This window comes from Rhododendron vialii, chromosome 9a, assembly GCF_030253575.1.
Source record: "Rhododendron vialii isolate Sample 1 chromosome 9a, ASM3025357v1".
NCBI lineage: Eukaryota > Viridiplantae > Streptophyta > Magnoliopsida > Ericales > Ericaceae > Rhododendron > Rhododendron vialii.
In genome coordinates this window covers 17,267,120-17,411,298 of record NC_080565.1, presented here as the reverse complement: position 1 = coordinate 17,411,298, position 144,179 = coordinate 17,267,120, and the positions used below count along the sequence as shown (strand labels likewise).

The window sequence follows — 144,179 nt, the reverse complement described above, 5'->3', positions numbered from 1 at the left end:
TAATGCAAAAGTACATGAGTATATATATATGGGTGTGTGAGAGCCACACAATCATTTTCCTCACCCTCTCTTCTCACACACGACAGATCTCTCTCTCTCTCTCTCTCCGTCCGACGCACCCTCTCCCTCTCTCTCTCTCTTGGGTCTTGCATCCATAGCTCAAACCCATGGAAACCCAACCTCTCTATGCCGTGTTCTAACTTCCCCGACGTGTGAGTTGCGTTGATTAAGCTTGGAAGGGGTGTATCTCGGTGGATTTCGAATTTGAAGCCCTAGAGTTCGATTGAGCTTGAGCTTGTGCTTTCGATCTTTGAGGTAGGGAAATCTAACTACTTTTATGTGTTTTTGAGTTAGTGTGATGTGTGGATATTGTGATTGATTTTACTTTTGTTGATTGTTTGGGATTTGGCCTTGAAAATCCCTTATTTTCGTCACTTTTCTGCTCCTGGCCGGACTGGTTCAAGTTTTTTTTGCAGATCTTGCAGAAATTCCCTAGGACTCTACAAAGCTCCATTTTGGTTGATTCTTGCGCCAAAAGTTCCGTGTTTGAGTCTACTATCTAGGAAAAATATGAACAGAAATTCATACTCATAAATTATACCCAGAAACGTCCATTCTCCAATCTGTATTCCAGATCTGGATGTGTTGTTTTTGTTCCCTGACAGCAGTTCGTATTTTGGGCATAACTCTTTCATGCGACGTCGGTTAGATTCGATTCAAATTGCGTTGGACAGCTGATTCGATCCTCTACAACTTTGTTTGAATACTTGCTTTCGGATTCTGAGGTTTGGTGGACCAAAATGGGCTTGCAATCAGAGTTGAGAAACTCGAAACACTTGGTTTTTGTACAATCTGTTAAATTAATAGCGTTAGCGGACTTGTATTGGTTATTATGTGAAATAGTTTATAAATGATGAGTGGTTAATAGTGATAATTACGAATGAGATGGGTGCCGACTTGGGATAGTTAGTCCTTCAGGTTTCATTTATTGAATTTTTGTTACATGTTTGGTACTTGTTGGTATAAGCCGATGGTGTGAGGTCTATAGGCCTGAACATGAGATTGCGTAAGATGAAGTGGGAATAGTGCGAGGTCCCAAATGCTCAGTAGGGGATAGTGCGAGGTCCCGAATGCTCAGATTAAAATCGTATGGCAAGGATACGGAAATGAGATGTATGATACATTTAAAATGCCTGATGTAGTGGTACTTCGATAGAAATAGAAATAGACGAGTAGCGATTCCACGTGTTGGGTTGTTTCGTTAAGTTCGTAAAGTCATAGGTAAAAGATGGAACGTGGGTAGAAATGGTATTGATTGGGCATTAAACTCCTTATTCGGTTTAAACTTTCTTGTTGGCGACTCAGTGAATTGTGTCCTCATTCATTCATTACACTTTACTCAATTCATATAAACGTAGCGCCGATTTCTCTACTGGGCTAGTGTAGCTCAACCTATCATCATTTTCAGGTACACCTCAAGGGCATTGATTTTGGAGTGCATGAAGTGCATCTTTTACATCGTATCTTTTGAAAGCCGACAATCAGGAGTTGTTCTAGCATCTTTGTATACTCCCTTTTGAAAGATGCAATTGTAACTTCATTTGAACGCTTTTGACTTTGGGAATCATGTAATCGCTAAACTTATCCTCTTTTGACTAATTCTGGAAATTGGGCCAAGGTGTCAATATTGTAACTCTATTCAAACTTGATTTTATTCTCTCGCATGAATTATGAAAAATATTTTGGGGTATTATGATGTATTATAACGTTGGACTTTTGTTGGAAATGCTATTATTATTATGTTGAAAATCCAGGGCGTGACAGTTGAGGATGAAGCCCCATTAACGATTATTATTTATATATTTATGAGATTTGATTTTACCCAAATATGCGGTTTCAATTATGATTAAATTGTTCTTACTCCAAATCAATTGTTAGGGATAAAATTTTGAATATGAGTTCAACCATGTTTTTCTCATGATTTGGAATTGTCTTTATCATTGAACGCTGATTTTTCATCATTAACTATAAAACTGGATATTTATTGTGATTTGTTAAAAGCGGATACAATTAATGATTTGGTTTTATACTTGCGAGCGGAGAGGAACAAACATTAAACTTTTTGATGAACTTTCACGATGATATTTTCCGTGGTAACAGAATTAGCTTTCAGATTATCATGAAGGAATTTTGGGTAAAGTCAATGATCATGAATATCTAATGATACTAGTTAATGTGTGTGGATTCCGAAACCTTAGTATTTTCTCCTTTGGTTAAAAAGAAGCTTTAATTTTCTTGTCTTTGATAGTTTAGTCTATTATTTTTACTGTTCACTTTTAGTTAAAAAAATCAATCACAACTTTTTGTCAACTAGGTTAGGGTTTAATCACTTTAAAATTATTTAGTTTTCCTATAAAAAATCACAAGTTCCTGTGGGTTCGACCTCGCTCTTGCATTACTATACTTCGGTACGATTCGTGCGCTTGCGAGTACATTAAAATTTCACATCACATACCGTACCAAACCACACCACACCAAAACGGTACAAATACTGAACGACTACATCCATACGGTACCATACGACATCAAAATGATACAATACCGTACGAGTATACCGTACCAAATTACACAAAAATGGTACAATACCGTACAAGTACATCCATACGGTACCATACCACACCAAAACGGTACAATACCGTACGAGTACGACCACACAGAACCATACCACATTAAAATGGTACAAAACCGTACGAGAACGTTCATATGGTACCAAATCACACTAAAACGGTACAATACCGTACGAGTAAATCCATACAGTGCCAAACCACACCAAAACGGTATAATACCGTACGAGAACCTCCATACCGTACCAAATGACACAAAAGTGGTAAAATACCGTACGAGTACATCCATACGGTACCATACCATAGCAAAATGGTACAAAACCGTACGAGTACATCCATACGATACCAAACCACACCAAAACGATACATTACTGCACGAGTACAAGCATACGGTACAAAACCACACCAAAATGGTACAATACCTTACGAGAACCTCCATACCGTATCAAATCACACAAAAATGGTACAATACCGTACGAGTACATCTATACGGTACCATACCACACCAAAACGGTACAATACCATAAAAGTACATGCAAACGGTACAAAACCACCCCAAAACGCTACAGTACCGTACGAGAACCTCCATACCGTACCAAATCACTAAAAAATGGTACAATACCGTACGAGTACATCCATACGGAACCATACTACACCAAAACGATACAATATCGTACGAGTACGTCTATACGGTACCAAACCACACCAAAAGGGTACAATACCGTACGACTACATCCATACGGTACGAAACCACTCCAAAATGGTACAATACCGTACGACTACAACCATGCGGTATATTACGACACCAAAACGGTACAATTCCATACCAGTACATCCATACGATACCATACCACACCAAAACGGTATAATACTGTACGAGTACATCCATTCGTTTCAATAGAACTGCAAAACTGTACAATACCAAACGAGTACATCCATACGGTACCAAACAACACAAAAACGGTACATTACCGTACGAGTACGACCATACATAACCATACCGCATTAAAATGATACAATACCGTAAGAGAACGTTCATAGGGTACCAAATCACACCAGAACGGTACAAGACCGTACGAGTACATCCATACGGTACCAAACCACACAAAAACGGTACAATACCGTACAAGTACATCCATACGGTACCATACCACACCGAAATGGCATAATACAGTACGAGTACACCGTACCAAATTACACAAAAATGGTACAATACCACACGAGTACATCCATACGGTACCATACCACACCGAAACGATACATTACCGTACGAGTACATCCATACCATACCAAACCACACCAAAATGGTACAATACCTTACGAGAACCTCCATACCATATCAAATCACACAAAAATGGTACAATACCGTACGAGTACATCCATACGGTACCAAATCACACCAAAACAGTACAATACCGTACAAGAACCTCCATACCATACAAAATGACACAAAAGTGGTACAATACCGTAGGAGTACATCCATACGGTACCATACCATACCAAAACGGTACAATACCGTACGAGTACATCCATACGGTACCAAACCACACCGAAACGATACATTACCGTATGAGTACATCCATACCGTACCAAACCACACCAAAATGGTACAATACCTTACGAGAACCTCCATACCATACCAAATCACACAAAAATGGTACAATACCGTACGAGTACATCTATACAGTACCATACCACACCAAAATGGTACAATATCGTAAAAGTACATACAAACGGTACAATACCACCCCAAAATGCTACAGTACCGTATGAGAACCTCCATACCGTACCAAATAACTAAAAAATGGTACAATACCATACGAGTACATCCAGACGGTACCATACTACACCAAAACGGTACAATACCATACGAGTACGTCCATACGGTACCAAACCACACCAAAACGGTACAATACCGTACGACAACATCCATACGGTACGAAACCACTCCAAAATGGTACAATACCGTACGACTACAACCATGCGGTATCTTACGACCCCAAAATAGTACAATTCCGTACGAGTACATCCATGCGGTACCATACCACACTAAAACGGTACAATAGCATACGAGTATACCATACCAAATCACACTAAAATGGAACAATACTGTACGAGAACATCTATACGATACCATACCACACCAAAATGGTATAATACTGTACGAGTATATCCATTCGTTTCCATAGAACAGCAAAACTATACAATACCAAATGAGTACATCCATACGGTACCAAACCACACAAAAACGGTACAATACCGTACGAGTACGACCATACATAACCATACCGCATTAAAATGGTATAATACCATCAGAGAACGTTCATATGGTACCAAATCACACCAAAACGGTACAATACCGTACGACTACATCCATACGGTACCAAACCACACCAAAATGGTATAATACCATACGAGTACAACCATGCAGTTTCTTACGACACCAAAACGGTAAGATACATTACGTGTACATCCATCCGCTACCAAACCAGAGTGAAACGGTACAATAGCGTACGAGTATACCGTACCAAATCACATAAAAACAATACAATACCGTACGAGTATATCCATTCGGTTCCATACAACACCAAAATGGTACAATACAATACGAGTACATCCATACGGTACAAAACCACACCAAAACGGAACAATACGGTACGACTTCATCCATACGGTACAAAACCACACCAAAACGGTACAATACCGTACGAGTACATCGACGCGGTATCTTACGACACCAAAATGGTACAATACCGTACGAATACATCCATACGGAATCATACCACACAAAAATGGTACAATACCGTACGAGTACGACCATACAGAACCATACCAAATTAAAATGGTACAATACCGTACGAGAACGTACATACGGTACCAAATCACAACAAAACGGTACAATACCATACTAGTATATCCATACGGTGCCAAACCACACCAAAATCGCACAAATACCGTACTAGAACCTCCATACCGTACCAACCGACACAAAAGTGGTACAATACCGTACGAGTACATCCATACGGTACCATACCACACCAAAACGGTACAACACCGTACGAGAACTTTCATACCATACTAAACGACACAAAAATGGTACAATATCGTGCGAATACATCCATACGGTACCAAACCCCAAAAAAATGGTACAATACCGTACGAGTACAGCCATACGGAACCAAACCACACAAAAACGGTACAATACCATACGAGTACATCCAAACGGTACCAAACCACACCAAAATAGTACATTACCGTACGACTACATCCACACGGTATCAAACCCAACCAAAACGATACAGTATCGTACGAGAACCTCCATACCGTACCATATCACTTAAAAATGGTACAATACCGTAGGAGTACATCCATACGGTACCATATCACACTAAAACGGTACAATACCGTACGAGTACATCCATTCGGTTCCATACAACATCCATACGGTACCAAAGCACACAAAAATGGTACAATACCGTACAACTACATCCATACGGTACGAAACCATACCAAAATGGTATAATACCGTTCGAGTACATCCATGCGGTATCTTATGACACAAAAAAGGTACTATACCATACGAGTACATCCATACCACCCCAAAATGGTACAATACCGTACGAGTACATCCATATGGTACCAAACTACACAAAATGGTAAAATACTGTACGAGAACCTCCATACGGTACAAAACCACACCAAAATGGCACAATAACATCAGAGCACATCCATACGGTACCAAACCATAAAAAAATGGTACAATACCGTATGACTACATCCATACGGTACCAAACCAAACCAAAATGGTACAATACCGTACGAGTACATCCATGCGGTATCTTACGACACAAACCCGGTACAATACTGTACGAGTATGACCATACGGAACCATACCATACCAAAACGTTACAATACCGTACGAGTACAACCATACGGAACCGTACCACACTAAAATGGTACAATATCGTACGAGAACGTTCATACGGTACCAAATCGCACCAAAACGGTACAATATAGTACAAGTACATCCATACGGTGTCAAACCACACCAAAACGGTATAATACCGTACGAGTACATCCATACCGTACCAAACCACACCAAAACGGTACAGTACTGAACGACTAAATCCATACGGTACCATACCACACCAAAACAATACAATACTGTACGAGTATACCGTACCAAATCACACAAAAATGGTTCAATACCGTACGAGTACATCCATACGGTACCATACCACACCAAAACGGTATAATACAGTACGAGTATACCCTACCAAATTACACAAAAATGGTATGATACCGTACGAGTACATCCATACGGTACCATACCACACCAAAACGGTACAATACCGAACGAGTATACCGTACCAAATCACACAAAAATGATACAATACCGTACGAGTACATCCATAAGGTACAAAACCACACCAAAATGGTACAATACCGTACGAGTACGACAATACAAAACCATACCACATTAAAATGGTAGAATATCGTACGAGAACGTTCATACGGTACCAAATCACACTAAAACGGTACAATACCGTACGAGTACATCCATACGGTGCCAAACCACACCAAAATCGTACGAGATCCTCCATACCATACCAAATGACACAAAAGTGGTACAATACCGTACGAGTACATCCATACGGTACCATACCACACCAAAATGGTACAATACCGTACGAGTACATCCATACGGTACCAAACCACACCAAAACGATATATTACCGTACGAGTATAACCATACGGTACCAAACCACACAAAAATGGTACAATACCTTACGAGAACCTCCATACCGTACCAAATCACACAAAAACGATACAATACCGTAAGAGTGCATCAATACGGTACCATATCACACCAAAATGGTACAATACCGTAAAAGTACATCCAAACGGTACCAAACCGCCCCAAAACGGTACAGTACCGTACGAGAACCTCCATACCGTACCAAATCACTAAAAAATGGTACAATACCGTACGAGTACATCCATATGGTACCATACTACACCAAAACGATACAATACCGTACCAGTACGTCCATACGGTACCAAACCACACAAAAATGGTACAATACCGTACGACTATATCCATACGGTACGAAAGCATGCCAAAATGGTACAATACCGTACGACTACATGCATGCGGTGTCTTACGACACCAAAACGGTACAATTCCGTATGAGTACATCCATACGGTACCATAGCACACTAAAACGGTACAATAGCATACGAGTATATCATACCAAATCACACAAAAATGGTACAATACCGTACGAGTACATCCATATGATACCATACCATACCAAAACGGTATAATACCGTACGAGTACATCCATTCGGTTCCATACAACACCAAAATGCTACAATACCGTTCGAGTACGTCCATACGGTACCAAACCACACAGAAACGGTACAATACCATACGACTACATCCATACGGTATCAAACCACACCAAAACGGTATAATACCATATGAGTACATCCATGCGGTATCTTACGACACCAAAACGGTACAATACCGTATGAGTACATCCATATGGTACCATACCACACTAAAACGGTACAATAGCGTACGAGTATACCGTACCAAATCACAGAAAAATGATACAATACCGTACGAGTACATCCATTTAGTTCCATACAACACCAAAATGGTACAATACAGTACGAGTACATCCATACGGTATAAAACCGCACCAAAATGGTACAATACGGTACGACTACATCCGTACGGTACCAAACCACACCAAAACAGTACAATACCGTACGAGTACATCCAGGCGGTATCTTACGACACCAAAATGGTACAATACCGTATGAGTACATTCATACGGAATCATACCACACAAAAATGGTACAATACCGTACAAGAACGACCATACAGAACCATACCAAATTAAAACGGTACAATACCGTACGAATACATCCATACGGTACCAAACCACACCAAAACAGTGTTTGCCATAGGTTTCCCAACTCGTATAGGAAACCTAGGATATCAAGGATTCTCGTTTCCCTTATCAATTTATTAGAAAAGAGTCCTTTTAGGATTCTTTTTCATTACTGGCCGAACATCCTATTCTCATTGGGTATATTTCCCAGATCCCATATTCTCGGGATCTTATTCCCTTACGGGACATGACTATTCTGGAACCTTCCAAAGTATTCCCTCTGCTCCTACTCTTGATTGGAGCTCTTTCTTTGTTCGGCCATCTCAAGGCCGAACAGACGGCTTGGACCAGTCACTTGACATGTAACTGGTCCTTTATCAATTATTTGGACTAACGACCTCACATGCCTTTTGTCTTTATTAGCCGATCAGACTGCATGGATCAATGACTTCCCATATCATTGGTCCATATCGCCGTTCACCATACTGCCCGGCGATAAGTCCTATCATACTTACCACGTGCTCCCAAATATCACGTGTTTGGCAACTAAAAGTATCTGTTCGGGAATACCTCCCTACACACGCGCGCGCACAAACATGGAAGCTAGTAGCAGCAATAGCACCACCACCGGCGACAGGGGCGAGTTTAGAGCAGAAGAGGCCGTTGGCGGCAACGCCGAAGCGCTTCAAGCCCTTAGGGAACTCATCACCTTCCCTCTCCTCTACTCCCGTCAATCCCGAAAGCTCAGCCTAAGAGTACATCTCTCTCTCTCTCTCTTCGAGATTATCAATTGATGATAGTATAACTTCTAAATTGACGTACTTTCTTCAGTGGCCTCGAGGTTTGCTGCTCTACGGCCCCCTGGCACCGGATAGGTACCATCTTTGTATTCAATTTTTATCTCTATCTCGTGCTAACTGGTGAAAATATCAGCTTAATGATTGGTTTAGAATCTCTCTGTTGTCGATTTTTAAAAAAAAATTCTTTTTTTTTTTTTGGGGCCTCCCCTGTTCTTTTGAATTGTCTCAGACGAGCTTGGTTCGAGCGGTGGTTCGCGAATGCGGTGCACATTTAATTGTTATAAGGCACTGGATTCTTCGTGTTTGCACATTTTGTTTCCTTTGACTTTCACACAACAATAACTCAGAGATGCTCTGGTAATTATAGAATGGTTTGTTCAGTTGCTATTGCTTCATTCCTTTCACATTGTTCGACATCTTGCGTGATTGTAGGGGGATGAAAACAATTGATGCTTCTGATCACCTTGGATTGCAACGGCTTATTCGTGCCCTTTCACCGGAACCCTAATTTGTTGTTCGTGCCTTAATCTGCAAAACCGACAAGGGGTGAGTGCACCTTTGCCTCTCGTGGCAAAGGCCCTCCGATGCCAAAGTTAGTCTCTCATACTAGCAGTCAAAACCCTAATTATCAGTAGGAAAGTAATAAGAATGCAATGTATTGCGTACCTTTTTCCTTTAGGTTTACCTCATATTTATAGATTTTCGTATGCTTGTTTGCCCAAGCATTCCTGTTGCCCTAAGATTCCCAACTCGTATAGGAAACTCAGGATATCAAGGATTCTCTTTTCCTTTATCAGTTTATTAGAAAAGAGTCCTTTTAGGATTCTTTTCCATTACTGGCCGAACATCCCATTCTCATTGGGTATCTTTACCAGATCCTATATTCTTGGGATCTTGTTCCTTTATGGGACATGACTATTCTGGGATCTTCCAGAGTATTCCCTCTGCTCCTATTCTTGTTTGGAGCTCTTTCTTTGTTTGGCCATCTCATGGCCGAACAGACGGCTTGGACCAGTCACTTCACATGTAACTGGTCCTTTTATTTGTACCAACGACCTCACATGCCTTTTGTCTCGATTAGCCGAACAGACTGCATGGATCAATGACTTCCCATATCATTGGTCCATATCGCCATTCACCGTACTGTTCGGCGATAAGTCCTATCTTATTTACCACGTGCTTCCAAATATCACGTGTTCGGCAACTAAAAGTATCTGTTCGGGAATACCTCCCTACAGTGACCATGAAGGTTTGGTCATCTGATGGTGTTGTGTATCAAATCTTCCATAGCCTTAGATCATTTTGAATATGGACATTAAGTTTATGTTTGACAGAACGACGTAATGTAATAATTATACCCAAATATAGTAGAAACTAGGAGACAAACAACCGAAAAGGCCGTGCCAAAAAGTCACAAAAAAGCTAGGCCAGGCAGAGCATTCCTTCAAAATAGGAGAATGGGAAAGTATAAAAATATAGTCCAAAGTTTATAAAAATTCACTAAAGATAACCAAAAAGACACTAAAAGACTTTCTTTTTGATTCCCTTCGTCGAGCCGAATGATGTGACATAAAATTATACCCAAATTTAGTACAACTAAAGAGAACACAACAAAAAAGACCATGCCAAAAAGTCACAAAAAAGTTCTTAAAGTGAGCCCTAATTAAGTAATTATACTGGACTACTGGTGAGCGGATTAGAAAAAGGTATTGTATTCCATGTTTTGTGGATTGGTTATGTAAGGAAGGTCGGATCGAATGGTCGGGGCCGTCTGGACGCTCAGTCGTTGTACGCTTCCTGGGAACAAGTTTGTCCAATCGTTCATATTCCTTTCTATTTGGGGCGGCGCTAACCGATTTCCTGGGAAAGCGCTCTTGGCGGTGATGGTGGTAGCTGTCCTGAGCGGAAGGCTCGAGGCGCTCGGTGATCGGGCTCCTGCTATGTGCGCCGCCGGGGTGCTTGACGATGGAGCTTCTGGCTCCGGGACCCTTTAGGCACTCGCGGTATCCCCTGGTCTGGATCTCCATAAGGCCGTCATCTCCCCTGGCTGCCCTTGTGAGGCTAGGGGTAGATTCCCGGCCTGTCCTGCCCACTTGGACCGAGTGAGTGGAGGAGGCAGAGACGCTCCCAGCACCGAGCCTCTCGAAGGTCGATGGTCTCCTTCGAAGTTGCACGGGGGAGCCGGAACGGTCCCTGTGCGACATGTCTTTTGGGGCTCGAGCGTCCGCCGCTCTTGGTGACTCGAAACGATCCTTGACTGAGGGGCGGGGTCTATGCTCTAGCAGGTGACCGACTTCGTGACTGTGAGGGGGGGGGGGGGGGGGGGGGGGTGGCACGGTCTTTCCTTCCGCCGCGACTCCCAGAGGAATGAGACGGGGAGATTTGGAGGAAGTGTTTGATCTCTGCCAACTCATCTCGGACGTGTCTGTCGCGCTCCATCACCGTCGTGAGATCGTCGATTTTTCGCTCAAGATGGCGGATGTAGGAGTGGAGCTCGGAAGATGGGCCTGCGTCTGGAACTGACGCTCCGGCGCCAATTCCGACGGATACATGGGTCTTTCCTAGGGCGGCCGGAAGCCAGGCTATGATCCATGAGGGAACCAAGCCCGTGGGCGGTGCCACCGTGATGCGCGTCGTCGACCTCAACCATGTTTGATTCAGGAACGCTGAATGGAGCAGAAAAAGGGGAAGAGGTGAAAGGTGAAAGGGTGGCTAGGTCCCCAGCAGAGTCGCCAATTGTGGGGGTTCGATTTGGAGGGACCTTGACCTGAGTAAAGATTCCTCTCCCGTTGCTCTGCTCCCCTTCCTCCGGACCTGCAACAAGTCACTAGGGCTGGAATAGCCCAGTGACCCTCCGATGATCAAGTTAGATCTCAAGGAAGGATATAGATCTAGGGTTAGGGAAAGATAGCATACCTCCCAGAGATGAGTATCCCTTGGTATTTATAGACCTAAGTTTACTTGGCCTCCAGGCTAGCGCGTGGAGGTCACGCTCAGGTAACCGCCTCGGGTGACATCATAGATGACGCACGGATAAGGCAGTTACGAAGCACATGGCCAGGTCTGATTCTCATGATTCCATCTGCCCTGTGATCTCTATGAACCCTCCTTAGCGTAGCTTTTCTAGGGATGCTAAGGGAGCACCGAAGCGAGAGCATACCGCGTCATCATCAACCGAGCCTCAAACCGAACCTTATGACAAGACTTCTAGCCGCCACTGTCTGACGACCGCGCCTCCAAGGGGGGCATTGGTTCAGAACACATGGCCCGGTTACCGTCTCGGTAACCGAGGCCTCTACGACATGATATGCTGGCCATTTTTGGTTGAACAAAATCAAAGACATCCTGTGAGAAGGATCTCATTTCCTGTAACATTTATTCAAGATTCTATCTTATGGTATTTTAATGTAATTCAAGTTCCTGGAATTTATATTTTAGAAACCTTCATGTAATCTATTATTCATACTTTTGCTTACATTGGCAATGGAATACAAAAGGAATAATGGAGGTAAAATTGTACGTGTTGCATGCTTGGAGGGAAGCATTAGAGTCAAAAGGGTTTTCGGATAAGTAGGAGTAAAACTGAGTATATGGTGTGCAAGTTTAATGGTAGCAGTAATGCGCATGAATAAAGAATGATGATCCAAGACCAGGAGATATCAAAGAGTGATCATTTTAGGTATTTAGGCTCAATTGTTAGTAGAGATGGAGAGATTGCTGATGATGTGACCCATAGGATCCAAATGGGGTGACTCAAGTGGAGAAGCGCTACTGGTGTACTATGTGACAAGAGGTACCCGCAAAATTGAAGGGAAAATTCTATGGAACTGCCATAAGACCAGCGATGCTTCATGGGGCAGAATGTTGGCCTATTAAGAAACAACATGTGAGCAAGATGAGTGTAGCGGAAATGAGAATGTTGAGGTGGATGTGTGGTAAGATTAGACGAGACAAGATTAGAAATGAAACAGTTCGTGAGATGGTAGGTGTAGCACCTATAGAGAAGAAATTGAGGGAAAATAGGCTAAAGTGGTTTGGGCATATCTACCGTAGACCAAAAGATGCAGTAGTTAAGAGAGCGGATAGGATAGCTCTCGGTAACAATGTTACAGAGAGGGGTAGACCTAAATTGACATTAGATGCTGTAGTGTGCAAAGATATGAGTATAATGGGTTTGTGTGAACATGTAGCCTTTGACAGAGCTCAATGGAGGAAACAGATTTTGTAACGCCCCGAATTTTGGGTACGTTAAAAAGACAATTTCATTAAAAACCTCAAAATAGAGTCACAATTTATTGATAACCTCAAAATAGAGTCTGGCTCTTCTTACAACAAATACTCTCACAAGAGTTCAATATTTACACAAATGAAGGGGGTTCTAAGGTTCCTAACTACAGCTCCTCCTTCTTCTCCATCCTAGCCAGCCCCTCAGCTCCAAAAGTCTCAACGGTGATCTGCTTACCCTGATCATCTACGAAATCTGACACATTATACCGGCGTCGCCACCCATATAATATGTCAGGGTCACCAAAAAGGCAACACCGTGAGCTACAAAGCTCAGCAGAGTAATCCCATACCCGTTAACCCATACTTATAAACAAAGGAATAACACATCGATTTCCACATGATACATATATACGCAGTTAACAATGACACATCCACATTCGTTAATCAACTATCGTTGGTGTCCAAGAGTTTCGTGTTTCTCCTACGCGACTCATCGTAGACCGTGTCAACATTTTCATTTACAAAACAATCTTTCAAAAACCATTTGTTTAACACACACAATTTACAAAATCATTTGCATTGGCTCCGTACCGCGGATAACCAAGCTACACACCCAACCTTGTTTCCGCCGTTCCGAACTCCCGAGTATCCTCACAATGGTTCCGCCGTCCCGGGTTCCCATTGGCACACAAAAATATTTGCATTGGCTCCGTAACGAGGATAACCAAGCTACACACCCAACCTCGATTCCGCCGTTATGGACTCCCGAGTATCCTCACAATGGTTCCGCCGTCCCGGGTTCCCATTGGCACACAAAAAAAATATTTGCATTGGCTCCGTAACGCGGATAACCAAGCTACACACCCAACCTCGGTTCCGCCGTTCCGGACTCCCGAGTATCCTCACAATGGTTCCGCCGTCCCGGGTTCCCATTGGCACACAAAAATATTTGCATTGGCTCCGTAACGCGGATAACCAAGCTACACACCCAACCTCGGTTCCGCCGTTCCGGACTCCCGAGTATCCTCACAATGGTTCCGCCGTCCCGGGTTCCCATTGGCACACAAAAATATTTGCATTGGCTCCGTACCGCGGATAACCAAGCTACACACCCAACCTCGGTTCCGCCGTTCCGGACTCCCGAGTATCCTCACAATGGTTCTGCCGTCCCGGGTTCCCATTGGCACACAAAAAAAAATATTTGCATTGGCTCCGTACCGCGGATAACCAAGCTATACCTCACCATGGTTCCGCCGCTCCAGGTTCCCATGGGAACGCACACATTTCAAAACCCTCGGTTCCGCCGCTCCGGGTTCCCGAGTATCCGCAATGATTCCGCCGCTCCGGGTTCTCATTGGGTTTTTCAACACACACCACACAATGGGCTACCACGTCCGGCCACATTGCGGTTTTCGAAAATTCAAAACCTTTTCAAAACACGTCTTTTACACACGTACACACACAACTCACATAATGCCACTAGAAATCGGTCATTATGTTGTTTCAAAATATTTCCTTCCTCGAAAAACATTTCCTTTCATTACTCACACCCTAGGTGTCATATTTCTACTTTCTCGATTCTCGTGTCTCGTTACATGCAAAGACAACGCGGTAGGACAACAATAAGCAAGAATCATCTTAACAAGATCATCCAATTCTATATTACTCATCACGCTCAATTACCACTTATAGCATAACGCCACATGTACGGACGCCTTTGGAGTGTATCACTTATGCTTTATTCAAAGCACAACGCCACATGTACGGACGTCTTTGGAGTGAAATCACTTATGCTTTATCACATACCACAAGTAATACAAGCAACTCATATACGCATACTCATAACTATCTTAAAGATCAAAATGTGAATACTTCTAATCAAACGATAAGTACGTAAGTAAAGATAACCTACTTTATAATTGAGTAAGTAAATAGGAAGTAAGTAAGGATTTCCTTACAGTTCTTCTAGGCGGTAGTCGGCTACGGAAGGTTAGTCGGCTACAGAAAGTACGTCGGTGGTCGGGCGGAGTAACTTCCTACGGTGGTCTCCGGTAGCTTCGAAAGAGAAAGGTTTCTCTCGAAACTTCTACTTGACTATTACTACTACTACTTTATATATCGAAGGGTGGTCGAGTGGCGGTTTAGTGGCGGCTTAGGTTGAGTTTCTTGAAGAACTCAAGAACAACTCAAGAACAAGAAGAACAAAAGCAAGAACAAAGAAAGAACACTAATTTTCTAGAGAGAGAAGTTGCTAGGTGAAGGTGTGAGTTGAATGAGAAGCATGGGGTGCTATTTATAGCCAAAACTTTGGCTCCCTCTCCCTCTCTAATGGCCGGCCCTCTCTCTCTCTAAATCTCCCATGGATTTGCTCCATAACTCAATCTTTCACTTGTCAAACTTTGATTGAAAGCTTGATGGGCTAGGGTATTAGGCTTGCATGGCTAGGATTTGTACCAAGGATGGGATTAAGGAAGATTTGTTTGGAAAGGAGGAGACAAGGGTACAAGATTTTGTGCTAAACAAATATAGAAGTACAATGGAAGTTAATGGAGGGCTAGTTTCTTAGCTAGGAAGGAAGATTCACCAAGGATTTGAAAAGATGAGAAAGATCAAGGAAAGATCAAGCATGGTACAACCAACCTTCCTCTCTCCTTCCTCCTCTCTCTCTCTCTCTCTCTCTCTCTCTCTCTCTCTCTCTCGGCATTCTCTCTCTCCCTCTCTCTCTCTCTCTCCCTAGTACACACACACACATACACACATATATATATAAATGAAAGAAGGAAATAGAAAGGTACAAAGTACAAGATTTACAAAATCAAGTAAGAATCTTAATTAAACACATGTTTCCAATAAATAAATAAACTAGTGTACTTTGTAATCTAGGTAGATCACACCTCCCATAAAACAAATCCAATTGGGTACAAAACCCCAATTCAAAATAATAAAAAGATACTTAGGAGAATATTTAGGCTTTAAAGGCTACATAAAATATGGGTACTTCATCACATGGGGTTTTAAGAAAAAAGACTAATTTAATAAACCCATGTACTTGGTGAAAGAATAACTCTGTTACCCAATGGATAATAAATACCCGAACGGTTATCGTCCAATGGATAATAAGGTACGAGTACTTTAAATCATAATTTAAGTCTTTTAAAAGACTACATGTCCTTTTTGAAATTTACCCATGTGTTTATATATATGTACTTAGCCAAATATAATAAAGGAAAAGCTTTTGTCCAATGGGTAAAGATTACCCTAACAATCATTGTCCAATGGACAATAGTTACTAGGGTACTTTTTATAGTAAAATATTCAAAAAGTACTTTTAAAGTAATTATAAAAGTCTACTTCCAAAATATTATAGTACTTTGTTCAAATCTTTCAAAAATCCTTTTAATATAAAGAATTGGGTTTCTATTATCCAATGGATAATAGTTTCCCTAAAATTTATTAACCAAAGGATAAAGAATAAAACTAAAACAATAAAACAAAATTACCCTTGTGGTTATTATCCAATGGATAATGGAGGGGTGGGAGAATCCCCAATAAACAAAGAATAAATGTACTTTGCACATGTTTATAAACCCATTAAAATATTATATCCTTGTACTTATCAAAATATTTTAAAGGAAAGCCTATTGTCCAATGGATAAAAATTACCCTAACCATTATGGACCAATGGGTAAAGGCAAAAGGTTCAAAAGTTTCAAAAGGTCCAAAAGGTTCATCTAGTAACTAGGTGAGTTGGTTGCTTGGTTCCTCCAAGTAGTCGATTGGAAACTAACTAAATTGGTCACGTAAGTTTTTCTAGTCGAGAGTTTAACCAATGACCAAAAAATCTAACTACGACGGAAATTAATAAGCAATCATATAGTCACACAAGAGAAAAAATAAGTAATTCAAATAAAATTCAAATATTTAACGAAATTTTTATAGACCAAAATTCAGGGTCGTTACAGATTTATGTAGCCAACCTCAAATGATTGGGACGTAAGACTCGGTTTGGTTTGGTTTGAGAGAAAAAAAGAAGAGAATAGGACCAAACGGAGCATATTAAGGAATAGTAAAGCTTAATCTTTATTTTTCTCACATTTTCCTTCTTCATTGCTAGTGTTTTTCTTTTCCTTTTTCTCACTTTCTTTTATCTTTTCATTATTCTCTTTTAAGTTATGGTCACTGCACATTTTTTGGTCCATATTTTCTTGCATAAGGCCCACTGTCTAGCTCAGGGCGTAGCCCAATTTTCTCAAAAATTATTCAATGCCCTGCACCGAAATGGGTGTCCCAATCTCATCATTCACCACATATTTGTGAGACATTACAGAATATGTGGAACCCACAAAATGAATAGATTTTGGTCACTTGGCCTATTTTGGCCAAATAATCCAAATGATTTTTTTTTGTTTTTATTTAAAAAATATCGCATTTATTAGTTTTGCATCGATTTTTTTTAGATTATTGTTTCGTTATGACGAGGAATCTAAAAAGTAATATTTTCGTCTTTATTAAGCAAAATTAGATTTTGATGTTAATATTTTATTTTTTAGATTCCTCTCTCTATAACGAAGCAATTAATCTATGAAAAATTAATGCAAAACTAAAAAATGTAATTTTTTTAAATAAAAATAAAAAAAATTTATTTGAATTATTCGGCCAAAATATGCCGGCACTAGGGTTAATTACTCCCAATTTTCTCACACACACACACACAACAGCTGTAAGTCTCTCCCCTCTCTCTCTCTCTCTCCATATGTTTCAAAATCACACACATTCATACACGCGCGCGCACAAACATGGAAGCTAGTAGCAGCAACAGCACCACCACCGGCGACAGCGGCGAGTTTAGAGCAGAAGAGGCCGTTGGCGGCAACGCCGAAGCGCTTCAAGCCCTTAGGGAACTCATCACCTTCCCTCTCCTCTACTCCCGTTAGTCCCGAAAGCTCGGCCTAAGAGTACATCTCTCTCTCTCTCTCTCTCTCTCTCTCTCTCTCTCTTCGAGATTATCAATTGATGATAGTATAACTTCTAAATTGACGTACTTTCTTCAGTGGCCTCGAGGTTTGCTGCTCTACGGCCCCCCTGGCACCGGAAAGGTACCATCTTTGTATTCAATTTTTATCTCTATCTCGTGCTAACTGGTGAAAATATCAGCTTAATGATTGGTTTAGAATCTCTCTGTTGTCCATTTTTTAAAATTTTGTCTTTTTTTTTTTTGGGGCCTCCCCTGTTCTTTTGAATTGTCTCAGACGAGCTTGGTTCGAGCGGTGGTTCGCGAATGCGGTGCACATTTAATTGTTATAAGGTACTGGATTCTTCATGTTTGCACATTTTGTTTCCTTTGACTTTCACACAACAATAACTCAGAGATGCTCTGGTAATTATAGAATGGTTTGTGCAGTTGCTATTGCTTCATTCCTTTCACATTGTTCGACATCTTGGGTGACCATGAAGGTTTGGTCATCTGATGGTGTTGTGTATCAAATCTTCCATAGCCTTAGATCATTCTGAATATGGACATTAAGTTTATGTTTGACAGAACGACGTAATGTAATAATTATACCCAAATATAGTAGAAACTAGGAGACAAACAACCGAAAAGGCCGTGCCAAAAAGTCACAAAAAAGCTAGGCCAGGTAGAGCATTCCTTCAAAATAGGAGAATGGGAAAGTATAAAAATATAGTCCAACGTTTATAAAAATTCACTAAAGATAACCAAAAAGACACTAAAAGACTTTCTTTCTGATTCCCTTCGTCGAGCCGAATGATGTGACATAAAATTATACCTAAATTTAGTGTAGGGGGATGAAAACAATTGATGCTTCGGATCACCTTGGATTGCAACGGCTTATTCGTGCCTTTTCACCGGAACCCTAATTCGTCGTCGGAACCCTAATCTGCAAAATAGACAGGGGGTGAGTGCACCTTTGCCTCTCGTGGCAAAGGCCCTCCGATGGCAAAGTTAGTTTCACGTACTAGAGAAACCCTAATTATCAGTAGGAAATATAAAATAATGCAATGTATTGCGTACCTTTTGCCTTTAGGTTTACCTCATATTTATAGATTTGCATATGCTTGCTGCCCAAGCATATCCCTGTTGCCCTAGGATTCCCATCTCGTATAGGAAACCCAGGATATCAAGGATTCTCGTTCCCTTATCAGTTCATTACCTTAGTCTTTTTAGGACTATTTTCCATAACTGGCCGAACATCCCATTCTCGTTGGGTATCTTTTCCAGATCCTAAATTCTCGGGATCTCATTCCTTTACTGAATACCACTGTTTCCGGAACCTTCTAAAGTGTTCCTGCCGCCTCACGAATTAGGGCAACCTTTTTCCCTGTTCAGCTATCTTCTTGCCGAACAGTAGACATGGACCAATGACCTTACATGCATCTGGTCCTCATCGTTAGTATTTTAGACAAAACGACCTCATATGTCTTTTGTCTTTATCAGCCGAACAGACTGCATAGATCAATGACTTCCCATATAATTGGTCCATATCGCCATTCACCACACTGCCCGGCGATAACTCCTGCCATACTTACCACGTGCTCCCAAATATCACGTGTTCGGCAAATAATTGTACCTGTTCGGGAATACCTTCCTACAATTGCTCCCCAGCTTTACCTATTTTCCACTTTTCGGGGGTAATGGGTGAAGCTTTTAGAGACAAACGTTTAGACATGAATTTCCTCTAATACCGAGCAGTCATAGTATTTAATACTTATTGATGCTCTTTGGCGCCTTTGTCATTATACCATCTCGAGGTAGTGACTCCACGTGGCATGTTTCGTACGCAATTCATTAATTTCAAACTGATGTTTTTATCAAACGTCGTCAGAACGGCACCTGCTTTCCATTACTTTAACTTGTAACGGCGTGAGACGAGACGTTTCGTCTCCGTCTCATTCATTTGAATCCCAAAGAGGGATTTTCTTTGGAATTTTTTATCCAAACCACTGTGTCCCGTCTTTATCTTCCTCAAAAGTCAGGCGAGAAAAAACTCCCTTTCTTCCGCCATAGCCGCCGCCTGCAACTTGCTCATGTCACAGGGACCTTTTAATTGAACTCGTAAGATCTCTATTTCTTCTGTTTAGGTTTCCCATTAAGATTTCTCTCCTATTCCATTTGTTTCCATCTGAGATCTTATTTCTCAGATTTTGGACCACTTCTAGGGTTTCGATTCGTACCCATTTCCAATTTTCGTTTTCTTTGAGTATATTCATGGCGAATGCACATGATCCCAAGCCTAGCAAATTTAGGAAACTCTGTGACACCCCTGCTGCCTTGGCAGCATTTAGAGCAAAATATAACATTCCTGAAAATGTAGGACTCGAACTTGCTCCATTAGGAGCAGATAGAGATGCTGGCTCTTGGGACAGGATGTGTATCCTAATTGTAGCTATCGTTGAGGGCGGAATCCGTTTCCCCCTACATCCATTACTCCGCCAGATTCTGAACTGGTATCGTCTTACTCCCATGCAAGTTTCAACCAATGTTTTCAGGCTGATAATGGGGATTATAGCCCTAAATGGGATTCTAGGGACCCAATTAGGAATCTGGGATATTCAATGGTGGTATAGTATAGTACTAAACCCCGAGTACAATACTTACTACTTTAAGGTTAGGAGGGCAGACAAACGTCTCGTACTTATTCTGCCAGATTCTGCTCGTGACCACGAAATCGACTTCCTCTATGTAACTGGAGCATTCGAGCCTATAGGGGAAGATGGCCAAGTGTTGGGGCTCCATTGCCCCCACATATGGGGCTATCCACGTATGCTCTTGCTTTTAACTTTTGCAATTCTTCGTTTATTGCTTTCTCGTAGCTTTTCTATATGTCTAATTTTGGTTTTTCAACTTCGATCTTGTAGCTGAAAACGCTAACAGGCATCCTAGACGAGTACCGTGCTACGTCCGAACAGAGGACATCAACAAGATCTTAAAGTACGCGGGCGAGCCTGGTACCCGAACAGCAGGTCGGGGCCGGAACGCTGATGTGCTTTTAAGATACGACCCCTCTTACAGAGGTGTTATAGACAGAAGACTTGCCCATCCCAGCACCAGTGCTGCCTCCACATCAACTGCTCCCCAGCCACGTAATTCAAGACTGCAAGCTGGTGTTACCGTTGCTGGTCAACCTGGTGAAATTCCCATTTCAGAAGGCGTGCCGCTTCCCCGTTTGAGACTTAGAAGATCTACGCGTGGACTAGTTTCTGAACAACAGCCCGAACAGCTGGTTTCAAATCGTGATACCAGCCAATCATCCTCTTCTGGTTATTCTCCATCTCCTCGAGATCCAGGTACTATGACCCGTCAACCCCTTAATCTCAGCACCCTTCTCACTGTCTCCACTAGGGGACGTGGTGCTGCCTGTAGGGCGGCCTCAATTGCCCCGCCCCCCCCCCCCCCCCCCCCCACGATCTCGTCGCACTAGGGGGGGATCAACCCGATCATCTTCTTCTCCTCGGGAACACGATAGTTCCCTTGAGGCTATCGATGCTCATCGGGACAAACATCCCAGGAGTGAAGAAGTTGGAGATGCTTCTGCCCAAGCTGCAGCCTCACTTCAACAACCCCTTTCTTCGAGCACTCAAGCGCTTCCTCAAAACTGGCCCCCCTACTCATTAGGGGTGATCGGCCTATCCACATTGGAGACAGCACCAGCTCTTCAGAAATAGCACTTGCACTCGCCCAAGGTCTGCTTCTTCCTGTTGATATGCAGAAAGAAAACGAAGCCGCACCTGACCGGCTTGTCTCCACTGGTCTCGTTAGTGGGATGAAGGTATAGTGTTCTCGTCACTTGTAGGCATACTTCATGTTCCTTTTGTTTTCTCACAGTATCACCTTGTTGATTTCCTTGCAGTTTATTCAAAAGATGATTACATTGGGCCAGAAGTTCCAAGATGCTGATACTGAACGGATCACACTTTTAAACAACAACACCAGGTTGCTCCGCACCATAACCAGACTAGAGAGGGAGAGAGACAAAGCCAAGGCCGACTTTCAAGAGGCAAAAGACAAACTTGGGACAGCCGAAGATAACCTCCACCAGGTTTTGGTAGAAATTGAGAAAACAAAAACAACTGCTCACGAGGAAGGCTATCAAAAAGGTTTTGATGCTGCAACTGCCAGCTACGTGGAACAAATGCCGGCTATACAAGATCAGATCTGGGCTTCCAGCTGGGAGGCTTGTCTGACAAAGGTTGGCGTTGCTGAAGACTCAATCCTGTGGGTGGAAAATGACCTGCGAGCAAACAAGCTTCAATCACTGTAGATGATTTGGAGGAAGACGTTGATCAACAAATCGAAAACTTTGCTGAGGTAGATGAGGAGACCCCTGCCGACAACCGTGGTACTATTGTTGATGATTCACTTGTTCAAGATATGACTAATGAACCTATTAACCTGGAGGAGAATCCAGTTGGAGATGGTGCTGGACCGAGACTAGTGCTGATGTTCCACATGAAACTCCTCCAGAGGTCCAGAATGTGGACTGATTGGTAAGTGGTTTGTCATGAACTGTTTTAATGTTTTGAAAACGTTTTGGTTGGTCCTGCGTGACCGTAAGTTGTTTGGCCCTGCGTGGCACCAGTATTATAAAAACTTTTGATGATACAGGTATTCGGCCCCTTGTGGCATAACTTTATAATTTGCTCGGCTACTCTTGTCTTTGCATCTGTTCGGATGCAAATAGTTTAATCTTTAAGTATTTCGTACTTTGATCCTATCCTTTTGTTTGCTTGTGTATAAGTTTGTTCAGTATTGTAACAAATCCTGTGAACATACTTTCTTGTACTCTTTCATGTACTTAGAAACAAACTCTCTAAGTTTAAGTTTCACGTACTTATGAATTCCTAAGTTTCTCGTACTACTAAAAACATACAAGTGTATTCATACTTGTTTAACTTTTAAGTTTCACGTACTTAAAAAAGACATACAAGTGTTTTCATACTTGTTAAAACATACAAGTGTTTCATACTTGTATTCTTAAAACATACAAGTGTTTTCATACTTGTTAAGTTTCACGTACTTTTTTTTTTAAAAATACATACAAGTGTATTCATACTTGTTAAGTTTTACGTACTTAAAAAAGACATACAAGTGTATTCATACTTGTTAAGTTTCACGTACTTAAAAAATACATACAAGTGTATTCATACTTGTTAAGTTTCACGTACTTAAAAAAGACATACAAGTGTATTCATACTTGTTAAGTTTCACGTACTTTAAAAAATACATACAAGTGTATTCATACTTGTTAAGTTTCACGTACTTAAAAAAGACATACAAGTATAAGTGCTTGTTCCCTGCTCCCCAATACGAATGAGGGAAACCAAGCCCGTAGTTCGTATTTTTAAAATATTAAGAACGCAATATTCATACTGCAAAAAAGTGATTTTATTCATAATCTGTGAAACTCAAGAGGGCGTTATTCGTACCCCTTGCAACTAAAACAATGAAACTAGAACAAGGGAATTATATTTGTAATTCCCACACAATCACGTAGTGCAATCTAAAACAGAACTCAATGCTTTTAAACAAAGAATTTTCGTAGATTATGGATATTCCAAGGCCTCGGAATTGGATTACCATCCAGATCTGCCAATCTATAGGCCCCTATTCCTACAATCTCGGTTACTCGATACGGGCCTTCCCAGTTGGCCCCCAGCTTGCCTTCGTTGGCCACCTTGGTGTTGCCGAGCACCTTCCGAAGTACGAGGTCCCCAACACCAAACTCTCGAGGGTGAACGTGTTTGTTATAGCTTTTCATCAGCTGTTCCTGGTAAGAAGCCAGATGCACCAGGGCCTTTTCCCTTCTTTCTTCGGCGAGATCAAGCTCAATCTCGAGGGCTCTGTCATTGCGCCCACTTTCAACCAAAACGGTCCTGTTGGTCGGCAGACCTACTTCCAGAGGTATGACAGCCTCTGTTCCATATGCCAATGAATAGGGGGTCTCTCCCGTAGACCTCCTAGGCGTTGTTCGGTGAGCCCACAAAACTAACGGTAACTCGTCAGGCCACTTCCCTTTGGCTTTGTCCAGCCTTTTGTTGATCCCATCAAGGATAGTTTTGTTAGACGCCTCAGCCTGCCCTTTACTCTGAGGGTAGGCTGGGGTGGAATAATAATTTCGTATTCCATACTGGACACAAAAATCCTTGAATTTCTTCTGAAATTGGGATCCATTATCTGTAATCAATGAGTAAGGGACCCCAAAGCGAGTGATGATGCTCTTCCACACGAACCTTTCTATCATGGGTTCAGTGATTTTGGCCAATGGTTCTGCCTCAATCCACTTAGTAAAATAATCAGTTGCCACTAGCAGGAATTTTTGATTCCCAGTTGCTTTATGTAGTGGACCCACGATGTCCATCCCCTATTGAGCAAACGGCCAGGGACTTGTCAAAGGCACCAGATCCTCGGCGGGTGTTCGAATCATTGGTGTGAATTTTTGACACTTCTCACAAATCTTCACATACACCTTTGCATCTTCCTGCATGTGTGGCCACCAATAGCCTTGGGTAATTGCTCGGTGGGCAATGGAACTGCCTCCAGCATGGTTCCCACATGTTCCCTCGTGGATTTCATGAAGAAACTTTTGCCCCATCTCAGGATGTACGCATAGCAAATATGGGCCTGTAAAGGATTTTCTGTATAACTTACCCTCTGGGGACAGCTAAAACCTAGCAGATTTGATCCTTATCTTATGAGCCTCCTTTTTGTCAGAAGGGAGTATCTCATCTCGTAAGAACTCCACGATTCGATCCATCCAACTTGGTCCTTGGTTCACGTCCAAGACCAAGTCTACACTCCTCCCAATGCTCGGCTCACCCAGATATTCTACGGCCACTTTCCTTTTGAACTCAGTTGGTACAGCTGCAGCCAACCATGCTAACGAATCTGCGTGGGCATTCTGTCCTGAACTTATCTGTTCAATGTATATCCTTTCGAAGGTATCAAGCAGATCTTTGGCTGCCTGAACGTAGGCTACCATCTTTTCACTACGGGTTTCATATTCTCCGGACAGTTGATTGACCACAAGCTGTGAATCACAATACACCCTAACCTGTTCTGCTTTCAGGATTTTTGCACTCCTTAATCCAGCCAAGAGTGCCTCATACTCAGCCACATTATTTGATGCACTAAAATCGAGCCGAACAGATAGTTCTATCAGTACTCCTTCAGAAGGAAAAAGGACAACCCCAATTCCTGAACCAGTATTACATGCTGATCCATCAACGAATAGCTTCCATTCCATAGGATCCTGTTCGGCTGAGGGTTGATTCTTGATGGGTGATGTCTTAGTTGCCTGTTCCTTTCTCGTAGGAGGTAAAGGAGCCACCGTAGGAGAAAACTCTGCCACAAAATCTGCCAATACTTGGCCTTTGATTGCCGTACGTGGCTGATAATCGAGATCGTACTGGCTTAACTCAACGGACCATGTCGAGATCCTTCCCGAGAAGTCTGCTTTTCATAGCAGTGATTTTAATGGAAACTCAGTATAAACCACAACCTTGTGGCTTTGGAAGTAGTGTGGCAATTTCCTTGTGGCTGTCCTAAGTGCCAGGACAAGTTTTTCTAAAGGCAGATATCTCGTCTCTGCATCTAGCAATGTCTTGCTAACATAATAAATAGGGATTTGTTCGATTCCCAAATCCCTCAATAGGACTGCACTTACTGCATGCTCAGAAACGGCTAAATACAGAATTAAAGACTCACCTGGCAGTGGAGTTGACAAAAGTGGGGGCTCGGCCAGATAATTCTTCAGATCCTGGAAGGCCTGCTCGCACTCTGCTCCCCATTCGAATCCCTCCCTCTTTTTCAATAATTGAAAAAAGGGTCTGCACTTGTCACTTGACCTGCTGATGAATCTATTAAGTGCTGCAGCCATGCCAGTCAACCTTTGGACTTCCTTAGTGGTTTTGGGACTCTGAAGTCTTTGTAGGGCAGCAATTTGATCGGGGTTAGCCTCAATCCCTCTCATGGTTACCAAATGGCCCAGGAACTTTCCTGAACCAACTTCAAACGCACATTTTGAGGCGTTGAGTTTCAGTTTGTACTCCCTCAAGATTTCGAAAGCTTCTTTTAAATTAGCTATATGCCCCCGTTTATTTTGGCTTTTCACCACCATATCATCTATGTAAACTTCCATAGTCTTTCCAATGAGCTTCTTGAACATGATGGTTGCAAGTCTTTGGTATGTTGCCCCAGCATTCTTTAGCCCAAACGGCATAACACTATAGCAGTACAACCCTCGTGGTGTGATAAACGAAGTCTTCTCTTGATCAGGTCCAAACATAGCAATTTGATGATATCCTCGATATGCATCGAGAAAACTCATTCGCTCATAACCAGCAGTTGCATCAACCAACTGGTCAATCCTTGGAAGAGGAAAACTATCTTTAGGACACGCTTTGTTTAGGTCTGTGAAGTCTACGCAGACACGCCACTTTCCATTCTTTTTCTTCACCACAACGGTGTTGGATAACCACTCTGGGTAGTAGACTTCACGTATTGCTTTAGCCTCTAGTAAACGATCAACCTCTTCAATTACTGCATCCACATGCTGCACGCCTGCCCTCTGTTTTTTCTGAATGATCGGCTTATGCTGAGGATCAACGTTTAAATGGTGACAGATCACACCTGCATCCACTCCGGGCATTTCCTCTGGTACCCATACAAATACATATTCCTTCAGAAATCTTATTGATTCAGTCTTTTCCTCCGCTGGTAATGATTCCCCGATTAAGAAATATCTTTCAGGATCAGTCTCGTTGACCTGAATTTTCTCCAAGCCTTCAACCACCTTTTCAGCCGGACTTCTTCCAACATCGTCGATAGTTGGTTGATCTGGTACTTCTAATGTATGAACGTGGTGGACCTTTGGGGCTCTTTTAATGATGGAAATCAAACATTGTTGTACCACTTTCTGATTGCCTCTAATTGCTTCAACCCCATTCGATCCTGGGAATTTCACCATCTGGTTGTAAGTCAAGGAGATAGCTCTCATTTTGTGCAGCCATGTCCTCCTTATAATCGCGTTATAGGAGGAAGAAACGTCAACAACTAAGAAATCTGTCCTCAACACTACTGACCCAGCCCGAACAGGTAGTGTTACCTTTCCAAGAGGCCAGACTGCTCCTGCACTAAACCCGATCAGAGGTGTTGTAGATTGCTCTAAGTCTGTTTGGGCCAGTCCCAACTTCTTGAATGCATAGTAGTACATCACCTCTGTACAACTTCCTGAGTCCACTAGAATCCTCTCAATGTCATATTCCCCAACTCGCAGGGTTATGACCAAAGCATCGTTGTGGGGTATTAGGACCTCTCCTAGGTCATCATCAGTGAATGCTATGCTCTCATTGCACACATCATTCTCTCGCCCTCTCTTGTTTCCCAGTCGCATTACGTGCTGATCGTGCTTGACTTGCCTTTGTAATAGCCTAACCTCATTTCTCGTATAAGGTGTGGCCAACTCATGTATCATATGGATTACTCCTTTAGGGTTTTGATCGTAACCCAGTTCCATAGCTTTCCCTTTCTCCTTTGGATCCTCCTGGATAAATTCCTTGAGATAGCCTCGAGAGACCAGATCATCAAGGTGTCTCTTGTATATCTCACAATCCTCAGTCATATGGCCCCAATCTTTATGGTAACTGCAGTGCTGATTCGTAGCACGTTTTGCTTCCTTGTCTCCGCCTAGACTCGGGGGCCATTTAAAATATGGCTGATTCTTTATTCGATAAAGAATCCTATAAATTGGTTCCTTCCAAACCGTAGTGATAGAAAAGAAAGATTTGGGGTCAGGAGCTTGCTTATCCTTGTACGGCTCTTTCTTAGCCTGCCCATACTCCCTTCTCTCTCTATAAGTCTTGGGCTCTGGCTTATCCACCTTTTTGACAGGTGCCTTTGGCTGCTCGTCAACAATCCTGCCATCCTCACGGAGTATGTCATCCTCCATTCTGGCGTGTTGTTCTATCCGTTCCATCAATTTAGCCAATTTGGCTACCGGATGTTTATTTAATGAGCGACGCAGCTCTCCCCGAATAGGCAATCCAGTCTTGAAGGTGGCAATTGCATACTCCTCACTGCAGCTTTCAATCTCATTGAAAGTCTCCTAGTACTTCTTTGCATAATCCCTGATCTGTTCGTTTTCCTCCTGTTTCATGGTGGAAAGACTTTCAAAAGTTTTTGGGGCTTTTCTGCTTGTCAAGAACTGAGCAGTGAATTCCTCAGCCAACTGCCTCCATCCTCGTATGGATCGTGGGGCTAGTTTATGGAACCAGGCTAAAGCCACCTTGCCAAGACTAGAGGGGAACATCTTGCATAAGATGGCATCATCCCCCTCATACATAAACATAGCCTGTTGATAATGCTGTATGTGCGCCACGGGATCCATATTTGTTTCGTAAAGTACGAACGTACCGTGCTTCACTCTGCTCGGCAACCTAGCCTCTTGAAGCCTCCTTGTAAAGGGGGAGGCTGCAATATTACTTAGGGCCTTTCGTGCTGCTTCTCGTGCAGTTACTGTCCCATCCTCGAGCTCCTTTGATTTGTGAGCTGTAACCTTGATCCAATCGGCATCAGGTCTCTCGTACCTATCTCGATGATGTTTCCTTGTTTCCTCGTTTCCTCCTCTTCTGGGGTGGAACTTCGGTCTCTGCTCCTCATTTTTCTTGAAGAAGCCCTTCTCTCCGGTGTTCGGCTTTTACTTCTGCTTCTCCTTTTTCGTGGAGAAGCTTCGTAACTCCTTTTGTTAGGACTCCTGCTCGTTCTCCTTCGTGAATGAGTCTGCTTATGGACTACCAGAGTCCGTCCGTCCTTCTGGGAATTCCTACGAGAAAGTCCAGAATCTTCTGGGTGCTCTCGTACCCGCTGCAATTCCTGTATCTCGTACTCTCATTTTTTAATCAAACGAGCGTACTCCTCGATTTCCCTTCTCTTTTTATCGAGGACATCGTTATCATTGTATATACTTCTTGAATGGGTGACTGACTCTTCTCTTCGATGAGACTTACTCCTTCTCGTGGAGCCAGTAGCAGTTTTGTCTCCTTTTTCTTTGGAGTTATCTCTGTCATGTCTACCAGTGGGCTTTCTCGGAGCGCCTGGTGGGGATTTATCTCTTCCCCCACCCAACTGGTCCTTTGGACTAAACGGAGTAACTGGATCTTCTTCCATCGTGATTACTTTTCAGAAAAGTTTGTTCGTTTCCCACAGACGGCGCCAATTGTAGGGGGATGAAAACAATTGATGCTTCGGATCACCTTGGATTGCAACGGCTTATTCGTGCCTTTTCACCGGAACCCTAATTCATCGTTGGAACCCTAATCTGCAAAATAGACAGGGGGTGAGTGCACCTTTGCCTCTCATGGCAAAGGCCCTCCGATGGCAAAGTTAGTATCACATACCAGAGAAACCCTAATTATCAGTAGGAAATATCGAATAATGTAATGTATTGCGTACCTTTTGCCTTTAGGTTTACCTCATATTTATAGATTTGCGTATGCTTGCTGCCCAAGCATCCCTGTTGCCCTAGGATTCCCATCTCGTATAGGAAACCCAGGATATCAAGGATTCTCGTTCCCTTATCAGTTCATTACCTTAGTCTTTTTAGGACTCTTTTCCATAACTGGCCGAACATCCCATTCTCGTTGGGTATCTTTTCCAGATCCTAAATACTCGGGATCTCATTCCTTTACTGAATACCACTGTTTTCGAAACCTTCTAAAGCATTCCTGCCACCTCACGAATTAGGGCAACCTTTTTCCCGGTTCGGCTATCTTCTTGCCGAACAGTAGACATGGACCAATGACCTTACATGCATCTGGTCCTCATCGTTAGTATTTTAGACAAAACGACCTCATATGTCTTTTGTCTTTATCAGCTGAACAGACTGCATAGATCAATGACTTCCCATATAATTGGTCCATATCGCCGTTCACCACACTGCCCGGCGATAACTCTTGCCATACTTACCACGTGCTCCCAAATATCACGTGTTCGGTAAATAATTGTATCTGTTCGGGAATACCTCCCTACATTTAGTACAACTTAAAAGAACACAACAAAAAAGACCATGCCAAAAAGTCACAAAAAAGTTCTTAAAGTGAGCCCTAATTAAGTAATTATACTGGACTACTGGTGAGCGGATTAGACAAAGGTACTGTATTCCATGTTTTGTGGATTGGTTATGTAAGGAAGGTCGGATCGAATGGTCGGGGCCGTCTGGACGCTCAGTCGCTGTATGCTTCCTGGGAACAAGTTTGTCCAATCGTTCATATTCCTTTCTATTTGGGGCAGCGCTAACCGATTTCCTGGGAAAGCGCTCTTGGCGGTGATGGCAGTAGCTGTCCCGAGCGGAAGGCTCAAGGCGCTCGGTGATCGGGCTCCTGCTGTGTGCGCCACCGGGGTGCGTGACGATGGGGCTTCTGGCTCCGGGACCCTTCAGGCGCTCGCGGTATCCCCTAGTCTGGATCTCCACAAGGCCATCATCTCCCCTGGCTGCCCTTGTGAGGCTAGGGGTAGATTCCCGGCCTGTCCTGCCCACTTGGACCGAGTGAGTGAAGGAGGCAGAGACGCTCCCAACACCGAGCCTCTTGAAGGCCGTTGGTCTCCTTCGAAGTTGCACGGGGGAGCGGGAACGGTCCCTGTGCGACGTGTCTTTTGGGGCTCAAGCATCCGCCGCTCTTGGTGACTCGAGATGATCCTTGACTGAGGGGCGGGGTCTATGCTCTAGCAGGTGACCGACTTCGTGACTGCAAGGGGGGGTGTGATGGTCTTTCCTTCCGCCGCGACTCCCAGAGGAATGAGACGGGGAGATTTGGAGGAGGTGTTTGATCTCCGCCAACTCATCACGGACGTGTCTGTCGCGCTCCATCACCATCGTGAGATCTCTGATTTTCCGCTCAAGATGGCGGATGTAGGATGGAGCTCGGAAGATGAGCCTGCGTCTGGAACTGACGCTCCGGCGGCAATTTCGATGGATACATGGGTTTTTCCTAGGGCGGCCGCTCCGCCGGTAGCCAGGCTTTGATCCACGAGGTAACCGAGCCCATGGGTGGTGCCACCGTGATGCACGTCGTCGATCTCAACCTTGTTTGATTCAGGAACGCTGAATGGAGTAGAAAAAAGGGAAGAGGTGAAAGATGAAAGGGTGGCTAGGTCCCCAGCAGAGTCGCCAATTGTGGAGGTTCGATTTGGAGGGACCTTGACCTGAGTAAAGATTCGTCTCCCGTTGCTCTGCTCCCCTTCCTCCGGACCTGCAATAAGTCACTAGGGCTGGAATAGCCCAGTGACCCTCCGATGATCAAGTTAGATCTCAGGGAAGGATATAGATCTAGGGTTAGGAAAAGATAGCGTACCTTCCAGATATGAGTATCCCTTGGTATTTATAGACCTAAGTTTACTTGGCCTCTAAGCTAGCGCGTGGAGGTCACGCTCAGGTAACCGCCTCGGGTGACATCATAGATGACGCACCGGATAAGGCGGTTACGAAGCACATGGCCAGGTCTGATTCTCATGATTACGTCTGCCCTGTGATCTCTATGGACCCTCCTTAGCGTAGCTTTTCCAGGGATGCTAAGGGAGCACCGAAACGAGAGCATACCGCGTCATCATCAACCGAGCCTCAAACCGAACCTTATGACAAGACTTCTAGCCGCCACTGTCTGACGCCGCGCCTCCAAGGGGGGCATTGGTTCAGAACACATGGCCCGGTTACCGTCTCGGTAACTGAGGCCTCTACAACATGATATGCTGGCCATTTTTGGTTGAACAAATTCAAAGACATCCTGTTAGAAGGATCTCATTTCCCGTAACATTTATTCAAGATTCTATCTTATGGTATTTTGATGTAATTCAAGTTCCTGGAATTTATATTTTAGAAACCTTCATGTAATCTATTATTCATACTTTTGCTTACATTAATTGGCAATGGAATACAAAAGGAATAATGGAGGTAAAATTGTACGTGTTGCATGCTTGGAGGGAAGCATTAGAGTCAAAAGGGTTTTCGGATAAGTAGGAGTAAAATTGAGTATATGGCGTGCAAGTTTAATGGTACCAGTAATGCGCAAGAAGAAAGAATGATGATCCAAGACCAGGAGATATCAAAGAGTGATCATTTTAGGTATTTAGGCTCAATTGTTAGTAGAGATGGAAAGATTGATGATGATGTGACCCAGAGGATCCAAGTGGGGTGACTCAAGTGGAGAAGCGCTACTAGTGTACTATGTGACAAGAAGGTACCCGCAAAATTAAAGGGAAAATTCTATGGAACTGCCATAAGACCAGCGATGCTTCATGGGGCAGAATGTTGGCCTATTAAGAAACAACATGTGAGCAAGATGAGTGTAGTGGAAATGAGAATGTTGAGGTGGATGTGTGGTAAGATTAGACGAGACAAGATTAGAAATGAAACAGTTCGTGAGATGGTAGGTGTAGCACCTATAGAGAAGAAATTGAGGGAAAATAGGCTAAAGTGGTTTGGGCATATCTACCGTAGACCAAAAGATGCAGTAGTTAAGAGAGCAGATAGGATAGCTCTCGGCAGCAATGTAACAGAGAGGGGTAGACCTAAATTGACATTGGATGCTGTAGTGTGCAAAGATATGAGTATAATGGGTTTGTGTGAACATGTAGTCCTTGACAGAGCTTAATGGAGGAAACAGATTTATGTAGCCAACCTCAAATGATTGGGACGTAAGACTCGATTTGGTTTGGTTTGAGAGAAAAAAAGAAGAGAATAGGACCAAACGGAGCATATTAAGGAATAGTAAAGCTTAATCTTTATTTTTCTCACATTTTCCTTCTTCATTGCTAGTGTTTTTCTTTTCCTTTTTCTCACTTTCTTTTATCTTTTCATTATTCTCTTTTAACTTATGGTCACTGCACATTTTTTGGTCCATATTTTGTTGTATAAGGCCCACTGTCTAGCTCAGGGCGTAGCCCAATTTTCCCAAAAATTATTCAATGCCCTGCACCGTAATGGGTGTCCCAATCTCATCATTCACCACATATTTGTGAGATTCTCATTACAGAATATGTGGAACCCACAAAATGAATAGATTTTGGTCACTTGGTGTATTTTGGCCAAATAATCCAAATGATTTTTTTTTGTTTTTATTTAAAAAATATCGCATTTTTTAGTTTTGCATTGATTTTTTTTTAGGTTATTGTTTCGTTATGACAGGAGGAATCTAAAAAGTAATATTTTCGTCTTTATTAAGCAAAATTAGATTTTGATGTTAATATTTTATTTTTTAGATTCCTCTCTCTATAACGAAGCAATTAATCTATGAAAAATTAATGCAAAACTAACAAATGTAATTTTTTTAAATAAAAAAAATTATTTGAATTATTTGGCCAAAATATGCCAGCACTAGGGTTAATTACTCCCAATTTTCTCACACATTTACTCACAATTTTCTCACACACACACACACATACACGACAGCTGTAAAGTCTCTCCCCCCTCTCTCTCTCTCACACATATTCATACACGCGCGCACATAAACATGGAAGCTAGTAGCAGCAACAGCACCACCACCGGCGACAGCGGCGAGTTTAGAGCAGAAGAGGCCATTGGCGGCAACGCCGAAGCGCTTCAAGCCCTTAGGGAACTCATCACCTTCCCTTCCCTCTCCTCTACTCCCGTCAGTCCCGAAAGCTCGGCCAAAGAGTACATCTCTCTCTCTCTCTCTCTTCGAGATTATCAATTGAGGATAGTATAACTTCTAAATTGACGTACTTTCTTCAGTGGCCTTGAGGTTTGCTGCTCTACGGCCCCCCTGGCACCGGAAAGGTACCATCTTTGTATTCAATTTTTATCTCTATCTCGTGCTAACTGGTGAAAATATCAGCTTAATGATTGGTTTAGAATCTCTCTGTTGTCGATTTTTGAAAATTTTGTCTTTTTTTTTTTTGGGGCCTCCCTTGTTCTTTTGAATTGTCTCAGACAAGCTTGGTTCGAGCGGTGGTTCGCGAATGCGGTGCACATTTAATTGTTATAAGGTACTGGATTCTTCGTGTTTGCACATTTTGTTTCCTTTGACTTTCACACAACAATAACTCAGAGATGCTCTGGTAATTATAGAATGGTTTGTGCAGTTGCTATTGCTTCATTCCTTTCACATTGTTCGACATCTTGGGCGACCATGAAGGTTTGGTCATCTGATGGTGTTGTGTATCAAATCTTCCATTGCCTTAGATCATTCTGAATATGGACATTAAGTTTATGTTTGACAGAACGACGTAATGTAATAATTATACCCAAATATAGTGGAAACTAGGAGACAAACAACCGAAAAGGCCGTGCCAAAAAGTCACAAAAAAGCTAGGCCAGGCAGAGCATTCCTTCAAAATAGGAGAATGGGAAAGTACAAAAATATAGACCAAAGTTTATAAAAATTCACTAAAGATAACCAAAAACACACTAAAAGACTTTCTTTCTGATTCCCTTCGTCGAGCCGAATGATGTGACATAAAATTATACCCAAATTTAGTACAACTTAAGAGAACACAACAAAAAAGACCATGCCAAAAAGTCACAAAAAAGTTCTTAAAGTGAGCCCTAATTATGTAATTATACTGGACTACTGGTGAGCAGATTAGACAAAGGTATTGTATTCCATGTTTTGTGGATTGGTTATGTAAGGAAGGTTGGATCGAACGGTCGGGGCCGTCTGGACGCTCAGTCGCTGTACACTTCCTGGGAACAAGTTTGTCCAATCGTTCATATTCCTTTCTATTTGGGGCAGCGCTAACCGATTTCCTGGGAAAGCGCTCTTGGCGGTGATGGCGGTAGTTGTCCCGAGCGGAAGGCTCGAGGCGCTCGGTGATCGAGCTCCTGCTGTGTGCGCCACCGGGGTGCGTGACGATGGGGCTTCTGGCTCCGGGACCCTTCAGGTGCTCGCGATATCCCCTGGTGTGGATCTTCACAAGGCCGTCATCTCCCCTTGCTGCCCTTGTGAGGCTAGGGGTAGATTCCCGGCCTGTCCTGCCCATTTGGACCGGGTGAGTGGAGGAGGCAGAGACGCTCCCAGCACCGAGCCTCTCGAAGGCCGATGGTCTCCTTCGAAGTTGCACGGGGGAGCGGGAACGGTCCCTGTGCGACGTGTCTTTTGGGGCTCGAGCGTCCGCCGCTCTTGGTGACTCGAGACGATCCTTGACTAAGGGGCGGGGTCTATGCTCTAGCAGGTGACTAACTTTGTGACTGCGAGGGGGGGTGTGACGGTCTTTCCTTCTGCCGCGACTCCCAAAGGAATGAGACGAGGAGATTTGGAGGAGGTGTTTGATCTCCGCCAACTCATCTCGGACGTGTCTGTCGCGCTCCTTCACCGTCGTGAGATCGTCGATTTTTCGCTCAAGATGGCGGATGTAGGAGTGGAGCTCGGAAGATGGGCCTGCGTCCGTAACTGACACTCCGGCGCCAATTCCGACGGATACATGGGTCTTTCCTAGGGCGGCCTCTCCGCCGGAAGCCAGGCTGTGATCCACGAGGGAACCGAGCCCATGGGCAGTGCCATCGTGATGCGCGTCGTCGATCTCAACCATGTTGATTCAGGAACGCTGAATGGAGCAGAAAAAAGAGAAGAGGTGAAAGCTGAAAGGGTGGCTAGGTCCCCAGCAGAGTCGCCAATTGTGGGGTTTCGATTTGGAGGGACCTTGACCTCAGTAAAGATTCCTCTCCCGTTGCTCTGCTCCCCTTCCTCCGGACCTGCAACAAGTCACTAGGGCTGGAATAGCCCAGTGACCCTCCGATGATCAAGTTAGATCTCAGGGAAGGATATAGATCTAGGGTTAGGGAAAGATAGCGTACCTCCCAGAGATGAGTATCCCTTGGTATTTATAGACCTAAGTTTACTTGGCCTCCAGGCTCGCGCGTGGAGGTCACGCTCAGGTAACCGCCTTGGGTAACATCATAGATGACGCACCGGATAAGGCGGTTACGAAGCACATGGCCTGGTCTGATTCTCATGATTACTTCTGCCCTGTGATCTCTATGGACCCTCCTTAGCGTAGCTTTTCTAGGGATGCTAAGGGAGCACCGAAGCGAGAGCATACCGCGTCATCATCAACCGAGCCTCAAACCGAACCTTATGACAAGACTTCTAGCCGCCACTGTCTGACGACCGCGCCTCCAAGGGGGGCATTGGTTCGGAACACATGGCCCGGTTACCGTCTCGGTAACCGAGGCCTCTAAAAAATGATATGCTGGCCATTTTTGGTTGAACAAAATCAAAGACATCCTGTGAGAAGGATCTCATTTCCCGTAACATTTATTCAAGATTCTATCTTATGATATTTTAATGTAATTCAAGTTCTTGGAATTTATATTTTAGAAACCTTCATGTACTTTATTATTCATACTTTTGCTTACATTGGCAATGGAATACAAAAGGAATAATGGAGGTAAAATTGTACGTGTTGCATTCTTGGAGGGAAGCATTAGAGTCAAAAGGATTTTCAGATAAGTAGGAGTAAAACTGAGTATATGGTGTGCAAGTTTAATGGTACCAGTAATGCGCATGAAGAAAGAATGATGATACAAGACCAGGAGATATTAAAGAGTTATCATTTTAGGTATTTAGGCTCAATTGTTAGTAGAGATGGAGAGATTGCTGATGATGTGACCCATAGGATCCAAGTGGGGTGACTCAAGTGGAGAAGCGCTACTGGTGTACTATGTGACAAGAAGGTACCCGCAAAATTGAAGGGAAAATTCTATGGAACTGCCATAAGACCAGCGATGCTTCATGGGGCAGAATGTTGGCCTATTAAGAAACAACATGTGAGCAAGATGAGTGTAGCGGAAATGAAAATGTTGAGGTGGATGTGTGGTAAGATTAGACGAGACAAGATTAGAAATGAAACAGTTTGTGAGATGGTAGGTGTAGCACCTATAGAGAAGAAATTGAGGGAAAATAGGCTAAAGTGGTTTGGGCATATCTCCCGTAGACCAAAAGATGCAGTAGTTAAGAGAGCGGATAGGATAGCTCTCGGTAGCAATGTTACAGAGAGGGGTAGACCTAAATTGACATTAGATGCTGTAGTGTGCAAAGATATGAGTATAATGGGTTTGTGTGAACATGTAGTCCTTGACAGAGCTCAATGGAGGAAACAGATTTATGTAGCCAACCTCAAATGATTGGGACGTAAGACTCGATTTGGTTTGGTTTGAGAGAAAAAAAGAAGAGAATAGGACCAAACGGAGCATATTAAGGAATAGTAAAGCTTAATCTTTATTTTTCTCACATTTTCCTTCTTCATTGCTAGTGTTTTTCTTTTCCTTTTTCTCACTTTCTTTTATCTTTTCATTATTCTCTTTTAACTTATGGTCACTGCACATTTTTTGGTTCATATTTTGTTGTATAAGGCCCACTGTCTAGCTCAGGGCGTAGCCCAATTTTCCCAAAAATTATTCAATGCCCTGCACCGTAATGGGTGTCCCAATCTCATCATTCACCACATATTTGTGAGATTCTCATTACAGAATATGTGGAACCCACAAAATGAATAGATTTTGGTCACTTGGTGTATTTTGGCCAAATAATCCAAATGATTTTTTTTTGTTTTTATTTAAAAAATATCGCATTTATTAGTTTTGCATTGATTTTTTTTTAGGTTATTGTTTCGTTATGACAGGAGGAATCTAAAAAGTAATATTTTCGTCTTTATTAAGCAAAATTAGATTTTGATGTTAATATTTTATTTTTTAGATTCCTCTCTCTATAACGAAGCAATTAATCTATGAAAAATTAATGCAAAACTAACAAATGTAATTTTTTTACATAAAAATAAAAAAAAATTATTTGAATTATTTGGCCAAAATATGCCGGCACTAGGGTTAATTACTCCTAATTTTCTCACACATTTACTCCCAATTTTCTCACACACACACACGGCAGCTGTAAATTCTCTCCCCTCTCTGTCTGTCTCTCTCTCTCCGTATGTTTCAAAATCACACACATTCATACAGACGTGCACACAAACATGGAAGCTAGTAGCAGCAACAGCACCACCACCGGCGACAGCGGCGAGTTTAAAGCAGAAGAGGCCGTTGGAGGCAACGCCGAAGCGCTTCAAGCCCTTAGGGAACTCATCACCTTCCCGCTCCTCTACTTCCTTCAGTCTCGAAAGCTCGGCCTAAGAGTATATCTCTCTCTCTCTCTCTTCGAGATTATCAATTGATGATAGTATAACTTCTAAATTGATGTACTTTCTTCAGTGGCCTCGAGGTTTGCTGCTCTACGGCCCCCCTGGCACGGGAAAGGTACCATCTTTGTATTCAATTTTTATGTCTATCTCGTGCTAACTGGTGAAAATATCAGCTTAATGATTGGTTTCGAATCTCTCTGTTGTCGATTTTTGAAAATTTTGTCTTTTTTTGTTTTTTTTGGGGCCTCCCCTGTTCTTTTGAATTGTCTCAGACGAGCTTGGTTCGAGCGGTGGTTCGCAAATGCGGTGCACATTTAATTGTTATAAGGTACTGGATTCTTCGTGTTTGCACATTTTGTTTCCTTTGACTTTCACACAACAATAACTCAGAGATGCTCTGGTAATTAAAGAATGGTTTGTGCAGTTGCTATTGCTTCATTCCTTTCACATTGTTCGACATCTTGGGTGACCATGAAGGTTTGGTCATCTGATGGTATTGTGTATCAAATCTTCCATAGCCTTAGATCATTCTGAATATGGACATTAAGTTTATGTTTGACAGAACGACGTAATGTAACAATTATACCCAAATATAGTAGAAACTAGGAGACAAACAACCGAAAAGGCCTTGCCAAAAAGTCACAAAAAAGCTAGGCCAGGCAGAGCATTCCTTCAAAATAGGAGAATGGGAAAGTATAAAAATATAGTCCAAAGTTTATAAAAATTCACTAAAGATAACCAAAAAGACACTAAAAGACTTTCTTTCTGATTCCCTTCGTCGAGCCGAATGATGTGACATAAAAGTATACCCAAATTTAGTACAACTTAAGAGAACACAACAAAAAAGACCATGCCAAAAAATCACAAAAAAGTGCTTAAAGTGAGCCCTAATTAAGTAATTATACTGGACTACTGGTGAGCAGATTAGACAAAGGTACTGTATTCCATGTTTTGTGGATTGGTTATGTAAGGATATGTAGGAGGATACGTGAGTAATCACATGGGATTATATTGAGCTGGTTACCCAAGGTTAGTGTATTCCATGTTTTGCGGGATTGGTTATGTAAGGATATGTAATCTCTCCTCTGTTTGTTGTATGTTTTAATGACGAGAATGCAGTCTCTTTGGATTTGTTTCCAATCCGATTTCTACTCCGGAAATGAAACATAACCTACATGAAATGGTGTCTGATGGGAAGTAAGTATTGAGTATTTGTCAAAATGGTCACTGTACGGCAATTACTACAGTTACCATTCTTGCCTTTTCAACAATGACATCATTCAGATTGGCCCTTGAGGCCTTGAAATGCTAGAAAATAAAATGGAGCTCTAAATTCCATTTGGAATGTCTGCTCTCCGATAAGTTATTTTGTGAGGTGTGGTAATTTGTGTTATTATGGTTTGTGGCGTGTATCTTGCAGTCCCCATGCTGTTCATAGGGCACATGCTGGAGAAAGTGAGAGAATTTTGCGAAACGCTTTTGCTGAAGCATCATCTCATGCAAAGTTGGGCAAGCCATCGGTTATCTTCATTGATGAAATTGATGCACTTTGTCCTCGCCGTGATTCTAGGCATGTGATAACTGACTGAGCTTGAGCCAACTATGAATTATCTTTTCGATTGATATACATTCTATAGGTTGTACTTGCTAATGATGATGAGTTTGGTAACAAAGTACTTTCTCTTGATTAACTGACCATTTCTTTGTTCTCTAGCTATCTTGGCGAAACTACTGAGAAAAGTGAGAAAAAAACAATATTCAGAGTAGAGAATCATGCCATCATCTATATGCACCTGCTTACACAATTCATTTACTCTTGAAATGCAGAAGAGAGCAAGATATTCGTGTAGCATCTCAGCTTTTTATGCTGATGGACTCCAACAAGCCATCAGCAAAATCTAAGCTGCAAGTGGTTGTGGTGGCATCAACAAACAGGTTAATGCTGTACTTATTTGTGCTGAAGGCCCACGTTGTTGCTGGATAGTTGTAATTTGTTGCTGGATAGTTGTAATTTGTTGCTGGATAGTTGCATTTGGCCATTCTTTCATTTTATTTAGAAACCTCAAAGAGTGTACGAATGTTTCTTTGAAGTACTGTGGTAAAGGGTTTCATTGTAGTCTTGCAATTTAAATTGGTAAAGGTTGGCCCAGGATTCAATTTTGTTAGCCAATAACGGATACTTTGTAAATTGTTTTGTATCATGGGAAACATCTTCATTCTATGTTACTTGACTAGACTTTTTCATCAAAATTATCAGATGATTTTATTCATCAATCAATGCATCAATTTTTTAGAACTTCCTTTGGTATTTATATCTATGTTCTCGATCGTATTCGTTGAACGAAAATTTTTTTTTTGATAAGTGCACAATCTTTTATTAAGCTCTAACCAAGAACAAAGAACTAGGGATAGGCTTCCTGACAAGACACAAATTACAGTAGCTACTACAAAGTAGGAAACAAGAACAACAATCCTACCCTATCTATACAGATTGTAGAATCCTATCTGATTGCCCTCGCATCTCACAAATGTATTTGTTTTGAGTGGAGTTTTTCATCTTCCTTCTTGAACTAAGGAAATCCCAGATGCCATTTATAATCCTTTCAGCTACCTGAGCCAATGTTTTCAAATCGGGATACGTATCGTGTATCGTTTTTTCACTGGTATAGTTTGTATTGAGATACGTAGCGTGTATCTTGAGATACGTTTACTAGAAGAGTAGGAGTTTCTATTGTGTAGTTGGACAATATTTTAGGAAGAGTGAGAATACTAAAGACAAGAGTGGGGAAGAAAAGTATTTGAATTGCACTTGAACTCAAACTTTTTTTTGGCTTGGTACAAATGGTTAGAACCCATGCCTATTTGTACTATTTCATGGAAGACTCTAGTACAAAGATATTTTCATACAAGATAAACTTTGAGGTAATTCTAGAATTACACATGAGACTAATTCTCACAAAAAAACTCTAGATATTTCACAAGGATATTCTAGAGCTTCTGAGCCAGATATTTTAGAGTTTCTAAAGATTAGATATTTATATCTTTTTCGATAATATCTATCATATTTGGGTTTTGTCAATTGTAACTTTGTCAAAATACTAAATTTAGTTTATGTTTCAACAACGTTAATCATAATTAAAATATAATTAACTAGTAGATACACCTAATAACACCAACAAACTATGCTTACATTTAAAAAAAAAAATTTAAGATGCAAAATTTCAAGTCTCTCAACTGGGACCTATTACATTAAGGCTTTATGTTCCCTTTGTTATTAGGAAAAGAAAAGTAAGACAAAATACAATCGAAGTATGGTTCTTTCTTTTACAAGACCTACATTGAGGTTGAATTTCTATCAACGGGTTTGAAAGATGTCATAATTAGATTAAACGGGTTAGATTAATGCATTTGGGGTTCCGCTTCTTGAAATCAGGGCTGACTTTTTTCGAATAAGTAATCATAGGATACGTATAGAATTAGGATACGCGTATAAATCGTAGGATATGCGGTCGTATCGTAGGATTTTTATACAAAAAGATACATGATGGGATACGTATCGTGTATCGTAGGTTTTTAACAACTATGACCTGAGCATGTCCCTTAGTCACAGCACGAAAGATACGAGAATTTCTCTCCTGCCATAACCCATAAACTGTTGTAGCCAGAGTACATTTCGAACTTATGAAGTTGAGATCTCCCCCAGATACAGAAGTTCGTAACCAATCAAGAACATCTTCTAGTTGGTTAGGCATGGTCAAGACTCTGTTCTTAGCCATCAATTGCTGCCAAACTGCTACAGAATACGAGCATGCAAAGAATAGATGTTGGTGAGATTCCTCTTCATTCTGACAAAAACAACATACCACATCCACTGCCATACACCCCAGCTTTTCAACATGTCTTTAGTATTGAGTCTACGAAGCACAGTCAGCTAGAGAATAAAAGACCAACAAGGAACAATATGACAGCCCCACACAATCTTATGCCAGGGTTGGACTGGAAAATTCTCCCTTATAGCTTCCCATGCAGATTTAGTGTTGAAAACACCACTAGAGTGAGGCAACCAGAGAACAAAATCCTCTCTATCAGGATGAGGGATGAGATTCTGAGGAGTTTGAGTGATAATAGTTTGGATAAGGGGGTTCCATACCCATTGTCGATTATGGAAGCCACCTTAGCTCTAAGAGATCTGCCCACATTGTTCACCACCCTATCACCAAGTCTAGCATACAAGGGACCAATTGGGTGCCAATTATCCCACCACAAAAAGGTTTGCACACCATTACCAATTTGATATCTAATAAGAGGTTGGCCTAATTGTCTGAGACCAAGTAGTTTCCGTTGAACGATTTTGGTTAAATGCGCAAGCTGATGGACTCGTGGTTAAATGTTAGAATTGTCTGTACGATGTCCTACAATGCCATAAATTTGAGTCTCCAGGGGTGGATTTCTTCCCCAAAAAATTAGTCAGTGCGATAATACTGAATAGCTTGATATATATTGTTGGGTCGTTTCCTAACAGCTTAAGCTTTTGCGACAATTGATAACTTAACATGGTATCAGAACTCCTCCAGTTGCGAGAGGTCTTGAGTTTAACTCTCTCTGGTAGCATTTGTTCCCCATTTGCATCATGCTTCTCTCCTTTGCATTCTTTCGCGTTATGTATGTATGTTTGCATCTCCATGTGCAAGATGGGGTTGCACATGAGGAAGGGTGTTGAATATATATGTTGTTGTGTCCATTTCCTAACGTCTTAAGCTTTTGGGACAATTGGTAACTTAACAAATACCATTTTGTTTTTTGTCTCCCAATTTAATCTCTCTCTGATTACAAGTTCTTCCCGCAGTCTTTACCCTTTGTCTTTTTACCCTGCCCCTGAGGTTGTAGCTAATTGTGATAAAGAGAGAAAAAAAAACCCTTTTCATAGTTCTTTGGATGTATCTGGTACATAGTTGTACTGAAGCTCAGCCAATGCATCGGTAGAGGGCTTAAAAGGAATGGCATTGCAAAGTAAAAACCAGTTTTTCTCTTGCTTATTGCTGCGTTGGTGAAGCATCTAAAATCACTTGAAGAATGTTTAATCTGGATAAAATTCCCACACTTAGTTGCATACTACCATGTTTGTTTGAATTTCCAAGCCAATTTGGAGAGAGACCATAGCTAACTCATTTACTGGTGTCATTGTAGGTATTATTGCTTATGCATCGTTCATTAGATACTTAATTTTATTTATTTGGATTTCAGTTTCACATATACCATAAAGTTTATTATTGGTATCTGGTTTTCATGTACAAAGAGTGGATTCAATTGACCCTGCTCTCAGAAGGTCAGGGCGTTTTGATGCCGAAATAGAAGTTACTACACCTAATGAAGAAGAACGCTTTCAGATACTTAAGGTGAGATTTTAACATTTTCGGAGTTTGTTTGTGGAAAGGATTTTGTGTTGCCCACCAGCCGCATGGCCAATGGTTGCTCATCTGGAAAACTCAACTGTTACACAACCTAATGCTAAATAAGGTTCTTATGGAATTGAAGGTGATAGTTTGTTCCCATCTAATGCATTTTGCAGCTTTATACAAAGAAGATTCCTTTGGATACCAGTGTTGATTTGCGAGCCATTGCTGCCTCTTGCAATGGCTACGTTGGGGCTGATTTGGAAGCTTTGTGTCGTGAGGCTGCCATGCGTGCAGTGCAAAAATCTTCAGAAACAAATGAGGAAGCTGGTATGCCTAGCTTAAGAATGGAGGACTGGAAGCATGCAAGATCTGTTGTGGGCCCGAGCATAACGAGGGGTGTCACTGTGGAAATTCCCAAGGTTTCTTGGGAGGATATTGGAGGACTGAAAGATTTAAAGGTACGTGACCGTCAAATGTGTGGGATGCCTTGGCTTTTTTTTACCCTCCACTACAAGAAAAAAGGGCATACCCGGCACTTAGTTGCCGGCATTTGTGAAAAACCCCGGTAAATATCCAAAAGTTACTGTAGCGGAGCAGGACAAAATTACACTATCCCCTCTTTTATCCAAAGCCCTCGTCTGCGACAAAAAGAACCCATCGCAGCCCCCCACAAACCCTCCATCAGAAAAACTCTCTCGCCACAATCCCCCCACAATCCAACGCGACCCTCCTTTCCTCCCCCCTCCCTCTCTCTCTCTTCCCCACCGACATGATCTGAGCCCCCCCTCCGCCATCATTCTGAGCGCCCCGTGGCCCTTCTCCCTTGCATCGTTCCTGCTCCAGTCGTCCGCCGTTCGTCGCCGTTTTCCTCTTCGACCGTTTCGATCTGGTTTTCCTCCGTCGATCAGAGCCCCCATCACCGTTGGTCTGCCGTCACCATTACTCTCAGCGTCGATCTTCACCTACATCCGTTGCCGTTGGCGCCTCAGATCTGGTTTCCTGAGCAGTCGGTCAGAGTACCAGTGGATCTCCCGTGATCTGGGTTTAGGTTTTTTCTCTCCCTGGCGTTGTTGTTTTCGGTTGTGTGGTCCGTCTTCTTTTGCTTGCATATGCTTTTATAATTTGATCTTAGTTTTTGGATTTCCAGTAAATCCGCATAGCTCTTACGCATGATTTCTTTTATGTATTGCCGGAATTCTTAGCGTGTTCTTATTTTGGGTTGCGGCGGGCCCTAATCTGTTAGGGTTAAGGTCATTTAGGGCTGCGATGGGTTGTTTTCAGTTTGTGTTGGTGGCGGTAAGTGTTGGGCTTTGGTTATGTGTCGTTGGCTGACCGATCCGTGTTGGCCACCATTAATATGGGTACGATCCATTCGGCGGTCTAGTCCTGGTTTACAGTATTTTGGTTATTGTATGCACACACAGTTACACTTTCACACATACCCACTGGTCTTTGGAGGTTTGATCGGTATCAGCAGGATCCGAACAACGGCTATCTACACCAGTGTTCCCTTTTTTGGGTAGTGTTAGTCTATTTTAGTGTTTACTGATCGGCCAAGTGTACTTTTGTTTTTACTTTTTGGTCTCTTGAATGTGATTAGGGGTTGGACAAGTTGGGGATGGTGGTTAGGGATTAGAAAGATTTAGGGATTTTTTGTTATATTGTGATTAAATTTGGGGCTTTTGTAGACATTGATTAACAGTTTTACACTCAACATCGGAGCTCTTCAATAAGGCCACTAGATTTTCTGTTTGCTTCCTGTTCTTACTCGGTTTTGTTTCCACAAGGTTTTCCCCCCCTCCTTTATGTGTATTCTCAGATTAACTGATGTGTGAATTAAAAGAATATTGTCAATTTCTGAAAAAACAAAAGCAAAAAAGTATTGTCGTTTTCACTCGAGTTCTTAATCTTAGGCCCAATGTCCTTTTATTACTCTTTGGAATATGTTAGGAATATAGATCTTCTTATGTGATACATGCGAATCTTTAGGGAAGTTTATTAGTACTCAGTAATGGGGGATTGTCTCTGTTGTTGTGAATGCCAAGGAATTGGTCGTATGTTTTTCTATCTTTTCATACGTATCTTAATTATCGGAAAAAAAGTTTTCTATATGTATCCTTGGGGCAATAGTTTGTAGCCTTGCTGCTCTCGTTCTGCCTTTGACGATGGAAAGGATTTTGAAGAAACCTTCTATCATAAAGCATTGCAGCCTTAATTAAGTACATGTATTGTGTTTCTCCCTTTTTCGGTGGTGATCATTCCATGTTCTTCACTTGACCTAGGATTATAGGAAGCTACAAATGTTTGGTTTCTATGCAAAGTCTTAATTATTGACCTGTTGACCATATTGATTCGGTGCTCCTGCTCTTTTATTGTAGCAGTATAGTAATTATATCTTTTCAGAAATGGTAATTTGAACTCGACGGTGTCTCTTTGTGAATGTGATGACAACAGGACTACCTGCTAACTGCTTTTGACAATTTTAGGGCAAATGTGGTTGTGGATGGGAGCACGATTAACTTAGGGCTGTGGGATACTGCAGGTAAGCTTGTTGTATGTATCATTTAAGGTTCCCCCTATTGCATAATTTGGTCAAATTTGATGGTGGATCTATAGCATTTCGATGTTTGAAATTGAAATAGATGAAAGATTTATGCGAAAGGAGGCAGCCATGCCTCAAGCATCACATTGAAGTCGAGGACACGAAATAGATGTGTGCCGAAACTCTTTCAAGCAATAGGTAAATTGGGCTCTTTTTCAAGTTCCTTTTTTGGCTCTTTTGTGGGTGAACTGAGAAATCTATTTACTCACAGGTTGCACATTAACTACCCTATCCGCATACAGCCCTCAAGGTTGAATCCACGTCACTATTTATGCATATATACACATTGCAGGTAATTGGAAGATTATAAATTGAAATGTCTGTTTCTCTCATTCTCTTCCTATGAGATTTTTTGTTTGTAATAGAACCTGATTTTGGCTTTTAGATCTACATAAGAACCTTGCCAAGCATTCTTTGCTAATAGGAAGAGCAAGTTAGTTTATTTCGTTTGTCATTCGAAATAAATGATTGCAGTAGCTAGTGATATTGTTCTATTTGCATGGTCATAAAAGGTTGATATGTTTTGGTTACTATCTATTTCAGGTTTGGTTGGCATGTTACTTGTACGTGTTGCTGAAGCTTTCTTCTTGACAGGTAAAGGTCTTTTTTTCCCGTCTGGTGTGTCTTTTGTGTAAGGCCTTTGCCATGATCTTCTCTCTATGATCCTGCTGCTGTTGTGCTACCTTTCCTCTGCTCCTCCTGGAAGTGGAATATCTCTTTTGCTCAATTATTGAAGTTGGTTCTCCTATTCCTTTGGAAAGCTTAACTTTAGGAGATGCTTTTGTTGTACTTATCCAATATTATGCCTTGGATTGCTGTCCTTGATACTGTTGCTGATTTCATCTTGTTTGATGATATATTTGGTTGGATCTATTGCTGCTCTGTCTTCTTGTTGCTGCTTAATGCTGAATATGTAAGGATCTGTGGCTACTCTATCTTTGTTGCTGCAATGTGGCTGCACTATCTTTGTTGATGAAAATGATTCTGATTTCCTTGTTAGCTGCTATAGTGCTTAGCTCTTGCAAGCTTCTAGTGCTGCTTCATGATATTTTCAACTGGATGTTATGTGTTACAGACTTATAGCTGCTCCTTGATGTTCGCGCTTGGAATGTTTTGCTGTTGGGAAGCTGCTTAGGTTTCATCCGTTGCCATCTCTGGAGTGCTAATAATGTGGTTTTTGCTACTGACTGATATCTTGGCCTTTGACCCCTTGTATCTTTTTGCTTCCAGCACTTCATGTCTTTACCATGTTGCCTTTATTTGGCTTGGATTTTATCTTGGATGTACCATTTGTCGAGTTTTAATAAATTTTGTGGATTTGTATGTGTGTATTTGTTATTTATTACTTATGTGTTTGTTACGTTGAACGTGAGCAGATGTTAATGAATTATGAACAAGTGAAAATAATAGTAAATGGGTAAAATGGCATAAGTAATTTTTTTTTTTAATAAAAAAAGGGTCTATTCCTGAAACGCGGGGATACCAGTATTTAGAAAGAAAAAAAAAAAAGACTATTCCCGGCGTTTCGTAAACGCCAGGAATTCCTTCACCGGCGGCGATATTGATTCTTACCGGAAAACTTTTTCTGGGGTTTCATAAACGCTGGGAATTCCTTCACAGGCAGTGATATTGATTCTCACCGGAAAACTTTTTCCGGGGTTTAATAAACGCTGGAAAAAACGCGGGGATTATTCCCGGCGTTTATAAAACGCCAGGAAGTATTCCCGACCCGGGCAGGTGCGGCGTTCACGAAGAACGCCGGGAAGACTTTTACCGGCGTTTTTTTCACTTTTTTCGGCGTTTAAAAAACGCCGGGAAAGCCGTGATTTCTTGTAGTGCTCTTAGCCTTATTTCTGTTTTTAGTGAACTTATCTTCGCTTCAAGTCAACATATTATGGTTATCGACTCGTTTGGACAAGAGAAACTGAGAGAGTCAACACTTATGGTCCAAATCTGAAAATAAGCCAGTCCAAATTGCCTTATTTTTGTCTTTAGTGAACCCTTGTCCATTTGGTTTATATTTTGTTTTGAGACGAAATAGAGAAGTAAGAACTTTTTACCTTAAGTTAATAAAAAGATTTGAAAAAACCCAAAGTACGACAGAAAAAAGAAGCTGTAAATTATGAGATGCCAATCAACAAATAATGAATTATGTATTTGATGTGAAACTCTAACTGACCTCTAACGACGTCTCCATATGTGGAACAGAAAAAGCTACAGCAAGTTGTTGAGTGGCCTTTAAAACATTCTGCTGCGTTTTCAAGGCTGGGAGTATCACCTGTCCGTGGGATCCTTCTTCATGGACCTCCAGGCTGCTCAAAAACTACCCTTGCCAAAGCTGCAGCTCATGCTGCACAAGCTTCTTTTTTTTCCTTGAGGTTTGATCCTCTTTTATTCTCTTCAGCTTGATAAATGGATTTGGGATGGTTCAAATGATGAACTGGCAAATACTACATTGTGATAGCTTAACCTTTTCATTTTTGGGTGGGGGTGGGGATGGTCAGGAGAAGGTCAATGTCAACTTGAGGGTAGGCATACAGTTGATATGGCTGGCAATAGAGTGAGATTAGTTGGCAGTAGCTTTTTTGGGTATGAATGTGTTGCCTCTCTTTGTTGTCCAAGTTTGCTTCATAATTGGATATTAGCTTTGATTTTAGAAGTTCATTGTTTGTCAACACCTTCCATGTCTTCGAGACATTACCTTTTCCTCTCCCGAGCTTTAGATTTTGGAAACATTACATTCCATTGAGAAATTGTGTTGTCATCCTCTACTGTTCCCGGCCCCTCTTATCACCCCTCTAAATGCTTTGTTTGTTGGTACATAAGCAGCAGGATAATCGTAAATATCCATCCATGTGAATTTGGAATACGACCTGCTATAGCTAGGGGTTTTTTTTTTTTTAAATTTCTGATCAGTATTTTTTATAGTTGGATGTCATGAAAATTCATGAATGATGAATCAGTGGTGCAGAATTATACTCAATGTATGTTGGAGAGGGTGAAGCTTTGTTGCGGAATACGTTTCGGAGAGCTCGCCTTGCAGCACCAAGCATAATATTCTTTGATGAGGCAGATGTTGTTACTGCCAAAAGGTTAGCGTTCTGTCTTCATTTGGTTGGGCACTTTTTATTGTCAATTAAAACTGAACATGACTTGTCTTTACACAAGGATAACCTTCCTTCTTTTACTTCAAGTTTTAGGTTCATGTAAGTGTCAATTTTGGTATGTGCAAATAAATGGAGGTTTTATGATGTCATCACGTGCAGTGATAGTTCAATGTTTGCGTGCATGTGCGACCTAATAAGTACTCTTGCTTCACAAGTCTTTCCTCCTTTTACTTCGCTTTGTGAAAAAATGACAAACAGCATGGTATGTTAAAATCTGCTGGTAGGCAAATTCATTTATGCTATTGTTGACGCTTGTCTAGTTGTCTTCCTCTACTTGTTTGAATGGGGGGTTTTTTTTTTATTTTTATTTTTGATAAACAATGGGGGGTTTATTTCATATTGGTTTTATTGTTTCCTTTTGTCACTCTCTTTCCTTTGGCAGAGGAGGGAAATCAAGCAGTAACATCGCAGTGGGAGAGAGGCTTCTATCTACTCTACTAACTGAAATGGATGGTTTAGAACAGGCAAAAGTAAGCATTGAACTTCGTAAATGAATTTGATCCCAATTGATTTCAAACCATCACCTTTTGGAAATTACAGGTGAGAATTAAGTCAATTAACAAACTAAACTTAATTTTTGCTGATTTCTTCCGTAGGGAATTTTTGTTTTAGCAGCCACAAATCGCCCTCATGCTATTGATGCCGCACTTATGAGACCTGGACGCTTTGATCTTGTAAGAATTTTTTCTCAGAACTCGTCCCTGGTTTCTTTTCCTTTTAGGATGTGTTTGGTTCGATGGAATGGAATTGACGACGGAATTGAAGTTGGAATGGAATTGGAGGAAATGAGATTGGAGTATATTTCCATTCCCAAGTTTGGTTGTACTTAGGAATAGCCATTCTTATCCGTAATGGAATGACATGGCAATAGTAGTTTTTGGTGTGGCAATAGCAATTTTTGGAGTGGCAAAAGTAATTTTTAGTGTGGCAATAGTAATTTTTGGTGTAGCTATAGTAATTTTTGGAGTGGCAATAATGAATCTTAGAGTGGCACTAATAATTTAGGTGTGGCAAAGAAATGGAATGATCATTCCTTAGTTTTTTGAGTGGAATGATCATTCCTTAGTTTTTTGAGTGGAATGACAATTCTTTTACTGAGGTGAATAGTGATTTCATTTGGAATGATCATTCCATCATTAATGGTGAACCAAACATGAGAATAAGAATTTCATGGAATAACCATTCCATTCCAACGTTGATTCCTTAATTATATAAGATCCTGTTAATTCCCGAAGAAAGAAAATGAATCGGCTGCAATTTTCATGCAACCTTCTCTACCACTTGCCTTTCCAAAATTGGTTACCCAAGGTGAATCTTGACATGCCCAAGTAACAATTTTTATTTTTATTTTGACTAATATTGTGGCGACTTAAAGCAATAGTTTCCCTCTAACTATGTCGGTATTTGTAGGATTCTTGGATATGACTGTGGTTTGTTCAAGGTTTTCCTTTTCTAGTGTCTTTTTTTATTGACTAATATTGTGGTGACTTCAAGCAATCATTTCCCTCCAACTAGGTTGGTATTTGTAGAATTCTTGGATATCATTGTGATTTGTTCAAGGTTTTCCTTTTCTAGCGTCTTGCCTTTTTTCTTTTTTGATTGGCGTCGTTTTTTTTGAAAGCCAACAACTTTCATTTTCTGTCCTCTCTTTTTTTCTTGCTTATTTTTGCGTCCTAGTGAGCAAAGCAGAGCAATATTTTGATTAGTGTTGCTAATTTCTCTCCAATGAAATTTTAGGTTCTTTATGTGCCGCCACCTGATTTAGACGCTCGATATGAGATACTTAATGTACATACTCGTGAAATGAAAGTGGACAATGATGTTGATCTCAAACAAATAGCAGAGGATACTGAGCTTTTCACAGGGGCGGAGCTTGAGGGATTATGCAGGGAAGCTGGAATCGTGGCTCTGAGAGAGGACATATCTGCCACTGTAGTCTGTAATCGTCACTTCCAGACTGTGAGGAAGTCATTGAAGCCATCTCTAACTATAGAAGAAGTCAATGTGTATTCTTCGTTCATGAAGAACCCTTCTCTAATTTCCTCCGGCTCATTCAGATCCAGTGGTAAAGACAGCAGTGAACACAGTAAGAGTTTGGTGGTTCCCGTTTCGATGAGCTTATTAAGCTTTCTTTTACTTGCTGGTGCAAAGTACTTTTTCATGCACATTAGTCGTTTGCAAGATGAACTAGCCACAACGTGAAGAATTTACCAATGCTGCCCTCCATGACTGGTGAGCCTCTCTCTCTCTCTCTTCCCACCCCCCCCCCCCCCGCCCTTATCTTTTTATTTTTGGCTAAATCTCTCTCACCATCATCTTGTCACAATTGTTTGCCTGATCAGAAAATATGATGTGTTGCATAAAGCACAACTACCATAACTCTATGTAGAAGTTCCACTATTTTGAGCTTTTGTTCTCTGAGAGTTTTACACCAAGAAGAGCTATTCTCTGGGGAAATTTAGTCTAATTGGTATTCTTTTCATGCTTGATTTTTCTGTTTTCGAGAACAAAAATGATGAGAAGTTCGAAAATGCCCATGGATTTCATATAGTCTTCAATAGCCTGAAAACCAGTTTTCGTTAATCTGGAAATGCGCAAGTGTTCCCTTAGGAGCAGAGCATTTTCAGAAAACTTTCCAGAAACACTGTTTGTTAAACAAGTTTTCCATATCAGTTTTCTGCTCGACATAACCGATAACCGAAACTGTCTTACAATGGCATAGAGAACTACTAAGTTGGTAGTTTCTGAATTATCGAAAGGGAAGCTCCTGGATTTGGATCACTCTTGATGGACCACTCTTTGTATTGAATTTGCAGGGTTGAATCTAATCCCACCCACACCATAAACAGATGTCCTAGCCGATCCATTTCAAATCCTGTTCCCCTTTGGCGCTTTCCATCATTCAACCAAAAGGTTCCTGTTGAAAATCCTCTTAGATCTCCTGGAACTCCTAGTTGCTGCACTGTGAAAGAACCTCTGACGTAGATCCTTGTTTTTTGATATTTATTTGTTTAGCCTAGATCTTCTCTCATTTTTTGAATATATTCCAATGGAAAGTTTCTGGGAAGCAGAAGCTGTTTACCTTGCCTTGTTAAAGTCCAAGATTTTGCTTGATTGTGTAATACTGCATCACAAATCAGGATTCTTTCATTGTGATGGTTCCCGGTGTCCCTCATGTGAGTCAAAAAGGAATCCATGACCATCCCATCTGTTGGGAAACCGAATCCCCAAGACCCAGTAATGACGCGTACAGATTAGACAACAAAAATTGTAAAACCCTATAAAGCGGAATTAGGGTTCTACCTCAACTCCCTGCGACACGAACGCTGGTTGAACTTGTTATAGCACGTCTTGCTATAAACCACGAATACTGCTCGACCGTACCTTACGATCTTCTATCGTATTCCTTGCACGTCTAGAACACGAACCAAGTGTGGACTCTTTCGTGATCTGTTTGCTCTCTCTAAGCCTGCCTCTATTTACTGAATAATAGAAAAACATCCATCATGACCTAAAGAGCATAACGTTTATATATAGGGCTGCGATAGGGACCTAAGGAGTAATAAGTCTGGGCTCCCAGTGTAAATAAGAAAACTTAATCCCACCAGGATTCTATTTCTTATTTCACTAATTATAATTCACCCCACTACAGAATTATAATTGCACTCCCGTCCTTATCTCAATTATATTACGAGCTCCATGATATTAAATACTCATTAATCTCCCCACGTTAAGATTACAGATACCCGTTAATTAAAATAAATTACTAACAATCTCCCACTTAATCAACATCTTAACTTGAGACTATCCGCTTAACTTATTCGATATGTCGGATACAAATATCCACCTGCAGGGTTTGACATAATCGAAACTTATAAGCTTACTCAAGGGGTATCATCAATCCCTATCGGGACGTGGATTCCATTAATAATTAATAGTTGTCATATACATAATGTTGCTACCCAATTCACCGAGACTATTGACCGTACAAAGATCTCACTCTTTAATGAATCAAAGTCAACAACATTAAATATATACTTCTAATAATTATCTTTGAATTAAGAGCATAAGTATTCATAATAACCATGAGATTCCAATTGTCTTATAAAGTTAGTATAAAGACAATTACCTCAATACGGTCCCGTTCAATACACACAAAATATACTAGCACAATGAGTTGGAATTAACACCATTCCCTGTAGTCAAGAAAAACCTACTAAAATATTGTGCTACAGTCCTACCGATGGTGTGTCAAATTCCATCTAAGACTGTGAACCATAACTTATATTCCACAAGAACCGATGATCCAATCTTCTGTGTGTAAGCCGTACTCTACACACTGGATTATCTACTACGTAGAATAAAAGACACACATGCACAACATACAAAATTATCATGCAAATATTGCCCATAAAAGATTCTCATCAAAAATGGATAAAACTGATTAATAATTAAATATTAATCCATCATATAAAAACATAACTTTTACATAATCTCCTAACAAACTCCCACTAAGACTCAAAACCATACTGTCATGCATCTCACTCCCATTCCTTCTACGTGACTATCAAAAGTCTTGGCTGGTAAGCTCTTCGTAAAAGGATCTGCCAGGTTATTCGCTGATGCAATCTTGGTCACAGCAACATCACCTCTCTGTACGATCTCTCGAATCAGATGATACTTACGCTCAATGTGTTTGCCCTTCTTGTGAGTCCTTGGCTCCTTCGAATTAGCAACTGCACCGCTATTGTCACAATAGAGTGTAATGGCTGATTGCACTGAAGGGACCACTTCCAGATCCAACAAAAAGTTTCTAAGCCAAACAGCCTCCTTGGCTGCTTCAGAAGCTGCCACATACTCTGCCTCCATGGTAGAATCAGCAATGCAAGATTGTTTGATACTCCTCCAACTTATAGCTCCACCTCCCAAGGTAAACACATATCCTGAGGTAGACTTTCTGGAATCCCTATCTGACATGAAGTCTGAGTCTGTGTACCCATGAGGTACCAGACTATCTGACTGGAACACCAACATATGATCTCTAGTTCTTTTCAGATACTTGAGTATATGTTTCATTGCAGTCCAATGTTCTTGCCTTGGATTAGACTGAAATCTGCTAACCATGCCAACGGCAAAGCAAATATCAGGTCTAGTACACAACATAGCATACATAAGGCTTCCTACTGCCGAGGCATAAGGCACTGCCTTCATTTTCTCCATCTCTTCAAGTGTTTTAGGACACTGATCCTTGGATAGATTGATTCCATGTCTAAAAGGGAGGAACCCTTTCTTGGAATCTTGCATGCTAAAACGGGCTAGAATGACATCGATATAAGTAGCTTGTGATAAGCCCAACATCCTACTCTTGCGATCTTGTATAAGCTTAATCCCTAGGATGTGACCAGCTTCTCCCAAGTCCTTCATTTCGAATTGGCCGGATAACCACACTTTCACTGAAAATAACACTCCCACATCGTTTCCGATGAGCAGGATATCATCGACATATAGTACTAAAAACACTACAACTTTTCCGTTGCACTTCTTGTACACACATGACTCATCCGGACATTGATCAAAACCAAAAGACTTGATTGCTTGATCAAAACGAATGTTCCAAGATCTAGATGCCTGCTTAAGCCCATAAATAGACTTCTTAAGCTTGCACAACATGTGCTTCTGACCTTTTGCTATGAATCCATCTGGTTGCACCATATAGATACACTCATCCAGATTTCCATTAAGGAACGCGGTTTTTACATCCATTTGCCAAATCTCGTAATCGAGATGAGCCGCAATGGATAAGAGAATCCGAATGGACTTAAGCATGGCTACTGGCGAAAAAGTTTCCTCATAATCGATCCCTTCTTTCTGAGTATACCCTTTCGCAACAAGCCTAGCTTTGAAGGTATGCACCTTCCCGTCCGCCCCTCTTTTCTTCTTATAGATCCACTTGCACCCAATGGGTTTAATCCCTTCAGGTGGTTCTACAAGATCCCAGACCCGATTAGAGTACATAGACTCCATCTCTGATTTCATAGCCTTTTGCCAAAGTTCCACATCTTTATCTTGAAGTGCCTCATTGTAGTTACAGGGTTCAGCATGTTGATCATCAGGGATCATTTCAAAAAACTCTCCCAACAACGTATACCGACTGGGTGGAACAGTAACCCTCCCACTACGACGAGGTACCAATGTGTCAATAGGTGCCTCTACAAATATCTCTTGTGGCATTTCCTCCTGCACTATTGGTGGTAAAGAAGTTTGTGCCAGTCTCTCTCCTCTCAATTCTTCTAGAACAATTTTACTTCTGGGTTTGTGGTCTATCACATAGTCCTCTTCTAAGAACCGGGCATTAGTGCTAACAATGACCTTCTTATCCGCAGGACTATAAAACAGTCCACCTCTCGTTCCTCTAGGGTACCCCACAAACAAGCAAACTTCTGTTCTCGATTCCAACTTATCTGCGTTCCCATTCAGCACATGTGCTGGACTACCCCAAACCCGAACATGCTGGAGACTAGGTTTGCGCCCAATCCATAGTTCTGTGGGTGTAGATGGTACTGACTTAGATGGTACCAAGTTAAGAATATACGCTGCTGTTTCTAGTGCATGTCCCCAAAACGAAATTCGTAAATCTGAATAACTCATCATTGATCTTACCATATCCATAAGAGTCCTATTCCTTCTCTCTGCTACACCATTTTGTTGTGGCATACCTGGAGCTGACAATTGGGATGTAATCCCTTCAGCTGACAAGTAGTCCCTAAACTCTCCCAAGAGGTATTCACTACCACGATCAGATCGTAGTGTCTTGAGACATTTTCCCAAACGCTTTTCCGTTTCCGCCCTATACTCCCTGAATTTCTCAAAGCATTCGGACTTACGGTGCATCAAATAAATGTATCCATACCTTGAGTAATCGTCAATAAAAGTGACAAAGTACTCAAAACCACCTCTAGCTTGGATATTCATAGGCCCACACAAATCAGAGTGAACCAATTCTAACGGCTCTTTGGCTCTATATCCTTTTGCTGAAAAAGGCCTTTTGGTCATCTTACCTTCCAAACATGATTCACAGACTGGAAGTTCCTTAACTTCTAATGAACCTAAAGGTCCATCTCTAACCAGTCTAGAAATCCTATTCAGATTAATATGACCAAGACGTAAGTGCTAAAGATACGTTTGGTTCAATTTCGAAGGCTCTTTTCTCTTGCATGGTAAATTATTAGTGTTATTCAATTCATGCAGTTGCACTGTAGGAAATATAGGATTTATAATGTAGAGATCATCCACCAATGAACCAGAACAGATAAAACGTTTATTTAACTTAATAACCACAGAGTCACTAAAATAAACCAAATATCCATCCTTTATTAACTTAGAAACTGAAACCAAGTTTCTTCTAATAGTAGGAACATAAAGACAATCTCTCAAAATTAAACTCCTATTACTACTAAAATTTAAAAAAATATTTCCTACTGCAACTGCTGCCACTCTCGTAGCATTTCCCATATGTACATAAATCTCCCCATCACTGAGTCTTCTGGTTTCCTGGAACCCCTGCAATGAATTGCAAACATGATTAGTGGCTCCCGTATCTACACACCAGGTACTGGTAGATAACACAGTTAAACATGATTCAACAACTAGTGAAAAAGATTTACCTTGTTTGTTCACTTTATTGAGAAAAAACCGGACATTCCTTCTTTCAGTGTCCTTTCTGCTTGCAGTGAAAATACTTGCCCGTAGGCTTTTTCACTCCACCTTGAGGCGCATGAACTGCCTCCACAACCTTTTTCTGAGACTTATTCTGCTTCTTCTTGCCTTTCGGCTTAGAAGTAGAAGCCTTCTCAGCCACTAGCACTGATGGTGGTTTCTTCGCAACCAAAAGACCCTCAGCTGCTTGGAGTTCCTTAAGAAGTTCCGCCAAAGATAAATGCATTTTGTTCATAGAATAAGTCAGGCGAAACTGCTTAAAACTCTCAGACTGCAGTGAGTTGAGAACGAAATCGATCTGGGTTTCCCCATCAATTTCAGCTCCAAGGATCTCTAGTTCATTAAGAAGAGCTATCATCTTTAGAACATGATCCCTAACCGGGGTCCCTTCAACATGGGTGATGCTCACCAATTCTTTCATAGCAACTAGCCTTGCTGCCTGATTCTGATCCCCAAACATTTCTTTGAGGTTCAGCATCATATCAGAAGCAGTTTCCATAGCTTGATGCTGATGTTGCAATATATTCGACATAGAAGCCAAAATATAACACCGCGCCATCTCATCAGCCTTAACCCAATCTTTATAAGGCTTTGCTTCCTGTTCTGTGGCATTTTCTTCAGGTATAGGAGGGCACGCCGTAGTAAGCACATATTTGTGGCCCTCAGCAGTTAACACAATATTCAAGTTTCTTTTCCAGTCAACATAGTTTGGTCCAGTAAGTTTATTTTCTTTGAGAATAATGGCAAGTGGATTGAAAGAGCCCATTTTTGAATCTGAGAATCAAATAACATAACAATCAATTATAAAGGGCAATAAAAATTTTGAATTTCATTTTAATATTGGTTCCCTCTACCACATGTTAAAAGAAAAACATTGGCAACCCTACACACCGTGAAGAGCATGCCTCGATGGGAAGTCTCTACTCTTTATCATTCGTGTAGATAGGCACAATCTTTTAATTTTACTATCTAGACACTATACCGTGCCAAGCAAAATTAAATAGCCAATATAACTTCGGTCCTATAAATAATAATAGTGACTCAGATGGTGAGGATATTATTATTTACAGCTAAGTGTATACCATTACCTAGCCCCATGACCCATTGTTCCGTTATGAATTACCTCAGATGGTGTCGTAATTCACACAACAATCATCATAGACCTATCCTTTAAGGAAGTCTGTACCGATGATGGCATAATTAATTTTGCCCGATGGGGGTGAAGGTTCTAAAACCATCACACAAAATTAATTACATCATCTACATACTAGTAATGGAGACCGTGGGATTTATAAAAATAAACTCCCTCTCCCACTTAGTTATTTAAAAAAAAATTTGTGAGGGTTATCAAAAATTTTAATTTTGCAAAAAAACGTGATCTAGGTCAAAAGCCATATATTATCATGTTGTCCCAATATGGTAAACTATCACATATGCAAACAATCATAGAAACATGCATAAACATGATTTAGGAAACATAATAAAATATGCATCCCAACTATTATGGTCAAAGATGCAATCCTTGAGCAACAAGGAATCCTTCCAAACTTGAAATCCTTAAGCAATAAGAAGTCCTTCCAAACTTGAAATCCTTCGGCTATACTTGTGTAGAAGACTTAGATAGTTTGAATCAATCAAGAAAACCAAAATCCAACCGTGCTTAGGCAAAAAATTTCGGATTTAACATATTCCCGCGTAAACTGCACAGCCTTCAGTATTTTGGCCATATCTTCTTCATCTGACCTCCAATTGAAGTGATTCAAATTGGGTTGGATTCGAAATTCAATTATCTACAACTTTCGTGAAGAACAGATTTTCTGATTCCAATGTTTACTGGGTCGAAATAGCCCTGCAATCAGACCCTACGAATTTGGAAAAAAACTGTTGCGAGCCAAATAACTTGAATCTTTTGTATCTACTATCTTTGATCTCCGAATAACCGTCGAATGCTATTAGAATTGAAGAAACATACAAATATCGATCTTATGCCTCAATTGGAGTTCACATGCTACGTTAATTATTACAACCACGAAAAATAATCGTGGTACCCAATAAATAACAATAACCACGAAAAAATTATCGTGGGATCCAATCACATAAAACCAATAAAAATCATGTGACCATAATAGCTGGGTAAGAACGCTGCAAAACAAGGGTTAGCACAGTTCTACGTTCTACCCTCTATAACCTACGGACAACATGGCCTGTTTAATCCATACGCGTGATTACAGCCTGCTCTGATACCACTGTTGGGAAACCGAATCCCCAAGACCCAGTAATGACGCGTACAGATTAGACAACAAAAATTGTAAAACCCTATAAAGCGGAATTAGGGTTCTACCTCAACTCCCTGCGACACGAACGCTGGTTGAACTTGTTATAGCACGTCTTGCTATAAACCACGGATACTGCTCGACCGTACCTTACGATCTTCTATCGTATTCCCTGCACGTCTAGAACACGAACCAAATGTGGACTCTTTCGTGATCTGTTTGCTCTCTCTAAGCTTGCTTCTATTTACTGAATAATAGAAAAACATCCATCATGACCTAAAGAGCATAACGTGTATATATAGGGCTACGATAGGGACCTAAGGAGTAATAAGTCTGGGCTCCCAGTGTAAATAAGAAAACTTAATCCCACCAGGATTCTATTTCTTATTTCACTAATTATAATTCACCCCACTACAGAATTATAATTGCACTCCTGTCCTTATCTCAATTATATTACGAGCTCCATGATATTAAATACTCATTAATCTCCCCACGTTAAGATTACAGATATCCGTTGATTAAAATAAATTACTAACACCATCAACAACCCGAGTCATTCATGTTGTAGTTCTCCATGTGTCAGTGCAAAAAAATCAAGGTTATCAGAAATTGATGTATGGTTTTACATTTTATGGCTTTTTGTTTTTCCTCAATGTCGTGTAATAATCGTCACGGGTTAAACAATCGAATTAGATCCTTACGCCTATGGGGAGTGCTGGAAAAATATGCATCCGGCCCTCGATCTAGCGCTACTGGTTCAACAACTACTTTTGCCCGAGGGATCTAGAGCTACTGGTTGAAAATAATAGGGAATCGTTATACTGCTTACATTCTTATTCTCAAATGAAGATTTGCTTCATAGTCAAAAAAAAATGAAGATTTGCTTAATTTAACCATAAGTTGTGGGGAAGGAAAAATTCTACAGCTCCAATTACTATTGAGTTTGGTTTTGGGCAAAGACTTGAGGCTGTCCAAGCAATTGGAACCTGACTTTCTATTACTTGACTTGCTATATAGGAAATAAAACTTGAATTACTACTAATACAATTAAACTTTAGTTACTAATATCAACAATTTGAAAAGGATAAGATTTTCCATTGCCAAATACATGACTTCCATTGAGTTTTACTACCAGATTCAATTTCCATTCCCAAATAAAATTTTCCTATTCAGCTTAATTTCTCACATTTTTATTTTTATTTTTATTTTTCTAGTATACAACTTATTTTTTCTGGCAAACCATTTTATTTAATAGATTCTTAGTTTTTTTTTTATTCTTCTAAGTTCTAACTGAGATAGGAAATTTTACTTAGATTGAACGTTTTTTACGGTAACGAGGAAATAATTGTTGTGCCCAAAATATGTTACTCATCATACAAGGAAATGATTTAAAACTAGCATCTTGCCCATTTGATATACAAGGACAGACAAAATATCAATGTGCATTAGTGGGTCGGCTAGTATGGCTCTTGAATTTATTTTCTTTTCTCTCTAAAAAGTTAGAAAAATTCCGAAACTATGAAAAAAAACAAAGAAAAAAGATTGTCGGTTTCAGGCAAAATAAATGAGTATATTTTTGTTTTGTTGTTGATTGAACTTAGCTGTCTTTTCAAACAAGGGTAGAATAATGAATAAATTTTTAAAAAAAATTTAGAAAATTCCCCACTTGATGTAAAATTCCCTAAATTAAAAAGTGATTTTGTGCGCAAGTATTTAGGTTTTTTTGGTCTCTTTTTTCTCTTCCAATTTTTATGCAGTTTTCACTGGCCCAAAAGCGGCGCCACCCAGTTCGAGCAGGTGCCCCGTTCCCTAATCCCTAGCCAAACGAGCCACCCGTTTCCTTTTAACCACCGCCGCAGACGGCGGTGCCCGGTTTGAAAGCTCTGGTCTTTCGACAGCAAGACTACTCTCTCTCTCTCTCTCTCAAAATAGCGACCACCATACCAGTAAAACGGAGCGCAGTCTTTCTTTGTACTTTTGAGACTAGCGTTTCGCCTCGACCAGTGAGGTCCAAGTGGGTCTCCAATCAGAACCACCAAATTTCATCGGCTTGCGATCGAAGGCAAGTTCCGTTGCTTGCTTTTTTACCGGGGGCGTAATCGGTAGAAAGCTTATGCACGCAGAAGAGTCTTATAGCCCCACAACAAAGGGGAATATCGGTTTTAGTAGTTCCTTTAAGACCATATATAATAATACTCACACAGCGACAATCTCCCTTTACGCTCGTAAGATGCCATCAATGGACCCTGCCGGAAGCGAAGGTTCCAATGGCGGCCCCAAAGCCGACTTCTTCGCCAGGTCTCATACACTTTCCATCCATATCTGATTTTTGTCATTCTATTTGTGCGTGTGTATGCATTATAGTACTATTACTAATACGTATTTTAATACACTCACAGGAAGCAAAGGATTGCGCAGCAGAGAAAATCCCTCCCTATTGCTTCAGGTACTTCTTTTTCCTAATGTTTTGATTTGATGCTGGTGAAAACTTGTATTGGTTACTGCTCTAGTTATCGTCGTCTTTCCAATTCCACTGTTCCTTTCAATTGTTATTCTAGTTTGTTTTTATATATATTTTTCATGTGATTAAATACAACATATCAACCCCTTTTGTGCTCAATTTTTTGTTTAGATCATCTACAGCCCTTTACTCCAAATTTCACTTAGAATAGAAGCTTTATTTGATATGAAGCACTAGGCAAGCCAGATTCAGGCATAAAGCTTGGGTAAAAGCTTCAAATCTGGTGGAGCAGTAAATTTGAAAGCCACAAAGTAGTCTTGGAAATTTTGATTAAGTGTCTCATGATGTGGGTAACAAAAATGGAAGAGTTAAACTGATTTCTATATGAGCTTGAGTAATCATAGAGAAGGATTTGGGAGGTTTTACGAGAATTAAAAAATGGTTAAAGATTTTTTTTTGGTCAAATGGAAAATAATTCAAGATTTGAGTAAGGGCTACAAATGCTAATCGTTCTGAATTCGAAGTTACATATCCAGTTTTGAAAAAAGTTAGTCTGAGGTGTTTCCCTGTGGTTGAGGCATTTTTTCGGGGGAATTAGAGGAGATTCAGGCCGTGGTTTTTAATCTTTTAACGATTAATTTCCAAAATCTGCTTACAGATGTTTTATTTTCGCAAAAAGCTAAGGCTTGGAAAAAGTTTCGAGGGCATCTCTATTGACCTGCTGTGGACAGATAGTCGTTCCCTCCTATTGGATCTTTGTGGTGTTTTTGTCATTGCATAGTTTTCCCCTGGCAAAAACTAGGCTGTCCAATTTGTTAACATAGTGGTGTATTTTTTGTTTCTAGTCGAGACATTGGAGGGATGTCATTGCACCTGTCTCTAATATGCAACTGCCTTAATAATACTAGGAAGCATGAGTATTGAAGTGTCATTTTATATAGGTAATATAATAATTGACAAAAGGTTGGTTCCTGTGATGCCATATCATCTCCCAGCACTCCTTGGAACTGATAATAATCTTTAGCTTTCCTTGTTTCACTCAGATTGAGTACAACCTCTTTACTTAATGGAGGAACATATAAATGAAATTTGGGTACCATCAAATATGTAATCACATGATATGCTGGCCATTTTTGGTTGAACAAAATCAAAGACATCCTGTGAGAAGGATCTCATTTCCCGTAACATTTATTCAAGATTCTATCTTATGGTATTTTAATGTAATAATTCAAGTTCCTGGAATTTTTATTTTAGAAACCTTCATGTAATCTATTATTCATACTTTTGCTTACATTGGCAATGGAATACAAAAGGAATAATGGAGGTAAAATTGTACGTGTTGCATGCTTGTAAATTTGTCCTCTTTCTTATGGTTTCTAATCTTGATGATTTCCTAGTTGAAAAATGACTCATGGATGAGGTCAGGAGTCACGACATTCTTATAATTGTTGGTGAAACTGGAAGTGGAAAAACAACACGTAAGTTCTTGTTTTTTGGCCCTATGAATGTGTGGTTATTAGTTTTTATTTCCTTTCTATTTGGGCTATTTGGTCTTATGGGCTCTGAGGGTTTGAAGAAAGTTTCCAGTGGAGTATATGTATGGTGTTTCATATTGTTATGCATCATATATGTTCTTTGGTACTTGGTAGATTGAAATATGTTTTTTTTTTTTTTTTTTTTTGCGTATTCCTGTCCTAAATTATTGCATATTTCTTCAAATGCCCCAACAATGCACTGTGAATGTGTGATTAAGTTGTATGCAATAGTTAGTGGGTGTCTTCATGTGATAGTTTGTTTTTTAGTGGTAACTGGTAAATGAGCATTAATAAAAAGAGAAAACAGTTCAAGCGTTATTCAGAGTAAGACAAGGAAAAAGACTAGCTCATTAATAGACCTCTCAGTGTAGACTGTAGAAGTGCATTTCACTTGAGAAAGTGAAGACAGCTGAGGAATGGCTCCTTCGAGATACTGTTAGCCTTTTGTTTTGAAGAAAGAATCGCGTTGATCCTAACTTGACTGCCTAGCGATCTAATTCAATTCATAGACATGTATACTCGGTAACATGTTCATAATTCAGCTCTGGTTTATGTCTCGTTTTTTACGTCAAGTGGGACTTATATTTCCCCTTTGCCTTGATTTAGTTTCTATGCAATGACCTTCAACTCCTCCAAATGGTAAATTTGCTCACTAAAATAAAATTGGGTGATGAAAGGATCTATCCAAAACTACCATGAAGCTCTTCTCTATTCTAGATTCCCCCCATACGCTGGGCAAAAGGGAAAAAATGTTAACTTTACTCACCTTGTATTTTGCCTCTGCACACCTTATCTTCATCTAATCTTCTTCTTTTATATGTTGGCTATTACTTTGGGTAGAGTTGCCACAATATCTATTTAATGCGGGATTCTGCCGTGATGGGAAAATCATCGGGATCACTCAACCTAGACGTGTTGCCGCTGTTAGTGTTGCAAAACGGGTAGCTGAGGAATGTGGTGTTGAAATGGGCCAAAGAGTTGGGTATTCCATTAGATTTGATGACATGACTTCCAGTTCCACACGGATCAAATACATGACAGATGGGTTGTCATTGAGGTAAAAATCCACGACTTCATCGCATTAGTTTGTTTTAGTTCAATGGTTGCATGTTTTGGAAAAGTGTTTCATACTTTTTTTTGGCTTCTTGATTTGTCACTTCACTTTGGAGGTGCTTTTAAATGGCAGCAAAAGTATGTGCCTACATTGTCCAAGCTGGTACGATTATGTTGGAGATTATGGGTCCAATGTGAGTGCATAACTAAAGGGCTTCAAGCTCAAATAAGTCACTTTCGGTGAAATGGATTTCACCACTAAGGAGAGCAAGTTTAAGAATGTAAGAGGAACAGGGGATTTTAGTACAATTAGAGCAATGGTGGTGTGTGATGTGACAACATAGCCCCCGTGGTGTGTTTAGTGTTAGACTTGTCCCACATCGCTCATCTAAGCCACCTAAGCTTGGTTAATAAAATCTAGAGGCTACTCCACCTATTGCCAATTGGTTTTAGGTTGGAACCTTCCAAGAAATCTAACATGGTATCAGAGCTAGGTCTTGGGTGGCCTCACCTCTCGTGGGAAAGTCTCTGTCATCTTTGTCGCCCGAGTCAGTCAGTCAGCTCCTGGTCTGTCACCTCCACGTGCATCTGGGCTGCACGCGAGGGGGAGTGTTAGACTTGTCCCACATCGCTCATCTAAGCCATCTAAGCTTGGTTAATAAAATCTAGAGGCTACTCCACCTATTGCCAATTGGTTTTAGGTTGGAACCCTCCAAGAAATCTAACATTTAGTCCCACGACGCAGTTTGCATAGGGATCTTCATGTCTTCCAATTATGGTGTCGGAGTTTCCGATTTTGTTTTAAAGCAGTCGTGAACTGATTATAGGGTTGCTTACTAACTGGAGCTTTTCATGATATCATTTTGGTAAAAACTAATGTAAGGTTCACTATGCTTGCAGGGAAGCATTATTGGACAAATATCTATCTAAGTACTCTGTTATTATTGTTGATGAGGCTCATGAGAGAACTGTTGACACTGATGTCTTGCTGGGCATACTGAAAAGTGTACAGAAAGCTAGGTCGGGACCCATCAATCAACTCCCTAATATCGATCACACAAAGGCAAACAATGGAGTGGTGATAGACGAAGAAAATGATTCTCAACGTGCTCGTAGTCTCAATCGATGCCGAGGCCTAAAGCTCAGTCCCTTGAAGTTAATCATCATGTCTGCCAGTCTGGATGCACGTGGTTTTTCTGAGTACTTTGGTGGTGCAAGAGCTGTTCATGTTCAAGGGCGACAGTTTCCTGTTGATATATTCTACACTAAAGCTCCTGAGATAGATTACCTTGATGCCACTTTAATAACTATATTTCAGGTTGTTCATTGAGCCTCTCTAGTAACCCAGTATTATATTTCATTTTGGGTGAATTGTAAATTTATTGAAAAAAATAGTCTTAAAAAAGCCAATGCAAGCATACCTTCTGTAAACAATGTCTCCACTAAGAAGCTGAGGCCTTTTGAGAATATAAATAATAAAGTTGCTCATCTCTCTAACATCTTAAGCTTTTAAATGAGTTGGTGGTTAACAATCTAACATGGTATCAGAGCTTGGTTTTCGGAGTCTTTTGGACAAGACTCTATGTCATTGATGGTTGGTTCCCCTTGTTGTCGTATGTGTTGAATTGTTTGTTTACCTCACCACGTGCGAGTGAGGGGTTGCACGTACGGTAGAGCGTTAGAGCTTGTCCCACATTGGTTAAATATAACCTTCAAACCTAGCATATGAGCTTGGGCGGCTTCTCCACTCATTACCAATTGGTTTTAGGTTGCAACCCTTCAAGAAATCTAATATGGTATCAGAGCAGGCAATTAATCATGTGTTCGAACCTTACCGCCTACCTGATGATTAAAATTTACTCGTGTTTAGCCCGCTTATGGGGGGAGAGCTTGGCTACACGCGAGGGGGCGTGTTGAGAATTTAAATAATAAAGTTGCTTATCTCTCTAATAGCTTAAGTTTATAGATGAGTTGGTGGTTAACAATCTAATAAGGCCAAATCTTATGCGGGATTTGGAAGAGGCTACAAATCATGTTGTTTAGGGGAGTTTGTTTTACAGAAGAAAATCAGAAACTCCTAATACAAATATCAAACAGATCTTGTCTAGGACAGTGGAATATGGTATATAGCTATCTTGATCTTGCTTGAGTCCTACCTTGAGCTGAATACACTACAGAGGTTTGGTTCCTTCTTCTTTGTTGTCTGTGTGGTGGTTTCTTTAAAGGCTCTTTTGGATATTTTGTTCCTGCCATTCCTTTTTATTTTCATCATCCCCTTTCTTTTGACATGGGAGGACTCAATTTTCCAGTTATTCTTCAAGTATGTCTCAAGGGCCTTCTTTTTATTTTTTTGATAAGTAATTTATTAACAAAAAGGCATTAAGGGAATGCCGCCCATATACAAGAGAGGCCAAATACAAGGGCCTTCTGAAAACTATATATATCTTGGTCTTGACTTAAATCAAGTTGGCTGTGCAATTGTTTTGTTACTAGACATTGTTTATCATCATTAAATTCAATGTTATAACTTTATTTGCTCAATTTTCATATTGGTAGATACATTTGGAAGAGGGTGCTGGTGATGTACTTGTGTTCCTTACTGGCCAAGAGGAGATTGAATCGGTCGAGAGGCTTGTCCTAGAAAAACTTCAACAGTTACCTGAAGAAAAACGGAAGTTAAAAGTTTTGCCTATATACTCATCTCTTCCATCTGAAAAGCAGATGCAGGTCTTCATGCCAGCTCCAATTGGATTTCGCAAGGTAGATTTTTCATTCATGTTTGAGTTCTTTTCAGTCGTGTATGATCTGGATGCTTTTGGTTATGTATGTTTTCGGACAAGTATTATTGACATTAATATTTGGTTCCTTTTACACTGTGATTTTGGATAAAAAAAAAACTAGTAATGACTATTTTTTATGGCTGTCCTGATTGACTATGTTTTTGGGACATGAATATTTGTTCCCAGGAGTGTCCTCTCTTGGTTGAAGCAGATTATTTAAGAATGACTTTACTTAGGCTGCAGAGGTCCACACTTTCATAAGAAATGCTGCACAATGTCGTCCAAATTGACATATTGTTATGTGCCATATGATTTGAAATTTTGTAAAGCATGCCTATTATTCTTGTCTGAAGCTATATATACGAACATGGTTGATGAAAAAAGAATGAGATATAAAACATTATTCCTAACTGAAGCACGTGAATATCAACAGCGGCAATACCCTTAATTAGCTGATGCACGTCAAGTAAACTGACAAGAGTTATACTGGACTATGACTTTGGTGAGTGGTACAATCTACTTACCTCACACCTGTGGTTAGCTTGTATGCTATTTGAAGCTTAATAAAGAGTTAAAAAGGTACAGGCAAGTGCATCAGAAACATGGTTTCTGTTGAATTCTGTGGAAGTTTCACAGGTGTATCTACTGGATAGATCACTGACTGTTGTTATATGATGTCCCTGGAGATGCTGTCATGTACTTCACGGTTCATTTAATCCTCTAAGATGTCGATTCATGTGTATGATTGATGTTTCTGTTGAGATATATTGCTGCAGTCCTGTTAAATGTGATGCAGTAGATATAGAGTATTTGTGTCGTTCTGGCATCATCTAGTGGTAGAAAAGTCTTGAGTCTATAAAAATAGGTGTGTGAGTCCTTCATGTGGTAGTTTTTGATGAATTAATATATTGATTCTAGAGCTAGAGCTCTTTATTCCGTAGTATTGGGATTATCTCTCTCTTATTGATTCTTACAATTGAATTGGTTTGCATCATTATGTTCCGCTGTTTAGTATTGGACCGCTTTTGCTTTTCGATTTTCATAGTTCTTTTGGCAGTAATTTTGAAGAGGCTACACATTCCCTTCTGTTATTCACTTAAAGGTGCTGAGTGCACTTGCATTTTGGTCCATCATTTTATTGTGCTTATGCACTGTTCTAACAATATTAATATCCTCATATTTTCTGTTTAGGTAATACTAGCAACCAATATTGCTGAGACATCTGTAACTATACCTGGAATTAAGTATGTGATCGATCCTGGATTGGTGAAAGCACGCACCTACTCTGCTCGTACAGGAATGGAATCGTTGGTTGTTGTTCCAACTTCAAAAGCACAGGCTCTTCAAAGGAGGTAGGGAGCACAGCACGCTGGGTTCTATATGCATGGCTAAATCCACCAGTTTTTGTTCTTATTTCATTTCTTAGTGTTAGTGATTTTGTTATTCCTCCCCTGTTTTTTCTTACTTGCTTTTTTTTTTATAGACCAACGGCAAATGGGTTTTTCACTTCTGCCTGCAATGTTTTATCACAGTGGACGTGCAGGCCATGAAGGACCTGGCAAGTGCTTCCGCCTCTATCCGGAGAGGGAATTCGAGAAACTCAGTGATTCCACAGTTCCAGAGATCAAGCGTTGCAACCTCTCAAAAGTCGTTTTGCAACTTAAGGCTCTTGGTGTTGATATTATTGGCTTCGACTTCATGGAAAAACCGTTAAGGTAGACAAAATAAGATAATGTGTTTGTTTATCACTTTGCTCAGCGTTGCAGGTTTGGCCATTGGTTCATGTACTTTAATGACTCCTGATTGTGTTTACTTTGCTGAGCCCAATTTAATTTTTAGGGGTCCTCATCATATTTGCTTATTCACTCTATATCTTTGTATCCTTGATTGTCCGCCTCTCTTTTTTTTCCAAGAAAGTAATGACAAATACGATTTAGAACCCTCTATTCTTTACTGTAGGAAGCTCTTCTGGGGTTATTAGTATGGGGTTTTGCTGCCTAAAAATTAGTGCAGGAAATTAGCTTTTAAGGTTGAGCACGTGTGTCTCTGAGAGAGAGAGAGAGAGAGAGAGAGAGAGAGAGAGAGAGAGAGAGAGAGAGAGAGAGATCTTCATACTATCATTCTAGGGGCCCACCTGTACTTGGTACGACCACATCCCTGAAGTGTCAATCCCGATTTGGAGCAAGGGTCTCCTCCCCCCAATATTCTATCAGTGTATGAAGGCACGTCCAGTTTAGTATGGCGTGTAAAGGCGGCGGCAAACTTCTTATAGTATTGAGAGAGAGAGAGAGAGAGAGAGAGAGAGAGAGAGAGAGAGAGAGAGAGAGAGAGAGAGAGAGAGAGAGAGAGAGAGAGAGAGAGAGAGCTGAATTTTGCATCCGTCCGTGCCAAAAGAAAAGGAGAGAAAAATCACTTTGGCATTAGCCTGAGAGTTACACGTCACACAATCTTCAATACTCGAAAAACTGCTCTGCGCTATGTACCAGAAAACTATTGGCATTTAACATTTACTGAATTTTATAAGCTATTCTTGCTGAATTTGATTATTGTATACCTTGGAGAAATTTATCACCATTAATTTTATCTTTGAGCAGGGAAGCTGTTATCAAATCATTGGAGTTTCTGGCCTTGCTAGGTGCTCTAACAGAAGAATCCAGATTGTCAAAACCAGTTGGACATCAAATGGCCCGGCTGCCGTTAGATCCAACTCATGCCAAGGCACTGATCTTGGCTAGTCAGTTTAATTGCTTGGAAGAAATGTTAATAACTGTCGCAATGCTCTCAGTGGAATCTATTTTCTATGTGCCTCGTGAGAAGCTAGAGGAGGTAGCAGTTGATAATTTGTTTCAAATGCATGTCACTTGTGTTCTTGCAGCTGTTAGGTTTTACATAAAGAGTGTGTGTGTGTGAGAGAGAGAGAAATGTTAATAACTGTCACAATGCTCTCAGTGGAATCTATTTTCTATGTGCCTCGTGAGAAGCTAGAGGAGGTAGCAGTTGATAATTTGTTTCAAATGCATGTCACTTGTGTTCTTGCAGCTGTTAGGTTTTACATAAAGTAAGTGTGTGTGTGTGTGTGTGTGTGTGAGCTTAATTTGGAAATCAAGCCTTTCCAAACTGGTTTTCCCCCTTTTGGCCAGGCTCGGACTGCAGCAAAGTGCTTCTCAAGTCTGGAGGGAGACCATCTGACATTGATTAATGTATACCGTGCTTCTGATGAGTTATTTGAGAAGAGCAAGATAGGAAACAACAGAGAAAAAGCTGAAAAAAACATGAGAAAATGGTGCAAAGAAAATTTCATCAATAGCCGCTCCGTAAGGCAAGCTCGAGACATTCACAGGCAAGCTACATCCTCTTTTTTGGGTTTCAAGCCAAAATATGACTGGTTTCCTGTTTGTTTCAATTTTAAAGTTATTAATTTGACTTTTGATTTTTTGGGGATGCACTCGCCCATCGTCTAAACGTTTTCACCTAGAGAGTATCTCCAATGCAGATGCGGATGGGTCAATTCTTTATCTTTTGTTGCTTCAATGTACTTGCGAAATGAGTTGCCAGCTTTTGGCAATGCTATACTTTGTGCCGTTTATGACATATAAAATGTGGCATGCCAACTTTCCTCTCTTTCTCACGTAATGGGGCTCACATGCTGTTTGAATTGGGGATTTCTTGAAGAAACTAAATGAATTGCATTTCTAGCCATGGAGTAAGGTTGCTAAAATTTGGCAATTTAAGTTCTGTAGCTGTAGCATTCCAAAATTTAGTTTGACATGTTATTTTAGGCGTTTTGCATTGGAGATGCTCGTATTTAATCCATGAGAGACTTTCTGATATATGATAGTCTCTCAGATGTGCATTCCTAGTTTTAATCCCTTGTGCTTTGTTTCAGGCAAATTCGGGAAAATGTTGAACAGATGGGTCTGCATGTTGCTTCTTGTGGAGACGATATGCTTCAATTTCGTCGTTGCCTTGCTGCTGCATTTTTCCTCAATGCAGCTTTGAAGCAGCCTGATGGTACATACAGGTACCTAGTGCAATACTTTTCTCATAGCAGGTGCTTCTGGGTTACTGCTAGAACTACTTTCGAAAGGATAGCGTATATTCTTTCCTGTTATTTCCAAATGCTGATTCCCTTGCCCACCTTTACTAGCAAACCTTGAGGTTGTTTTGGAGATGAAATCCAAGGTGGTTTAGGATTCTATATTTGGGATTTAATCAGATGCTAAATTTTTTTGGGAGAGATTTGGCAAATAGATTCTGCATCACATTAGCGTATGGGAGTATCATCTGAGAAATAGATTTTTGATGTGGATTTCTGCAAAGTTCGCTTCCTGGTTTGTGTGGAACTGTGAGAAAACAGAAATTATTTGGTGGTGGGTGGAGGTGGCGGTAATTTCATTAAAAGTTTTCCGAAGTGCGTAAAGGAATCGGAGAAGGGGAATGATTTTTGTTCTCCACATTTTTTGTAAATGCACTCAAAAGTTGTCTTTTAGTGCTTCAATTACCCACAATAAAATAGCTAAAAGACAAAATTATGAGTGCACTTATAAAAAAGTAGAGTGCAAAAATCATTTAACATCGGAGAATCACTTTTGGTTTTGGATAATCCCTTCAAAAAATCTATGCCAAACATCTCAAAATGTATGTGGGAGAATCAATTATTCTCCCAAAAATAATGTCCTCAATTTTATATTTGTATCTTGCTTTTGCTATTTATTTGGAAATGGTCTTCCTCTCCCCTTTGTAAGACATCTCACATTTCACTTTAAATGGCAGGGTTTTTTCAAGTGGTCAGTCGGTGCAGATCCACCCTTCTTCTGTGTTATTCAGGACAAAACCAGACTGCTTAATTTTTGATGAACTAGTACGTACAAATCATAATTACATTCGAAATGTGTCTAGAGTTGACTACTTGTGGTTACCTGAGCTGGCTCCTCAATACTACACATTGAAGGAGTAGAAAGTCATGGCATCAATATTGAAGGTGAGAATGACTTGTTTTTGTCGTTCTGTATTTTCGAGGTTGCAATTTCGTGTCTTCTTTGCTACGATGACGCCATTCACGTTGTCTCAAGTTACCTGCATAAGTAATTGCAGGCATGGGGTAGCATGGACTATTTTGGCTCTCTGAGCATAAAGATACAGACTTTGATGGATAGTCCCTAATCGTTTTATTCAGGTTTCACTGATTGTGTGAGGCGACTTGGTGTGGTTCTGTTTTCAGAATCAAACAGAACCAGTCTTTGGCACAATTATTCAGAAAACTTGTTTGGTTTGATGGGGTTTAAAACTCTTAACAAGAACAGTTTTGGAAAAGAACCGACTTTTACGAAAACACGAAAAAGATGTTTTCTAATTCTCAAAAACCAACTTCGCGCTAAAATAAGTACACTATAGATGAGTGTTTGTTTGTAAATTTTTCTTGTCTCGTCTCCTTCAAACCTTTATATCTTCAGGTTTGATGTAGATATTGATTGCTTTGTTGGAGGGGACTTGTTCAACTGCATCTGATTCTTGGAAAGGGGTCTAAAAGGTTGATAAGCCTGCCAAGTATTTGCAGGTGCATGTTTGTTTTGTGGCAAGGAGTTTCCAGGAAAGGTGATCTGTTCTCAAGCCAACATTCTTAGCCCCATTTATTGAAAGGCTCTATTTCAATCTGAAAACAAAGCTGGAGTGAGGTTATGGCAGCCATTTTTCGGCGTTGGCTGTGTCTCTTCAACGGTATTTTCGTGTACAAATATATGCACTGTAATGCACTTTCGATTTGATAATGTAGTCTAGTTAGGTATGGTCAATTGTGCTTGCGGGGGTGCGGTTCTTTGAGTTCTTTAGTTGCTTCACAGTCTTGCTTTTGGCAAGCTCTTTAGTCTTTCACAATGTTAAGGGAAGTGGAGAGGATGAAGGGGAGGGAAAGGCTGGGGCCTGTTTGGTTACATTGCTTAAAGGTACTCCCTCCGTCCCTTTATTATAGTCCAGTATTTCATTTTGGGCTGTCCCTTAATAAGTGTCCATTTGGTAAAGTTAGTGAGTAAAAATTGGTACATTGTTTATTTTGTCCCTAAAAGTAGATTCCATTTTGAAAAGTTAGTGAGTAAAAAGTGTAATGATGATGGGTAAGTAGGAAAAGTGGAGGAAAAAGTTGATGTGAAAGGTATAATGATGATGTTTTTTTAATAAGTTGGAGTTAAGAAGTAGGACATTTAAAAAGGGACGGATGGAGTAATTTGTTTGTTGTTTATCCATACGAAATTGGAGTAACAAATAAGCGATGTTAACTTAAGGGGATTTCCGTATTTCTCGTATTTGGATTCTTTTGGGCTGTATTTACCTTTTTGACCATTGATTTGTGTAATGAAAGAAGAATGGTAAGTGGTAATATTGGATTTATGCTTTAACCATACAGGTATAGGCAAGATACTTTTGGGGTTTGTTTCCTCTTAAGGTATTAGGTTCAAAACCTTTCATGCGATATACATTCAGGACTCCCGCTAGCGAACGGGTGGAATTGCTCGATTGGTTGTAAGATTTGTCAAGGTGCGTATAAACTGGTCCGAACACCGGAGTTATAAAATTTAATAGCAGTCGCTCAGAATGCAAGCAACACGTGGAACGTGAATTCATTTCCGTCCGACATGCTCGACCGAGTCACCGACTACAGCATGGAAGATTCTATTTCCATGCCCCGTTTGCTGTCTCCAGTGATTCCTCATCATTTGCCTCTCTTTTTTGGAAGTCGAGTGAAATTGACTCGAATGGAAAAATGTGAACAATTCTTTTCCATCTAATAATGCCCAACTTTCCACTCTCCACATTGGAGGAATCTCTGTTAAAATCTCCACACCCCCTCCCATGTTCTCTCTCCACCCCTCCCCATGTTATCCCTCTCCCTCAATTTAAATAAATACAAAAGCACAATGTTAAGAATTTAGAATTGGAGGTTTGTGGAGGCTCATTACCTTTTATGTAGTATTGATAGATAGATAAATTGAAGTGTCCCCCCTCCCACCCCTGCAAAAAAAAAAAAAGAAGATAAATTGAACAAAGAGTTAAATATATGAAGAATTTAATTAAATCTGATTCACGTAAATGAAAAATTTACACAACAAATGCTGGGATTTTTGTCTCACGTTTTCAATTTTTATGGTAGTCTTCTGTCCTCCCAATGTCAATTTCGGAATTAAGTTACCGAAGTATTTTAATTGGTAGAAGGACGTTTTCATAAAATCTATGGGACGGCAAATGACATTTTGAAAATATTACTGGAGTACATAAAATGAAAGAGTTATAGTTGAGATAATATGTTATGAGGACAATATGATCGCGATTTTATTTTAAAATTCTTTTAGTCTTTTTTAGGTCCTTCAGATAGTGATGTATGAGTCGAAATATACTGAATATTGGATTCGGTAAGATCTAAAAATGAACCAATAAACCTCCTTCATTTATTTTATTTCACCCTATGGTGACAAACGAATTGAAAAAGATTGAATACATGATTCGGGTAAGATCTAAAAATGAATCAGTAAACTTTATTTATTTATTTCACCCTTCTAATAATTATTCAAATAAATCTGAGACTTTGTTTGGTTTACATTTTAAAAAGTAATTTTTGAGAGTTTGAGTGATAATGAGTGAAGAGAGATAGAGAGAAAAATTTATTGAAAACTGTGCCGAGAGTTAAAAGTAACTCTCAAAATGTTAAACCAAACGAAGTGATAAAGATTCTTCTTCTTCCTTTCTCCCACTCTCTCACAATGCAATTGCATCCACAAAATAATGTAAAGTAGTACTCCCTCCGTCCCTTATTTATAGTCCGGTATTCCATTTTAGGCTGTCCCTTAATAAGTGTCCATTTTGTAAAGTTAGTGGGTAAAAATTGGTGAATTATCTATTTTGTCCCTAAAAGTAGATTCCATTTTAAAAAATAAGTGAGTAAAAGTGTAATGATGATGGGTAAATAGGAAAAGTGGAGGAAAAAGTTGATGTGAAAGGTATAATGATGATGTCTTTTTAATAAGTTGGAATTACGAAGCAGGACACTTAAAAAGGGACGGAGGGAGTAACATCAATTCTCCCTCACTTTAGGGGAAAAGAAAAGAAAAACCCATAAATTCTACCCCTGTAAAATACTCCACCACTACTAGGTACGTACCTGGAAATTGTAAAGTTGACGTGCCAATAGCGCATTTGTTCATAGTTGGAGTACCATCAATCATCAGCTTTCACATCCTCACTCACTCACTCACTCTCTCTCTCTCTCTCTCTCTCTCTTGTTCACCAGATCCCGATCCAGAAGAAGCTAAGGTAACGAAACCCTAGACCTAGATCTCTTATTACATGCTCGATTTATGGAATGTGTGATTGCTCGCCTCTCACATTTGGGATTTCATTTTCATGCTAAGTAGTTTATTTCTCTCTAAACTAATCTCTGGTGCTACCGATGATTTTCGATGCCAATGCATTTCCCGTTTTCTTAAATTCTTGTGGCTTTTTATTGCTTAATCTGTGAAAAAAACCCAACAAATTTTGTGAATGTATATACTTGTCTCCAACCCTTTGATCGTTTTCTCACTTAAACTCAAAATTCAAGTGAAAGCACTTTCATATTCTCAACTCCACCCCTCGAATCGAACTTATATCAGAGTTTTGGTTGAGTTTTTACTCGAGTCGAGGGAGACTCAGGTCCGTACTCATATTTTAGAAGGCTATTTTTGCCTCTCAATTTTACAACTGTGCCATTAATGAAGCTTTTACTCAAATTTATGGTTAGATTCGAGTTTTGAGCAAAAGTATAGGTGAAGGCTGGAGATGCTCGTACTTGTGCATCTACATGTTGTAGAGATCGATGTTGAAATTCAACTTTTTTCTTGGAAGTGTTTTCCCTTAGCATCGTTTTTGTTCTCTAGGGGAAGGGATGGGTTCAATTGGGTATATCTTTAGATTGTAGATTATGTTTCTTTTGTAGGAGACTTGTTTTGATGTCCTCTATATCATCTACGGGTGCTTGAGAAATGTATCAGATCGATTCTTTTTAGGGAGTAGATATGATTGCAACTTAAAAAATGTAAGGCGAAGGGATGTTTTGTGAAAGGATACAACAAGGACCTATTAATGAAATACAGGATCAACGAGCATTTTACCAAATTTGATTGTATTCAATGGAGGGAGAAACGTTGTACATAGTTGGTTCATTGAAAGAAGGAAAAGCTATCAACCTATATTAGCAGCTCACATTTTCATGGTAGAGATTCAAGGCTAGAGAAATTGGACATTTTGAGCTTTGTTCGGGCTTGGTGAGGCTTGAACTCGACAGTTATGGTGGAGCTTATCTAACACAGTTTTCATGTCTTAGAATCAAAAGTGAGATGCGGAAATGTTGTGCCTTATGTTGAGTATTTCCTTTCTTTTTAGTAGCTTTTTTCCGGAGTCGATTATGGCAGTTGAATCAATTAAAGGAGCTTTGTAAGGTTTGGGAATCAAGCTTCCTATACGGCTGGACAGGCTAGGTTGACATAAGTTTTCTCTCAAACAGGAAATAGAGTTCTTAATGTGCCAGTGTGATGGTGTTTCACGTGCCACTATCCCATGGATTGCAATCCACAATCTCTGCTATTGCACACACTGGTATGGTTTGTATATGCAGTCCGGCAGTTTATATCCCAACTTCCTTTAGGTTTACTTGGACTGGTCTGTCAACTGGTGACCTTAGTACTGTTAGCACTGCTTTCAACTAGGGTTTGCTGGCACTACCTACGAGAAGCCATAGAGGCTGGATTTTTTGTCATGCAACGAATTTGTCTGAGCCAAAGACCAAGCTGTCGTCTATCTCGCCTTTGTGTGAGGCCAGCAAATATACATGCCATGGTAAGGTTGTCAAAACGCCAAGACATGATGAACTGTTGTCAATAAGCAAGAATGCTAATGTTCTGTTTTTGCAAAATGAGTTCATTGAAGTGAATCCTAACCTAGTTCTCGTGATCATGCTTGTCTGTTGTTCCTGATTCTAGTTTCTAGCTTCTCAATTGACTTCTTTCAACGTTTATTTCCCTACTTGTACTCCTTCCTTCGTTGATTCTGTGTACTATACATTACGTTTGTGTAACCTACTTTATACTGTGAGCAGGGTAAAGTTTCTGTATTTGGCACATGAATCAGTGCGTCATGAAGAACTGCAGCTATGTTCTTGGTCCGAAATGGAAGCACTTTTTCGTGTCATAGCACTTGCTTATAAATTCATCTACACAGTCGTCTTTCCAACGGAAGTGGCAAGCCATGTGCGACGAGTTTAGCCAATTCCCGACCCTCATAACTTACTTGAGGGAAACATGGTTTAAGGCCGTACAAAGAGCGGTTTGTTTCAGCATGGACAGATACATGTATGTATCTTGGAAGCAATTAAAGTCAAAGTTATAATCACTTTATAACTTTACTATTTCAATTTTGTGTATTTCACTACTACACTAAGGAATACTTTTTGATACTTTCCTATTTAAACACAGTGCATTATTCTATTATAGGGCACAGTCTGCACATGCGAGGCTAAAGCTATATTTGGGGGATACTATGTCATCGCGACAAACATCTTTTGATAAAATAGAAAATATGTTAATTGAAAAATCAGTTCGGGGAAATTAAGAACGATGGAGAAATTAAGAAGTCATTCGAGAAATCTATGAACATTCCACGCCACAAACAATTACGTGACGACATTTTTGATCAAGTATGGTGTCGTAGTTCATTAGAGGCAATGAAGTTCATATATGTTCAGCTAGAAAGCGCTTTAGAAGTATCCCCCACATAGCCGGCTATTGCAACTGTACGATCAAAATCACACGCGGATTGTCATGCATACACGATCTTGCATATTATCGTTCCATTTCCACTCCAGTTCCGCTATGGAGTATCCACGCTGATTAGATTAGGTTATCTATGCACGCAAACGAGTTTAATGACAAGGGAACACGACCAGATAGGACATCTCAGGTTGTTGAGATATTAGATGAAATGGATCCGTGTATGCGAGAGCATATCATAGGCAAGTTTATCAATATGACAGATCCATCTCATAGCACAGTTCGACCTCCATCGTACAACACAGAACATAGAGGTCGACCTGTAGGTAGAGATGAGCAAAGTACACGTCGCATACCTTCTTTTTCAGAAACATCCACTTCAGGATCAAGGACTGCAACATCGCAAGTGAGAGGGAGAGGGAGACGTGGGAGGGGGTCGGGGGTTCGCAACACTCAACCAACCCATTCTCAATCTTTAGTTCCACCCATCCCTGATCGCTACATTCAGCGATTACCTCAGGCTTATCAGCGTTATATTTCCCACACTGTTGACGTCAAAGGTGACGGTCATTGTGGATTCAGGGCGATAACTGCACAAATTGGGTATAGTGAAAATGATTGGAATCGAGTACGAGAGGAGCTTATTGAATAGATTTGACAAAATTATGCTCTATACAGTGTGATTTATCCAGCACATGATTGGGCAAACCATCTACTACACTACTAGATTGCTTTGAGCCTAGGGCACCAATGGCACATTGGATGGAGTCGATGACTTTGGGAGTTGTCATCGCAACAGGGTACAATCTTGTACTGCATACATTTGAGGTGAATGCTATCAGTTATTTTACTCACTTGCCATTGAGGTCCCCTCAAGTTCCAATTGAAGACCACCGGGAAATTGCTATTGCCCGTTTTGACTATCACTTCGTGCAAGTTTTCTTAGAACCTCATTACCCTGTTCCCCCTTTCCCTACATGGTGGTGGGAGCATGTATCGAACGAAGCTACAGGATGGGCTGCTAGTTATGGAACACGTATGCAATTGTGGTACGAAGTAATGGGTACAAGCGCGCTAGAAGCAGAATTTGGAGGAAATATTAATTAGAATTTATGTTTTTATGTATTTTCATGTATTGACAATATGTACTCAATTTTATTTAAATTTATTATTTTTAATTAGAAGTTATTTTTATTATTCATTATTAAGACAAATTGATTAACTAATTAAAATAATATAAATTTCTTAAATATAAATTCAATTTTAATTGAAAATATAATTTGAGTTAACCAAATTAAAATTAAAGAGTGGTGCTTAAATAAATAAAGAGTTGCCCAATTTTAAATTTAAACTCAAATTTGAGTAGAAACTCCTCGAATCACAAACATCTCACCACTTTATTAAATTTGAGTAAAAATATGAGTAAAAGACGCTTTCATGCTTCTGTACTAGCACCGGCACGCGTATTATGTTACCCTAAAAATCACGTGTAATTTATTCCCAGTTTGGTTTCCATTTGCTATTAGTTGTACAGACAGTGGGCCTGTTTGGATACCCCATTTTCAGCTTTTCCATTTCTACTACTTTTGGGTTTTGGGTGTTTGGCAACCCAAAGCCAAACCTCATTCTGAGAAAATGACTTCTCAAATTTTGAGAAAAGAAGCAAAAACCAAGAATTAGCTCCAGAGCCCCTTTTCCCATTTTGCCTTTTACTATTTTCCATTGAATTACCAAAATACCCATTTCATTTAACACTATTTTTACATTTGTTAACACAATATAATAAGGTCAAGGGCAACTTGGTAAAAAATCAATCCATAATTCATTTTCATCATTCATCTACCAAACACTTCTATTGTTCCAAAATACATTTTGCACATATTTCCCAAACACTCCTTCATACTCCAAAACACATTATGACCATAATCCAAAAAGTCAAAAAGCCAAAAAGCTAAAAATGAAAAGCCAAAAAGTAGGCTCCCAAACACCCCCAGTATGTGCTTCAGAATTCGGACACAAACATGTTTGAAAGTGTTCGATGCATGTGAACCAACCGCGAGTCAAGTAACTATTCTTAAATCGGGACAGTTCCAGGAACACCTAAAAAAACACCCTAAATCTCAATCTCATAGTTCCCAATCAAATTTTTATTATCTGAACCGTTAAATGTGTGCAGAATGTGATTTTTTAAGGGTGCCCGTGAGAAATTAGCAAAAAATATGACCGGAAAGTGCTTGTTTTGAGAAGTTTTTAATTGAATTGTTCATCAAATATGAGCTAAAAATTGCTCAGATCAAAGCCCTTTCCGATCATTTTTTTTTCCTGAGTTCTCGCTGGTACCCTTAAAATCACGTTCTGATCACATTGAGCGGCTCGGATCATCAAAATCTGATTGGAATTATGAGATGTTTTTTTTAAATGTTTTTATAGGTGTCCCCGGCATAAACTTTAATTTTGAATAATTTGTAAAAATAGATAATCATTAGTTTTAAAATAGCATGTTTGGTTAATATGCAGTAGGAAATTGATTTTGACAGTCCAGTTATATCCACTAGCAATCCACTTTATGTCTTGGTCATGTGAAATTGCAAAACAAAAAGTAAAATGCCACTAGCTAAAACTTGAGTACCAAAATCACATCCCTAGCATCCCAAATTCAAATTAACTATAACCTGCAGCGTTCAAATAACGTATACTTCTCCAATCATATTCTTGGGACAGAAATCTAGTTTATCAAATAATTGGCAAATAAATGGACGGAGTTAACTCTTTAGTTTCCTAGGAGTACGTCCAATCATGCTTTTGTTTTTCAAGGCACAAACATTCCAATATGCTAGAGTGGCAACTGTTTCAATAGAAATTATTCAACAGCGGCAGCAGCAGCAAAAAGCCTTAAAGAGCTGAGCAAAATCACACTTTTACAGTAGTGATAATCAACCAAAAATGTGATTATGTATTCACTTTCTAATGTTACAATCATCTGCTCAAAACTGAAAACAACTGATGGGGCAATGGCCAAAAAAGCCACAAGCAGGAAGAAAGAATTCCCATTCAATCAGAGTTTTAAATACAACAGAAAAAACTGAAAATAGTACAAAAAGCAGGCTTAATTATTCCTACTTCCATTGCTCAAACACCACATCAACTAATTTTAGCTTAAATAGAACCAACCTAAAACGAAGTTCATAAAATCCTTCCACACAAAGGATCATTTCAGTTGTCACACTTTATTCACGAAAACATGACACCAATCTTCTTTGCAAAATCATCGCCGTCATCGTCATCAAAATACTCTTCTTCACCTTCTGCATTCTCAGCTTCATCTAGGGTATAGTCTTCTCCATCAATCTGTTCGTAATCAGATTCCCCGTCTCTCTGATCAAAGGCTTCAGGCTCGTGATCTTCCGCTGGATCTTCAACAATCATCCCTTCTTCCGTTTCAAGCTCACTCACATTAGCAGACTTGGCTTCTTCTCTATTGATAGCTAAGCTTCTTTCTTCTTCTTCCTTGTGGTTATTGTCTTCTTTATTTTGAGAAATCAAACTGTTTCCAGGAACCATTGTTTCCGCTACTTTTTTCTTCTTCAAAATCTCACTCAAAGGCTTTGGTCCTTCAAATAAGACATCGCTTTCAGATTGTTGCTGGATCTCTAAAGTTGGGTATTTCCGCTTCCCAAGAGCAAGTGAAAGTCGATCATTATTATTCATATGCTGATCCTTGTTTTCAGCAATCTTTCCACCCTTTTTCAGCTCTGCAAGACTTTTAGGACCAGCAAAATTGGCATTATTGTCATTTACTGCCTCTCTCATTCGTGGACCCCTAGAACTTCTTCCCTCATTGCTGATTTCCTCTTGCACCCTTCCTTTTATTCTGTCTCGAAGCCTCCCATGATGGATAGAAGAAACCAGCGGCTCCCGGTTCCTTCCCCTATCCATTTCCCTTTCTGGGCGCAAATCACTTCCATTGACTGGAGAAGACGATCTCCCCGGAAGTTTTATTCTTCCGCGAAGCCGGTTACTAACAACAGAGCTCTCTTTGGGGGTAATTAAACGGTGTGCGTCCCTTCGAGATGAGCCCCGGTGATTCCGATCCTCCGAATGGTTGTCGCGAGCGTAATCATGACTAATGACCGATCTCAAACCATTAGCCCTCCTCTGCTTTGACAAATGATGCCTCAAATCTGCGATCCTATCGGGACTATCACCCTTAGGGTACCGGCTCCTTTCCACAAGCGCAGAACCTACCCCAACCATCCTCTCAGGCGAAGCCCTGCGCTTCTCCCTACCATACTGGCCTTGCATCTGCTCGTAAGAATCATACCGCCGCAGATCACGATACGCATCTCGGTCGACATCTACCGTCGCATCATAATCCGCAGAACGGTCAATGTCGTAATCATGACTCCCTGATCTTCCATAATGGTGATCCTCGTTGTGATAGTAATCGGATTCTCCAAGCTCGTCATCTACAAGAACATCAAAACCAGGGGAGGGCTCCCTTGAGAATTCACCGGCTTCCCTACCATTGAGGACATCGTGATCATCTGATACTAGCACTTGTTGCACATGGTGGGACCTACTCATAGAATCTCCATTGGTATCAGGAGGATTAATATCTGTCGGTCTGTTGTACCTAGGAGGCCCTTCATTAACAACAGGTGATGGTGCTGAATATCTGTTAAAAGTAACCCCGTTTTTTATTGGAGCTGCTTCTTCAACCTTGGCCTGCAGGTTGCCCTGTGAAATTAAATCTGCAGACTTGGGTACATTGGCTTGTGGAAACTTCGGCTCCTGACTACACTTTTCAAGGCTACCGAAAGGCTTCTTAAGAGACGGTGGCTCTGCAGTATTGGTAATTGCAGGCCTCGGTGGGACCAACTTCTTGTAGATTATGGTGCTTGCCGGTGCATGAAAGAAGGGACATCTGTCGCCTTTTAAGCAAAAACCCTGCTGAAAGAAAATGCAGGGGACACCTTGCTTTCCTGCATTATAAGGAGCACTAGTAACAGGTAGAGGTATGGTCAGTGTTGAAGGCTGAGAAGATCCCACAGGAGTTGATACTTGGGTGCCTAATAATCCATCAAGAGGCTGCAAAGGGGGAAAAAAAATTTACTGTGGTTATCATTAATTCTACCAATATCTAACAAAGGAGACACAAAGTATATTATAGAGAAGAGGGAGGACTTACAGGATGTCGGAAAGCACATTTTGGATTCAAGCAACTACCATTCAACCAGTACCAGCAATCCCTGGGGTTAAGCCGAGCATTGTCACTATGCCGATACTCGCACTCAGCTCCCTGTTCAAATGGAACCCAAGTGCTTATTAGATTCAATACAAACACTAACTAAGCGTATCACTAATTAAATATGTTTATTGCAGCACTGAATCACTACATCAACCCAATTCAACATCATTAACTTGGTTGATAAAAGAGAGAATAATGCGATGCTAGAAAATGACTAAATATGCCCAGTAAGATGATAGGACGGCCTAAAAAACTAAGCATTTAAGACTAACGCATCGGTGCAGATATTCATTTCACAAAACCGCCCAACCGCAGAAAGAAACATATGTATTTCAAGTGTCGGTAGATTTAATCAACATATTACCCCTGAGATCTCATGGCTGACCAAACAAGTATAGTATTAAATGCTTGGAACAGAAAATACTAACTAAAGCTAAACAGAATGTCTCAAAGAACAGCGACAATAGTCTCAACAAACAACATGACAAGTCTAAAAGAATAACGACAAAAGCAAACATAATAGCAAAAATAGCAAGCAGACACCAATAGGTATATGAAATACAATCAGCACAATAGAAAGATGGCCAAAAGAACATATATACAGAAAATGACTAGACACGCCCTGTAAGAAGAAGATAGGAAGGCGAGAGTCTAACAAAATAAGCGTTCAAGAATAACACATTGCTGCAAAATTTCGCTTTACAAAACCCGCAGAGAGAAACTCAAGTATTTCATGTGCCAGTAGATTTCATGAACTTGCAACCTGAGATCTGATAGCTGACCAAAAGACTACAGTATTAAATGCTTGGAACAGAAAGTCTCAAAGAATAACAACAGTCTCAATAAATAATAACAAAACTCCCGAAGAATAACGACAAAAGCAAACATAATAGCAAAAAAATCAAGCAGACACGAGTGTATGAAATACAATCATCATATCATCAAATATCAATAAACATGGCCAAAAAACACAAAACAAAACATGATTGAGCTAACTACTTTTGGATAACTCCCTTAACATGCTTAAAGAATTTTCTTATATGAAAGACACTTATGTATGAAGTTTCTTCCATTGCAAGTGTCTCATGAACATCAGCCTGTCCACAAAAAGCAAACCAGAAACAAAAAATTCTCCTGTCTCAACTCAAAGCGAAACACTCTTTATTCTTCCTCATTCTACTACCTTCCTCCCTATATCAGTATTTAGGACTAGACATGCACGTTTACTATACTTGGAATTTATCAACTCATAAATCTTCTAACTGTCCCTCTCTTATCTAACAATTCCATCCTAATTATTAAGCCAAAGAATTTCCCCTTACAACTGTATTTGCAAGAAAACACAAGACCATTTCACTCAACACTACAGACGTACTGCTTAAACAACAAGAACAACAACAAACTTGTGCAACAAAGAACGAATCAAAAATAATTCCTTCACTGGACTGCCCTAGAGAATGCTCTGTTTTATTTCTGACACGATCCAATACTTAACCCAACCCAATTACAAGTACTAATCAAGACCCAGATCCCAAAATAACCCCTTTAATGCAAGAAGCACACATAGATCCGCAGACAAAATCCAAAAACCCTAGTACCCAATTACAACAACAAAGGACTTCACATGGGGAAAAACAACAGCTACCCACTTGAAATCCGTCCATACGGAGAAAGACAGAGATAAAGATTCAAACTTTGCAGGTTAACCAACCCAATTAGCAATATTAATTCAAGACCCAGATCCAGAATTAACCACTTTAATCTAAAAAGAACACCAAAAGATACCGCAGGCAAAATCCACATAAACCCTAGTATACAATTACCACCCAAAAAAGGAGAAGAAGACGACTTCATGCACCACCACATCCATCAATCAACATACACATGGGAAAAAGCTATCCCAATCAAATCCGTAAATTCAAAGAGCGAGATAAGAGGTAAAGATTCGAACTTTTTTGCAGGTCAAAGGGGAGGCGAGGAAGTAAACGCAGTCGGTGTTCCTCTTCAAGGCTTCTTCTTCGGCAGATGTTTTCGCCGTCGCCGTAGTAACCGTCAGAGCTTGAGGGTTCGGTTGTTGTTGTTGTTGTGTGGCTCCAACCATGGCGATTATTTTCACAGCTAACCCTAATTACAAGATCGATCGAAGAAGAGATCGATTATTAGGGTTTTGAGAGAAGGGGGGGGGGGGGGGGGGGGGGGGGGGGGGGCGGGCTGTTAATGCATCGTGGATAAGTCGTCCTTGAGCTGGCCGCACATAACAATAGGAGGAGGAACCGATCCAATCTGAGGAACCGGGGGGGGGGGGGGGGGGGGGGCGCGCGCGAGAAAGGGGAGAGGCTTTTTAGAGAGAGAGCGAAAGGGAGAGAAGGGCTTCTAAAATAGGAAGTGGTGGAAGGTACATCCGTTTGTATCTTACCTGTGAGTTTGGAATTGGGAGTTTGGGTTGGGTTAAGGAGCGTTGGGCGGCTTATTGTCGGCCTACTAGGTTTACAGTTTTTGTTGTCTGTTCCATTGGACTTGGACTTGTCCAATTTATTTATAAGCGTGTCTCAGATTTATATTTCAAAACATAGGGGTTAGTGTTGGTTCTCCTTAGCTTTTCGTGTTTTTTTTTTATAAGCGTGGCTCAAATTTATGTTTCAAAACATAGGGTTAGTGTTGATTCTCTTTAGCTTTTCGTGTTTTTTTTTTTTTTAAGCGTGGCTCAAATTTATGTTTCAAAACATTGGGGTTAGTGTTGGTTCTCCTTAGCTTTTCGTGTTGGTTTTTTTTTTTTTTTTATCTTTATTCAAATGTTGTTCGTGTTTATTAGTTTTGTGTCAAAATTTTGTAGTTCATTGATTTGTTTTGTAGGAAAAGTTAAAAAAAGAAGAAGTATGTCTTTACTCTCTCTATCTTTCTTGTAGAAATTGGGCTTTTCATGGATATTTTTCAAAAATACTCGTATAAAAGTAAACATTTTACTTTTTAATTTCCCTCGTCGAGATGAATCAATAATTCACAAAAATTTGCCATTAAACCAACAAACGTAAAACAAAATTCCGAAAAGCTAAGAGGAACAGGGTGACTTGGTCCCAGATCAACTTCTCATAGCTCTTTATTAGGGTTAAACATATTCCTAACTCCACTCCACCACACTTGATGGGATTCGGTCTCAACATAGGTGCAGTGGAGAATGTGGAGTCTGCTACAGATGTTGTATGACGGGACAATACTCTCTTACGAAGGGAAAATACTCTCTGATAGAGGTGATGGAGTACCATATTTGCACTTTCATTTTGTTTACCAAAATAAAAAAAGAGAATTGACCTTCGTAGTCCACATTTTTAAAATGCACTTCAAGACTTGTCTTTTAGTGGTTCATATTACAAAGTATACAATTTTTAAAGCACATTTTATGAAAAAAATTAGAGAGTAGCTATAAAAAAAAAATGGAGTACAAAAATCATTTTCCTAAGTATAATCATGAAAAACTTACTAAAATTGTGTTGGGATAGATTTTGAGTCCTATCAAGTTATATGTAGTCAACTAAATCTATTTTTGACGATTCAGTAGAGAATAGTTTTATTCCTTTGTAATAGTCTGTTTTTATAGAAAACGATATGTAATGCTCCTAATTTTGGGAATGTTAAATAGACAATTTTATTGAAAACTAAATAGAGTCTGACTTGATATTACAACATAACTTGTACAAAAGTACTTTTATTCAAACATGGAAGGGAAACTAGGGTTCCTATTTACTGTTCCTCCTGTTCCTCCATTCTAGCCAGCTCCTCGGCTCCAAAAGCTTCCAAGGTGTAGAGTTCACCCTGTTCATCTACAAATTCTGACACATTATTCCAACGTCGCCCCTAGTATAATATTCAGGGTCACCAAAAGTAACACCGTGAGTTACAGGAGCTCAATAGAATAATCAATACCCACTAACCCTTTAACTTACACACATTAGATCATAATATTAACGATTTCCACATAATACACGTATATCTAACAAAAACAGTTAACAAAGACACATCCATATTCACTATTCAACTATCGTTGATGTCCATGATTTCTGAGTTTCTCCTATGCGTCATTTCGTAGACCGTGTCACTAGTTTCACCTTTCATTTACCAAATCAACATTTTCAAAATCGTTTTTAACACGCCCAACCTCGATTCCGCCGTTTCGGCCTCCTGAGTATCCTCGCAATGGTTCCGCCGCACCGGGTTCCCATTGGCACACAAAATTTGCATTGGCTCCTCTCCGCGGATAACCAAGCTACACACCCAACCTCGGTTCCGCCGTTTCGGTCTCCCGAGTATTCTCACAATGGTTCTGCCGCATCGGGCTCCCATTGACACACACACACACACCATACACATAATGGGCTACCATGTCCGGCCACATTGCGGTTTCCAAAACCTTTCTCTTTTTCAAATCACTTCTTTCCATTAACCACACCCTATGTGTCATGTTTATACTTTCTCAATTTTCATGTCTCGTTTTCATGCAACGACTCCGCGGTAGGACTTTTCACATACGTAGTCATAATCATTCATTGTAATCTTGAAACTAAACTAGCAAGATCATCCAACTCTATATTACTAATCATGCTCAAATCACCACTTAAAGCATAACGCCACATGTTCGGACGCCTTTGTAGTGAAAATCACTTATGCTTTTATCACAAAACAAGAAATACAAATGATTCATGTATACATGCTCATAACCATCCTAAAGATCAAAATACGAATACTTCTAATCAAGCGTTAAATTCTTATCTTTCAAAAACCGTTCTTTCTTCCTTTGTGGGAAGTTCAAAACAACATAAGTTTATTAGATTAAAAGTCAATTATTCCAACATGCTCATGCTTCTATTAGCAAAAATAAGTTTGTTAACTATCATGCATTCCAAACATTATAAGTAATAAATAACTTTATATACTTAGAGACAGGGGATAAGAAGATTCTACCGTTCTTCTTTGGCGATAGGGCGGCTACGGAAAGTGAGTTGGTTATCGGACGGAGTAACTTCCTACGGTATACTTCCGGTAGTTTCGAAAGAGAAAGGTTTCTCTCGAAACTAGATCTTGACTAAGCTACTAAGCTTTTTGGATCGAAAGGGTGGTCGAGTGGTGGTTTAGTAGCGGCCTAGGATGAGTTTCTTGAAGAACTTAGGAAGAACTCAAGAACAAGAAGACCAAAGTAAGAACACAAGAATTCGAGAGAGAGAAGTTGAAAGGTTGGAAGGTGTGAGTTAAATGGTAGGAGGGAGGGTGCTATTTATAGCAAAAATCTTGGCATTCATTGGCAAGACTAACTTCTATTATCCAAGGAATAAAATTTTCCCTAGCAATTATTGTCCAATGGGTAAAGGGGCAATTATGATAGGTATGGCCTTGTATTGTCCTAGGATGGTTTGCTTGCAAGGAAGATCAAAATCATGGGCTAGGTTTATGATTAAAGTAGCCTAAAAGATGGTTGTAAAGTGATGCTAGGCTTGAGTGTGAGGATGGTTAAAGTAGGTAACTTGTTAGGGTGTACAAAACACATGCACACACTCCACCCTCTCCCTCACTCTCTTGGCCTCCCTCTCATCTCTCTTCTCGGCTCTCTCTCTCTCTCTCTCTCTCTCTCTCTCTCTCTCTCTAGTACAATGTGTGTGTGTGTGTATATATATATAGCTATACATCTAGAGAAAATCTAGTAAAGTAAGCCTTGGAGGGTAACTATTAGGTTCAAGGCTATTAGTCTTAGGTTGGCATGCATGGCAAGGCTAAGTTTGCTTCTTTTGGAAGCAAAATGATGGCTTCCTATGGTCCATGATTTGTCTTGTCAAATCTATATACACATTGGCAAGTCTAGTTTTTATTATCCAAGGGATAAAAATTTCCTTAATAATTATTATCCAATGGGTAAAAGAATAATGATGAGAAGTAAGGTCTTGATGTGACTAAACATGTAAGTATATGTTGTATGGCCCGTGATCCTTGGTTCAAGTTCCTCCTCCGCTGGGTTACTGATTTCCTGACCTTCTCGCTCTAATCCTGCACAGTGAACGCACGACTAAGACCTGACCGGGGGTTGCCCAACAAGGCCCTCCAACGAGAGGATGAGAATGTGCAGAGAGCAAAGAAGAAGATTAGGGTTTCAATATTTTCTGGCGTGTACCTCCCTAGACTGTGATCCTTCAGTAATTTATAGTCTCCTTAGCTTGCTCTCCAAGTACAGGCACGTGCCCTGCACAAGCTAGGTGACATCATTATGATGTCATAGAATAGATCTGGTAACCGTTTTGGCGTGAGCTGGCACCTCCCATGTGCGCTCATCATTATCTTTTGGTGTAACTGTTTTAGTCACGTGAGAAAGCACGCGACTCAGCGGGTGGCCGAGCCCCGCACCTGGCCGAGCCCAGTGGGCGACTCAAGCGAGGAACCCTCTGCTAGAGCCGTCTTCCCGAAGGTGGCTGAGCCTAAATGACACATTTCTGGCGCTAGGCACAAAGTAAGCTGAAATGGATGAATAACAGGCTCCGATTCAAACTCGAGCCCTACATCAGGTACGGCCACGATGACCAGGCATGAGCGATTACGTTTGGCCCACTACAATAGCCCCTCAATCTCTGCCATCGCTGAGTGCCCGGTAGGGATTGACGTTGAGCTTCGGCCGAGCACTTTTGAATGTCGAACGTGAATTACAGTTGCGGGGTAGAATTTTAGCCGAGCTTCAATCATCCTTTCAGCAACCGTCACAGATAAGCACAAATGGAGGGGTGCCAGGTGTCCTTCTATGGTTGGGTTCGGCTGATAAGAAGACGGTTTGCATGCGTGAAGTTCTGCAAGGTCGTTTTATGTTTTGCCACGTGTCGAACATCGATTGGCCATTGGTTCGGCAGTTCAGTGTAGGGCGGGAAATTCAAAACCCTAACCCACCCCTATATATAGGACGGTGGGAGGAGAGAGAAACATTACAAGCATTTTCTCTCTCTTCAAACCTCCATTGTAGAGCTTCTCTCTCTTCTTTCTTGGTGCAGATTCCATCCAAACCCATCTTTTATAGCAAATCCTGCTTTGAGATCACCAGGTATGCTTTGTTTCTTGTTTCTTCTTATATTTATGAAGTTTTCAAGCCTTTCGGTATTGCTTTTTTGGGATTTTTGGGAACTTTTTGTTCTGTGTGAACAATATGGAGGCTGAGATGAATGAACTATTCATCTTCTCCTTCAATCTGTTCTTTCGAGCCCCAGTTTTGATGCCGATGGGCTTGGCCAATGCTGGTGTTGGCCGAGCCCCATGACTCAAGTCTCTCACGTTTCCCGAGCATGAGTCTTTATAAGGTGAACTCAGGGTGGGCCAGTAGGGTTGCCGAGCGTAGCAAGATCCTTGTCCGTTTTCGACGATAAGGTTTCTCATTACTTTCTTTTGTTGATAGGTCTAGCTCACCCGGTCATTGTCATTTCTTCTGACTCTGAAAGCTCAGGGGATGACTCTGGAGATTTAGTTATCCGAGAGTACTTAGAGAAGCACAGGAGCCGACGTCAGACTTCCTCAATTGCTTCAAAGATGTCAGGCTCCAGTGATTCTGACGCCGAACGTGATCATGAGTACAACAGCAGGTTCAACACCGAGCCTGAAATATCCTTTACCCCTTCTACTCACTCCGATGTCGAACCCGAGTTGGGGCCTGAAGCCGAATCTAGGTTTCGTTCGCAGGCCGAAGCCACTACTTCTTCTCAGTCCAGGCTTAGTGAAACCCCATCCGAGAATAAGGAGGTTGCCGACCTTTACGAGAGGGGCCAGGTTTGTCCTCACGCCCACTATTTTAGTGGGAATCCCAGTGAGTATGAGAATTTTTGCCGAGAGTACAACATCCTTGATGATGTTGTTATTAGTCAGGTGGCCAGCAACTGTATAAGAGATAGGAGAGAACACCGTTCCGAGCATATAACGGTTCCTTTAATGGCCATCTGTGAGGCTAGGCTCCGGTTCCCTCTTCACCCATTTTTAAGGGAGTTGCTTGCTCTGTTTGACCTGGTACCTCATTACTTTGCCATTAACAGTTGTAGGATAGTAATGGCCATGATCAAGTTGAAGGAACTCCATAACCTTAACTTCACGGTCGTTGACCTTTTTCATACGTACGTAATGTCCAGGAATGGCAAGACCGAGCGTAGGTACCTATTGACATGTAGTAATAAGGAGCCGTTGATAGAGGGGTTGCCTGATACTGATAAATGGGCCAACTTTTACGTCGAACTAAGTGGTAATTACAAGTTCGGCGATCAGACAATGAGGTTACACCATGTGCCGAAGATAAAAGATTTTCAAGGTTGTCTGTCTTCCTGTACTCCGCCGAGCCTGACTTTTACTTTGTATTTTTGAGTTTCCAATGTTGATTGGTTGATACTTCTTGCTGATCATCGTGCAATAACTAAGAGAGAGCAATCGCTGGCTGTTGAGCAAAACGTTGAAATTTTGAAGGCCCAAATCTGTCGTGACGTGCCGACTCTGTTGGGCCACATTCCTTCGTACAAAGAGAAGTTTAAGAGGAGGGAGAAGGAAAGTGTGCCGAGCACAAAAGTCGAAGGCAGCAAAAAGGTTGCTGAGCAACTTGGTAGGGAAAAGCAAGCAACCGAAGCCAAGCAATAAGGAGAAGGAGCCGAGGGTGAAATTCCCCACATTCAGGAAGCCTGCCGAATTTTGGTTCCAGGAGAGCCAGTAATCCGAGTCTCCAGGTATAAATATCGCTCTTCAGACTCTTGTTCCCGAATTTATCGGAGAGATGGGAAGGAGAAATGTGGTTCGCGTGAACATCATGGAGAGTGCTATTGTTCGACAGAAAGAAACTGACGTGCCCGAGCCTGTTGAAAAGAGGCAAAAAATCACTTTTTTCCCAACTAAGCCACAGACTCCTCTTCCGAGCGAGAAGGACAGGACCGAGTCATCAGCTGCTGCGGGCGGATCAAAGGAGGTCTAGAGGTCAACGGGCTCGACCGGCCCGATTGTTGTTCAGTAGTTTGCTCCATCTTATGCCCTGGGCAGGATTGTCACTGTGGAGGACTCTGTCAAGATGGAGCCGGGGCTGGCTGTTGCAATGCTCCAAGGTCTGGCTCTGCCGCGTGACATGCAAAAGGTTCCGGAGGATCTTCAGTCGAGCCTGGCGCATGCGAGTGCTTACCTCGTTCAGGTGCGTCCGAGCTTGGGTCTTCTTGATTTTCTTTTTTGTGCTTGTCTCCGAGTGCGTCTTTGTTTGTCAGCTTTTTTATGCTTATCTTGTTTTGTTTTACAGGCTGGGCAGGCTTTGCTCCGGGCTTCGAACAAGGCCGAGCTCGTTACTGCCAAGCGGTCTCGTTACCGTGACGATCTTAAGACCGAGCGTGAAAAGGTGAAGTCACTGAAGACCAGCCTCAAGGCGGCGAAGGCTTGGGTGGCCGACTTGGAGAAAGAGAGAGATGTGGCCAAGGAAAAAATAAAGAAGACCGAGCGTGACCTTGGGAAAGTTTTGAAAAGGGAGAAGAGACAGATGAAGGAAGTTGATGAAAAGGCTTATCAGGCTAGTTTTGACCGAGCCGAGGCCAAGTATATTAGAGATGCTCGAAAGATGGTAAACGAGGAGGTGGAGAAGAGGGTGCCCGTGGCTTATAGGAAAGGTTACAAGGATGGTGTGGCTGATGCCACCAGCACTCTTCAGTTGGAGCTTGACTCGAATTTGTACAAGTCGATTCCAGCACCTGTTGTTCCCGAGCTTGTCCTCCTGTACACTGAAGAAGAGTGTGCGCCGCTTCCTCCCGAGGATTTCCTCGAGAGTGATGACGATGTTGAGGATGTCTCTGGGGATGATGCCGAGGGTGGAGATGAGGCTGCTGGGCAGGAGACTGGTGAGGTCGGGACTGAGAAAGTGGCCGAGGGTGTTGAGAAGGTGGCTAAGGGAGCTGATCACGAGCTGATGAATGTTGATAATGTCGAGGTTGGAGCTGATGTCGCTGCTGAGGATGCTGTTTGAGTTTGAGCAAAAGATTATACCAAGTTTCTTAATTTTTTGTTTGAACATCTACTTTTGTTGGACTGGACAGATTCGAGCCTGGATTTTGCTGTTCCAGATGTAGTAGTTTGTAAGGGGGTTGGCACCGAACGATATATTACGCCATGCCTACCAGCTAGGAATATTTGCAATGTTTGCGTTTTTGAATGATTGTCTTATCTTTCTGATTTGCAATGTTTGCTTACTTTGCTGAATTTTGATTGGTTATTCCCATGCCTTGGAAAATTTTAATAATCTTGCTTGTTTGGATGGTAGTTGTTTGTAGCCCCCACTTTGGTTTGGGTTCCGCTGAGTAGGTGGACATGGACCAAAGTAGAAATTGCTTAAATGTTGTTGGACGGTTGTTGAGCCTTGACCAAAGTAGAGTGGTCATATAGAGTTTATAGTTTGCCGAGGTTGGCGTTATCCTAGGCCATTGTGGTAGTTTAATGGATAATGCCTAGGTTAGCAACCAAGAGTTTGTTTGGTGCCCCTAAATGTGGTTTGGGCTCGGCCAAGGTGCCAGCCTCTAGCCATCTTCTCAAGGGCTTGAGATGTTGAATGTTTTATGGGTGGTTTGCTCACTAAAGCGTGAGTGTAACCGGGTGTTGGCCGACATTACTGTCTTGCCAAGTCGAACCGAAGCCTAAATTCTAGCCGCAATGTGTGCCTTAGGCTCGGTGGACCATATGTCCGATATGATTTTTGCTTCTTTGGGCAGCGATGGTGGCCGAAGCAGGGGGGTAAAAAGCCATTTATGGGTGTGACCGAAGTCAACGTTTGTGGTTGGCATATATGCCGAGAGTGAATTGTTTTCTTAATAAACATAATTTTGAATCGATCTAAGAAGTGCAGAAGGCATCAATTGCCGAACAAGATCCTTCATAGTATTGATAAAACTTTGGAGTACAAGAATGAAATTGAAAACTAAGGGCCAAAGCCATTCTAAAAATGGAGTACAGGTTAAGTACAAATTGGCTAAAGATGGTTTGTGGCCGAGCACAGAAATAATTGGAGAAGAGGGATCACATGTATGCCTTCTTCAAATTTTGTGCATTCCACGGGTTTGTAAGGATTTTTCCATTCATGTCCTATAGGACGTAAGCACTTTCACCAGCAATTTTGACAACACAAAACTTGTTGGCTTGCACAACTTTTTGCCAAACCAAGTCGTCTGGCTTGAAGGTCTTGGTTCGCAAACTTCGGTTGTAGCCTTTTGCCACTTGTTGTTGGTATTCAGCGAGCTTTAATCGGGCATCATCACGCTTTTCTTTTGCCAAAATTAACTCCTGTTCCACGGCTTCATCGTAGGTCTTTGGGTCAAAATTCTTTGTTCTTAAAGTGGGGAACCTGGACTCTAGTGGGATTATGGCCTCCATGCTGAATGCCAGGGAAAAGGGTGTTTGGCCTATTGAGCTCTTTGGTGTAGAATAGTTAGCCCATAGAACGCGGAGTAATTCTTCTGCCCATTTCCCTCTTTTAGAGTTTAGCCGACGGTTGATCCCTGCGCAAACTATTTTGTTCGTAGCCTCGGTTTGGCCGTTCCCTTGAGGGTAAGCTGGAGTTGAGTTGAAGAAGCGTATCCCGAATTTGGCGCAGAGGCTGGTTAGGTCCTTGCTGACGAATTGGCTTCCATTGTCTGAGACGATGGCGTAAGGGATGACGAATCTAGTGACAATTTTCTCCAGACGAATCTTCTTACATCGGCTTCGGTGGTTGTTGCAAGAGGTTCAGCCTCTACCCATTTTGAGAAGTAGTCCGTTGCCGTGATCAGAAACTTGAAGCCTTCAGGGGTTGTTGGCAGCTTTCCCACAATATCGAGCCCCCATTGTGCAACGGGCCAGGGACTTGTAATGGGGGAAAGATTTTGGGCTGGTTGCTTTGGGATAGGGGAAAAAAGTTGGCTCGGTCGGCACTTGCGGACGACTTCTTCGCAGTCTTTCTTCATGTTCTTCCAAAAATAACCTTGGCTTATTGCGCATTGGCAGAGCGAACGACCACTAGAGTGACAGCCACAACTACCTGAGTGAAGCTCGGTGAGAATCGTGGGAACTTGGGTTGGATGGACGATGAGGAGATAAGGGCCCGAGATAGTTTTCCTGTAGAGTTTGCCACTTTCAGATAGCCAGTAGTAAGCGGCCTTGTTCCTGATGCAATAAGCTTCCTTTTTGTCTGTTGGAAGCGTATCATGTTTAAGGAATGCCACGATCTCGTCCATCCAGCTTGGATCGAGTTCAACGTTGAGTACATCTAGAGTGGTGTCAAAGCTTGGGTGGTCGATGCTGCCAAAGTTGATAGTCCTGAATTCAGAGGCTTTGGAGGCTGAGGCTGAGGCAAGGCTAGCGAGTGCGTCTGCATGAGCGTTGTGTTCGTGGTTGATCTATTCAATTTTGAAATTCTGGAAGCACGGGATGAGCTCGGTTGCCATTGCTTGGTATTTCGACATTCGCGGGTCCCGAGCCTCGTAGTCCCCAAGTACTTGGTTAACTATGAGTTGGGAGTCACAATAAACAACAAGATCGGAGACTTTCATCGCAACTGCGGAGCATAAGCCAGCAAGGAGGGCTTTGTATTCAGCTTCATTATTGGTGGCGGGGAAGTCGATGCTTAGAGAACTTTCATGAAGTGTGCCACAAGAGGAAACTAAGACAACCCCTGCCCTGGCTCCGTTGCTGTGGGAAGCCCCGTCGACATGTAGTTGCTAGATGTTGCCTTGAAAGAGTTGCCAAGGCATTAGTGCTTTTGTTGATTCTGTGATAGGTTGAGGAGTGGGAATGTTGAGAATATCAGTATCTTTCAGTGTTAATTCTGTGATGAAGTCGGCAAGAATTGGACCCTTGATCGCCGTCCGTGGCTCAAAACGGATGTCAAAGTTTGCTAATTTGACTGCCCATTTGGAGACCCTGGTGGATAGATCAGCTTTTCGAAAAAGGCTTTTTAAAGGGTGCTCTGTTAAAACGGTGATGGTGTGGGATTGGAAGTAAGGTAAGAGTTTCCTGGCTGTCGAGATGAAAGCGAGTGCCAATTTCTCAAGTGGTAGATAGCGTGTTTGCGCTGGGAGGAGTGTTTTGCTTGTGAAGTAAATGGGCATGTCGTCTGTGTCGACTTGTCGCACTAGTGCTGAACTGATTGCATGGGCAGAGACTGCAAGAGACAGATACAAGGTCTCAAACTCCTTTGGTTTTACCAGTAGTGGGGCTGAGCTTAAGTATTCTTTAAGTTCGGCCAGGGCGGAGTCACAATCCGGGGTCAACTCAAAACTGCGTCGACTCTTACCCTTCAAGGCATGGAAGAATGCGTGGCACTTGTTTGATGATTTGCTGATGAATTGGTTTAGAGCTGCTGCCATTCCAGTGAGCCTTTGTACTTCCTTGTTCGTTCTCGGTAGGCGCAAGTCTTTTACGGCTTTGATCTGGTTGAGGTCGGCCTCAATACCACGTCGTGTGACCAAGTGTTCAAGGAATTTCCCTGCGCTCACACTGAATGCACACTTTTCAGGGTTTAGGCGGAGCTTGTGTAGTTTAAGGATTTCAAAGACTTCTGCCAAATCTTGGAGGTGGTTGGATTCCTTCTGGCTCTTGACAATGAGGTCGTCGATGTAAGCTTCAACGGTGTGGCCAATTTGTGCCTGCAACATCTTGAATATGGCTCGGTTGAATGTGGCACCCGAGTTCTTGAAGCCAAAGGACATGACTCAGTAGTAAAAGATGCCATATGGTGTAATAAAAGTAGTTTTTTCCATGTTGTCCCGGTCCATGGCTATTTGGTGGTAGCCACGGTAGGCGTCTAGGAAGCTTAATCGAGCGTGGCCTGCCGTTGCGTCCACAAGTTGATCAATCTTGGGGAGTGGGAACCAATCCTATGGAAAAGCATCATTGAGATTGGTATAATCAACGCAAACTAGCCAATTGCCGTTTTTCTTCTTTACGACCACTATGTTGGACAGCCTTGTTGGGTATTGTACTTCTTGGATGGCGTTGGCTTCCAGCAAACGTTTGATTTCTATGACGACAGCGTCGGCGTGTTCAGCTACAAAATGCCACTACTTCTGGACGACAGGCTTGGTGTCTTTCTTGATGTTGAGAGAGTGACTGATAAAATTGGGGTCGACCCCCGGCATCTCGTTGGGGGTCCAAGCAAAAACTTCTATATTTTGCTTGAGGTATTGGAACATTTCTTTGCGTTCGGCGTCACTGATGGAAGAGCTGAATAAGAAGAAACGGGAGCCATCCTCGTTGATGGGCATTTGTATGAGGTCCTCTTGTGCTTTGTCCTCAGCATTTTCGCCGATGTTGTCAATAATTGCCATGTCGGGGACCTCAACCCATTGAACTTGCTTGGCTTTGGTAGAATTGTGGACAGCTGAAACGTAACACTTTTTAGAGGCGACTTGATTGCTGCGTAGATCTTCTTGCCTTCCATTTGTGCTAATGAATCGGACGACCTGATGGTAAACGGAAGCAATGGCCTGCATGCCGTGGAGCCAGGTTCGGCCGAGAATTGCATTGTATGGGCTCGGCACATTGACGACAATGAATTCAATACTCAATGTTTTTTAGCCAACCACGACTGGTAGGAAGATTCGTTCGAGTGGCCAAGCAGGTGCTCCGTTGAATCCGATGAGAGGTACTTCGACGGGTTGCAACGCCGATTTTGGTAGATCAAGTTTTTTGAACAAGTCATAGTACATGACCTCTGCCGAGCTTCCCTGATCGATGAGGACGCGCTTGACATCGTGGACTCCAATTTGGATAGTTACAACGACAGCGTCAGAATGTGGGGTTTGCACATGCTCGAGGTCGCGCTCGGTGAAAGCTATTGTGCACTTAGGCAATTCTTCTTGACGTGGACGTTTGGATCTAGATCCTACAGCGAGTACCTACTTGGAAGTGGATGCACGATCAAGATCGGCACGAAGGCTTGTTTTAGATTCCTTTTGTCATTGGGCCATGGATAACGTGTATAGTTGGTCGCGGCTCGTTTGGGTTGGGATTTTCGGCAGAATAATAGGTGGGTGTTTTGGTTCGATCAATGCACTGGTCAAGGTGGCCTTGGGCCGTCAAACGCTCTAACAGTGCCTTGTACGAGGCGCATGCCGTTGTATAGTGACCGAGCTCGTTATGATACGAGCATTTCTTCCTGGGGTTCTGATCTTTTTGGCCAGTGTCAGTGCCAAGATTCCTTGTTGGCCACTTGAACCATGGTTGACTCATTATCTCCTTTAGGAAAGACCAGATAGGCTCTTTGAAGTATGTGGTCTCAGCTACGTAGTCGTGAACCTTTGGTGGTCATTTCTTTCCTTTCTTGATGTTGTTGACGTGTTTCTTTTGCTGGGACTGATGGGTTATAATTGGCGCTGGCAACTAAGACGTGGCTGTTGGTAGTGGGGTAGTTGGTTTTGGTATTCCCTGTGTCGCTCGGTCCATGTATAATTCTTCAAGAGCGCAGAATCGTTCTACGATGCGCATCAATTTGCCCATGCCATGAGATGGGCGGATAGCAAGTTCGTCCAGGATCTTGCTTCCAGTTTCCAAGCCATTTTTAAAAGTTCATGCAGCCCAGTACTCGTCGATTCTAGGGATTTCGTTGAACAATTGCCAGTATCGTTCGGCATACTCCCTGAGTGTTTCAAATGGGAGCTTCCTCATCTGGGATAGTAACTCGGGCTCCTTGGCGGTCCTGTTGCTTGTGATGAAGTGAGTGTTGAAAGCACGTTCAAGGTCGGCCAGGTTCTGTATGGATCTAGCGGGCAGTTTGTTGAACCACTGAAGTCTAAGGGAGCCGAGGCTGGACGGGAATGCTATGCATTTGATCTCGTCTTTTGTGGTGCATAGTTCAATTGTTTGAAGGAAATGAATAAGGTGGGTGTAGGCCTTGCAAGTGGTTGGATCGAACTTCGTGAACTTCGACAAGTGGAAGTTGGATTCGGCGGTTGTGTTGATTATGTGGGATGTGAAAGGTGATACTCCGAGATCCTTTAGCTGTCGTTCAAAGCCTGGGTGCGACGGTTTGCTGAGCCCCTCTGACCGAGAACGTTTTGAGTCCCTTTCTTTGGACTCCTTTTCTGAGGGTTTCTCCCCATCTCATTGTCGAAGTTTGTTTCTTAAATCCGTAATTGTTCGATGGGGACCTTCGAGGGACTTCTCGTTCACGATGATTTTTGGGGTCATCGTTCGGCCCTTCAATGCATATGCCTTTCCCATTTCTTCGAGATCGATTTTCATTTTCCAGGTTTTCAGGTGGGATTTCCCCGAGACGTTCGGAGACATGGCGCCTGGTCTCCACAAAATTTCAGCTACGGTGGGAAACCGTTGTGCGAGAAAACTCCGCGCGACTAGTCGAGTATGTGCTTATGAATGACTCGGTATCTCTTGTGTTGGTTCGATCATGATGGCTCTTTGAGCGATGTGTTCCAGATATTGTAGGCCATTTGTAAAGGATTATATCCCTTGCATCGCCCATGTCTGGAGTGAAACCAAGGCAATCTTTGAAGGAGCCATGATGGCCTGTTTCGTGAGGATGCTCTAGTGGTGGTAGTGGGGGTGGTGGAGGTGGTGTTTGTCTTCATCGCCTGCTGCCTCCTACAGATCTGGATGTGGCAGGAGCGGTGTCTTGCTGCATTTGTTGTTTCATTTGGGCCACTTTCGCCCTCAGACCTGCCAGTTCGTTGTCTCTTTCATCGTCGCAACGTTGTAGCAAGCGGATGTAGGCCGTCGTTACGTCGTCTGCCGCTGGGGAGAGTCCGGAGCTAGGGGAGAGAGATGGACATGTGCCTCTTTGAGAACAGTGGAAGAATCGTGTTTCCACTGGCGTCTTTTGCCCCTGAGATGGTGATGTCAGTCAGATCTTTGCCCATGGTGGATGGGATTGTGGTTGTTGTTGGGAGGAGAGGGATGGATTGAAGGAGATTGGAGTCGTTTGAATCAGAAGTTTAATTCACATCGGGTTCACCAATTGTGTGGCCCGTGATCCTTGGTTCAAGTTCCTCCTCCTCTGCGTTGCTGATTTCCTGACCTTCTCGCTCTAATCCTGCGTAGTGAACGCACGACTAAGACCTAACCAGGGGTTGCCCGGCAAGGCTCTCTGGCGAGAGGATGAGAATGCGCAGGGAGTAAAGAAAAAGATTAGGGTTTCAATATTTTGTGGCATGTACCTCCCTAGACTGTGATCCTTCAGTCATTTATAGTCTCCTTAGCTTGCTCTCCAAGTACGGGCACGTGCCTGCACAAGCTAGGGGACATCCTTAGCTTGCTCTCCAAGTACGGGCACGGGCCTGCACGAGCTAGGTGACATCATTGTGACGTTATAGAATAGATCTGGTACAATAGCCCCTCAATCTCTACCATCGCCGAGTGCGCTTTAGGGATTGACGTTGAGCTTCAGCCGCGCCCTTTTGAATGCCGAACGTGAATTACAGTTGTGGGGTAGAATTTTGGCCGAGCTTCAATCATCCTTTCAGCAACCGTCATAGATAAGCTCGAATGGAGGGGCGCCAGGTGTCCCTCTATGGTTGGGTACGGCTGATGAGAAGACGGTTGGCATGCGTGAAGTTCTGCAAGGTCGTCCTATGTTTTGCCACGTGTCGAGCATCGATTGGCCATTGGTTCGGCGGTTCAGTGCAGGGCGGGAAATTCGAAACCCTAACCCAATCCTATATATAGGACGGTGGGAGGAGAGAAAAATGTTACAAGCATTTTCTCTTTCCTCAAGCCTCCATTGCAGAGCTTCTCTCTCTTCTTTCTTGGTGCAGATTCCATCCAAACCCATCTTTTACAGCAAATCCTGCTTTGAGATCACCAGGTACACTTTGTTTCTTGTTTCTTCTTATATTTCTGAAGCTTTCAAGCTTTTCGGTATTGCTTTTCTGGGATTTTTGGGAACTTTTTGTTCTGTGTGAACAGTATGAAGGCTGAGATGAACAAACTGTTCATCTTCTCCTTCACTCTATTCTTCCGAGTCGTAGTTTTGACGCTGGTGGGCTTGGCCGACGCTGGTGTTGGCCGAGCCCCATGACTCGAGTCTCTCATGTCTCCCGAGCTTGAGTCTTTATTGGGTGAACTCAAGGTGGGCCAGTAGGGTTGCCGAGCATAGCGAGATCCTCGTCCATTCCCGACGATAAGGTTTCTCATTACTTTCTTTTGTTGATAGGTCTGGCTCACCCGGTCATTGTCATTTCTTCCGACTCTGAAAGCTCAGGGGACGACTCTGGAGATTTAGTTATCCAAGAGTACCTGGAGAAGCACAGGAGCCGACGTCAGACTTCCTCAATTGCTTCGAATATGTCAGGCTCTAGTGATTCTAACGCTGAACGTGATCATGAGTACGACGGCAGGTTCAATACCGAGCCTGAAATATCCTTCACCCCTTCTACTCACTCCGATGCCGAACCGGAGCTATGGCCTGAAGTCGAATCCAGGTTTCGTTCGCAGGCCGAAGCCATTACTTCTTCTCGGTCTAGGCCTAGTGAAACCCCATCAGAGAACAAGGAGGTTGCCAACCTTTACAAGAGAGGCCAGGTTTGTCCACATGCCCATTATTTTAGTGGGAATCCCAGTGAGTATGAGAATTTTTGCCGAGAGTACAACATCCTTGATGATGTTGTTATTAGTCAGGTGGCCAGCAACCATATAAGAGATAGGAGAGAACACCGTCCTGAGCATATAATGGTTCCTCTATTGGCCATCTGTGAGGCTGGGCTCTGGTTCCCTCTTCTCCCATTTTTAAGGGAGTTGCTTGCTCGGTTTGACCTAGTACCTCATTACTTTGCCATTAACAGTTATAGGATAGTAATGGCCATGATCAAGTTGAAGGAACTCCATAACCTTGACTTCACGGTCACCGACCTTTTTCATACGTACATAATGTCTAGGCACAACAAGACCGACCGTAGGTACCTATCGATGCGTAGTAATAAGGAGCCGTTGATAGATGGGTTGCCTGATATTGATAAATGGGCCAACTTTTACGTCGAAGTGAGTGGTAATTACGAGTTCGGCTATCAGACAATGCGGTTACACCATGTGCGGAAGATAAAAAGATTTTCGAGGTTGTCTATCTTCCTATACTCCGTCGAGCCTGACTTCTACTCTGTATTTTTGAGTCTCCAATGTTGATTGGTTGATACTTCTTGTAGATCATCGTGCAATAACTAAGAGAGAGCAATCGCTGGCCGTTCAGCAGAATGTTGAAATTCTGAAGGCCCAAATCTGTCGTGACGCGCCGACTCTGTTGGGCTACAGTCCTTCCTACAAAGGGAAGTTGAAAAGGAGGGAGAAGGAAAGTGTGCCGAGCGCGAAAGTCGGAGGAAGCAAAAAGGTTGCTGAGCAACTGGTAGGGAAAAGCAACCAACCGAAGCCGAGCAATAAGGAGAAGGAGCCGGAGGGTGAAATTCTCCACATTCAGGAAGCCTGCTGAATTTTGGTTCCAGGAGAGCCAGCAATCCGAGTCTCCAGGTGTAAATATCCCTCTTCAGACTCTTATTCCCGAATTTACCTGAGAGATGGGAATGAGAAATGTGGTTCGTGTGAACATCAGGGACGGTGCTGCCGTTCGGCAAAAAGAGACTGACGTGCCAGAGCCTGTTGAAAAGAGGCAAAAAATCACTCATGATTTTTCCCAACCAAGCCGCAGACTCCTATTCTGAGCGAGAAGGATAGGACTGAGTCATCAGGTGCTGCGGGCGGATCGAAGGAGGTCCATAGGTCAACGGGCTCGGCCGGCCCAGTCGCTGTTCAGGAGTTTGCTCCATCTTATGCCCTAACCGAAGGCTGGATTGTCACTGTGGAGGACTCTGTCAAGATGGAGCCGGGGCTGGCTGTTGCAATGTTCCAAGGTCTGGCTCTGCCGCGTGACATGCAGAAGGTTCCGGAGGATCTTAAGTCTAGCCTTGTGCATGCGAGTGCTTACCTCGTTCCGGTGCGTCCGAGCTTGGGTCTTCTTGATTTTCTTTTTTGTGCTCATCTCCGAGTCCATCTTTGTTTGTCAGCTTTTTTATGCTTATCTTGTTATGTTTTGCAGGCTGGGCAGGTATTGCTTCGGGCTTCGAACAAGGCCGAGCTCGTTACTACCGAGTGGTCTCGTTACCGTAATGATCTTAAGAACGAGCATGAAAAGGTGAAGTCATTGAAGACCAGTCTGAAGGCGACGAAGGCTTGGGTGGCCGACTTGGAGAAGGAGAGAGATGTGGCCGAGGAGAAAATGAAGAAGATCGAGCGTGAGCTTGGGAAAGTTCTGAAAAGGGAGAAGAGAAAGATGAAGGAAGTTGATGAAAAGGCTTATCAGGCTGGTTTTGACCGAGCTGGGGCCGAGTATATTAGAGGTGCTCGAAAGATGGTAAACGAGGAGGTGGAGAAGAGGGTGCCCGTGGCTTATAGGAAAGGTTACAATGATGGTGTGGCTGCTGCCGCCAGCGCTCTTCAGCTGGAGCCTGACTCGAATTTGTACAAGTCGATTCCAGCACCTGTTGTTTTCGAGCTTGTGCTCCTGTACACTGAAGAAGACTGTGCGCCGGTTCCTCCCGAGGAATTCCTTGAGAGTGATGACGATGTTGAAGACGTCTCTGGGGATGATGCCGAGGGTGGAGATGGGGCTGCTGGGCAGGAGACTGGTGAGGTCGGGAATGAGAAAGTAGCCGACGGTGCTGAGAAGGTGGCTGAGGGGGCTGATCACGAGCTGATGAATGTTGATAATGTCGAGGTTGGAGCTGATGTCACTGCTGAGGATGCTGTTTGAGTTTGAGCAGAAGATTATACCAAGTTTCTTAATTTTTTGTTTGAACATCTACTTTTGTTGTACTGGACAGATTCGAGCCTGGATTTTGCTGTTCCTGATATAGTAGTTTGTAGGGGGTTGGCACCGAACGATATATTACGCCGTGCCTGCCAGCTAGGAATATTTGCAATGTTTGCGTTTTTGAATGATTGTCTTATCTTTCTGTTTTGCAATGTCTACTTACTTTGCTGAATTTTGATTGGTTATTCCCATGCCTTGGAAAATTTTAATAGTCTTGCTTGTTTGGATGGTAGTTGTTTGTAGCCTCAACTTTGGTCTGGGTTCGACTGAGTAGGTGGACATGGACCAAAGTAGAAATTGCTTAAATGTTGTTGGACGGTTGTTGAGCCTTGACCAAAGTAGAGTGGTCATATAGAGTTTATAGTTTGCCGAGGTTGGCGTTATCCTAGGCCATTTTGGTAGTTTAGTGGATAATGCCTAGGTTAGCAACCAAGAGTTTGTTTGGTGCCCCTAAATGTGGTTTGGGCTCGGCTAAGGTGCCAGCCTCTAGCTATCTTCTCAAGGGCTTGAGATGTTGAATGTTTTGTGGGTGGTTTGATCACCAAAGCGTGAGTGTAACCGGGCGTTGGCCGACTTTACTGTCTTGCCAAGTAAAACCGAAGCCTAAATTCTAGCCGCAATGTGTGCTTTAGGCTCGGTGGACCATATGTCCTATTTTGGCTTCTTTGGGCAGCGATGGTGGCCGAAGCAAGGGCGTAAAAAGCAGTTTGTGGGTGTGACCGAAGTCAACGTTTGTGGTTGGCATATATGCCGAGAGTGAATTGTTTTCTTAATAAACATAATTTTGAATCAATCTAAGAAGTGCAGAAGGCATCAATTGCCGAACAAGATCCTTCATAGTATTGATAAAACTTTGGAGTACAAGAATGAAATTGAAAACTAAGGGCCGAAGCCATTCTAAAAATAGAGTACAGGTTAAGTACAGATTGGCTAAAGATGGTTTGTGGCCGAGCACAGAAATAATTGGAGAAGAGGGATCACATGTATGCCTTCTTCAGATTCTCTGCATTCCACGGGTTTGTAAGGATTTTTCCATTCATGTCCTCTAGGACGTAAGCACCTTCACCTGCATTTTTGACAACACGAAACTTGTTGGCTTGCAACACTTTTCGCCAAACCAAGTCGTCTGGCTTGAAGGTCTTGGTTCGCACACTCTGGTTGTAGCCTTTTACCACTTGTTGTTGGTATTCAGCAAGCTTTAATCAGGCGTCATCACGCTTTTCTTCTGCCAAAATCAACTCCTGTTCCACGGCTTCATCGTAGGTCTTTGGGTCAAAATTCTCTGTTCTTAAAGCGGGGAACCTGGACTCTAGTGGGATTATGGCCTCCATGCTGAATGCCATGGAAAAGGGTGTTTGGCCTGTTGAGCGCCTTGGTGTAGAACGGTACGCCCATGGAACGCGGGGTAATTCTTCTGCCCATTTCCCTCTTTTAAAGTTTAGCCGTTGCTTGATCCCTGCACAAACTATTTTGTTCGTAGCCTCGGCTGGGCCGTTCCCTTGAGGGTAAGCTGGAGTTGAGTTGAAGAAGCGTATCCCGAATTCGGCGCAGAGGCTGGTTAGGTCCTTACAGACGAATTGGCTTCCATTGTCTGAGACAATGGTGTAAGGGATGCCGAATCTAGTGGCGATTTTCTCCAGACGAATCTTCATACGTTGACTTCGGTGATTGTTGCAAGAGGTTCAGCCTTTACCCATTTTGAGAAATAGTCCATTGCCGTGATCAGAAACTTGAAGCCTTAAGGTGTTGTTGGCAGCTTTCCCATAATATCGAGCCCCCATTGTGCAAAGGGCCAGGGACTTGTGATGGGGGAAAGATTTTGGGCTGGTTGCTTTGGGATAGGGGAAAAAAGTTGGCACAGTCGACACTTGCAGACGACTTCTTCGCAGTCTTTCTTCATGTTCTTCCAAAAATAACCTTGGCTTATTGTGCATTGGCAGAGCGAACAACCGCCAGAGTGATAGCCACAGCTACCTGAGTAAAGCTTGGTGAGAATCGTGGGTACTTGGGTTGGGTGGACGACAAGGAGATAAGGGCCCGAGATAGTTTTCTTGTAGAGTTGGCCACTTTTAGTTAGCCAGCAGTAAGCGGCCTTGTTCCTGATGCGATAAGCTTCCTTTTTGTCTATTGGAAGCGTATCATGTTTGAGGAACGCCACGATCTTGTCCATCCAGCTTGGACCGAGTTCAATGTTGAGTACATCTGGAGCGGTGTCAAAGCTTGGGTGGTCCATGCTGCCAAAGTTGATAGTCCTGAATTTAGAGGCTTTGGAGGCTGAGGCAAGGCTAGCGAGTGCGTCTACATGAGCCTTGTGTTCGCGGTTGATCTGTTCAATTTTAAAATTCTTGAAGCGCGTGATGAGCTCGGTTGCCGTTGCCTGGTATTTCGACATTCGCAGGTTCCGAGCCTCATAGTCCTCAAGTACTTGGTTAACTATGAGTTGGGAGTCACAATAAACAACACGATAGGAGACTTTCATTGCAACTGCAGCGCATGAGCCAGCAAGGAGGGCTTTGATTCAGCTTCATTATTGGTTGCGGGGAAGTCGATGCTTAGAGAACTTTCATGAAGTGTGCCACAAGAGAAAACTAAGACAACCCCTGCCCCGGCTCCGTTGCAGTTGGAAGCCCCGTCGACATGTAGTCTCTAGATGTTGCCTTGAAAGAGTTGCCAAGGCATAAGTGCTTTTGTTGATTCTGTGATAGGTTGAGGAGTGGGAGTGTTGAGAATATCAGTATCTTTCGGTGTTAATTCTGCGATGAAGTTGGCAAGAATTGGACCCTTGATCGTCGTCCGTGGCTCGAAACGGATGTCAAAGTTTGCTAATTCGACTGCCCATTTGGAGACCCTGTTGGATAGATCAGCTTTTCGGAAAAGGCTTTTTAAAGGGTGCTCTATTAAAACGGTGATGGTGTGGGATTGGAAGTAAGGTAAGAGTTTCCTAGCTGTCAAGACGAGAGTGAGTGCCAATTTCTTAAGTGGTAGATAACGTGTTTGTGCTGGGAGGAGTGTTTTGCTTGCGATGTAAATGGGCATGTCGTCTGTGTCGACTCGTCGCACTAGTGCTGAACTGACTGCTTGGGTAGAGACTGCAAGGCACAGATACAAGGTTTCAAACTCTTTTGGTTTTACCAGTAGTAAGGCTGAGCTTAAGTATTCTTTAAGTTCAGCTAAGGCGGAGCCACAATCCGGGTCCACTCAAAACTGCGTCGACTCTTGCCCTTCAAGGCATGGAAGAATGCGTGGCACTTGTTTGATGATTTGCTGATGAATCGATTTAGAGCTGCTGCCATTCCAGTGGGCCTTTGTACTTCCTTGATCGTTCTCGGTAGGCGCAAGTCTTTTACGGCTTTGATCTGGTTGGGGTCGGCCTCAATACCACGTCGTGTGACCAAGTGTCCAAGGAATTTCCCTGCGCTCACGCCGAACGCACACTTTTCAGGGTTTAGGCGGAGCTTGTGTTGTTTAAGGATTTCAAAGACTTCTGCCAAATCTTGGAGGTGGTTGGATTCCTTTTGGCTCTTGACAACAAGGTCGTCGATGTAAGCTTCAACGGTGTGGCCAATTTGTGCCTGCAACATCTTGAATATGGCTCGGTTGAATGTTGCACCCGATTTCTTGAAGCCAAAGGACATGACTCAGTAGAAAAAGATGCCATATGGTGTGATAAAAGTAGTTTTTTCCATGTCGTTCGGGTCCATGGCTATTTGGTGGCAGCCACGGTAGGCGTCTAGGAAGCTTAATCGAGCGTGGCCTGTCATTGGGTCCACAAGTTGATCAATCTTGGGGAGTGGGAACCAATCCTATGGACCAGCGTCGTTGAGATTGGTATAATCAACGCAAACTAGCCAATTGCTGTTTTTCTTCTTTACGACCACTGTGTTGGACAGCCATGTTGGGTATTGTACTTCTTGGATGGCGTTGGCTTTCAGCAAACGTTTGACTTCTACAACGACGGCGTCGGCGTGTTCAGCTGCAGAATGCCATGACTTCTGGACGACAGGCTTGGCGTCTTCTTGATGTTAAGAGAGTGACTGATAAAATTGGGGTCGAACCCCGGCATCTCGTTGGGGGTCCAAGCAAAAACTTGTATGTTTTGCTTGAGGTATTGGAACATTTTCTTCACGTTCGGCGTCACTGATGGAAGAGCTGAGTAGGAAGAAACAGGAGCCATCCTTGTTGATGGGCATTTGGATGAGATCCGCTTGTGCTTTGTCCTCAGCATTTTCGCTGATGTTGTCAATAATTGCCATGTCGGGGACCTCAACCCATTGAACTTGCTTGGCTTTGGTGGAATTGTGGACAGCTGAAACGTAACACTTTTTTGAGGCGACTTGATTGCCGCGTAGATCTTCTTGCCTTCCATTTGTGCCAAAGAATCGGACGACCTGATGGTAAGTGGAAGCAATGGCCTGCATGCCGTGGAGCCATGTTTAGTCGAGAATTGCGTTGTATGGGCTCGGCACATTGACGACAATGAATTCAATACTCAATGTTTTCGAGCCGACCACGACTGGTAGGAAGATTCGTTCGAGTGGCCAAGCAGGTGCTCCGTTGAATCCGATGAGAGGTACTTCGGCGGGTTGCAACGCCGATTTTGGTAGATCAAGTTTTTTGAATAGGTCATAGTACATGACCTCTGCCGAGCTTCCCTGATCGATGAGGATGCGCTTGACGTCGTGGACTCCAATTTGGACAGTTACAACAAGAGCGTCAGAGTGTGGGGTTTGCACACGCTCAAGGTCGCGCTCGGTGAAAGTTATTGTCCACTTAGGGAATTCTTCTGGACGTGGATGTTTGGATCCAGATCCTACAGCGAGTACCTACTTGGAAGTGGATGCACGATCGAGATCGTCACGAAGGCTTGTTTTAGATTCCTTTTGTCATTGGGCCGTGGATAACATGTATCGTTGGTTGTGGCTCGTTTGGGTTGGGATTTCCGGCAGGATAACAGATGGGTGTTTTTGTTCGATCAATGTACAGGTCAAGGTGGCCTTGGGCCGTCAAACGCTCTAATAGTGCCTTGTACGGGGCACATGCCGTTATATTGTGACCGAGCTCGTTGTGATACGAGCATTTCTTCTTGGGATTCTGATCTTCTTGGCTAGTGTCCATGCCGAGCTTCCTTGTTGGCCACTTGAACCATGGTTGCCTCATTATCTCCTTTAGGAAAGACCAAATAGGCTCTTTGAAGTCTGTGGTCTTAGCTATGTAGTCGTGAACCTTTGGTGGTCGTTTCTTTCCTTTCTTGATGTTGTTGACGTGTTTCTTTTGCTGGGACTGATGGGTTATAATTGGCGCTGGCAGCTGAGGCGTTGCCGTTGGTAGTGGGGTAGTTGGGTTTGGTATTCCCCGTGCCGCTTGGTCCGGGTAAAATTCTTCAAGAGCGCAGAATCGCCCTACGATGCGCATTAACTCGCCCATGCCGTGGGATGGGCGGATAGCGAGTTCCTCCAGGATCTTGCTGCCAGTTCCCAAGCCGTTTTTAAAAGTTCGTGCAGCCCAGTACTCGTCGATTCCAGGGATTTCATTGAACAATTGCCAGTATCGTTCGGCATACTGCCTGAGTGTTTCAGATGGGAGATTCCTCATCTTGGATAGTGACTCGGGCTCCCTAGCGGTCCTGTTGCTTGTGATGAAGTCAGTGTTGAAAGCACGTTTAAGGTCGGCCAGGTTCTGTATGGATCCAGCGGGCAGTTTATTGAACCACTGAAGTGCAAGGGAACCGAGGCTGGACGGGAATGCCTTGCATTTGATCTCGTCTTTTGTGGTGCATAGTTCAATTGTTTGACGGAAATGAATAAGGTGGATGTAGGCCTCGCAAGTGGTTGGATTGAACTTCGTGAACTTCGGCAAGTGGAAGTTGGATTCGGCGGTTGTGTTGATTATGTGCGATGTGAAAAGTGATACTCCGAGATCCTTTAGCTATCGTTCAAAGCCTGGGTGCGACGGTTTGCCGAGTCCCTCTAACTTAGAACATTTTTAGTCCCTTTCTTTGGACTCCTTTTTTGAGGGTTTCTCCCGGTCTCGTTGCCGAAGTTTGTTTCTCAAATCCGTAATCGTTCGGTGGGGACCTTTGATGGACTTTTCTCGTTCACGATGATTTTTGGGGTCGTCGTTCGGCCCTTCAATGCGTATGCCTTTCCCATTTCTTCGAGACCGATTTTCATTTTCCAGGTTTTCTGGTGGGATTTACCCAAGACGTTTGGACACATGGCGCCTGGTCTCCATGGAAATTTGGCTACGGTGGGAAACCATTGTGTGAGAGAACTCCGCGCGACCAGTCGAGTATGTGCTTGTGAATGACTTGGTATCTCTTGTGTTGGTTCGATCATGGTGGCTCTTTGAGCGAAGTGTTCCAGATGTTGTAAGCCATTTGTAAAGGATTATATCCCTTGCATCGCCCGTGTCTGGAGTGAAACCAAGGCGATCTTTGACGGAGCCACGATGGCCTGTTTCGTGAGGATGCTCTAATGGTGGTGGTGGGGGTGATGGAGGTGGTGTTTGTCTTCGTCGCTTGCCGCCTCCTACAGATCTGGATGTGGCAGGAGCGGTGTCTTGCTGCATTTGTTGTTTCATTTGGGCCGCTTTCGCCCTCAGAGCCGCCAGTTCGTTGTCTCTTTCATCATCGCGACATTGTAGCAAGCGGATGTAGGCCGTCGTTACGTCGTCCGCCGCTAGGGAGAGTCCGAAGCTAGGGGGAGTGAGATGGACATGTGCCTCTCTGAGAACGGTGGAAGAATTGTGTTTCCACTAGCGTCTTTTGCCCCTGAGATGGTGATGTCAGTCAGATCTTCACCCATGGTGGATGGAATTGTGGTTGTTGTTGGGAGGAGAGGGGTGGATTGAAAGAGATTGGAGCCGTTTGAATCAGAAGTATGGTTCACATCGGGTTCACCAATTGTGCGGCCCGTGATCCTTGGCTCAAGTTCCTCCTCCACTGCGTTGCTGATTTCCTGACCTTATTGCTCTAATCCTGCGCAGTGAACGCACGACTAAGACCTAACCAGGGGTTTCCCGGCAAGGCCCTCTGGCGAGAGGATGAGAATGTGCAAAGAATAAAGAAGAAGATTACGGTTTCAATATTTTGTGGCGTGTACCTCCCTAGACTGTGATCCTTCAGTCATTTTTCAGTCTCCTTAGCTTGCTCTCCAAGTATGGGCACGTGCCCTGCACGAGCTAGGTGACATCATTATGACGTCATAGAATAGATCTGGTAACCGTTTTGGCGTGAGCTGGCACCTCCCATGTGCGATCATCATTATCTTTTGGTGTAACTGTTTTAGTCACGTGAAAGAGCACGCAACTAAGCAGGTGGCCGAGCCCCGCACCTGGCCGAGCCCAGTGGGTGACTCAGGCGAGGAACCTTCCGCTGGAGCCGTCTTCTTGAAGGTGGCCGAGCCTAAATGACACATTTCTGGCGCTAGGCACAAAGTAAGTTGAAGTGGATGAATAACAGGCTCCGATTCAAAGCCGAGCCCTACATCAGGTACGACCATGATGACTAGGCATGAGCGATTACGTTCGGCCCGCTACAATAGCCCCTCAATCTCTACCATCGCCGAGTGTGCAGTAGGGATTGACGTTGAGCTTCGGCCGAGCCCTTTTGAATGCCGAACGTGAATTACAGTTGCGGGGTAGAATTTTAGCCGAGCTTCAATCATCCTTTCAGCAACCGTCATAGATAAGCTCAAATGGAAGGGCGCTAGGTGTCCCTATATGGTTGTGTATGGCTGATGAGAAGACGGTTGGCATGCGTGAAATTCTGCAAGGTCGTCTTGTGTTTTGCCACGTGTCGAGCATCGATTGGCCATTGGTTCGGCAGTTCAGTGCAGGGCGGGAAATTCGAAACCCTAACCCACCCATATATATAGGACAGTGGGAGGAGAGAGAAATGTTACAAGCATTTTCTCTTTCCTCAAACCTCCATTGCAGAGCTTCTCTCTCTTCTTTCTTGGTGCAGATTCCATCCAAACCCATCTTTTACAGCAAATCCTGCTTTGAGATCACCAGGTATGCTTTGTTTCTTGTTTCTTCTTATATTTCTGAAGCTTTCAAGCTTTTCGGTATTGCTTTTCTGGGATTTTTGGGAACTTTTTGTTCTGTGTGAACAGTATGAAGGCTGAGATGAACGGACTGTTCATCTTCTCCTTCAATCTATTCTTCCGAGTCATAGTTTTGACGCTGGTGGGCTTGGCTGACGCTGGTGTTGGCCGAGCCCCATGACTCGAGTCTCTCACGTCTCCCGAGCTTGAGTTTTTATAGGGTGAACTCAGGGTGGGCCAGTAGGGTTGCCGAGCATAGCGAGATCCTCGTCCATTCCTGACGATAAGGTTTCTCATTACTTTCTTTTGTTGATAGGTCTGGCTCACTCGGTCATTGTCATTTCTTCCGACTCTGAAAGCTCAGGGGACGACTCTGGAGATTTAGTTATCCGAGAGTACATCAGACTTCCTCAATTGCTTCGAATATGTCAGGCTCCAGTGATTCTAACGCTAAACGTGATCATGAGTACGACGGCAGGTTCAACACCGAGCCTAAAATATCCTTCCCCCTTCTACTCGCTCTAATGCCGAACCAGAGCTATGGCCTGAAGTCGAATCCAGGTTTCGTTCGCAGGTCGAAGCCACTACTTCTTCTCGGTCTAGGCCTAGTGAAACGTCATCAAAGAACAAGGAGGTTGCCAACCTTTACAAGAGGGGCCAGGTTTGTCCATACGCCCACTATTTTAGTGGGAATCCCTGTGAGTATGAGAATTTTTGCCGAGAGTACAACATCCCTTATGATGTTGTTATTAGTCAGGTGGCCAGCAACCGTATAAGAGATAGGAAAGAACACCGTCCCGAGCATATAATGGTTCCTCTAATCGCCATCTGTGAGGCTGGGCTTCGGTTCCCTCTTCACCCATTTGTAAGGGAGCTGCTTGCTCGGTTTGACCTGGTACCTCATTACTTTGCCATTAACAGTTATAGGATAGTAATGGCCATGATCAAGTTGAAGGAACTCCATAACCTTGACTTCACGGTCGCCGACCTTTTTCAGACGTACATAATGTCCAGGCACAGCAAGACCGAGCGTAGGTACCTATCGACGCGTAGTAATAAGGAGCCGTTGATAGATGGGTTGCCTGATATTGATAAATGGGCTAACTTTTACGTCGAAGTGAGTGGTAATTACGAGTTCAGCTATTAGACAATGCGGTTACACCATGTGCCGAAGATAAAAAGATTTTCGAGGTTGTCTATCTTCCTATACTCCGCCGAGCCTGACTTCTACTTTGTATTTTTGAGTCTCCAATGTTGATTGGTTGATACTTCTTGCAGATCATCGTGCAATAACTAAGAGAGAGCAATCGTTGGCCGTTGAGCAGAATGTTGAAATTCTGATGGCCCAAATCTGTCGTGACGCACCGACTCTGTTGGGCTACAGTCCTTCGTACAAAGGGAAGTTGAAGAGGAGGGAGAAGGAAAGTGTGCCGAGCACGAAAGTCGGAGGCAGCAAAAAGGTTGCTGAGTAACTGGTAGGGAAAAGCAACCAATCGAAGCCGAGCAATAAAGAGAAGGAGCCGGAGGGTGAAATTCCCCACATTCAGGAAGCTTGCCGAATTTTGGTTCCAAGAGAGCCAGCAATCCGAGTCTCTAGGTATAAATATCCCTCTTCAAACTCTTGTTCCCGAATTTACCTAAGAGATGGGAAAGAGAAATGTGGTTCGCGTGAACATCAGGGACGGTGCTGCTGTTCGACAGAAAGAGACTGACGTGCCCGAGCCTGTTGAAAAGAGGCAAAAAATCACTCATGATTTTTCCCAACCAAGCCGCAGACTCCTCTTCCGAGCGAGAAGGACAGGACTGAGTCATCAGTTGCTGCGGGCGGATCGAAGTAGGTACAGAGGTCAATGGGCTCGGCCGGCCTAATTGCTGTTCAGGAGTTTGCTCCATCTTATGCCCTGGCCGAAGGCAGGATTGTCACTGTGGAGGACTCTGTCAAGATGGAGTCGGGGCTGGCTGTTGCAATGCTCCAAGGTCTGGCTCTGCCGCGTGACATGCAGAAGGTTCCGGAGGATCTTAAGTCGAGCCTGGGGCATGTGAGTGCTTACCTCATTCAGGTGCGTCCGAGCCTGGGTCTTCTTGATTTTCTTTTTTGTGCTCATCTCCGAGTCCATCTTTGTTTGTCAGCTTTTTTATGCTTATCTTGTTTTGTTTTGCAGGCGAGGCAGGCATTGCTTCGGGCTTCGAACAAGGCCGAGCTCGTTACTACCGAGCGGTCTTGTTACCGTAACAATCTTAAGAACGAGTGTGAAAAGGTGAAGTCACTGAAGACCAGCCTGAAGGCGGCGAAGGCTCGGGTGGCCGACTTGGAGAAAGAGAGAGATGTGATTGAAGAGAAAATGAAGAAGACCGAGCGTGAGCTTGGGAAAGTTCTGAAAAGGGAGAAGAGAAAGATGAAGGAAGTTGATGAAAAGGCTTATAAGGCTGGTTTTGACCGAGCTGGGGCCGAGTGTATTAGAGATGCTCGAAAGATGGTAAATGAAGAGGTGGAGAAGAGGGTGCCCATGGCTTATAGGAAAGGTTACAAGGATGGTATGGCTGCTGCCGCCAGCGCTCTTCAACTGGAGCCTGACTCGAATTTGTACAAGTCCATTCCAGCACCTGGTGTTCCCGAGCTTGTCCTCCCGTACACTGAAGAAGACTGTGCGCCGCTTTCTCCCGAGGAATTCCTCTAGAGTGATGACGATGTTGAGGACGTCTCTGGGGATGATGCCGAGGGTGGAGATGGGGTTACTGGGCAGGAGACTGGTGAGGTCGGGACTGAGAAAGTGGCCGAGGGTGCTGAGAAAGTGGCTGAGGGGGCTGATCACGAGCCGATGAATGTTGATAACGTCGAGGTTGGAGCTGATGTCGCTGCTGAGGATGCTGTTTGAGTTTCAGCAGAAGATTATACCAAGTTTCTTAATTTTTTGTTTGAACATCTACTTTTGTTGGACTAGACAGATCCGAGCCTGGATTTTGCCGTTCCAAATGTAGTAGTTTGTAGGGGGGTTGGCACCGAACGATAAATTACGCCGTGCTTGCCAGCTAGGAATATTTGCAATGTTTGCATTTTTGAATGAGTGTCTTATCTTTCTGATTTGCAATGTCTGCTTACTTTGCTGAATTTTGATTGGTTATTCCCATGCCTTGGAAAATTTTAATAGTCTTGCTTGTTTGGATGGTAGTTGTTTGTAGCCCCCACTTTGGTCTGGATTCGGCTGAGTAGGTGGACATGGACCAAAGTAGAAATTGCTTAAATGTTGTTGGACGGTTGCTGAGCCTTGACCAAAGTAGAGTGGTCATATAGAGTTTATAGTTTGCCGAGATTGGCATTATCCTAGGCCATTGTGGTAGTTTAGTGGATAATGCTTAGGTTAGCAACCAAGAGTTTGTTTGGTGCCCCTAAATGTGGTTTGGGCTCGGCCAAGGTGCCAGCCTCTAGCCATCTTCTCAAGGGCTTGAGATGTTGAATGTTTTGTGGGTGGTTTGCTCACCAAAGCGTGAGTCTAACCGGGCATTGGCCGACCTCACTGTCTTGCCAAGTCGAACCAAAGCCTAAATTCTAGCCGCAATGTGTGCCTTAGGCTCGGTGGACCATATGTCCTATTTTGGCTTCTTTGGGCAGCGATGGTGGCCGAAGCAGGGGCGTAAAAAGCCATTTGTGGGTGTGACCGAAGTCAACGTTTGTGGTTGGCATATATGCCGAGAGTGAATTGTTTTCTTAATAAACATAATTTTGAATCGATCTAAGAAGTGCAGAAGGCATCAATTGCCGAACAAGATCCTTCATAGTATTGATAAAACTTTGGAGTACAAGAATGAAATTGAAAACTATGGGCCGAAGCCATTCTAAAAATGGAGTACAGGTTAAGTACAGATTGGCTAAAGATGGTTTATGGCCGAGCACAGAAATAATTGGAGAAGAGGGATCACATGTATGCCTTCTTCAGATTTTGTGCATTCCACGGGTTTGTAAGGATTTTTTTTCCATTCATGTCCTCTAGGATGTAAGCACCTTCACCAGCAATTTTGACAACACAAAACTTTTTGGCTTGCACAACTTTTCGCCAAACCAAGTCGTTTGGCTTGAAGGTCTTGGTTCTCACACTCTGGTTGTAGCCTTTTGCCACTTGTTGTTGGTATTCAGCGAGCTTTAATTGGGCGTCATCACGCTTTTCTTCTGCCAAAATCAACTCCTGTTCCACGGCTTCATCGTTGGTCTTTGGGTCAAAATTCTCTATTCTTAAAGTGGGGAACCCGGACTATAGAGGGATTATGGCCTCCATGCTGAATGCCATGGAAAAGGGTGTTTGGCTTGTTGAGCGCCTTGGTGTAGAACGGTAAGCCCATTGAACACAGGGTAATTCTTCTGCCCATTTCCCTCTTTTAGAGTTTAGCCGACGCTTGATCCCTGTGCAAACTGTTTTGTTCGTAGCCTCGGCTTGGCCGTTCCCTTGAGGGTAAGCTGGAGTTGAGTTGAAGAAGTGTATCCCGAATTCGGCGTAGAGGCTGGTTAGGTCCTTGCCGACGAATTGGCTTCCATTGTCTGAGACAATGGCGTAAGAGACGCCAAATCTAGTGACGATTTTCTCCAGACGAATCTTCTTACGTCGGCTTCAGTGATAGTTGCAAGAGGTTTAGCCTCTACCCATTTTGAGAAGTAGTTTGTTGCCGTGATCAGAAACTTGAAGCCTTCAGGGGTTATTGGTAGCTTTCCCACAATATCAAGCCCCCATTGTGCAAAGGGCCAGGGACTTGTGATGGGGGAAAGATTTTGGGCTGGTTGCTTTGGGATAGCGGAAAAAAGTTGGCACAATCGGCACTTGCGGATGACTTCTTCGTAGTCTTTCTTCATGTTCTTCCAAAAATAACCTTGGCTTATTGCGAGTTGGCAGAGCGAACGACCGCCAGAGTGACAGCCACAGCTACCTGAGTAAAGCTCAGTGAGAATCATGGGTACTTGGGTTGGGTGGACGACGAGGAGATTAGGGCCTAAGATAGTTTTCCTGTAGAGTTGGCCACTTTTAGATATCCAGTAGTAAGCGGCCTTGTTCCTGATGTGATAAGCTTCCTTTTTGTCTATTGGAAGCATATCATGTTTGAGGAATGCCACGATCTCGTCCATCCAGCTTGGACCGAGTTCAACGTTGAGTACATATGGAGTGGTGTCAAAGCTTGGGTGGTCGATGCTGCCAAAGTTGATAGTCCTGAATTCAGAGGCTTTGGAGGCTGAGGCAAGGCTAGCGAGTGTGTCTGCATGTGCATTGTGTTCGCGGTTGATCTGCTCGATTTTGAAATTCTGGAAGCGCGTGATGAGCTCGGTTGCCGTTGCCTGGTATTTCGACATTCGCGGGTCCCGAGCCTCATAGTCCCCAAGTACTTGGTTAACTATGAGTTGGGTGTAACAACTCCGATTTTTCGTGCAATAAAAATCTCGTTGTTATTGAAATTTCTTAATTTCTCGTTGATGTTCTTATTTGATTTTCTTGTGGTTTGTATTTAAGCAATCGATCGCCTTATCATCGTAATTCTCGACTAGAAACCCTAATCGCACTTTGGACCCTCGAGAATCGTTTCTCGACTACTTAGTCCGACCTAGCAAGCCTAGTTAGCTTCTAACCGGCTCGATGGAGTAACCAAACTAGAAAGTCACCTAGTTACGTTTCCCTAACCGAAGATGGACCATTTTGCCCATCTTGAACCTTTTGAACCTTTTGAACCCTAGACTAGTAATTGTTTAATTATTTTCTTTTATTATTTTGGTTTTATTCTTTATCCATTGGACGATAGATGTTAGGGGAATTATTATCCATTGGATAATAGAAACCCATTTCTTTATATTAAAAGGATTTTTGAAAGATTTGAACAAGTACTTTGATCTTTTAAAGAAATGACATTTGAAAAGTACTTTTGATTATTTTTTCTAATAAAAGTACCCAAGTAACCTTGGACCTTTGGATAATAACCATTAGGGTAATCTTTACCCATTGGACAAAAGCCTTTTCCTTATTTAATTGGTTAAGTACATATATATATAAACACATGGGATTTTACAAAAGGACATGTAGTCTTTCCAAAAACTTATTTTAGTATATAAAGTACCCGTACCTTATTATCCATTGGATAATAACCATTAGGGATTCTATTAACCATTGGGTAATAGGCTCATCTTTCAACCAAAGTACTTAACCCATTAAACTAATGTTTGTTAAGATTCCCGGGAGTACAAAAGTACATTATTATATTAATTAAAGTACGGTACTTTTTGTATTGGTTTAAAGAGTGAATCTTGACCCTTAAAGACTAAATTGCCCTTAGTACCAAAAGTACCTATTGTTTAAATGTATCCTTACATGTTAGTACATACATATATATACATATATAGCTAGTACATGGGAGAGAGAGAGAGAGGAGAGAGGAGAGAGAGAAAGCCGAGAGAGAGGAGAGGAGAGAGAGGCCGAGAGAGAGAGAGAGAGAGAGAGAGGGAGAGAGAGAGGAGGAAAGAGGAAGGAAGAAGAAGATGGATTTGATGTGTGACATTAGCCTTTCAAAGTACTTCAAATCTTTGGTGATTCCTTTCCTAGCCAAATCTTAACCCCATTAACCTCCATTGTACAACTTTCAATTGTTTAAGCCATGAATCTTGTACCAATGTCTCCTCCATGGCAACAAATCTTCCAAGAATCCCATCCAAGGACTAACATAGCCATGCAAGCCTACCAATTTAGCTTCCAACCTTTCAATCAAAGCATGACATGTGAAATAAAGTGTGACATAGAGAGAGAGAGAGAGGGGCCGGCCAAGAGGGAGAGAGGGAGAGCCCTTGCCTATAAATAGAAGCTCATTCCAAGCTTAAACTCACACCTTCTCACTTTGCTCCAACTTCTCTCTAGAATTTCTTAGTGTTCTTGCTTTCAAAGTTCTTCTTTTCTTGTGTTCTTGAGTGTTCTTGAGAGAAACCACCAAACCACCTCCCAAAACCACCGTTAGATCTTTTAAAGTAGCTTAGTTAGTTAGAAAGTTGTTTCTAGGAAGAGAAAAGATCAACTCTCTTCCTTTCGAAGCAAACCGACGCCGTTACGCCGCCGAAATCCAAAACCGACGACCGAATCTTCTTAGCCAACTACTACCGCCAAGAAGCAAGGTAGGATTTCCTTAACTTCCATCCCGGTAGTAACTTCTTATCTCTATTCCTAAGTATAAGTAGTTTTGTATCATAACTCAAAAATAAGTTCATTTGAAAGTAACTTTGTTCATTAAAGCTTATGTAGATAAGGTTATCTTTGTTTAAGAATGTATGAGATGCATGATGTTGTTATTGTGATTCAAGCATGTTATGTGGTCAAGAGTTGGATAATATTGTTGTATTCATTTTTGAAATTTATAAATGCTCGTTTATGTGGAAAGACCTACACCACGGAGTCTATGTATGTAACGTGACACGAAAACCAAGAGAATAGAGACATGGCACCTAGGGTGTGTTAACGAAGATAAAAATGTGTATCCGAGGGAGGAAATATTTTTAAACTACATAATGACCGGTTTTGGGTGCATTATGTGAGTTGTGTGTGTGTATGCCAATGGGAACCCGGCGCGGCGGAACCATTGTGAGGATACTCGGGAATCCGGCGCGGCGGAACCGAGGTTGGGTGTGTGCTTGGTTATCCGCGGTACGGAGCCAATGCGGTTGTGTGCCAATGGGAACCCGGCGCGGCGGAACCATTGTGAGGATACTCGGGAAACCGGCGCGGCGGAACCGAGGTTGGGTGAGTTAAAAAGGAGTTTTTGGGTAAAAGGAAAGTGAAGTAAAAACATGGTCTACGATGAGTCTAAGAAATGAACACAACGTTAGTCAAGTAAGGAATGTGGATTTGAATATTTGTTGGACTAAATGCATGGTCTAAGTGAAATTGTTGTTATTATGTTCTTACGTTCATAAGTTAAGGGTTAGAGGGTTTGGATAGTTCTATTGAGCTTTTTGGCTCACGGTGTTGCCTTTTTGGTGACCCTGGCATATTATACCAGTGGCGACGCGGGTATAATATGTCAGATCTCATAGATGAGCAGGGCGAGCTTTACACCTTGGAAGCCTTCGGAGCCGAGGAGCTAGCTGTGATGGAAGAACAAGCGGAGCTGTAGTTAGGAGCCTTAGTTTCCTTCCGTTTGTAATAAAAGTACTCCTTTTATGTTTTTGTTGTAATAAAAGAGCCGGACTCAGCTTTTATTTCAATAAAATGTTTTATTTAACGTACCCAAATTTCGGGGCGTTACATTGGGAGTCACAATAAACAACAAGATCGGAGACTTTCATCGCAACTACGGAGCATAAGCCAGCAAGGAGGGCTTCGTATTTAGCTTCATTATTGGTGGCGGGGAAGTCGATGCTTAGAGAACTTTCATGAAGTGTGCCACAAGAGGAAACTAAGACAACCCCTGCCCCGGCTCCGTTGCTGTTGGAAGCCCCGTCGACATGTAGTCACTAGATGTTGCCTTGAAAGAGTCGCCAAGGCATTGGTGCTTTTGTTGATTCTGTGATAGGTTGAGGAGTGGGAGTATTGAGAATATCAGTATCTTCCGATGGTAATTCTGCGATGAAGTCGGCAAGAATTTGACCCTTGATCACCGTCCGTGGCTCGAAACGGATGTCAAAGTTTGCTAATTCGATTGCCCATTTGGAGACCCTGTTGGATAGATCAACTTTCGAGAAAAGGCTTTTTAAAGGGTGCTCGGTTAAAACGGTGATGGTGTGGGATTGGAAGTAAGGTAAGAGTTTCCTGGCTGTCGAGATGAAAGCGAGTGCCAATTTCTCAAGTGGTAGATAGCGTGTTTACACTGGGAGAAGTGTTTTGCTTGTGAAGTAAATGGGCATGTCATCTCTATCGACTCGTCGCACTAGTGCTGAACTGACTGCGTGGGCGGAGACTGCAAGATACAGATACAAGGTCTCAAACTCCTTTGGTTTTACCAGTAGTGGGGCTGAGCTTAAGTATTCTTTAAGTTCGGCCAGGGCGGAGTCACAATCCGGGGTGCACTCAAAACTGCGTCGACTCTTGCCCTTCAAGGCATGGAAGAATGCGTGGCACTTGTTTGATGATTTGCTGATGAATCGGTTTAGAGCTGCTGCCATTCCAGTGAGCCTTTGTACTTCCTTAATCATTCTCGGTAGGTGCAAGTCTTTTATGGCTTTAATCTGGTTGGGGTCGGCCTCAATACCATGTCGTGTGACCAAGTGTCCACGGAATTTCCCTGCGCTCACGCCGAACGCACACTTTTCAGGGTTTAGGCGGAGCTTGTGTAGTTTAAGGATTTCAAAGACTTCCGCCAAATCTTGGAGGTGGTTGGATTCCTTTTGGCTCTTGACAACGAAGTCGTCGATGTAAGCTTCAACGGTGTGGCCAATTTGTGCGTGCAACATCTTGAATATGGCTCTGTTGAATGTTGCACCCGAGTTCTTGAGCCCAAAGGACATGACTCAGTAGCAAAAGATGCCATATGGTGTGATAAAAATAATTTTTTCCATGTCGTCCGGGCCCATGGCTATTTGGTGGTAGCCACGGTAGGCGTATAGGAAGCTTAATCGAGCGTGGCCTGCCGTTGCGTCCACAAGTTGATCAATCTTGGGGAGTGGGAACCAATCCTTTGGACAAGCGTCATTGAGATTGGTATAATCAACGCAAACCAGCCAATTGCCGTTTTTCTTCTTTACGACCACTGTGTTGGACAGCCATGTTGGGTATTGTACTTCTTGGATGGCGTTGGCTTCCACCAAACGTTTGACTTCTACGACGACGGCATCTGCGTGTTCAGCTGTAGAACGCCACGACTTCTGGACGACAGGCTTGGCGTCTTTCTTGAGGTTGAGAGAGTGACTGATAAAATTGGGGTCGACCCCCGGCATCTCGTTGGGGGTCCAAGCAAAAACTTCTATGTTTTGCTTGAGGTATTGGAACATTTCTTTGCGTTCGGCGTCACTGATGGAAGAGCTGAGTAAGAAGAAATGGGAGCTGTCCTCATTTATGGGCATTTGGATGAGGTCCTCTTGTGCTTTGTCCTATGCATTTTCGCCGATGTTGTCAATAATTGCCATGTCGGGGACCTCAACCCATTGAACTTGCTTGGCTTTCATGGAATTGTGGACAGCTAAAACGTAACACTTTTTGGAGGGGACTTGATTGCCGCGTAGATCTTCTTGCCTTCCATTTGTGCCAATGAATCGGACGACCTGATGGTAAGTGGAAGCAATGGCCTGCATGTCGTGGAGCCAGGTTCAGCCGAGAATTGCGTTGTTTGGGCTCGGCACATTGACGACAATGAATTCAATACTCAATGTTTTCGAGCTGACCACGACTGGTAGGAAGATTTGTTCGAGTGGGCAAGCAGGTGCTCCGTTGAATCCGATGAGAGGTACTTCGGTGGGTTGCAACGCCGATTCTGGTAGATCAAGTTTTTTGAATAGGTCATAGTACATGACCTCTGCCGAGCTTCCCTGATCAATGAGGACACGCTTGACGTTGTGGACTCTAATTTGGATAGTTACAATGAGAGCGTCAGAGTGTGGGGTTTGCACATGCTCGAGGTCGCACTCGATGAAAGTTATTGTCCACTTAGACAATTCTTCTGGACGTGAACGTTTGGATCCAGATCCTATAACGAGTACCTGCTTGGAAGTAGATGCACAATTGAGATTGGCACGAAGGCTTGTTTTAGATTCCTTTGTCATTGGGCCGTGGATAACGTGTATCGTTGGTCGCGGCTCGTTTAGGTTGGGATTTTTGGCAGGTTGACGGGTGGGTGTTTTGGTTCGATCAATGTACTGGTCAAGGTGGCCTTGGGCCGTCAAACGCTCTAACAGTGCCTTGTACGGGACGCATGCCGTTGTATAGTGACCGAGCTCGTTATGATACGATAACTTCTTCCTGGGGTTCTGATCTTCTTGGCCAGTGTCCGTGCCGAGCTTCCTTGTTGGCCACTTGAACCATGGTTGCCTCATTATCTCCTTTAGGAAAGACCAGATAGGCTCTTTGAAGTATGTGGTCTCAGCTACGTAGTCATGAACCTTTGGTGGTCGTTTCTTTCCTTTCTTGATGTTGTTGACATGTTTCTTTTGCTGGGACTGATGGGTTATAATTGGCGCTGGCAGCTGGGACGTGGCCGTTGGTAGTGGGGTAGTTGGGTTTGGTATTCCCTGTGCCGCTCGGTCCGCATAAAATTCTTCAAGAGCGCGGAATCGCTCTACGATGGGCATCAACTCGCCCATGCTGTGGGATCGGCGGATAGCGAGTTCGTCCAGAATCTTGCTGCCAGTTTCCAAGCCATTTTTAAAAATTCGTGCAGCCCAGTACTCATCGATTCTAGGGATTTCGTTGAACAATTGCCAGTTGTAGACACCCCAATTTGGATGCTTCCATATCTTTTAAGTCCCCGATGATGATAAAAGGATTTCATATTAAACTAATACCATTCTGGAATGAATCTTTCAAAAGTCAACATAAAGTCAACTCTATCGTACGGCACACACTCCACCGTGCATTACCCATACGTCACCCTAACCGCCTTACAGTTAGGGCGGTTGTAATTTCCACCGCACGGTACAAAACACTCTACCGTACGGTAGACATGTGTACCGTACGGTACATCGGAACTTGCACTACCTTTTCAGATTTATCGACCAAGGCATCTCAGGCCATCATGGCCTGGCCCGTAGCCTTCCATGGCCGGCATAGGCTTGTAGCAGGCCGGTGGGTGCTTGAAGACCAAGCTAAAATTCCTCTATAAATACCCTAGGGTTTTTCTGAAAAAAGACATGAAAATACATTTTGAAAATTGCACTAAAAAAAAAGATGATTGCACACTAAAAAATGTTTTGAAGATTCCCTGTTTGTTTCCTTCCATTTTAAAACACCAACACCAGCCCAAATTCACCCAAAAGACTCTTGCAATCACTACAATTTTCCAAAGAAGATTCATTCCAAAAAGGTATAACTTTTCTGTCCTTATATTCTGAGGAGAACCAACAGGTTTAGGGTGGTTCATAATACCACTCCTAGACCTAAATTGTTCAATGCTTGCAAAGAAATAAAAGTTTGAATCCTGCATAACTTCACCATACGGTACGTATATCTACCGTACGGTAGATGTGTTTCAAGGAACAGTCTCTCGTCTGCTATTTCTCTTTCTCCTTATAATTGATGTGAAATTACATGACTGATATAAGATACCATGTTGTTTCATGTTATATGATTAAATTCATGTTCAGTTTTAAACAATATATGCCATGCTTTGATTCATGAAAATTATTTTAGTTATGTTTCGACATAAGAATCCTTTACTTGTTACATAAACTCACATGCTTTTTTTTTAGGTCCCTGAATACCCTGTTAGTCTAGGTTAAGCTGCTGGCCACAAAGTGTATATACCGTACGGTACATATTTCTGCCATACAGTGGTAATTATCATGGAACAAAACCCGTACTCTTCCCCAATTGTTAATTTTTTAATGAAGCATGATGGTTGATATATTCATATGATAAAACTTTTTATATCTTGTAGCTGTTTTATGTACAAAACAAACCACAGAACATGTACCGTACGGCATACACTTCTATCGTACGGTAGAGTTTTTGTGGGAAAATCTGTGTGTTTTCTGCTGTTCATCAGATATATGTAAGCATGCCTTAGCCTTAGCCATCTCATGTAAACTGTTACATATGTCTGCCCGTTTGTATTAGCGACTTGTTTATGTTTCCGTCGATAAAATGCTTACATGTTTATAAACTGTTAAAGCAATAAAATGAATTTCAAAATCCCACAAATATTAGTAAAGACCGATTTTATTGGGCGAGGGGGGTGCTTTTCTAAACAAAACCTTCCCCTCTCGTAACCTGGCTCCCGAACCCAATCTCTAGTTTATTTTCAAATTCAAATATCATTTTCAAGTTCCAGGTTTTCTCGGGTAGCAAACCATTTTACAAAAACCCGGGTGGCGACTCTTCAATTTTTTTTTCTTCTAACGAGCGTACAACAGGGGGTGGCCTCCGAAAAGGCCCATCTCGGGCTCTGGTAGCCCACAGTGGCGACTCTGCTGGGGACTTTATTAATTTATATTTTTTAAGAATTAGTACACTTGTGAAAATAACCCTTATCAAAAGTCTATCAAAAAGATAAGCTTTGCGCTGTCTAAGAAAGGTGTGGTGATTCTAACAGGGCTCTGCCCTACCACCTGGCCTGGGACTTTTCGGTTATTTCATTCGTGTAATTTTTCTCAAGAATATAATTTAATTTGAGAGCCAAGCTTGAACATATTTGTGGGATTTTTCATATTATTGCTTAACTTTTAGCATTGCACGTGCATCGATGTTGGATAGCCTCGCCGCTACATTTTGGTTACCCTACCCGGCTTGCCGGTGTTAGGACATCCCAAAATGCTCGGCAACCTTGGACAATGATGAGTCAGCCTGCCGTTTGACCGTTGCCATGCAGTACACTTGGCAATAGGGAGGCAAATTATTGGCTCTAGTCTGGGGAACCCTTCTAAACCAAAACCGGCTTTCTGCATATAGAAAAAAAAACATACAACTTTTGCCAAAACTAAGACAGGGCCCTGGCATTAGGATTATGTGATATATCCTGCCTTCGTGTTTACTGTCTTTCTTATACCCTGCCTACGTGTCAAAATGCTTTTTTTTTCTTCTTCTTTTTACTAGTCATTATGCTTCTAAGTCGTTAACCCTATCAAGCTTAAAAGAGTTGCCTTAACCAATGAAGAGTCATGCGTGATGAAAAATGCATGTTTTAAACTCCTTAGTAGCAATAAAACTTGGGGGAAAATCAAAATCAAGCCATAAACATCATCTTGGCGATAGTTTCCAAATTAAACTAGCTCGTTGAGGTTCTGACCCCCAATGACTAGCTTTTTCAAGATAAAATTAGCACATTAAGGCCTTATCCTTAATAACTAATTTTCCTTCAAAATTTGAAATTTAATTGTTGGAATTCGATTTCCAATAATTAGTTTCTTTTCAAATCATAATAAAAAGTCTCAATGATCTTTTCAATCATAAGTTAGTTCATTAAGACCTAACTCTTAATGAGTAACTTTTCAAGATTAACCCATTAGGACCTAATCAATTTTCAATGATTTTGGCTTGACGAAGTTTTCCCCCTTTTTAATGCCCCTCATAAAGGATACATTACCAAACAACTGAGGATTAAGGCAATTCTCCTAAGCTTGCAAGCATCTCGAGTGAAGGTACCATAATTATCATTTATAGAAATTAGGTAAAACCACAGATTACTAAAATTCGTCTTTTGTTTTTTTTGTTTTTGCTAGACGTTCTAAGCAATTGGTCCAAGGAAAAGGCAGCATTACGTACTCGGTTGGACTCGACCCGAACAACGATTGACAAGGTTAGAATCTGTGCCAATTCAGTCGGAAATATCGAAGCCATTAGAATTGGGAGGTAAATCATCAGAAACGGGGGGAAATACCGAACCTTAAGGAAGAAATGGGGGAGCAAAAGGAACGATATGACAACCAAATTGCCCAATTAATGATCATGATTCAAGATCTCTCTATTCCCAAGAAACCCACTGCTACAGATGCGATAATGGCCAAGCTCACCAAGTTGGAGGAGTCTGTCAAAAAGCAGGAAAAAATGGCTGCCACTGGGATATATATGGAGAAGTTGTGCTTGTTCCCGAATGCTAAGCTGCCTGACCATTTCAAACCGATTGACTGGGAAAAATTTGATGGCACTGGGGATCCAAAAGCTCATTTACAAACATACGTGGGCACTCTATCCATGTACAGAATTGAAAAAGATGCAATGGCGCAAATGTTTCAGCACACACTTAAGGGGCCTGCCCTTCGGTGGTTTCTTATTTTGGATGATTCAAGAAAGAAGAGTTGGGATGATATCGGGGCAGCTTTCGTTGCTCATTACAACTACAACATTCAGCTGGAAATGACTCTGAGGGAGCTGGAATCTACCAAAATGGAGGCAAACGAGTCTTTTGCTGATTTTGTTAAGAGGTGGAGGGGAAAGGCTTCTCAAATGATCGATCGACCATCCGATAAAGAGCAAATGAGAATCATGACTAGAAACTTGGCTCCTGATTTTGCCAGGCATCTAGTGGTGTTCCAAACCACTGCTAATTTTAAAACCTTCTACAAAGCTGGACTTGCTGTTGAGGATGCACTTCGCTTGGGTATCGTTGAGAAAACTGAAAAAAAAAAAACCAAAAACAAAAAGGTCTACTCTGGCAACAGTAATGCCCTATTTGGAAGCAACTACCAAAACCCGTCCAACTCTAACTCCAACTCCAACTCCAATAACCAGAAGCCAAATGAAGCCAAACTAGTCAACCAAATAAACACACAGCCAAATAAGCCCAGAAGACAATTCCACCAATTTGCCAATCCTTTGTCCTTTGTCTACCAAAAGCTCCTTGAAAAGAAACTTATCAAACCCCTTGAACCTCGTGAACTACCCAAAGAACTTCCTGCTAACCACAACCCAAAAGCCTTTTGTGACTACCACCAAATGCCCGGTCACTATACCAACAATTGCTTCCACTTTCGGCATCAAATCCAAGACCTCATTGACAATGAAACCCATCCAATTCCACCAAAACCCAACACTGCTACCAACCCGATGCCTGAACATAAACCCGACAACCAAATCAGCCACATCACCTTTTGCCCCACTCAAAATGGCCTCAAACCCACAGAATTCAATCCCAACCATTACATTATCCCTGAAATCGACCCAAAACCCGTCGTGCAAGTACCCAATGATAACAAAGTCAATTTTCTCGAAGAAATGAAGTATGAATGGACAATCAAATGGGGCGATCTTGTGGAAGGATGGTTGGAAGGAGAAGCTGCAGAACTCCACGTTCGGAATCAATTCGAGCCCGGGAATGAAATCATGGGTACCCTTCAAATCCATGACGAGTGGTTAATGACTTATGTTGACTACACAGACAATAACAATCAAGATGAATGGGAATGGATTCCAACACCTAATGAATGGCAGATGTTGGAAGAAGTAGACCCGTTGGATTATGTCACATTGCCTCTCCTTTTTGCCAATTATGAATACGAGTTTGCCTATAATGATCAGGTGTACCAGCAACCATTGGGCAACCACCTGAAAACCTGGAAAATTTCTTTGGAAATGTTCAGTCTTGGGAACAAGAATTTGTTGAAATTGAATGGGATCTTGAGCCAACAGAATACCAATTGATAAAGAAGGATGATCCTTTAGACACATTCTCTTTGTCGCACCTCTTCGGGCATGAAATGCGATTGACTCTCACTAAAATAAATAGGCAGCATCAAGCCATGAATATGTTTGGAAAAGAGTATAACTCCGATCCAAGCAAATTTATTGTGCCTGATACTGAGCCTAAGCCAATCATTTATGTACCTGAAAAGCCCGAGGTGCTTGCCTTCGAAAGCTTTGAAATGGAAAATAGGCATATGATGGAAGGCTGGACTGAGAGAGAAACTGTGGAGTTTTTTATGGGAGGTGAACCAATCATAGGTGACGAAAATTGGGGTAACGTTGTGCAGAATTGGGAGTCATTTCAGGCCAACTTGTTGGGCTATTACTCTCTTTTTGAAATATTTCAAGAACCAGAGCCTATGATGGAAGAAGAGAAAATGGACGAAAAATCTCATAGCTTCGTACCCTCCATGGCCTTCGACAAGTCCAACTGTGGACCCTTCGAAGATTCTTATCACACGGGCCATGAGGAGTATGCTGCATTTAACACTAACCAATTCATTCAAGCGCCTGAAGGATACGAACGGGAAGGTGAAATAGACGACATGACACTCCCTTTCCCTTGGAAAGATGATCCTCGTCAACCTATGGTCGAAACAGTTTTTGAGGATACTGATTGGTTCCCCCAGGCATACATCATTGGAGAATCTCTTCCCCGACCAGCTGCACCTTTTCCCCCATAGCCTGATGTTGCAATGCTGGAGCATACTCTTTTTGATAACTTTTGGGATGAAGACGAGGTGATGGATATTCAAGTCGGGAATGGTGAAGTTTGGACAGTCAACAAAGCCATGATAGATGATTCTTTTTGGATGGATGGCGCCATAGATGGTTTAAGTAAAAGGTTGAAAGTCGTTGACATCAACAAACGTAAGGCCAAAGAAACTTTCGTAGATATATGGATAGAAGATCCCGATATGAGATGAAAGATGGAAGAAATCAAGAAGGGGAAACGCAAGATTGGTGAGGATATATGGGGAAGCAACCAAGGCCTGTGGAATGAAACTGTGAGCCGTTTAACCCGAAGTGGCCGGGTTTACCAACCTGATCGTCTCCAAAATGGAAACCCAACCCAACCTTCTCAAACTTAAAATGATGACTTTTAGGGTGAAATCATCCAGTCCGAACTCATCCAGACCAAATCTGAACCTATCCAGGCCAAACTTGCCCAAACCTCGCCTACCCAGAAAGACCCTATCATAAAACAACTCAACAAAACCCCAGCTCCAATCTCCATTTGGGACCTTCTGTCTACTTCTTCAGAACATCGCCAAAAGCTTATCCAAGCTCTGTCTCGTATGACCATACCCATTGATATCACTTCCGAAGCCATCATAGCCTTTCTTATGCCCAAACCTGTTGAGCATTCTGTAACCTTTACCAAGAAAGACTTACCCGCCGAAGGAGCCAGTCATAATAAGCCACTCCATATCATTTTTAAGTGCATGGGAAAATGGGTCCCCATCTATTTGCTTGACAATGGATCTGCCTTAAATGTTTGCCCACTTCGGATAGCTTATTGCCTTGGATTGACCAATAAGGATTTTGAGCCATCCAACTTAGGGGTGCGTGCTTATGACAATACTCGACGTAATGTGGTCGGAATAGTTCTATTGGAGATATCTGTTGAAGGATTTAGTAATAAAGTGGAGTTTCATGTCTTGGATATTCCAGCATCCTTCAATTTGCTTTTGGGAAGGCCTTGGCTCCATCATCCCGACATAATGGTTGTGCCGTCTTCTCTACATCAAAAGGTGCAATTAGGCTTGGCTGATGGTACCCTCGCTATATATGGGGATTCCGGGATCCGTCCCCATGCTGCTGATAATGCACCAGTCTTAGAAATTTTGCATGGAGAGGAGGATGTTGCCTTGGGAGGGTTTTCCTTTGACACTACTGATACCGTGCATACTATCAAGATAAATGAGGATTTTATGATAAGTTATGTAGTTGTCAAAATGATGAAGAAAATGTTCTACATGTCTGGTATGGGACTTGGGTGTCACAATCAAGGAATTCCAGAATTCCCGAAGTTCCCAGTAAACAATGGTCATTTTGGCCTAGGATATGTGCCTACTGGTGAAAATAGGGCGGTTGCAAAGAAAGGACCTATCCATTTTGTCAAAGCTAAGGAGGAAAGGTATCTGGGACAACCGAAGCCTTTTTGGGATTCTGAAACCAATACACAATTGCCAGGATTCGAGATCTTTGCCAATAACACATGGGATAGTGATGATGAGGTTGAAAAATTGACTAAATTGGTGAAGGCACTCAACATTGACTGGATTGAGTACCTGGATTCTAACTATCTGTCATCGCTGTTCGAGGAGGGTCCAATGAGTACGAATCAAGATGGAGCTGCTGTCATGATGGTGGGAGAAGAAGCACCTGAGGATTTCACTTCTTTCATAGTAGATGCTATTGGGAGTTATAAAAATAGCACTTTTGTACCACATGTGGGCTCTATCAACACTGAGTTTGAATTTGAGTCTGTCCTATCTGAGTCTGATTCTAGGTTGGAGTTCGTGCCTCTTGGCCCTGCACGTCAGTCTTTCTATTTTGAGTTTGAGTCAACTTTGATGTACAATGCCTCTGAGGCCACCTTTGATGATGAAATGAACGAGGACAACTTTGCTTACTTTGCTGTCTCTGAGATAAACTGTGTTGACCCTAATGGCGAAGAAATAGAAAATGACGAAGAAATCCCTAAAGAACTTCAAGCTTTACTTCAAAAGGAAAATGAAAGATATGCTCAGCCAATAAAAGAAGAAGTTATTTTTATAAACTTGAAAGATGGAACTAACCCACGAATGGTTCAAGTTGGTTCTGGGCTGTCTTCGGAGGGGTTCAAAGCATTTTCAGATTTGTTAAAAGAATTTGAAGATGTTTTTGCTTGGTCCCACGCACATATGCCCGGAATTGACCCTAAAATCGTGGAACACCAAATCCCACTTTATCCTGATGCGAAACCTATTAAACAGAGGCTAAGGAAAATGAGACCTGATTGGGCATTAAAAATTAAATAGGAGGTTCAAAAGCAAATTGACGCGGGATTTTTGATTATAACAGAATACCCCAAATGGATTGCAAATATTGTACCTGTACCTAAAAAGAATGGCAAAATAAGAATTTGTGTAAATTTGATTTAGACAGGACAGTCATCGTGATAAACAATGTTCGGCAATATGGACCAGTGACATGAGAAGTCAATGGTCCAGGAAGGTTGTACGAGCTTAAGGACCAGTTACAAGTGAAGTGATTGGTCCAGACAGTCTGTTCGGCGATGAGAAAGCCGAACAGGGAAAGAAATCCAATCAGATGTTGGAGTAAAAAGAACACTCTGGAAGGATCCAGAAACAGTGGTATTCCGTTAAGGGATGAGATCCCAAGAATATATGATCTGAGAAAGATACCCAACGAGTATGAGATGTTCAGCTCATTATGGAAAAGAATCCAAAAAAGGACTCTTTTCTAATAAACTGATAAAGGAAACGAGAATCCTTGATGTACTGGGTTTCCTATACGAGTTAGGAATCCTATGGAAACAGGGATGCTTGGGCAACAAGCATACGAAAATCTATAAATAAGAGGTAAACCTAGAGGTAAAAGGTACGCAATACATTGTTTTCTGATTGCCTTCCTACTGATAATTAGGGTTTGATTGCTAGTACGTGATACTAACTTTAGCATCGGAGGGCCTTTGCCACGAGAGGCAAAGGTGCGCTCACCCCCTGTCTATTTTGCAGATTAGGGTTCCGACGACGAATTAGGGTTCCGGTGAAGAGGCACGAATAAGCCGTTGCAATCCAGTTGATCCGAAGCATCAATTGTTTTCATCCCCCTACATTAAAGACCTCATGAGTTTGACATTGTTCCCAATCAAATTTTGAAGATCCGAACCGTCCAATGTGTTTAAAATGTGATTTAAAGAATACAAGCGAGAAATTGACAAAAAGTATGACCGGAAAGGGCTTTATCTGAGCAGTTTTTTATATAAATGCTATAAATGCATTTTTATGAAAAATTGTTCGGATCAAGTCCTTCCCGGTCATATTTTTTGCCAATTTCTTAATATCCTTAAAATCACGTTATGCAAACATTGAATGGTTTAGATCATCAAAATTTAATCGGGAAGATGAAGCACTTCCCGGTCATTTTTTTTGCTGATTTCTCGCGAGTATAAAATCACGTTCTGATTATATTGAGCGGCTCGAATCATCAAAATTTGATCGGGAACTTTTGGTTGGGTGGGTGGGTGGGTGGGTGGGGGGGGGGGAGGGGGGTTCAGAGGTTTTTTTTAAGGGCCCCCAGAATCGGTGTATGTATGTGTGTGTGTGTGTGTGTGTGTATATATATATATATGGGGTCGGTTCTAGAGACAATATTTTTGACAACACATTTTTTGGAGCCCCACGTGAATAATCGGAGCCGTTCAATTTGTTTAAAGCATATTTTTAAGGGTTTTTGTAAAAAATCAACTCATTTAGATATCGACAAAGGCTTGATTGGCTCATTCAATTTTATCCTGTCAAATTTGACAGGAATCAACTAAATGAGTCGATCAAGCCCTTACTGATATCCAAATGAGTTAGTTTTTTTAAGGACCCCTTAAAAACATCTTTTAAATACATTGAATGGCTCCGATTCGATCAAGCCCTTTTCGGTCCTTTTTTTTTTTTGCTGATTTCTTGCGGGTCTTCTTAAAATTACGTTTTGAACACATTGAAAGGCTTGGATTATCAAAACTTGGTCGGAAAAGGAGAGAAAAGTGGACGTCCACATTTTATTTAAAATACGGATGCCCTTATGAGAAGCCGACTCTGTGTGTGTGTGTGTGTGTGTGTGTGTGTGTGTACAGTCTTTATCTCTTGAGGGATCCCTCATTTGCGGACCTCCCTTCCCAATCGAATTTCGATGATCCGAGCCGCTCAATGTGTTCAGAACGTGATTTTAAGGGTTGTAACGACCCTGATTTTTGGTAAATAAAAATTTTATTTTATTTACTTGAATTTTTGCTTTTAAAATTTTCTTTTAACTATAGTAATCCGTCATAATTAGATTTGAGACTTATAAAATTTTATCTTTTCGCACCGGACAATTTAGTCAAAGTATGTTTATAAAAGCACTTATATATTTTCCTAGCGAGTTAAATAAAATCTTTAAATTATATTTATTGGCTAGAGATTCTACTTGGCAAGTATAGTTAGATTCTAACCAATTAGTTGGAGAAACCTAAACCTAGATGAACCTTTACCCATTGGACAATAAAAATTAGGAAAACTTTTATCCATTGGACAATAGGAAACCTAGATTTTCCACCTAAGGTACCATTCTAGATTTATGAAAGTACATATATAAGATTATATAGTCCTATGTACTTCATAGATTATTATAAGCATAGTCATCTCAAATATTATTCTAGAATATAATACCTCACTCCTTTAACCATTGGTCAATACATGCTAAGGTAAACTTTACCCCTTGAATAAAAAGGTTGGTCTACCAACAAGTACTAGGTTTTTATTAAATAATCACTTCCTAGATTTCCCATGTGATTATATCTTTAAAAATATGTATATATACCTTATAAATATATTGCCCTAGATTTTCTAAAGATATTGTACTCTACTATAATAATGTAATAGGAACATGTGCTTATTAAATTAGTTTATTAGGAAATCTTGACCTTATAGTTTTTTATTGGATACTTGGAAATCTTAGTAGATTACATAGTACATTATGTACTTCTTTAGTTATATATATACTTGGTCATACATATATATACTCACACCTAGTACTAGAAAGAGAGAGAAAATCTTGTTGTACCTTGTTGGGTGAAGAACAAGCCATCCTAGATTTTCTTCTATCAAATCCAAGTTATATATAGATAAATGTACCTTATAAAGTTATTTTTCCTAGATTTGCTAAGTACACCTATATAGTACCTCGTAGCCATTATTATATTTCTAAGGAATCCTAGACCATACTCCTAACATTTGCCCATTGGATAATAAATACTAGGGGAATTTTACCCCATGGATAATAGAAAACCTAGACTTGCCATTGACCTCCAAAGATATTGTACTAAGATTTTTAGGTACACATATATGGTTATATATAGATATGAGTACTTCTTAGCTTATTTTATTTTTAGGAATCTTGACCATATTTTCCCTAGATTTTTCTAGATACTTATATATGTACCTCATAGATTATTTTAGCCATGCCTATATATGTCTAAAGGACATATAGACTTTCTAGGAAAGTCTTAACCATTGGTTAATAACTACTAGGGAAAGTTTTATCCATTGGGTAATAAAAAGATAGTCATGCCAATAAAATATTTAGATTTATAAGACTAGATTTCCTATGTACTTAAATATACTTATATATGCATAGTTACATATATATATATATATATATGGGGAGGGATTTAGGGACAGAATTTGCCAAAACAATAGACACTAAATCCTAGCCATTAAAATGAATGGTTGAGATTAAAAAATAAAAGATACATTCTCTCTCTTCCCCATCAACTCATGTGTTCTCCCTCTCTAACTTTCTCCTCTCTCTCTCTCTCTCTCTCTCTCTCTCTCTCTCTCTCTCTCTCTCTCTCTCTCTCTCTCTCTCTCTCTCTCAATTTTAAATCTTAAAATGTACATAACTTTTGTTTTACAAATTCAATTTTTATAAATTTTATATTTCTGAAATCTACTTGAAAAACTCTACAAAATGAGATCCATAATGCATGTAAAATTATGTAAAGTAAATTTTTTAATTTTTCCATGTGGCAATAATTTTTTTGGGATCATGTAGAGGAATTTGTTGGAAAAAACTATTTTTAATATCTTCTCAATATTCCAAATTTTTTCCCATAAGAATAAATGAAAAAGTAACAGTAAAAGTGAGAACTATATAAGGTTTTATTTTCACAGAAACAAACCAAGAAAAAAATATCCTCAAGAAGTGAAAATTACTTCAAATCCTGAGGGATTTTGAATGATAATGAATTTTTGTTGAAGTATGCGGCAAAATATCCTCAAGAACTAAAAATGTGTTCTATTAATTTTTTTGCAATCTCTAAATCCCTCCGGATTTGAAGTAATTTTCACTTCTTGAGAATATTTTTTTCTTGGTTTGTTTCTATGAAAATAGAACCTTATATAGTTCTCTCTTTTATTGTTACTTTTTCATTTATTCTGATGGGAAAAAATTTGGAATATTGAGAAGATATTAAAAATAGTTTTTCCAATAAATTCCTCTACATGATCCCAAAAAAATTATTGCCACATGGAAAAATTAAAAAATTTACTTTACATAATTTTACATTCATTATGGATCTCATTTTGTAAAGTTTTTTAAGTAGATTTCAGAAATATAAAATTTATAAAAATTAAATTTGTAAAACAAAAGTTATGTACATTTTAAGATTTAAAATTGAGAGAGAGAGAGAGAGAGAGAGAGAGAGAGAGAACATAGAAAGTTAGAGAGGGAGAACACGTGAGTTGATGGGGAAGAAAGAGAATGTGTCTTTTACTTTTTAATCTCAACCATCCATTTTAATGGCTAGGATTTAGTGTCTATTGTTTTTGCAAATTCTTTGTCCCTAGATCCTTCCCCTGTACCTTGTACTAGTGAAAGATATGGAGAGATCTGGGGAAGATTGAGAGAGTACCTTTATATGATTTACTTATGCATTTCTTTAAGTCAAATCTATCCACCATTGTCCTTTTATATATAACTTACTAGACCAAATCTTTGAACCATCCTTTCATTCTCCATCAAATCTTCCAAAATCTACCCAAAGTACAAAATCTAGTCTTCCATTGATGGTTACTTGTACACTACCCTTCAACCTACCCACCAAGCCATGCTTTGACATGACAAAAGAAAAAAAAGATAGGAGAGAGAGAGAGAGAGAGAGAGAGAGAGAGAGAGAGAGAGAGAGAGAGAGAGAGAATACAGGTGAGAGAGGGAGAGGGAGATCCCTTGGCCTATAAATAGCAAGCTCACTTCAAGTCATTCTCACACATTCACTCTTTGCTCTCACTTCTCTCTAGAATTTCTAAGCTTTCTTAGTTCCAAAGTTCAAGTTTCTTTAAGTTCTTGAAGTTCTTGAGAGCTACCACCAAACCACCTCCAAAAACCACCCCTAGATCTTTAAAGTGGCCTAGTTTAGTTAGCAAAGTTGTTTCTAGGAAGAGAAAATCGATCTCTCTTCCTTTCGAAGCACTTCGGAGCCGTTACGCCGCCGATTCGCAAAATCGACGACCTATTCTCAAAACCGACCAACCGCCAAGAAGTAAGGTAGAGTCCCTTGTCCACTAACTCAACGTATAGCGTAGAACCGTATGTTGGAAGGTAGCATGTCTATACTCTTTAGTTCAAAGTATAATGTAGAATATCCTTAACCGTTTTCTTTAGGTAGATAAGGTTATCTATCATTTATAAGGTTTGAAATGCATGATAGTTACAACTTAATTTCGCTAATGGAAGTATGAGCATGTTAGAATAATCGATTTTTACTTTAATAAATATATGTTGTTTTGAACTTCCCACAAATGGAGGAAAGAACGGTTTTCGAAAGATAAGACCTATTGTTTGATAGAAGTATTCGTATTTTGATCTTTAGGATGGTTATGAGCATGTATACATAATTGTTAGAATTACTTGTCTTGTTGTGTGCTAAAGCATAAGTGATTTTCACTCCAAAGGCGTCCGTACATGTGGCGTTATGCTTTAAGTTGTGGTTTGAGCATGTTGATTAATGTAGAGTTTGATGATCTTGCTAGTTTAATTTCAAGATTACAATGAATGATTTATGATTACGTATGTGAAAAGTCCTACCGCGGAATCGTTGCATGAAAACGAGACACAGAAATCGAGAAAGTAGAAACATGGCACCTAGGGTGTGGTTAATGATGAGATGTGTTTTGAAAAAAGAAATATTTTGAAACCACAAATGAGGCCGGACGTGGTAGCCCATTGTGTGGTGTGTGTGTGTGTGTGTATGCCAATGGGAACCCGGAGCGGCGAAACCATTGTGCGGATACCCGGGAACCCGTAGCGACGGAACCAAGGTAGGGTATGTGGCTTGGTTACCGCGGAGAGGTGCCAATGCCAATTGTGTGCCAATGGGAACCCGGAGCGACGGAACCATTGTGCGGATACTCAGGAATCCGGAGCAGCGGAACCGAGGTAGGGTGTGTGGCTTGGTTACCGCGAAGAGGTGCCAATACCAATTGTGTGCCAATGGGAATCCAGAGCGGCGGAACCATTATGCAGATACTCGGGAACCCGAAGCGGCGGAACCGAGGTTGAGTGTGTAAAAACGATTTTGGAAATGTTGATTTGGGAAAATGAAATGTGGAAAATGGAGACACGGTTTACGAGATATTGCGTAGGAGAAAATCAGAAATCACGAACACCAACGTTAGTTGAATAGTGAATGTGAATGTATCATTGTTAATTGTTTTGTTAAAATACACATGTACTATGTGGATCTCATTGATTCTATGCCCTATTATGTGTAAATTATGGGTTAGCGAGTATGAGATTGTTCTGCTGAGCTTTCGTAGCTCATGGTGTTACCTTTGGTGATCCTAACATATTATACTAGTGGCGACGCTGGTATAATGTGTTAGACTTCGTAGATGAACGGGGAAAACTCTACACCTTGGAGACTTTCGGAGCCGAGGAGCTGGCTAGGATGAAGGAGCAGGCAGAGCAGTAGATAGAAACCCAAGTTTCCCCTCCTTTTGTTGAATGAAATTACTCTTGTGAGAATTATGATGTAATATTGAGCCAGATTCTATTTAGATTTTCAATGAAAATGTCTATTTAACGTTCCCAAAATTCGGGGCGTTACAAGGGTACTCACGAGAAATCAGCAAAAAAAAAATGACTGGGAATGACTTGATTTGAGCAGTATTTTTATAACCGTTCAAAAAAAATTGTTCGGATGAATCCCTTCTCGATCATTTTTTGTTTGTTGATTTCGCGCGGGTACCCTTAAAATCACGTTCTGATCACATTGAGCAGCTCGGACCACCAAAATTTGATCGAAAAATGGGAGAAATGGGGAGGTTCGCATTTTAACTAAAATGAGAACCATCTAATTTATAACAGACCGTATCTATGTATGTATATATATAGTCAGTCTCCCACGAGGGGGTCCTCATTTTAGTTAAAATGCGGACCTCCTCATTTCTTCTATTTTTCAATCGAATTTCGATGATCCGAGCCGCTCAATGTGTTCAGAACATGATTTTAAGGGTACTTAAGAGAAATCGGCAAAAAAAAATGACCGAAAAGGGCTTGATTTGAGCAGTCTTTATTTGAACTGGTAGATAAAAACAAAAAATAAAACTGCTCGGATGAAGTCCTTCTCAGTCATTTTTTTTTTGCTGATTTCACACGAGTACCCTTAAAATCACGTTCTGAATACATTTACCAGCTCAGATCATCAAAATTCTATCGGCAAGGGAGGTCCGCATTTTATTAAATTAAGGTGGTCCTTATACGAAGTGGACTTATATATATATATATATATATATATATATATATATATATATATATATATATATTACACACACACACAGAACCCTTCAGCTGCGGATGCCCTTAGAGGCAAAAAATGCAGACTTCGCATGTGAGCCGTTGGATCTCATCCAATGGCTGGGATTTTAAAAACGAAACTCGCGGGTAAAATGGGGATATGGGTCGGGTAAAAAACACTCGCGGGTCATCCGGATCATAACAACACCTCCCATTTCTCAGAAATCTAACAAAGAGAGAAAGAGAGAAGACGATGAACTTCATAGAAGAAGAAGCCAACTCGATCAATCAAAGAAGAGGACGACCCACACCCACAACCGCAAGGTCTCTCTCTCGTTCTCTGTCTCTGTCTCTCTCTCACTGTATCTCGATCTTTCTTGTTCCAGAAACCCTAACCTGAGAATACCATGAAATCAAAGGAGACGAAGACGATCGACTGAGAACAAGGTAACTTCTCTTCTCTTCTCTTCTCTTCTCTTCTCTTAACTCTTCTCTTCTCTTCTCTCTCTCTCTCTCTCTCTCTCTCTCTCTCTCTCTCTCTCTCGTTTTGGAAATCTCAGAAGTTAGGATTTTTTTTCAGATCCATAAAGAAGAGGACGACAAAGAACAGGACAAGAAGAACCCTAACTCCAAAGGTCTCTCTCTCTCCCTGGCTTTGAATCTTTTTTTTTTCTTTCTCGAATTTAAAATTTGTGGATTTTTTTTAAAGTGCTTATATTTTCCTGGAACAAAATGGGTATTTTAGAAACCCTAACTGATTTATGCAGATTGGTTTGATTCTAGGTTGATTGACTGAATTTTTTTGCAAAAACCATAAATTTAATCGAACCCTCCTTTCCTCATTTTCCAGTTAACTATAATTTTGCAAATAAAAAAACCCTAATGCTAATTTTTTTACATGATGGTGTTAGGGTTAGGTTTCATTTTGATTAGTATGACTATTACTAGAGATCAAAAAACCAGACGCATAGTTGAGTTAGTAAATTTTGCTGCACTTTTTTTACCCAAAAAATCAAGTCTTTTATGCAAATAGAAGTATGTTTACTAATGTGGAACCATTTTTTGCAATATTAGGGAGACATTTGAAGCCAAAATGTCTTCAAGCACAACGGAAAGCTCTAAAAATCAAAACTATATCAAGTATAAGAACAGGACATGCCACTGTGGGAAAAGGGCTGCGGTGAAAATTTTTAAATCCGTAAAAAATCCAGGAAGGCTATATTATCGTTGTGAACTTGAGGTTAAGTAAGGTTGCTGCCATGCTTGGGACTGGTGCAACCCCATCAATATGCATAACCATTTACAAGTTCCAACATCTACATATGCACCTAATGACAATGTGGATGCAATATCTGTGGTGGAGTTGGTACCACCGGTGCAAGAGTTCGAAAGGAAGGCAACAAACACGAACTTCATAACTGTTGTAAGCTTGATATTTTCTAGAATAGCTCTTCTAATGGCCATGGCAGCTATAATGAAGTCTTAAGCTTGTTGGAAAGGGTGGTGTTGGCATTTGTAAGAGTACCGATGGGATCTTTGTTGTATTTAATGTACATTATGTTAAGAATTGAAATCTGTTTCTAGATTTTATTTCTTTCGGCAAGTGAATGAGATTATTTTGACTACCTGGATGATTGATGTGTCGCTTAAATCTGTGCAAGAGAATGCTTGAGACCGGTAATAGAGACTTGAATTTAAAAAAGTAACTTGTTTTTGTATGCATGACCAGAGCTATTTTTTGTTCAATACCCATTTGTTCACATGTACAATTAAAAAAAAAGAGAGGAGTCAGTTGGCTTGATTAACAGTTTGAATAGGTGTCGCTTGAATTTGTGCATTAGTATTTGTAGTCTATGCACATGGTTGCTAAGAAAGGGATGGTAGAATCTGAATGAAAAGGGAAACGATGGCGTGACTCTTTCTAATCCATCCTAGCTTGATACCAAAAAGTTTGCAAGTTTTTCCCTTCTACGTTCATTCTTTCTGCTTACGATGTGCAGATCGTGGAAAAAATGGTCCTCAAATGAATGAGGAGATACAAAAGGATGCCATAAGTTTACTAGCAGATTGTGGTAAAAATGGTCCTGAAACGAATGAAACTTGCTTTTGTTATGTTGGCCATGGTTTTGGCAAAAAATAAACCCGATTCTATTCCATTGTCTTCCAAATTCTAGATTGTACCCTGAGTTGTTACAAAGTTTCCACTAACTTTCAACAATACAAAAAAATAAACCAGAGTACGAGCACAATACATCCCATACATAAGAAAAAACATAGCTCTAGTATTAAAACAGTTCCAATAAATGCAAAAAATAGTTCCAAACAAGCACCAATCCAAGCAGTTCCAAACAAGCAGATAACATTCAACGGGACAGCAGCAGCCGTAGGATTCAGCAGCTTGCAGCCTTAGGATACACCATCCAGACTCGAGCAATTAACGTAACAGAGAACAATACTAGACAGCAGGAACTGTATGAACAACTACAGCCATGGCCAATGCAGCAACCTACAGTAGCAACCTGTAGCAGAAAAGCAGATTGCTGGACTACACACAAAACAACAACAGACCAGCACAATAGGCCTTAGAATAGCAGCAATAGATGTGCCAAGCAAACAATAACAGCAACAAAGTAGTAGCAGAAGCCTACTAGACAGTCACACTACTAAGCAGCCACACAGCAAAACAGATCACTATCAATAGACAGCCATAACAGACTGTTGCAGCAGCAACACGACAATAGTAACATCCAAAACAGATAGCCAAAAACTGGGCAGCAGTAGCAGATAGGTGAAGCAAAAGAAGTAGCAAACATAGCTCTAGTATTAAAACAATTCCAATAAATACAGAAAATAGTTCCAAACAAGCACCAATCCGAACAGTTCCAAAGAAGTAGCAAACATTCCAAAAAGCTTCAAATTCATCTACATTTGGAAGCATCAATCCATGTGCAAGCACCAATCTATCCTGCAACCCGAATAAGTAATACTATCAATAGAAGAAAAAATAGGCATGAACAACTAAAGAAATAAACTTAGATGTACAAACTTAGATGTACCACAAACACTTACACTCATTGTCAACATCGTCATCGTCCTCATCATTAACATCTTGCGAAGAACTAAGAAACAAATATGACTATTAACATTTTAACAGCTAAACAATCAAATTTAGGACAAGTAAAGAATTAAGAAACAAATACACGTACATGTTGTGAAGTTTTGGACAATTTCTTTTGTCATGTGACTGTCCTATTAACCCACAACCATTACAACGCCTATTCTTCTTGACCGCCTTCTCTTTTCCTCCCTTCAATCGCTTACCACAACCCTTTACCCTAACTTGAAGCAGTTCTTTAAAAATATGTTCACGAGGAATAGACACTTAGATAGCACTCAATTTGCCACATTCGCTTCCAAGATTCATGGCACATATCTTATTTCGAACCGAACACAAAGCTTCTTCCGAAAGCTCACTTCTGTCTTCAGTTAATACGGCGTCATCAATTACACTAGAAGCAAGTTTGAAGAGCTTATTTTACCTTTCGAACACAGAAGTGTCACATATTTCTTTGACAGACCCACCCAAATCATCTACAACTGTTTTAATTTTTGCTGATTTAATCCACCTCGCCAAGATGAACTTATGAGGCAGATCAAGGATCTGCATTCTATTGAAGTAAGACAACAAATGCCGACATGGAATTCTATTACATTCAAATAGCTTACAACTGCAACTTACATGTTTTGATGACTTATTTACCAAAAGATTACGAACCCTCGACTCACTCACCTTTGCTCTCTCAACAATGTAGAAACGATAGTGTTCATCCTCATGTGTCATCTTAACCATGTACGCCCCAATTTGAAAGAGTTCATCTTGAAACTTGTTAAATATGGCCAATGTATACAACTCACTCATTGTAGACTCCATGGGAAATGATGTTTTCGATTGTGGCTTCTCATTGAGATCTTTATGATCCAAATCCAATTCATTATGCCGTATGTGAGAAAGCGCCCTAGCAAACTGCGTGACAAAGTCGTACAATGAATTATTTAAAGAAACATACTTCTTGAAGAAAGAATAAGAACTCTCAGCCCTTTGACTACTGGTCATGTGGGCGGAAAACATGTGTTTCACAAATGCCGGAATCCATCTCTCACGGATTTCATACATGGCTTTCAACCATTCATTGGAGGATAAGTTGGCTTTGTGTACAACATCTACCCATTTAGCCTCAAACTCTTCAGGGCTCTCAGAATTCCATATGCATTGTTTGAACTCATCATAATGTTCTTTATAAGATAATGCACTTATCTTTTCAGAAAATTTACTCACAATATGCCAAATGCAATATCTGTGGTGCATATTTGGAAGAATATTAGCAAATGCCTTTGTCATTGCCAGATTCTGATCAGTTATGATCATTTTGGGCGGGCCTCTTGGCATTGCTTTCAACCATTCTTTGAAAAGCCACTCAAAAGAATCACTTGATCCATCAGTTAAAAGCCCACACCCAAATAACGTAGTCTGCCTGTGGTGATTAACCCTAGTATAGGTGCAAAGATCATTTTGTATCAGTTTGTGTTGTACGTTGTATCAAAAATCACAACATCCCCAAAATACAAGTACGACTTTCTAGACGTGGCATCCGCCCAAAAACAATGAGTCAACCTCCTTTCATCTTCTTTCTCCATTGTAAACATAAACCCTGAGTTCTTTTGTTGTTGAATTTGGAAATACTCATACAATATATTGGCTTCTTGCCCTAGTAACG

The 144,179-nt window shown here is 41.7% G+C and overlaps 8 protein-coding genes and 2 long non-coding RNA genes across 10 annotated transcripts in view; 5 read left to right on the top strand and 5 right to left on the bottom strand.

Annotated features, from left to right (window-relative positions):
• The first annotated feature begins 49 nt into the window (after positions 1 to 49).
• On the top strand, positions 50 to 1,750 carry LOC131300993 (uncharacterized). Its single transcript, XR_009191133.1, has 2 exons — positions 50 to 315; positions 1,469 to 1,750. It is a non-coding gene; the product is annotated as an uncharacterized LOC131300993 (long non-coding RNA).
• Positions 1,751 to 38,444: 36,694 nt separating this feature from the next.
• Positions 38,445 to 53,081, top strand: LOC131301475 (cell division control protein 48 homolog B-like). The gene is made up of 13 exons (XM_058327796.1): positions 38,445 to 38,707; positions 38,784 to 38,828; positions 38,986 to 39,041; positions 40,134 to 40,283; positions 40,541 to 40,648; positions 44,010 to 44,109; positions 44,283 to 44,567; positions 48,920 to 49,089; positions 49,675 to 49,803; positions 50,261 to 50,348; positions 50,475 to 50,552; positions 51,616 to 52,110; positions 52,695 to 53,081. The coding sequence occupies exons 1-12, from the start codon at positions 38,549 to 38,551 to the stop codon at positions 52,078 to 52,080; spliced, it is 1,833 nt and encodes a 610-aa protein (XP_058183779.1). The 5' UTR covers positions 38,445 to 38,548; the 3' UTR covers positions 52,081 to 52,110; positions 52,695 to 53,081.
• Positions 41,087 to 43,987, bottom strand: LOC131301476 (uncharacterized). Its single transcript, XM_058327798.1, has 2 exons — positions 42,301 to 43,987; positions 41,087 to 41,324 (listed from the first exon to the last, which is right to left on the bottom strand). The coding sequence occupies exons 1-2, from the start codon at positions 42,589 to 42,591 to the stop codon at positions 41,196 to 41,198; spliced, it is 420 nt and encodes a 139-aa protein (XP_058183781.1). The 5' UTR covers positions 42,592 to 43,987; the 3' UTR covers positions 41,087 to 41,195.
• Positions 46,673 to 48,105, top strand: LOC131301477 (uncharacterized). Its single transcript, XR_009191288.1, has 3 exons — positions 46,673 to 46,849; positions 46,923 to 47,305; positions 47,795 to 48,105. It is a non-coding gene; the product is annotated as an uncharacterized LOC131301477 (long non-coding RNA).
• Positions 53,082 to 57,586: 4,505 nt separating the features above from the next.
• On the bottom strand, positions 57,587 to 58,385 carry LOC131299689 (uncharacterized). The gene has a single exon (XM_058325268.1). It carries the CDS (start codon positions 58,358 to 58,360, stop codon positions 57,587 to 57,589), a length of 774 nt encoding a protein of 257 aa, XP_058181251.1. The 5' UTR covers positions 58,361 to 58,385.
• A 3,281-nt stretch (positions 58,386 to 61,666) lies between these two features.
• Positions 61,667 to 73,490, top strand: LOC131301333 (pre-mRNA-splicing factor ATP-dependent RNA helicase DEAH10-like). Its single transcript, XM_058327556.1, has 13 exons — positions 61,667 to 62,165; positions 62,267 to 62,313; positions 63,726 to 63,806; positions 64,704 to 64,920; positions 65,817 to 66,234; positions 67,473 to 67,676; positions 68,888 to 69,048; positions 69,229 to 69,411; positions 70,291 to 70,522; positions 70,837 to 71,036; positions 71,583 to 71,717; positions 72,470 to 72,677; positions 73,161 to 73,490. Exons 3-12 carry the CDS (start codon positions 63,740 to 63,742, stop codon positions 72,651 to 72,653), a joined length of 2,001 nt encoding a protein of 666 aa, XP_058183539.1. The 5' UTR covers positions 61,667 to 62,165; positions 62,267 to 62,313; positions 63,726 to 63,739; the 3' UTR covers positions 72,654 to 72,677; positions 73,161 to 73,490.
• A 2,267-nt stretch (positions 73,491 to 75,757) lies between these two features.
• Positions 75,758 to 79,700, top strand: LOC131301332 (uncharacterized). The gene is made up of 2 exons (XM_058327555.1): positions 75,758 to 75,997; positions 77,817 to 79,700. Exon 2 carries the CDS (start codon positions 78,623 to 78,625, stop codon positions 79,136 to 79,138), a length of 516 nt encoding a protein of 171 aa, XP_058183538.1. The 5' UTR covers positions 75,758 to 75,997; positions 77,817 to 78,622; the 3' UTR covers positions 79,139 to 79,700.
• Positions 79,701 to 81,498: 1,798 nt separating this feature from the next.
• Positions 81,499 to 86,109, bottom strand: LOC131300621 (zinc finger CCCH domain-containing protein 17). The gene is made up of 3 exons (XM_058326550.1): positions 85,686 to 86,109; positions 83,675 to 83,785; positions 81,499 to 83,574 (listed from the first exon to the last, which is right to left on the bottom strand). The coding sequence occupies exons 1-3, from the start codon at positions 85,833 to 85,835 to the stop codon at positions 81,718 to 81,720; spliced, it is 2,118 nt and encodes a 705-aa protein (XP_058182533.1). The 5' UTR covers positions 85,836 to 86,109; the 3' UTR covers positions 81,499 to 81,717.
• A 9,234-nt stretch (positions 86,110 to 95,343) lies between these two features.
• LOC131299688 (uncharacterized) lies at positions 95,344 to 97,428 on the bottom strand. The gene is made up of 3 exons (XM_058325267.1): positions 96,464 to 97,428; positions 96,217 to 96,352; positions 95,344 to 96,117 (listed from the first exon to the last, which is right to left on the bottom strand). Exons 1-3 carry the CDS (start codon positions 97,426 to 97,428, stop codon positions 95,344 to 95,346), a joined length of 1,875 nt encoding a protein of 624 aa, XP_058181250.1.
• Positions 97,429 to 142,939: 45,511 nt separating this feature from the next.
• LOC131299686 (protein FAR1-RELATED SEQUENCE 5-like) overlaps positions 142,940 to 144,179 on the bottom strand; it is a 1,869-nt gene continuing 629 nt past the window's right edge. The window contains exons 2-3 of the mRNA XM_058325265.1: positions 143,996 to 144,179; positions 142,940 to 143,951 (exon numbers count right to left, since the gene is read on the bottom strand). The exon at positions 143,996 to 144,179 is cut by the window's right edge and continues 77 nt beyond it. Coding sequence (XP_058181248.1) covers positions 142,940 to 143,951; positions 143,996 to 144,179 — 1,196 coding nt within the window. The remainder of the gene's footprint in view (positions 143,952 to 143,995) is intronic.

Coding starts and splice junctions, on each gene's coding strand:
- LOC131300621 (XM_058326550.1), bottom strand. CDS start 85,835: ATGGTTGGAGCCACACAACAACAACAACAACCGAACCCTCAAGCTCTG. Junction 83,786..85,685: donor CCCCTTTGACCTGCAAAAAA/GTTCGAATCTTT, acceptor CCATTTGAACAG/GGAGCTGAGTGCGAGTATCG. Junction 83,575..83,674: donor AATGTGCTTTCCGACATCCT/GTAAGTCCTCCC, acceptor CCCCCTTTGCAG/CCTCTTGATGGATTATTAGG.
- LOC131301332 (XM_058327555.1), top strand. CDS start 78,623: ATGCACGCAAACGAGTTTAATGACAAGGGAACACGACCAGATAGGACA.
- LOC131299689 (XM_058325268.1), bottom strand. CDS start 58,360: ATGGGCTCTTTCAATCCACTTGCCATTATTCTCAAAGAAAATAAACTT.
- LOC131301333 (XM_058327556.1), top strand. CDS start 63,740: ATGGATGAGGTCAGGAGTCACGACATTCTTATAATTGTTGGTGAAACT. Junction 67,677..68,887: donor CTCCAATTGGATTTCGCAAG/GTAGATTTTTCA, acceptor TTTTCTGTTTAG/GTAATACTAGCAACCAATAT. Junction 70,523..70,836: donor CTCGTGAGAAGCTAGAGGAG/GTAGCAGTTGAT, acceptor CCTTTTGGCCAG/GCTCGGACTGCAGCAAAGTG.
- LOC131301475 (XM_058327796.1), top strand. CDS start 38,549: ATGGAAGCTAGTAGCAGCAACAGCACCACCACCGGCGACAGCGGCGAG. Junction 44,110..44,282: donor AACGCTTTCAGATACTTAAG/GTGAGATTTTAA, acceptor TGCATTTTGCAG/CTTTATACAAAGAAGATTCC. Junction 49,090..49,674: donor GCTTCTTTTTTTTCCTTGAG/GTTTGATCCTCT, acceptor ATGATGAATCAG/TGGTGCAGAATTATACTCAA.
- LOC131299688 (XM_058325267.1), bottom strand. CDS start 97,428: ATGTCCTTTGGCTTCAAGAACTCGGGTGCCACATTCAACCGAGCCATA. Junction 96,353..96,463: donor ACAAAAGCACTAATGCCTTG/GCAACTCTTTCA, acceptor ACTTCATGAAAG/TTCTCTAAGCATCGACTTCC. Junction 96,118..96,216: donor CCCAACTCATAGTTAACCAA/GTACTTGGGGAC, acceptor AAAATTGAATAG/ATCAACCACGAACACAACGC.
- LOC131301476 (XM_058327798.1), bottom strand. CDS start 42,591: ATGGCAGTGGATGTGGTATGTTGTTTTTGTCAGAATGAAGAGGAATCT. Junction 41,325..42,300: donor TGACTAAGGGACATGCTCAG/GTCATAGTTGTT, acceptor ACATTGGCTCAG/GTAGCTGAAAGGATTATAAA.